This window comes from Temnothorax americanus, unplaced genomic scaffold, assembly GCF_048541705.1.
Source record: "Temnothorax americanus isolate GAGA-0224 unplaced genomic scaffold, ASM4854170v1 Scaffold60, whole genome shotgun sequence".
Lineage (NCBI taxonomy): Eukaryota > Metazoa > Arthropoda > Insecta > Hymenoptera > Formicidae > Temnothorax > Temnothorax americanus.
This window is the reverse complement of record NW_027509752.1, coordinates 591,384-735,562: the sequence shown is the minus strand read 5'-3', so window position 1 is coordinate 735,562 and position 144,179 is coordinate 591,384. Positions and strand designations below refer to the sequence as shown.

Here is a 144,179-nt window from a genome sequence, read left to right as displayed (position 1 = left end):
AAAAAATATTTTCAAATTTTAATATAAGTTTACATCAAAATATTTTCAGGTTTGTAAAATATATATATCTTCGGTTTTAAAAATAAAATTTGAAAAATGTAATAAACCGTATATTGACAAAAACTACATAATTAAAATCCGAAAATGTTCAGCCTAATCTATATTTACAAGTATCAATTAATAGTATCGTTATATTTTATTATTGAAGTGCAAGAGATTCAAAACTTTCATTTATACCTTATACAGGGTGTTTATAAAGTCTGTTCCTATCCTATATTTTAAAAACGGTTCAAAATTATGAAAAACCGCGAAATAAGTGTTCGATCATTTCGAGAAGCATAAGGGGTTGAGGAGGTTGTCTCTTCCTCGTAGCCCCTCGAAATGATCGAACACGTATTTTGTGGTTTTTCATTATTTTAATCCGTTTCCGAAATATAGAGGATGGACAAACTTTATAGACATTCTGTATATATAATTTAAAAAACATTTCATTATAAATCTCTGTATTATATTTATCTTTATTTATGTTTATATTTATATTTATATTTATATTACATACAGTCATGTTTGTACAATCGTTACCGAGTAATATACCACATCAAATATTTCACATTTATTGCTAAATTGAAAAATTTTTCACTTATTATTGAAATAATTAATTTAATTGGATTAATTGGATCTAATTAAGCTTTATGCATTAAAAGATTTTACCCTGAATTATTGTCTCAAAAGATGATATTTCTATTCTTTCTTTTTGCAAAAATTGCAGATTTAAAATTAACAATATTATTAACAATATTGTTGACAATTGACGAAACGAATTTAACTATCTATGATTTTGTGACTTTATGTTTTATTTCAGCCACCAGAGAATGTTTGAAAGTCGCTTCCGTATAGGAAGAGAAGAGATGTATCTTTTTGACCAATCAGTCCACATGCGTCAATACTACAAAAATAATCAGACTCAGACAAAAAATAAGAAGAATCTCTTCAGTGGAATTGCTTTGAATCGATTTTCAGTATGATGGAACTTTCCCCTTACGACATTTTGAGGAGAGAGAGGGAGCAATAAGGAGTTATAAAGATATGACAAATTAAAGGTCGTTACATTTATCTCTTCAAATCCTATATATATATATATATATATGATAATATATATATATATATATTAAGTGGTTTCATTTTTTTTTTCAAATAAGTTTTTATTTAAAAAATTTAACCTTTACTTTAAAATCTCATCGAGGGTAGATGCGGTTTCCGCATACTGAAAATCATCTGAAAATAATTCCATTGAGAAGAGGGTTTCTTTATTTTCCGTCTAAGTCCAATCATTTTCGAGATATATCGACGTTGAACAAATTGATTAAACAGAAATAATGATACCCTCCTAGATACAATTTTCAAAAAAAAAAAGATACGCTTAGGTACGCTTAGGTACATTTCCTTGTCAATGTATACACTGACGATCCAGAAGAAATATGCGATATCTAGAATCCTCCGTATGAACTTGTAAAGCGCGGTCTTGGCAGTCCCGGGGCTTTCATTCTCTCTCTTACTTTCAACCAGGCTGCGGGTTTCGAGACCGGGAAAGAGGTGAACGTATTGTTTACCGACGTTCCATCCCGATGGTTTCATCGCCGAGCAGCAATGTCAGCAGAAATGGCGTTGCAAATAAAGTGAGGGAAGCGGAAAAGACCGACGGGTTCGTTCATGAAATCGCGCGCTGCGTGCTCGTGTTTCCAAGTAGCAAAGCCAGTCCATAGATTTATTCGCTGCTATGATAACGATTTCGATTTCCACCGATAATTTGTAGTACATTTCCAATATGTAAATTTGTCTTTCAACCTCGTAATGAGTTCCATTGTCGGCTAAACATTAAACTTCAAGTCTCAAAATATGAGAATTTATAATTTAAAGAAAAAAAATATAATTTTGAAAAATAATTCATCTAAACATAAAGATGTTTGAGAGCAATCTTTCATATATTTCTCTTCCACTTCTTTTTTATCATCTTTTCTTCAATCTTTTCATCATAAAAACATCGAAATACGAATAAATATAAATTACTTAGACGTTATATATTGCCAGTTACGGTCGATTTAAATTACTTTAATAAATTACTTGTATAATATGAAGTATCTGATAATAGATCTAATAGAACGCTCGTGAGTAAAAATAGAACGGGTTATATTAAATAGAAAAGTTCTCTACCATTTTGCGAATTTCGCAATAATCAATAAGAAATTAATTAATACAAATCTGCGAATGAGCGTGCATCCACGTTATTCAACAAGACAGTCTAACGTTACGCGTATTATTCGCGTTTGCTAGATGCACGCTCCTCTCAATACCTCGCCACGCACATTGCAACCGCTATCATCGCGTAACGCTGACTTGTTTCTTTCTTCCCGCCGCGCGCTCTTACGCTTGTCATTTTTTGAATCGCGCCAATGCACGCTCATTCACAGATCTGTATTAATTAATTCAGATATCCTGTAGCTAAAAGAAAAAGAACTTGCACATTGCTTCCTCATAGTTTTTAAGTGTGCAAATTATAAATTTGAACATTATTTTCTCACATGGCAATTTTTAAGAATGCAAATTATAAATTTGCACATTGCTTAAGCAACATTTTATTTTGCTCATAAAACTTCCTCGAGGAAACCTGTTTTTTTTTTTTGCAATTATTAGTAGATATTTATTAATTAGGCTTCCTCATATAGAGAAAGCTTTATGAGCGAAATAAAATGTTGCTTAAGCAACGTGCAAATTTATAATTTAATAAGCCGAGGTATGCAGGGTATCTGAAAGGATGCACTAAACTTTAGGAGCGTATTCTAGAGGTCAAAATAAGACTTTTTTCCCTATAAACATGCGTCCGCAAATGAACCCCCTCCGAGCTAAAATTCTAAAATGCCAGCTTGACAAATTAACGTTTTCATAATGTACGTTTTTATTTTTTCACTTTAGTGGCTTACTTATTACTTCATAATTCTGGTCTATACCAAATTTCAACCTTCTGCCATTTTTTTCTGAAATACAACCAATTTTTAATTTTTTCCCCAAACTTTAGGGGCCTTTAGCTCTGAGGGAGGTTTATTTTGACCTCTAGAATACGTGCCTAAAGTTCAGTGCATCATTTCAGATACACCCTGTATACCTCGGCTTAAAAAAGATTAATTAAAAAAAAATTAAAGATTGTGAGTCTGAGAAAGTGAGTGAATGAAATGACAACTGTAAATCCATGTTTTGAAAACCCATACATATACCTATACACACAATATATGGGTTTTCGAAATATGAATTACCATTAATTGTCATTTCATATTCACTCACTCTTTCACAATTTATATATATATTTTAATTAAAATAAAGTAATATGTATAATATAATATATATAATTCTTTATTTAGTATAACCTTTTTGAAAGCAAATTTTGAAGAAATAATATGTTTCCCACATTTAAAACTTCGGTAAACATGCATATTAGGTCAAACCTCACCGATGACTTTGACCTTGACATATGTTGTCAAGGTCACCCTCCTGAGTGACCTTCAGAAGGTTTTAGCCGGCGGTCATTGTTTATTAAAAAGTTATTAACAAAAAAAAGTTTGGCGACCTCACCGATTTCAATAACCTTGATATATGTTGTCAAGGTCATGACCACGAGTGACCTTCAGAAGGTTTTAGCCCTCGCTCGCTATTCGTTAAAAAGTTATTAACAAAAAAAATTTGGAAAATATAGCATATATAGGTGCATATATAGGTTAGTTGACGCGCTTTAAGGGGACTAGGCAAGGTTGAAAATGCAAAAATTGGCTCGTGTTTAATGGTTTATAACAAGGCCGCGAATGAATATAAAACTTTTTTATTGTTTAGGGTATTAATTATAACATTATAAAATAAAAAAATCCATGGAAAGTCGTTCCCAGATCAATAATATCGGCGTCCCAATGTAATAAGGAAAACTGTCGAATCCACGGTTTTACCACGATTCCAGTCGAACGGATAAAGATTTTGGCAAATTCTAAGAATATTTCTTCTCCTTAGGCTTCTCTCTATCGATTATACCTAAAAAATTAAAAATAAAAATAAAATTAACAAAATGGCGTCCAAAAAACAAAAAATTTGTAAAAATTCGAGTTATTTGTTATTATAAAATTGTAGCAATATTTTTTTTCAATCTGATTTTAGGTATAATTCATGCGTCATAGTGTTTTACAATTCCTGTATAAATTTCAAGTTGATATCTCTATCGGTTCTCGAGATATCGTGGTAAAATCATCAAAAAATGTAGTTTCGAGAAAATCGCATTCAAAGTTTCGGTACAATGTTTATGTTAGAACGGTCGTACTCACGCGGTTCAAAAATTTCCTCTTCGACGCAGTGAATGGCCCCGGATTATCGTCCAATTTCTCGTAATTTTTATTCACTATTTGATTGCCTTGGAAGCGTTTTTTACGCGGTCGCCCTGGACGGACATACGGCGCCGATTTCTTTTTTCCGCTCTCTGACGAAGACATTTTTGTAATAAAGCGATTGTAATACGACAAACTTTCAATACATTAGCACAACCTCTCTGGGAGTCGATTATGTATAAACTTTAAACGAGGTAAAAATTAAAAACAAAATAATAAACAGAATAGAGCATGTAAGCCGAGCTAGATGTGCGTGTTTATTATTCTTTGTGTCAACCGCAATATATACAATTAGAAACAGAAACGTTTTGACTTTATTATTAGGTCGTCTTTAATGCATCGTTACAAATTAAAACTTAATTCTACATATTGCATAGAGAACGTTAGAAATTAGAATAATGCTCAGACCGTTTGGTCGGGACCAACCGCGCGAATATCTGCGTTCGGCCGGCCGCGCGCCACATTACGTTTTACGCTCTCCTGACCTCAATTTTGCGAATTTTTCAAAAAAACAAACGGGAAGATATTTCTAAAGAATCACAGTATCGGAATATGCAAAAAACCGAAAATCGATTTTTTCAAAATTTTAACCTTGCCTAGTCCCCTTAAATACTTAAATCCTTTTAAAGCGCGTCACTAACCTACATAGGTACGATTTACTGCTTTAAATGTTGTGTTTGGTAAAGCAGCGATTTTTTCGCAAAATATAGTATTCTCTGCTTTAACAAAAAAATTTCAATTTATCAACAATTTACTGCTTTAAATGTTGTGTTTTGGTAAAGCAGCGACTTTCTCGCAAAATAAAGTATTCTCTGCTTTAAAAAAAAAAAACGTAATATTAGTCATTTATGCCTTCCAATACTCAAAATATCTGCTATATTTTTCAAACTTTTTTTGTTTATAACTTTTTAATAAACAATGACCGCCGGCTAAAACCTTCTGAAGGTCACTCAGGAGGGTGACCTTGACAACATATGTCAAGGTCAAGGTCATCGGTGAGGTTTGACCTAATATGCATATTTACCAAAACTTCTTTATATAGAATTATATCTTCTTAATTTATCTCTCTTTTAATCTATTTTTTTGCATAGCAATATTTTGTATATATAAAATATTTTTACCTGCATTTTGTATTTAACATTTCTTAACAATTACTAAAATTCTGCTAATTTTTAATTTATCTCTTTTGCAGTATGGCATAATAAAATAATATATATTAAAACAACAAATTGATTGTATGCTCGTGCCACCTTCAAGACAACAATGCAAAAAAAGAAAATACCATCGATAATGTATACTCGATAAGTTTATTGTTAGCGCCTCAATATTTATGCAATAATTGTCACGTGGTCAGTTCACTCTTTTTATGTACCTACTTGGCGTCGCGATGCTACTGCGTCGCTTGATATACAATATTTAAAGCTAATCGTAAATATGAATAAAATATATATACAATTAAGTGTAAAATATTTCTGTCTTCCTAAATCGTAAGCAAGTATTACACTGTGCATTAGATATAGTGTACAGTCCATATATTTATAATACCACTGATTTGTCATTACTCACCAGCGGAAGAATCCATCAATGCAACGAATAACTCTTCAAGTCCAACAAGCGCCTCCTCGGCGCTGTCGATGTCACAGATATACTTCGGGACTGGCTGGTGCTGGTTGATGTTGCTGCTGTTGCTGCTGTTGCTGTGGATGCGGTTGCTGACTTTGGGTTTGATGTTGCTGCTGCTGCTGCTGTTGCTGCTGCTGCTGCTGCTGCTGTTGTTGCTGTTGCTGCGTCATCTGCTGTTGATGATGGCTATGATTGTGATTGTGATGATGACTCTGTCTCGTTCTCAACATATCGTATCTTTGCTTGTAAAGATCGCGTTCCTGTTGAGTTCGCGTCAGCTCGATTTTCGTGCGCTGGAGCTCGTTCTGCAAGTTCCGATTAGTGCTCTCGAGGTCCTGCCGTTGCTGTAGCCGCTTGCTGCGACAGTTCTGAGCATAACCGCGATTCTTTAGCGTTCGACGTTTTTGCTTCAGCCGTACAACCTTCGCACACAATCATAAATTTGATCAAAATACAGTTGAACCTTTTTAATACCTTCATATTCTTAGTTTCATATTCTTAATTTTTCTATTTATATTCTTGACATTTTTTCCTGCGCTACTTAACATTTGCTATGTAATTATGTGTACATAAAGTAAAAAAACAATAAAATATACAAATTATCACGTATATATCTACATATTATGTCAATAGCATAATGATTTTCATTTTATGTATATTCTATTGTAATAAGGGATACTGAAGGGTGATATTAAGAATAAGGAAGTTATTTGGCTTTAATATGTTTAGACCATAAAATTATTTTTTATAAATAGCATTTTACTTCTTTGCGCTCTTTCTCCATAAATTAATTCCTATTAATTTTAAATTTTGTCAGAAATTTCTGATTTTACAACAATCTTCATTTATGCCAGATAGGTAACGCGAATTATCTCGTTTTTTACTATCTTAGATGGATATGGATAATCCGTCTCATTAATATATTAACAAGTCTCACATGAACATTAGAAAATGATTGATGATAGCAGTGCGTTATTACTCTATTTCTGTTATATTTGCTATTAGATCAAACGTTTTGAAATACTTGTTCTGCTCTATATTATACGACATTAACAAGTGTAATATTTTTCTCTTTATATTTCTTATTTCAATAATAATAATTTTTAAAATTTATTATTATTGAAATTATTATATCAGAAATCTGCAATGTTCACCGCACCAATATCTTAAATATGTTCTTAGTTTTAAATTAACTATTTAATTACATTATATTTATTTTAAATTTACTATTCGAAATATATATAGAGACCTTTTATTTTATTTTTTTAATATTGTTTTTTACATATTTAAATTAATAGTAAAATTTAGTTACAATTTTTGATCCAATTTTTAATTCAATACAAAATTTACAATATTCAATAATTTAATATAAAATTCAATACAATAATATAAATTTAATTACAAATGACAAATTAAGAACTTTAAATAAAACGTTATAAAAATTATTATGAAAGATATAACTAATGATAATATATTTAATTTTTTAATTATTAAAAAAACAATTGCTTAAAAAGAAAAAACTTCCAACGACTTAGCAGCACTCAAAAGATACAATCATGCGTTTATGAAATAACCGCTCCTAAGACCCTTGCATCTCACAATTATCATAGTTACGATCAGTTACTTAAGATGTAAACACCAAAAATATCACCTGATTCAACCATTGACTTAGATTATGGATAATATCAAATAAAATCAAAAAGTATCATGAAATTATGAAATCTAGTTTTGCAAATTAAGATTTAGAATTAGATTTATTTCTACATTATTATTACTTATGTTAGAACAATTAATAATTAAAATAGAACTTCGTAATACGAACCTTCGTATATGCTTCATGCTTTTTTTATTAACTAAATTATTGAATTTTTGTATTATTTTTTACTTCAAAATCTATAAAATGAGTTTAAAGACTAAAACGAGATGACAAATATACCTATACATAAAAAGCAAATTTTTGTTATAATCTTTATCTTATCTTATATTATTTTTAATCACGCATGTGTTTTATTTTGATCATTTTTAATTTCTATCTATTTTAATATAATTCTTAAATCATTATTATCAGTGAAAAGTTTATATGAATATAAATTAAATTTTCGATTATTATAACCTTATCAAGAGACACGGCAAAGTCTCGCGTCAAGTGTAAGCGCCCGCGACACAGGCAGTGAGATCGAAAGTGTCTCTACAGTGTTAAAAATGAGTAAGTTGGATTTATAAGAAATGTGTCGTCAATGTCATCGTCGTCGACCCGGTGTCCCCTTATAAATCGACATTTCAATATTCACATACACTCACACACACACACCCTTCACATCCTTACTTATCCTCACCCACGCCATTCACCTAATCACCTCTCACTCCCCTCCTACCCACGCAACATTTTAATATATCCCAACACGTTCCAACATAGCCCAACACAACACACAACCTTACTTAGCGCTATTAAATAAATGCATGCAAATGTTTCAAATCTAGTTCCCACATAACTATTCACATTTTAAATCAAATTCGCTCTTTATTTACACAAACTTCACACAGTCACGTCACATAAAACATTTGCATGGATATTCGTTCAACACCGCCAAGTTTTTTTTATATATTCTTTAAATAAGCACAATAATGAAAAAATTAAAAAAATGTCATGATAAACATAATATTTTATTCTCAACACCAAGTTTATATTATATTATAGAAAAGTCTCCTATTATAAAATAGGCTCCTAATATGCGACGGCAAGGTTTCTGCTAAATTAGTAAATTCTATCTGTTGGTTCCATCATGAACTTATTGCCCTTAGAATAAAACCTATATACACTCGTTGCGGGCATCAAAATTGTGAATTTGGATTTGTCAAGTTCCATGAAGGTGAGTCTTTGAACCTTGTTTATTATATAATAAATAGATATTTAGCAAAGATTGTATTAATAGGAAAATACGGGATATGTTGAGTTACTTAATTGTGGAGGTTAGATTTGGTGATCGCAAAACCGCAAAACGTCCGTAATAGATATTCAGGGTACTTCTAATATGAAATAGCCTATGCTCGAGTGACAATCGTTGCTGGAGTATGAAGGTTATTGTACAGTAATAAAAAGAGGAAAAATACTATGTTAAAGTTAAGGGAAGGTTTATACGAAATTATAAGAGTGTGCTGACGGTGATTGCGCATGCGCATTTTGAGCGCATTGGCTGCGCTGGAAATATTGGATATAAGTGGGTTTGCGATTATTGCAAATGTGTTTCTCCATTACATTTGTATTTCAAAAATATTAAATAAAGTTTTCTAATTGCAATACTGATGTATTTTGTACTTTATTATCAATTTCTTGAGATATCTCATATTAAAAGCATACTTTTTCGAAAAATGGTTTTGCAAGTACAGTAAAAATTTTCTGGGTGCAAAAAATTAACTGAGGTAGATAAATGATTAGCCAATCTGTGATATCGCATATGTCTTACACTTAATCAATTTAAATGACAGAGACAGAATTTATATCTGAACTGTTAGTGAAATGTAGAAAGACAGTTTTTCTGTGGCGCCTATCCATGTTAAGCACAATCAGGCCTGTTAGAAAGTTTGACTATGTTACACAGAAAAGATTAGCGGCAAGCAAGACAAATGAATATATGATCCTCACACCAAAACAGTTTGTGTAACGCGCCCAATCCGTCTAGCTCTTTGTAAAAATTTCTCGCGCTCAACTGTTTCACGTCCATGATGCAAGACTGTGCCGGTTCAGTCATGTTCAGTGTTCGCACGCAGGCCGCGCAGTGAGCAGCGTAGATGTTTGGCTGCATTTCGATATTCACTGATGCCAGTACTGAAAAGCTATAGTTTATGTCACGTGTATTATAGATTTTCAGTACTGGTAGTGCATTGCAGTGAATATCGGAACACAGCCTTCGTTCGAAGGAGAACTCGACGGCCGGGTGGCGGAGACGACGACGACGACGACGATGACGATGACGACGATGACGATGACGACGACGACGGTGGATAACGGAGAGCTGCCGATCCACACCCGAGACTGATTTATTAGCACGTATTCTAATTGTGAAGTTGTTTTGTGTTTTGTGTTTAATGTTCATTATAATCATGTCATATGAGATGGTTATTGAACTGACGATAATAATTGCAAAGCTGCTTTTTCTGATGCATAAGCGTTTAGCAAAAAAGCAGCTCTGCAATTATTATCGTCAGTTCAATCACCATCTTATGTGACATGATTATAATGAACACGAAACACAAAACACAAAACAACTTCACAATTAGAATACGTGCTAATAAATCAGTCTTAGGCGTGAATCGGCGGCTCTCCGTTATCCACCGTCGTCGTCGTCTCCGCCACCCGGCCTGTACGTTAAAAAAATATACAATTAATTTAGCTACAAAAATAAGTTAGTTATGACATCTAGAATATGTTGTTATATTATCTCGCTGCTGCAGTTATACGCGGCAGCTATATTTCTCACAAAGATCGTTCTAGCTGTAGTATCAAAACTCATATTTATCTAATGCAGTAATAAATATTTAGTAATGGGACCTAAATTTTCCAGAAGATATTACTAGAATGTTGCTGCTATAAATTCTAGATGTGGCAAACAATATTCTAACAGATATAAAAAACAGCGATACATTTTTGTTGTGCCACCTAGAATTCTATCTACACTTGCAAAACATTTTTTTGAGTGCAATTTTGCATAAAGCTCATTTTTTACATTTGTCTAATTTTCAAAAAAATTTATATTTAAATTAAATTCTACATTTTTTAGCATCTTAAAGCAATAAGCTTTTAAGCTTTTAAGCTTATAAGGGAATTTATAATAATAAATTCTGTCCATATAGACTCCCGGCAATCACACAAAATACATGTGGTCTCTCATAATAGGGGACTTTCCTCTATTATATAACTTAAATAATTATATGACCAATTATTATAATTTGTTTAAAACTTAAATTTTTTTAAACAAAAGTAAGAAAATTTAACTTTCTTTACATCTGGCTCATGTATATGTATAACATTTTTGTAAATATTTGCTCGCACGTTGTTTCAATCCATTAAAGCAGGGATACGCAACTAGTTAGCGGCCCGCGATGAGCCGAATCCGCGACGTCCAAGCTTGAGACCCGCAAAAAAAAAAAATAAACTAAATTATTAGCGCATAGCGCCGAATTGTTTTTCACATGTATCAGTAATGCGATATTGCGACTGGGGTCTCGTGGTTTCGAATACGCGCACAACTTCTCATCAATTGCTCTTGTCGCAAAGTTATCCAAATCTTGATCTCGGCAATATTAATAAAAAACATATATAAAAAAAAAACAAAAAAAGCAAAAAATTAAACAGGATTCGACTTTGCCTTACCTTCACGTAGTGATTCCTGGGTAATGCAAAGAAGGCAAAACATATAAGTTCTAAATTTAGCTGCTGCGGTCCGCGGTATAATTTTAATAACTCAAATTTCTTTGGCCCACCAAAAAATCTAGTTACGTTTCCCTAGATTAAAAAGCTCATATTTAATTTGAATAAATATCATAAATTGTAAATGGCGTAAATCATATATAGAAAAAGTTTTATGATAAAGTTTTATAGTTGTTAACGTATTTCCTAAAAATATCTAGATTTTTCGAAAATTATTTTGCTTTTAAGACATCTTCAATCCTCTTTAGCAATTTTACGAATTTTAACCTTTATCTACATATAAAACTTTATAAGGTTAACTTACCTCATAAACTTTTATAAGATTAAAGATTAAAGAGCTTTTTTCTTCTAATCTCTTGACATTCAGTAGAACATACACGGGTTGATACGAAAGTAATGCTTCTTAATTTTTTTTTGTACTCTGGCGCCATAGAAAATTTTGCGTTTGACCAAAGTTGTTACTTGAAGTCTCTAATTGCATTATGTTGAATGGTGTTGTAATCAGTTACATTAGTGTGTCACACAAACAGTTCAAATTGGTGTGTTTTAGATAGGCATAACAGACAAGGGCAGTGATTGAATTTCTTACCGTAGAAGAAGTGAGTCCTATTGAAATTCATTTGCATTTTAGAAATGGTGTTATCATAAACATTTCTGAGACGCGAATTAGCTGTGTTCAACAGGAAAAACAACTCAGAAAGCGATCAGTAATTTTTTTAAATGATTGGACCTTGTCTTTAGTTCTTCCCTGGATCCAAGTGCAGAAACTATCAATTGTAATAAAGAATCATTAAACACTCATTGAACTGCTTTCTCCGCTAAACGCAGCCATTAAAACTCACTTCTTTTACGCTGAGAAATACAACCACTGCCCTTGTCTGTTAGCATATCTGAAACACACATCAGTTCGAACTGCTCGTGTGACACATTCACGTAAATAATCACAACATCACTCAACATAGTGCAACTAAGAGACTTCAAGTAACAACTCAGTGAAACGCAAAATTTTCTATGGCGCCAGATTCGTAAGAAAATAATTAGAAGGCTTTACTTTCGTACCGACCCTCGTATATCCCAACATATTTAAAAAGTTTTATCTCTGATAAACATGCATTGACTCATTAAGGTCAACGTTAATTTTAGAAAAGATTGTTTAAATTTGAATACTATGATAAATACTATGGTAAATATATAAAATATTATTTGCGCAATAAGATTTGAAATATCTAGAACTAAACTATGAAATATTTGACATGATGTGCAGCATTACCTTCGCATAGAAGTTACTTAAATACGACTTTGATAATATAAATTTCTTATAATATTTATACATAATACTATATTTATATATACCTATTATATATATAAAAACTATAATAGTCTCAAGTCTCTTATCTAGATGGTTAAGCGGTATTATTAATTAATATTTGCGAGTGTAAAATTAAGCCAGAAATTTTTTTATCTTACTATTACGTATTTCTTATCAATATAGAGGAAGTACAGGTATTGTAAGATAGTAGAGCAATATAAAACACCATGATATCTAGCCTATTAAATGTTACAACTTACTTAGCGGGCAGCAGTGGAATTATTAGCTGCTGAACTCCTAACGTACAAAAAACGGCAACGTAGTACAAGGTACAAGATATCATAGAGTTAATATGTTAAATTAAAGATTTGATGTGTATCACTTACTGCGTTAGATCAGTTTATAAACTTTTATTTTGCAGTTAATTTACTTCATAAATTTTTAATTGCTTTTTGTTGCATATAAAACTAAAATAGAATTGGTGTTGTCTATTTAGAAAGTGTCATATATGGTGTACATATGCGGTATACGTATTTATTGTGTACGATAAAAAAGTAAAAATGGTGATGTCGGACAATGCGGGATAGTTTGTATAATCCGCCACTTTTTATAAGTATTGCATTTTACTCTATTGTTTCTTTTTTTCAAGAGTAATATTATTACCTCCTAATGACTATATTATAAATATTTATTATGAGTAAAAATTTCAAACATGTTACATACATTTATATGACATTGTTACAAAAAGCATAGAAATTAGTTTGTAATAAATTATAGGGGAAACCGGGTCCATCTATCAACGGGGGCTGTGTCCATAGTACTGCTATCTCAGGTGTTAAGAGATAGATATACCTATCTCTATCATTCCAACAAATAATTGAAAAAAGCTCTACCTTTCTTTATTGCACAAATTACATGGATTGTAATCCAAAAAATTTTAGGAATACTTTTTTTAAATATTTTTTCCCCTTCAGAAATTGTCAAAACTACATAAAAATAAAGGTTATTATTAATGATTACGCTGTGCACAAAATTTCAACTATCTTTTTTCCCCAACTTTAGAGGGCTATGACTCGAAGAGAAAGCATTTTTGGACCCATGTTTATGAGAACTTTTTTTCTTATTTTGGCCTCTAGAATACGCCCTTAAAATCTTTGACATAGTTTTAGAAACACCTTGTATATGACACGTACCTGAGTCCATTTAGACGATTTGCGGAAAAGAAGCACATAAGCCTATGTGTCCTTTTTTCATCAATGGCCTCAATTAATAATAGGCTAAGGTCTTTTTTTAATAGACGAACATGCAAGATAAAAACAAACAAAATAACGTTAGTGCCACAGACAGTAAAAGTGAAATCAAGCTACCTTCGTTAACGATACCGTATGTTATTCCAACTATTTTGGAAAAATTTGAGAATGTTATCAAAGATATATGGGCGCTAGATTGTCCTATTTTAGTCTCAATAAACTCGAAGGCTTTATCAATATTCATAAAGACGTTCTTCCAACCACAATTTAAAGAAGAACATTATTTATAAAATATTTTGCAAGGATTGCGATGCATCCTTTTATGGGACAAACGATGAGACAACTTATAAAACCAAAATTTCTGATAATGAGCATCCTACTATATTCGAAGAAACACACTCATTAATTCCTTTAGCTATAACAGGACAGAATTAACTGTAACCATAAAGATTGGGAGAACGTAAAAATTTGAACAAAATTTTATGAAAGATTTTTATCAAAACAGTTGGTTTCCGAAATTACGCACATTCAACTTCAGAAGAGTCTTAATTCACAATTAGACACTGAATACTTACACCATGCATTTCAATTTTAAGCAAATTGTAAACCTTGCTCATTATTGTCACCTGTTCTACCGTTAATTTTTAATTTTATTACATTTTGACTTCGGTTATTACATTTTAAATTATTCACTTATCCGTGACCTCAAAATTTTCGTTGAATCTGATGGTTTTAGTATTTTCTTTATTATCAATCTTTAAAAAAATTCTCCTTCTTTTAACTCTTTTCCTATAATATCTTTTAAACATTGTATAATGAGAGTTGATAGCTTGTTACCTCCTGACCTCAGTCACTGTTTGACAGCCAGTCGAGATGTTTGTCATTTAGAATCAATACTGTTTTTTAAGTGCATCATTATCTAAATTTTAACGACATCTTTTACTTACAAATTGTATTGTTTCTCAATGCTTTTTACCACAATTACAATACTTATTTTTGCGTTCTCTGAGCTGGTGGATATGACCTCACTTCTCTTTTTGCTCAAGTTATAATGGTCATTTTAATTTCGATCAATAAACTATAATCATTAGCCAAGTTTTACTTGAATTTTCTTGCGGAAAATCACGCTAGTTTAAGACCACCAAATTTTAAAGTTACTCACTTATTTTTCGCCGGAGAACGTAAAATTATTTTGATTTAATTTTTTACCGCGTCGCCGAAGATGGCTCAGGCCGGTATTCATAATCAGATCTTATTTCAAGACCGTCTTAAGTAATATCTTAAGATGCTAATACGGCTCTGTGATTGGTTAATAGCATCTTAAGATCGTACTTAAGACGGACTTAAATATAAGATTCGACTATGAATACCGGCCTCAAAGTAAAGCCACAACGTTTGATTTATAATTATGTATCTCAGTAGTTATTAAGGATCGATATAACGTTAACTTAACTGCACTGTCAACCGCGTTGAATTCTCAAAACCCCAAAAATTAACAAGTTGTTGCTTTATTATCTCGATAATTTCATTATCGAGAGTCACTTATATTTACCTAATTATTAAAAAATAATTTTGTTGAGTCAATAACAAAATTAATGAAACAAATAACATTTTATTAAAACACGAACATGGCGTATCTGTTTCATTAATATTATTATTGAATCAACAAGATTATGTTCAATTAGACTGCTGTTAGCTAGTGCCATTAATACATCATTTTCTCTCCGTATATATGCAGCATATCTCAAATTTTGGTAATATTTAATTAAAATTAAACGTATTGAGACTATTGAGTTAACTTGGAGGATTTGTTTTAATCCCTAAACGTGCCAGAAAATATTTTTAGAATATTTAAAAGAGAATATGTATGTCTTATTTTCAATTGTTTCACAATATATTCAAAACTCAATGAGCAAGACATTTTCATATGTTTTTTTATGAAGAGTAAGCCGTACATACATGAACACAAGTAAAGTTACATCTATATTCGTGTAGATTTTTTTACTTTGTGTTGGGATTACCTTTCTCATCCCTTAAAACGCTAAAACTTTATAAAACTTCATCAGGCGTAATGTAAAAAATTAAACTAGAATTATACCGCGAACTACCAAACTAGAATTACACAACTTATTCTAAATAGATTATAAAATTACCGATATTAATCACCAATTTTTCTCTCTAATTTAAAATATCAGTCCCGAAGTATCTTTGCGCTACGCGAATAGGAAATAAAAGATTTTACTCACCTGTTCCCGTGGACAACCATGGAGGCGTTTGTTGAGTTCGCGCACAGAAAGCGACATCAAAAGCTCATCGTCCATGAGTTCGTCTTGAGGATTCGTACCGTTGCAATTGGAGTACAGGCCGTTGCCCGAGCGATGAGCTGGAGTGGGCCCACCGGCGCCGCAAGAACTCACGGAGCACACGCTCAAAGGTCTGCCCGGTTGTATTGATAAGCCTTGCATGCTATCCTCCATCCCCTGCATTACGCTCCCGCCCGCGGGAAGCATTCCTCCTCCTGCACCCGGACCACTATAATACTCTAGATGACTTGACATTGCCAGATATCCACCTACAACAACAACGTCAGTAATGAAGAATTCAGAATGTGTTGGAAAACATAGTGAAAGATGACAAAATATCGAGAAGTAAGAGAGAGAATTAAAGTGAATCGGCATGTATGTAGGGAAGACCGGGGCAAACTCGACACGATTTTTTCAAAGGCAATTTTCAACAATTAATTAAAATTTTCAAGCAAATTTAATGGTACACATTTAAAGAGTGTTCCTTCAGCTACAAAATTGCTTAAGGAACTTTTACTGTACGTCGCTTAGTTTTGCCCCCAGGAAAAGAAAAGTGACGCGAAGATAAATTTTCAAATTGAAAAATGCCGGGGCAAACTCGACACTTTGCCTGATTGACACAATTTGATCTGGAACTTATTTTTTATGGTCTGAAACTCAACATACATTGTTTATCGTGTATTTAGAAAGTACAAAAATTCGGAATTAAGTAAAACAATCATTGGAAATAACGAGAACAAAAATTGTTGAACATTCAATTATTTTCATCTAAACTCATGTCTGAAAAACAAATTATGCAAGTAAATTTGCGATTAAACGTGCGCACACATTTGTCATGGGTCATATAGCTGCATGACAAGCATCGTTTGTTATTGGAAGCCGATAAAACGGCGTGGAGTCAACTTTGCCCTAAACGTCGTTTTTCACTTTTGTTACTCCAAAAATATAAAAATTTTGAAAATATGCAAAAACTATTATTGGATTTGTATAAAACATCCAATTTTCCATCAACATCACTTATCGGTAGATTCGCAAGAGTAAAGCTCGATGAAAGAGTAGAAATTTTCGAGAGATCGGAAAAATTACTTTTCACTATCAAAAACGCTTATGTCGCGCTAAAAATCACACCATAACTCAGAATGTCACCAAATTCCGTTGATAATGATGGCACATAAAGATGCATTTACGGTAGGAAAGGCAAGTTTCTACGATAGATTTAAATTGGCAAAAAGCCTAGTGTCAAGTTTGCCCCGGTGTCGAGTTTGCCCCGGTTTCCCCTACTATATTAAATATTTAAGCTCTTCTTTTTTCTAATCTTCAGTAGCTATTAAAATTGGTTGCTCTTTAAAAATCAAGCATAAATCCGAGAACACTGCTTTTCCAGATTATGAACTTTTCTTCTTTGAGGCACAAAATTTGGGAAATTTTTATATAATATGCCTACATATATACACACATATATTTATGCGTGTAAATATATGTATATGCCTACTATATGTGTATATGTGCATTATATGTACATAAATATTATATAAAAATTTGTCAAATTTTGTATTTGTAAAACTTTGCCGCATACAATCTCCGAAACTCGTCAAAAGAAAAAGAAATATTACAATTTTTTACCTACTACAATATAATTTGGAAGTATGTTCGGGGTCATATTTATATAACATTTTTCATCTCTAAAATATATAAATAGAAATAGAATATGCCTTCAAAGTTTGATTACTTTGAAATTATTCCGTATAGAATTAATCTTACACGTACTTCGCAAACAATACAATTTTTTATTTTAATAAATGAGTTAACTATAGGTATTATAGTGCTCACCAGTATGCCTAGTAGGTCGCGGCAAATGTTGCAGCTCTTGGTAATGATGGTGCGCCGACGTTGACCATGGCTCGTGATGGGTTTCCGGGGTTTGCTCTTGAGGGCAGTGGGGCCTCAGGTCCAGTGGCTCTTGCCTCAAGGACTGCGTCAACCAACCCATGCCGCCCGTACCCACTTGCATCTCCTCCTGCACCAACGCCGCCGGTTGCTGCAGCTGCAGCAGAATACCGCCGCGGTCACGGAGATCACGCGCATCGCGGGAATCCCGATCGCCGCGGTGAAGCTGCAACGGCGGCGGTGATGCCGAGACGGGCGGCGTGTCCGGCGGCGTACCCGGATGCGACAGTGTGGTGAGATGCGCCGCGGCGCCAGGCGGTGCCTTCACTAGGACGCCATGCTGCACCTGGATGTGGGGCTGACCGTACAGCGGATGCGGCTGCTCTAACTCGTGCGCGGGCGGCGTTAACGGTGCCAGAGTCAAGCCCTGCGATTGCACTTGTCCCGGAAGCTGTACCACGCTACCGTTTACCATCACTGTCGGTGAACCCATTCGTACCTGCAAAACATTAATTTTCGCCGATGTCAACAATGAGCACGATCGACGACACAATAAAGCGAAAAATTTAAATTCTAACATATTGTCTATATTATTAATAACGAACGTTTAAGTTCCCTTTTTTTTAGTTTACAAGCGTTCTAATCATATCTAAGAATTCAAATATTATATTAAAAATTAATAAAAAAAAATTTTAATTTTTAAAAATTTTAAAGATTTTGGACGTCTCAAAATTTGTTTATATATAATAATCCAGAAAATTGTTTTTTAGAAATGTATATAAGTACCTGAAATATTAAAAATTCCTAAAACTAAAATTATTATTTATAAAAAAAAGTGTATAAAAAAAAAGACTTGGAATAACATAAAAACTAAAATATTCATGATTTCAATATATTCAAGATTTTTGGAATATCCAAAATTATAAATACAATTAAGCATTGTTATTGACTTTAAATCAAAATTATAAAAATTTTTTCAAATAATATTTGAAGTGATATTTCTTATAATATATTTGAAGTTATTTGATGTGTCTTCAACTCATTACTATACATATATTATACATATATCATAAAATTGTTGCTATAATAAAAAATATAAAATTTCTTGAAAATATTTGCATTGCAAACCATATCTTATTGCTATCAAAATAATGCTTTACGTGAAATAAATGAAAACAATAAATATTTTTCTCTTTTTTCTCAAAAAAATAATAAATAATTAATACCATTTTTTACCGTTAAATACGCTACCAGAACTATAGCGCTCACATTACTTATTAATTTTCAAGATCGATACACGGAAAGGACGGTTTTGCTGAAGTATCTAAACACCGTAGTCGATATAAAATATTATGAAAAAGTTTTAAGACATCTGAAAAATGTGAGCGCACTCTTTTTACAAGTTTCGAGCTTTTGAACAATTAGTTCGTTCGTATAAGGATCACTCTCCGTCACTATCGTCTCTTGTGTATATTTATCGTTTTTCACTTCTATTCTCAATGGAGAACGTCCTCTGATATGATTTCCGATACGCGATCGCAGATCACCGCCTTTTAAGGTACTCCTCAAGTCGCGGATGCCTGACGGCCTTTAAAAAAAACCTTTGATCGCGTATAAAGCTAAAGTCTAATCAACCAAGTCTTAAAGAATTATATATGAAATAGGGGTAGAAAAGACTGAAAAATATAATAAAATTAGAAATAGATTGATATCTCCAAATTTGCGGAAATTAAAACAAACATTTCTATAAAAATTCAAAATTTTATTAAAAAAGAACCGCTTTACCGATCATTGCCAAATTCAATCCCAACCTTTCTTACATGATACTCTATCGATTAAAAAAAAATGCACTCTGATATCTAAAAAATTACGGAAGTTAGAGCATTAATAGACAACAGAACAAAAGTTAAAAAATTTTTTTAAAAAGAACCCCTTGATTATTAGCCATTTTTATTAATTCTATTATATTTTTCAGTTTTTTCTACCCCTATTTCATATATAATTCGTTAAGATTCGGTTGATTAATTCTGGAGTTATAGAAATTTCGGTAAATTTGGCACATACACACATACACACATACATACATACATACAAACATTTTTTAAAATTGAAATTTTTCGACGTTTTAGAACATTCTGAACACGTTCAGAAAAACAAAACAAAATTTTTTTACGAAAACAAAGCTTCCTCTATATGAGGAAGCAAAATTTAGCTATATAGATACAGATCTGAAAATGATTTTGTTGCACCATCAAAATAATTATAGTAGCTGTCGCTGAAGTATATGATGGCGTGATTGTCTATTTCGTGTTAAAACATCTGTAAATGTGTGTATGATCAGTGCTATAGATACTTATTTATGCGTTATTGCGATTGATCTTTTTGATGATAAAACAACTATAAACGACGCGGTAGCTAATCTTACCTTTTTCTTAAGAGCAAAAGATTGATTGGCTACCGCATCGCTTCTTTCCGCCTAGCAAATGTTTTCTCTTTGCACAAATCCTTAGTTTTTTATCGATATTATAGACTGTCAATATCAACTGCAATCCTCTATATAGAGCCACTTGTAGTCGACATTTGTATTTATCCTGACGACTTCTGACATTTCATAAAAATTCCACAATTCAGACTTTGCGTTGTAATATCTTCATTCATAGAGCAAAATAAAGACATTTTTATCATATAATAGAAATCCCAACTAACGATTACACCTATTATGAATTCGATACGAGAGAGAAAGAAAAATCTAGGTATTATATTGGGATAATTAAAGGTACTTTCAAAAGTTTCAAGTTGCCATCTTACATAAAGATACACGGTCTGTCTCGTCGTTACACGTAAATTTGGCGCAAAACACGGTCATATCTCTTGTAAAAAAATAGCATTGGTCATCTATTTTATTTCGCTGAAACAAAAAAAAAGTCAATTTTATTGTTTGTAACATCGCTTAGATATTACAGATGAGCCCATCTCAAAATTTCATTCGCGATAAAAATATTTCTGAGTACCTAATTTTCTTATCTTGTAACAGTAATTAACAATACAGCCCGACATAAAAAAAAGAATCGATACTTAACTTTTTTTGCTTTTATCCTATTTGATATGTCTTAATGCGAAAGAAAGCGTTATCATAAAATCTAAATATTACGATAGCATTTTACATCAGAATTTTGTCGTATAACAATAAGTATCTGAAAACACATCTCAAATTAATAAATTATATAATTATATATAATATACGCAATATCGAAATATTCAGTACATCATTGTAACATTTAGACTATAAAAGTAAAATTTTACTTAAACGCATTGATCATTTTTTGTGGTAAAGGCCATCGTTTTATAAGTAGAACAGGTCAATGTGTAAACGCGGATTTTTATTTCGGCCGAGCGTGCATGCACTCTGATCACTTAACCCGCGTAGCTACGTGTTATTCCGTATTTTCATTAAATAATGGAATAGATGTTATCGAGACAGTATTAGATAAATCATTATGTTTCTGGCAAAATGAAGTACGCTATTATGCTATGTCGGGTGTGAGCGCTCTTTCACGAGAGTAATCATGTGTCAACGTCACTTGCAAAATCATGATTTATTTAGTTTAACGCATAACAGATAACGGAACACGTTCCACTCACACATAGCGCATGTACTACGTATGACTATTGCATACTACACTCCGCATGATAATATAATAACGATATTTACATAATACATTATAACGTTTATTACGTATACTTGTTTAATCTTGCTCTCTTTTTTTAAGACAACGCGTAATCCAGTAACAAGACAATTATGCAGATGTTCCAGACTCTAACAAAATCATTTGTATTTTCTAATATTTTAAAATCTTTTTTTTTTTTAGTCTAAAACAAATTTTTCGAGAAGTATCATCGTCTGTCAAGAACGATTTTAATCTTCAATGTAAGATATATCATCATAATTATTCCTCAAATCATGAGCCTATAAAAACAAAATTCATTCAAGCTTCAAAAGAGATTAAGATTTTGTAACTGATTTATGTAGAATCTCGTAACTTGATTTTCCCTTTGAAAAGCCCCTTTCTATTTATCGATCCCTTGACATTTTTGTTAAAATTTGACTTCGATTAATCAAAGAACACGTACATTATAGAAAAGATATGAGAATGTTTAAGATGCTATATATGTATAAATCTTATAGGTAATATAACTTGTGATATTAAGACTTTTATCGCATTTAATATTTTTCAATCTGCAGTGAACATATTCTCTAACGTTATATATTTAAGTTTGTGTACTTTAATGTCATTTTTGTAAAAAAAAAAATGTAATGTATTTCAATAGATATATAAATCACATGACAATAATTGTATGTCATAATATCAATATTATAATGCGTCTAAACGTAGCAAAAAAAACATTGCACTAACAATTGTCGCGTCTTATTTGTTGCGAATAAGCGTAAGGATTATTATCGCGTGCCTTTAATAAATGAAACTTAAATATCTGTGCACATTGATATAATATTTTTCGGTTTAACAACATCTCAATCCGTATAGACATACTTACGAACGCATATTTGATAACATTATTCTTATATAGCCATTAAGTATATGTATATGTTTGTATTATGATTAATATACGAATGAGAGTAAAACAGATCAAATTCATAACATATCGTATATAATTTTTAAAAATCTTTATTTTTACGTCTACTACATTAGATTTGCTATTTCTCGAATTCTAAAATTTAAAAATTTCTAACGCCATATATTTAAAATCAACAATCCTCCAACCCGATATCAATTTTATCTTTACACAGACTGGTTTAATGTGTGTATATGTAAAAAAATTAATGTTATATAGAAATAGCTGTTAATGATCATCCTTTTTAAACGTAATAATTAAAACCCATAATATATATATATATATATATATATATATATATATTTTTTGTGATTAATATTATATATAGTAAAAACTTATGTGTAGTACAAAAGGAAATTTTTTTAACAAGTTTTTACTGCATTTTTCACACATTCTATTCTGATCTTTCACACACGTATTTGTGTTGCATTTTTCATGACTATTTTGATGATCTTGAAAGAGGAAAAACGAGTTTTCAAGAAAACAATTCTTTTATTCTTATAATTTGAAACTTGGTTTTTAAAATGACACCGTCTCAATATTATATCCGTAAGCAAAATTGTATTATATAATTTTTCAGCATATGTGTATATAGTAGATATATAAACTACGAGGATATAAAGGGTTAAAATGTTCTAAAATAAAATATAAAAAAAATTTATAAAATATTCAATTTTTCATAATTTCATTCAAGTACTTTTAGTAAGCGAAAAATGTCCAAAAGAATATTATTTCTATAAAAATTATTTGTGTATAATTATACTTATAAATACATTTAATTATAATTTTATTGTTTTTAATGTAGTTACATTTTGCAGAGACATTATACGTTGCAGAGATAAAGTAATGTCATACATATTATTAAACCATTCAATTTTTCTATTTTTTTCCCCTTGCTTCTGTCACTGACTCTAACAAAGATGTAAACTGACTGAATTGCGTGACTTGTTCGATGTAGCATTAAATCCACATCCGTGAAGTAAAGAAAAATATAATCGGATCAAAAATGTAAAACTTTTTAAAAACGAGCCGGATTTATCACATCCGGAGCATTCCCGCGGTACATTTTTGCGCTTACCTCTCGCTTGACATCAGCAGGATCCAAATGATCCAGAACGAACTCCTGCACGTACTCCCTCGCCAGATGGTCCTCAGCTTCCATCTTAACCTCGTCGACCTCTACCTCCACCTCCTCTACCGTATCAGTCGCGGTCGCATACGTGAGCGTCTCCGGTCCGTCGCTGTCGCCACCACCGCCGTCGCCACCGCCGCCACCACCACCACCACCACCACCTCCGTCACTACTTGAGCAATTTGTCACCGTTATTTGTTGCGTTGCGACCACTTTTTTAATTAACACCTTAGCGAGAGAGTGAGTCTTATTAAATATCCCCGTCGAGGGAAAAGTTAAACGGGCGACGTATCAGAACGGACGATCTGCTTCGCACCAATAAGCCCAAGCTTTGATAAAATTCTTCTCACGATAAATCGCAGCTTAGCGAATCGCAAAAGATTGACTATTAAAGAGAGACCTAGGTACCCCAAACGAATTTGCCTGAAGCAACGTGCTCTGATCTATATTATCGGTGCATTCTCTGTCTTTGATGTCTTCGATCGTTCTTCCAAGTCAGCTCGATTCTGACTTTGATTTCTTACTTTGATTTCACTTGCGATTTGAAGTGACTTCCTCGGAGGAATGTAACACGGCGTCGTAATGAGCTCAAACGAGAAATTAATCGCTGCTGCGCGATAAAATAAAAATTAATGTAGGCTGCGTACGAAACGGTACTCCGATTAAAGTCTATTCCGCATATCTGATTCATTGAAAGAACTCCCCCTCGAGATGGAGAGAATCAGAGTAAGGAAGTATATCACTCGACTTTTCACTCATAAATATAACTTAATTCTTTACGATCACTATCGAACACTGATGTGCAAATCGATCTTCAGCAACAGCAATCTCACAGCAATCCAGTGCACTATAATCGGCTCGATGTATCACTGACACTTAAACACTTTTCCCGCCTAAAAACGCCCAAAAAATTCGGCGCTTTTCACCACAGTCCTGCCCGCTGCTGGCTATCAAGAAATCGGCTAATCGTGATTCCTACCTGTTTCCCTTCTCACGTCGCTCAATGATGAGATCAAGAAAGAGATCTCTTAATTAGTGAGACGTATCACGTCGTGTGGATCGAGCATCGTCGACTCCACCCTCCAAAATCGATTCGTAGATCGAATAACGCCCTCCCCCCGCGTCGATCTTTTTTTTCGAACTTCGCGCTCGTCGAACAAAATCAGCGAAAGCGCAATCAACGAATAAAGAGAAAGGGAGGAAGAAAGGAGGAGGGAAAAAAGAGAGCGCGCTTAAATAGAAGAAGGAAAGGAGATCGCGTAACTGACAGCAGCAGATACGCCGTCTGAGTGGTGACTGGTCGGCTGTGTGCTGAGAATAAGCGCGGTTCATGCTCTCGCGCGCAAGGCAATCGCGTCACGCATGAAAGGCGTGGCCGTCCTCTATTCGGTCCTCCATCGCGTCCAGCGATTGGCGAGTCCCAGATCCCGTCGCCATTTGCACACTCCTCCCAATGCGCCCCACCATGGACCAACGGCAAATTTCCCCCTCGTCGCCGCGCCACATCGCGCGGATTCGGTCACTCGAGAGGTATCCCATTAATTTCTAAAATAATTATTATATATACGCGCAAATTCCGCCTCCTCCCCCTCCCGCGTTTTTCTCCGTGTACCTCCTCTCTCTCTCTCTCTCTCTCTCTTCTACCCGCTATGTTCCGCCTCTCCGATATACCGTCCGACGAACGAGGTCGCCAGTCGCTTCCTTCCTTCCCCTCCTAACCGGGATACGCGTATCGCGGTTTTTCTTCTCTTTCCTTTTGAATTTCAATTTACGGTCGGTACGGGTGATCTTTTATCTGGTAACCGCGATCTCGATCTAAACGGAGCACAATTTTCCGCACGGGCCGTAGCCGGGGGGGAGGGTGAAGAGGGGGTGGGGACGGGGACGGGTCACGGAATGTCACATCTATGTCATGTCAAAGAGTGGGAGGGCGCGAGAAGTGCGAGGGAGATAAAGAAGCCGGGTGTCGGATCGTTGATCGTGCCCAGTTAACGAGATATTGCTTCGCGTGTCTGGATCTCCGTGCATCCGTAAACGAGCATTACCGCCGCGTCTCACGGGATTTAAAGCTCTTGCTTGATCCCAGACAGCACACGATATCCTATGAATGTCCATTTTATGTCCGGAATGCCCATGGACGTTATATGGATAATATAGGATATTGGCGCTATTGGGGATGTATCGCATCGATGACGATTGATAAATGTCGCACAAGTTGTTTCACAGTTCCGAATCATCTTTGACGATGCACATAAAAAATGACTTTGTTTTTTTCTAGTAAATTTATATATTAAAGTTTTACTTTTAACATATTATACACATATAATACAATTACAAATAATTATAGTATTAAGTTAAATAAAACACGTTTTTTTACAATTTGAAGTAATGAACATTATAGATATGTAATAAATAAAAGATATTATTTTATAAGATATTTATATACATATATTAGGATATCTTTAACAGTTAATATCAATAACAGATTAAATCTTGCTGCAATTGTCTACAATTGTCAAAAAATTGATTAGCCACTGTTAAAATGTCTAAAAGATAGATGCAGTCGAATAAAACCACAAATTGTTAAAAAATATAGCATATAAGATATTAATTTCCAAAAATATAATACGAATAATTTTTTATTTCATGAAAATAATCAATCTCTTAGTAATACCTACATCAAATTTTACTATAACTATGACTTAGATTAATTAGACGTAATATATTAGATTATTATCATACATATTATAATAAAATACTAACACATTATTTTTTAATAATAAAATTATTTATTTTTTACATATTTCTAAGAGTAAAATAATCGTATAATTATACATATATTAATTTTACAAGATTTTAAAGGTAAATAATAATCTTACACTTTTATAATATAAGAAAGACCGGGGCTCGTTGGCACAAGAGACAAGTTGGCATTGCGTTCCGTTTATATATTTATAGCAAAAGAAACAAAATAAAAAAGTTATCACAAAATAACTCTTTTAGATATGATATAGGTACTTTTCCCAAAGTTTTATTTAAATCAAACAAGTATACTACAACAGAAAAAGAGAAAACTCTGATTCAAGAGGTGGCAAGTATCAAGCGTTTCAAAATATCGTATTAATGTTCTTCAGCTTGAGAAGAAAATCAAAGTGACAAATTATTAGTTAAAAGAAAAGTTTCTTTTACTATACATGTTATATTTTGAGTAACAACATAAAATAACTGAAATCAAACGTATGTAAGGATGAGGTACATGTTGATTCATATTAAAAGGCACGATTAGCTTGACTTGCTGTTGCCGCGCGCGTGAGACATGTGTGAACGTGTGATTTGCTACCTACAATGCTGATAGAAGTTAGATATATATTTATATTAATATTTTTATATTGAAGAAAGCTACATCAAAAATAGTTTACAATTATTTTTCTGCAAGCATTTTGCTATTTAATCATTACAAAATAACTTTAAATGATAGCCTACAATCTTTATCAAAAAGTAGGGGAGACCGGGGCTCGTTGGCACTGTTTTCACAATTTCGACATTTGAGTTTTTATGCAATTAATTATCATGATTAAACAGTACTATATTATGATAGAGAGAACCTTTCTCTACATTTTCATGCCAGGAACGCTCCTGTATATACTATATAGTTTCTTTGTAATAAGTGAAATACGAACATGCTGCATTGTAGCCAACTTGCCCCAATAGTAGGGTAAGTTGGCTATGCGACAAAGTCCATGTTAAATTAATGAAAACGTAATAGAAAACGAATAACAGATACGTACTTTTTGATAAAGATTGTATCTTTTAAAGTTATTTTGTAATGATCGAATAACAAAATGCTGTTGCAGAAAAACAATTGTAAACTATTTTAGATGTAGCTTTCTTCATCATAAAAATATTAATATAAATATATATCTAGCTTCTATCAGCATTGTAGGTAGGAAATCACTTGCTCAAACAGGTCTCACGCGCACGGCAACAACAAGCGTGTCTTGATATGAGTCAACATACCCCATCTCTACATACGTTTTATTTCAGTCATTTTATTACAAAAAATTACTGTTGTTAGTCAAAATAACATGTCGTATAGTAACAGAAACTTTTCTTTTAACAGGTCACTTTGATTTACTTCAACAAGCTGAAGAACATTAATACGATCATATTTTGAAACGCTCGAAAATTTACTTGTTTCTTGAATCAGAGTTTTCTCTTTTTCTGTTGTAGTACTTGTTTGATTAAAATAAAACTTTGGGAAAAGTATCTATGTCATATAAGAAATATTTTGTGATAACTTTTCCATTGTTTTTTTTGCTATATAAATACATAAACGGAATGCATTGCCAACTTGCCTCTTGTGCCAACGAACCCGGTCTGCCCTACATATCTGCTACCCGATTTTGTATTTCTATTCCGTTTTCATTAATTTAACATGGACTTTTGTCGACTTTTGTCGCATAGCCAACTTACCCTACAGGGAAAATTGCTATTATACAATATGCAGCATATGTTTGTATTTCACTTATTACAAAGAAACCATAAATTGCTAGTATACATCAGGAACGTTCCAGCTGGCATGAAAATGTAGAGGAAGGTTCTCTCTATCATAATATATTAGTACTGTTTAATCATGATAATTAGTTATTGTATAAAAACTCAAATGCCGAAATTGTGATAACTGTGCCAACGAGCCTCTCGGTCTCCCCTAATCTCATACTTAACCTGATAAATATACACAGAAAAAAATAAGAAGTGTCAAATCAAAACTTATATATACTCAAATTACCTATATTTATTGTTTCGTATACCTACATATACGCAACAATTCATAATTTTCTTATAAGACTTCAACTTTTTATTTCAACTTTTTTTCTTGAACTATATAAAATAACTTCATTCAAGCAAATTTTCTTCGTTTAACCCCAAATAATTTTTTTTCAAGATTTCCACGTTGAAACTAAAGATATTTTAAAATCAAAAATATTCTCTTTTTTTGTGTATGATACTAAATTATCTTTAAAAAAAAATTGTTAAACTTTACTATTTTTTTCATTAAATACATAATTTAGTACTGATCATTTCATATCACTTATACATGTGCGACTATATAATTTAGATTTGCTACGAAATGACGTTATTCTTTGATCGACTTAAGCAAAAGCTTAAGCGCCGCGAAAAAGAAAGAGGAAGAGAGAAGAAGAATTTATATATGTGAAATGGGTTCAAATCATGGACTCGCATCTAAATAGGTTCCTACGTCTACCAATCTATTCCCCCGCTTAACAGTCCGTACTACTTTTCATACCCATTTCTGGGACACCACGACTTTAAAATGCCTCATGAATATCAAATTTCCTTCTTTTCCCACGCACCTTTTTATATCCCGACTGTTTTTAACTTTTGAAGTAACGTCGTATATATAGTACGAAATTTGGCCAATCTAACGAGACAAAGATATTCCATCCGCTTGTATAGAAATAATTTGCATGTCTCTTCTAAGGTTATTTCTCGTTCAAATTTCAAGTTAACTTGAAATCAAAAATATAAAAACATTATGGTAGTAAAGTTTGCATAAGATTTAAATAAATGTTGCTCAAGTTTTATTTTTTTTATTATAAAAATTGTGCAAATTAGAAATTTGCACTTGGCTTCCTCATAAAAGAAGTGATGTCTTAAGATGCTAATACGGCCCTCTGATTGGCTGATGACGCCTTAAGACTATACTTAAAACAATTTTAGATATAAGACCCGACTATGAATATCGGCCTTAAAGAATTATATAAAATAGAAATAGAAAAAAGACTGAAGAATATAATAAAATTAAAAAAAAATCATTTAAAATTTGCGGAAGTTAGAGCTATTATACAAACATTTTTCTAAAAATTAGGGACTTTTGATCGCGTATAAAGCTGGGTCTAATCAACCAAATCTTAAAGAATTATATATGAAATATAGGGGTAAAAAAGACTGAAAAATATAATAAAATTAGAAATAGATCGATATCTTCAAATTTGCGGAAGTTAAAGCATAAACATTTCTACAAAAATTCAAAATTTTATTTAAAAAGAACCGCTTTTTTTACCAATCATTGCCAAATTCAATCCCAACCTTCCTTACATAATACTCTATCAATTAAAAAAATGCACTCCGATATCTAAAAAATTACAGAAGTTAGAGCACCTAACGGACAACAAAGCCAAAATTCAAAATTTTTTTTAAAAAGAACTCTTTTATTATTAGCAATTTTTATTAATTCTATTATATTCTTCAGTTTTTTCTACCCCTATTTCATATATAATTCGTTAAGATTTGGTTGATTAGTTCTGGAGTTATAGAAATTTCGGTAAATTTGGCACATACACACACACATACACACATCACACATACACACACACATACATACATACATACAGACATTTTTTTTAAATTGCAATTTTTCGACGTTTTAGAACATTCTGAACACATTCAAAAAAACAAAAAAAAATTTTTTTAACGAAAACAAAACTTTCTCTATGAGGAAGCAATATACGTATATTTACATAGAAAATCCAGAAAATAAAAAGAAAAAAATAAAAATCAAGAAGAAAATACGTTTCAGTTCTTTTTATGTCCCATGAAAAAAGCTGAAAATTAGTTGCAATTTTTTAATAGTCTTTTTTCTGACAACTGCTGCTTCATACTTGCGTTTTAAATAAGTCTTCGAACGCGTATGAAATTAACGTGCATAACATTTTATTTTAGAAGTGATTATATCGCAAATGCGAATACCTATAGTATATAAGACTCTACATCTCTAAGGCCCAGTTTCACAAGTGTCGGTTAACTTTTAATCTTAGATTAACTCACTCTTTGTCTCCTTCTAACATCCCCCTTAAAAAATGTTTATAATAAAAAATTCAAAGGAAAGGGTGCAAAAGTCGTCATTTTTCGCCCTCTATATACGGAAACCTGTAAAACATATTTTGCTACCTTATTTGAAATTAAAAGAAGAAAGAAATAACATATATAATTATTTTTACCAGAAAACTGCGGGAAATATTTTAGAGGCGATAATGAATGTCTTTAAAACGTGTGTATCAAAATATCTGTGTTTGAGCGGTTTAATAAGAGATAAAAAGTTTTGAAACGCATAAATGAGACTTAAAGTGCATTTGTGTAAAGTATAAATGTTGCATATGAAAAATAATGATTTATATATAAGAATGGTATTATTAAATAACAATCTAATACGCTGCAAAGGCGAAGTACGAGTTTTTTAGTTAATTTTGATAAGATTTACACAAACACTCGTTAAAAAAATACTGTATTTAGAATTAATTCATAAGTCAGATTTCATATAACCGCGCTTATAGCCTAACATCAGAGGCAACTCAGGCAACGAACAAGGGCGTGACGGTTACTATGCCTCTCTCTCTCTCTCTCTCTCTTTCTCTCTCTCTCTCTTTTTTTTTTTTTTTTTTTTTTTTGTTTGTTACCTCTGATGGGTTAAGCTAAGCTCGGTTATGAGATCTGACTCCTGAATTATATGTATTTTGTGCAACATCTATCTATAATTCATGTAATAAAAATAAAATATTTTTGATTATTTATGATATTAAAAGAATAATAAGAAGAGAAAACAAACACAATTTAGTAACACAGTATTTTTTTAACAAAAGTTTGTGTAAATCTTCGAATTACACTATAAGAAAGCCGTACTTCGCAGCGTGTTAGATTGTTATTCAATAATTCCATCTTTATATAAATCATTATCTTATACATATGCAATATTTACTTTGCACAAATGCATATTAACTATCATTTATGCGTTTCAAAACTTTTCATCTCTTTATTAAACCGTTCAAATACAACTATTTTGACATACGTCCTTATACGTTTTAAAGGCATTCATTATCGCTTCTGAAATATTACCCGCGGTTTCCTAGTAAAAAAAATATTATTTCCTTCTTCTTTTAACCTGAAATAAGGTAGCAAAGCATGTTTTACAGATTCCCGTTCTTGAGAACAAAAAATGACTTTTGCAACCCCTCTTTTGCATCTATAAAAATCTATTTATTTAAAAAATCAAAATTATATATGAAAAGTTCACAAAGTATTGTTATATTTGACCACATGTATTTTATAATAAATTTTAGCGGTTAAACGGCACGCTTGGCTCATCTTATTGCCCGTATCAAGTTTTAATTGTTATTTGACATTCTATGAAAAGCGATTAATATATAATTAATAATAATAATTAATAATAATAATAATAATAATATTCTTTTAATTATTTACAACTACTTGTAATCGTATTTAAATAATTCTATTTGCAGGTTATTAGTATATATAACAAATTATTACCAACTAATAATGCACTAAAGATAAGGAATAATGCTTAAACAAAATAATTCATAAATTGTGTTTGTTTTCTCTTTTCATTACTCTTCTAATATCATAAATAATCAAAAATATTTTATTTCTATTACATGAATTATAGATAGATGTTGCACAAAATATCTAAATCTATTAATTATTTTTACTATCATATAGCATTTATTTATTTATTTATTTATTTATGCTTTTATTTATTACAAAAAAGTGTTAAAAAAAATATTTATATGTATATGTATATATATAGGTAGGTATAGATATATTTATATATTTATATGTATATATTAAAAAATAATTATTAAATTTATGTAACATACATATAACACTTTTATACAATACATATAACATAAAATAAAATAATAATAAATAAATAAAAATGACCGTAAAAATAAAGATTATATTATTAATAAAGATACTGCATAGATACGGAAATAAGGAATAAGAATATCAACGTTAATAGCAAATATAAATTAAAATGAGCAAAGTAAATAGAAATATCACACAAGTGCCAAATTAGATAAGCAAAATTATAAATTAGTTTTGTAATAATACCATGATGACAGATGACAGATTCAATTTATGTTTACAAAATAAATCTAGACGCAAAGGAAATATAGTTTTTGGACACGCATAAAAAATAATTAATAGCAATAAACGTAACGGTTATATAATATTGCCAGCGCGTTAATCAATAGAGAGAAAAACAATATTAAACATATAGCGATATAGATTTTGAATGCAAAGAGCATTTATTAATACAAGAGAAAATCACGATGACACTTATTTTCCATAAATCCAAGCCTGGAAAAAGTAAACATCTAAAAAGGCTGCCAAGAGAGATCATCACTTTATCGTATCTTCTCAATTTGCGTTATCTTTGAAATTATATCTTTTTAAGCTTGGATGTTATTAAAGTAAACGCCACCTAAAATAATGCCACCTAGAAGTTAAAGAATATGATTTTGTAATACACTTGAGATTTTTTGAAATTTGCAAAGAAGTTTTTTCTCTTCGTTCGTTTATAATTAAAAAATCATTGATAATATCAAACTCTTTACTACAAAAAAATTTTAATTAACCAAGAAATGTACCATTATAAAAAATAATGCGTAAAAAATGGCACATATGTATATATGTATAGATCTTTGAACGGTTAACTTTCTCAAGAGAAAATTGGACGAGATGACGAATTGATCTCAAGCTTTAAGGTCTATCCCTGCTTTAACCGAATGTAGCAAGGTGACGAAATCTCGACAGAATCTTGTCTCGATCTAGACAACAAAGTCATCAACGTATCGTCATTAACGGGGTCGTCGAGCATGAACTCGAAATAGTGACGAGCGAGTAACGGTATATAACTTTGGCCATTTTTGTTGAGCGCGAGGAATTTGTCGACGTTGCAATTCGACATCCTCTGCCCGCCGTTTCCTTCCCGTTCTACCTTGGCCATTCGTTCGCACTCGATATATTCGCGCGCCACTCGATTTCTCAGTATAACGAGTGTCGGAAATTTTCCACTTGCTGAGATGCACTAGTTGCGTAGAGCATGGTGCTTGGCGCGATACCGCCACATATTTTCTAAAATTGACAAAATTTGATCGATGCTAAGAGATCCGTTGTATCTGTGTGTGTGTTAGATAAATAAAATTAAATATAAAAAATTATGTTTTTACCGACATTTTAATAAACTATTTTTTTTTAACTTAGATTAAATAATGTTATTTGAATCTTCTTAAAATAATTTATACTATTTATATGTATATATATATATATATATATATATATATATATATGTATATGTATATTATATATATATATATATATATATATATATATATATGTATATGTATATTATATATACCTACACTATTTATATATACTATATTCTTACGAAGGTATTTTCAAAATATTGACACATTCTTTATAATCTATGTGTTTAAAAAATAGAGACTTTAGAATAATAAAATAATAAAATTTACATGTAATATTTGACAAATTTTTTCAGTAAATTTTTCTAAGTTTGTTTCTAACGTATATATAAACATAAATATATAAATATTATAAATATATAAATATTATATAATTCTTTTACAAGAAGAACAGAACAAGCTTTCTCTTTTTATTTAAAAAAAGTTATATAAATAATATAAATAAAAGCATAACGATTAACGAATTAAAAAATAATTTTTATCATATTTATAATTACATGAAATTAAATTTTTTAAAGAAACATTAAGTTTTAACGAAGAGCTTGTTAGTACTCGGAAGCATATGATCCTATCGTATACTTACAGTACGGTCGAGTCGCAACAGCAAAAAGAAAATAACGGGCAGCAATTACAAAATCTAGCTGAAAGTTGCAATTAAATGCCCAGTTCCGGTCTATAATGTACGAAAGACGTAGATTTTATAAAGATTGGTAGAAACAAATGGTGTAAAATACACTCAAATTAATTGTTTCTTTAAATCTATTATTTATTTAAAAAAAATACAATTGAGATTTTATTTACGTTTCAAAACTTACATATTTCAAGATGTGTATATATTCGTATCCTTCTCATTTCTTACATTATTAGTAGATTAATTTTGCAAGATAACATATAACGAAATCATACTATTATGACAAAACATTTAATTGTTACAAATATATTATTTTATAAGTATGTAACTTTCTTCTTGGTAAAAATTTATTTGTAATCTATCAGATACCATTAAAAACATTTTGATCGAAAACGAGGTGCTAATATAGTATTTTTAATAATTTAAATTTTGTCTTATTACTGACGCCCTCGATTTTGAAATTCATAGACGTACACGTGCGTTCACATTCATGAACACCGACTTTGACAACAATAAGTGAACTACGTAGATCTTTACACTCTACATTAGCACGATTCTTGACACGATTCGAAAAGAAGCGTCACTCAAAATTGCTTCGTGTTTAAAATACCCTCTTTGCTTCTCTCCCTCCATCAAACTGATAATCGTTTGTAGCAAAAACTACTGTCCGCTCCAACTACTGCTATTATTCTTTTTCCATGTCGCAAGATCGAGACGAGAGATCGATCTGTCGCGTGTTCAGCACGATTTGGTCTGGCCGCTTGTCGCTGCGTCACGTGCAACAAACTTTACGGCGAGATTTACGACACAAATTGTATCCAAAAGCTAAAAACAGAAAAAGTTACGATTTTCTCCGAGTGACTTTGTCGCATCGCGTTGTATCTCCCGATCGTAATTCCGATACCGATATCAGACATTCGATTTCTCGATCGATGACAATTTCTTTCTATCAAGCGTCTTTAAAATACTAAATGTATGTTCAAAGTCATCATTTAAACGTCATATAAATGTCGAAAACATTGTAGATGTTATAAAAAAATTAATAAGTATTTATATAATAACTACAAATTTTTATAATTAGTTAATATAAAACTATAAACTCTCTCATAAATGTTTTCTATTACAAAATACCACATAAATTGCATGAAAATATATCATAACAGCGTATTCTTTTTTCATCTTTTTATAAAATATAAAAGACAAACTTTTGCCAATTTAAAAACTTGATGGAAAATTGTTTTACTTCTTTTTGTGTGTGTGCATGCGCGTGCGCGCGCGCGCCCGCGCGCACATAATGTGCGTCTCAGAAAATATATAGATATATATGTGTATAAAAGTAATATCTTTAAAATAATCTTTATCAAAATATATTGTCTTTAACATACGTTCAAAAATAATTAGTAATAGAGTTGCGCAATACAATAGTTGAATTAGTGCGGATTAATAGACATCGCGATCAGCATAATGATGCGAAGCGAAATGAAACGGTCTAGTTGACTACAATCAATGTGCCGCTGTACTCTCCACCATCAGGTCCTTCCATTAATTACAACGTGGTCACGTGCGTACACCCTGCGATTCGTTATGCCCGTTGAAGCGCATAATTGGAATTGCTAATAGCAGTGGTTTCCTTGGCACAAAAACTGTCGTAATTTCTAGTACAACAACCTGATTGTAATAGTACTTCTTGAAAACACAGAATCCGCTTTTCTAGACTAGAAGCCATGTAGCTTATCAAATTCTCTTATTTCTATGATATTACCTATATGTGTAACACACAGTAGCTCTTCTAGTTTCTTTTCTATAATATTATTCCCATGGTAATTCCCATTCCCAAATGTAATAATTTTGTACCAGTACTAGTTTATTAATCAACATTAATACAAATTTTCTCTCAGTTACATCTTCTGTGTATACATTTCATACATTAAACTCCCAGATTATAGAACAATCAATAATACTTTATTATTTATTTATTCAAAGTTTATTTTATGTGTGTAAAAAGTCCTTTATTATCTTGTAACTTACAAATTTTTATTAATAACATTTCTGATAATGAGAATTGATGCGAATTTTAATATTAATAGATATTAATCTTTGTACATATTATAATATAATAAAAAATACTTATCAAAATTATATATAAACCTAATGTGCTACCTTTTCCTAGAGATCTCTTTTTAATGTAAGATTAATTTTTTCATAATCCATTATATCTCGAGAGACTAATAATTTCCATGAAATTATGAATAATTGAAAATAAGGGATTGATTGAAAATAAAGTTTTAAAAGTTTCACAAAGCTACAGAATAACGGATAATACAACGTACAATCTTTTATTCTTTATTAAATTTTACTAAATAGATATTTTTATCATTTATGGGTTAACAATGGTATTTAACGTTAAAATTTTAACAATCGCATAAGCTCTGTCGACATTTTTTTTTTTCGGTGGCAAATAATCTACCAAATCGGGGACAATTATATAAAAACAAATGACGATTGCATGGGGAGTAAGGTACGTGAAAATCGAGGAATAAATTCGTTTTAATTTAATGTTAATTTTAAAAGTAATTTTTTGCCCGCAAATTAAAAATCATTAACTGTAGCTGGCTTTTGCGGCTTTCAAAAAGGCTAAGTTTAAGGAGGAATTTCGAGATGAGGCTCGCAGGCGAGATTAAGGCTATAGCTACGGCTGTCGGAATCGGAAGTAAAGGTGGTGGAGAACGCGGGAGGAGAGAAGAGGTATGAGGGAGAGTGCTGAGCCAGCATAGCCCGCTTGCCAGCCTGCACATCGATACCAACCAGTCAGCCGGCAAACCAACCTATCTACCAATAAACCCACCTCTACAGCCGACAGAGAAATTTTTCTTCCCGGCAAAAAGCGCGTTACTGTACGTATTGATTTAAGTGCAATTGGAATTTCACACGTCATTCAATTGATTCATCAACGTCGTTTCGCGAAATTACTACCTAATAGCGCGTGTAATATCATTTGAATATTCAATACTTCTATACTTTAAATACTGAGAATATATCTAATGGGAATAAACCACTGGGAAAATTTCTATACATATATAATATTCCTATTCTTTTGCGATATTCTTCGTTCTCTGATCTAATACATGCACTATTAAGAAAATTAACCATTTTATTTTTTTACTCTTATGTATGTTGGAAGAAACATACAAGCATACTTTTATTTATATTGAATGTCCAACATCACAAAACATAATTTATATTAATTCTTATAAATTATTTATCTCCCCTTACATATACATATATTTATGTGCAATATATTATGTTTTATGCAAATATTACTTATTTTATATTACGAAACAATCCAAAGTTACTGAATATCTTTTTTAAGCAATTTTTTAATTTGCGCACTCTCAAAGATTAGATCTTCTTCTATGGGTCCGTTCTGTTTCACGCATGATGCGCGCATTGTCTATAGTAAACGTTACGTATGCTATAGATAAATGCGCGCATATGCGTGAAACGGAACGGACCCTATGTATCAACTCTGAGATTCTCATATTGTGTCATTTTTATTTTATATCATACAAATGTTTCTTTATAGTATAGAATTAACAAAAATAAATATATTACAAAAATGAAAATATTACAGAATAAATAATTATACATTCGAATTACAAACGATTGAAAATGAAAAAGATGTTTTTAATCTAAATCAATATAAATATAAGTAACATAAATGTTCGTATAACTCGTTAAATTTTAAAATAACTTTGAGAAACTTTGATAATAATTAAACTTATATAATAATTGGATAAAAACAATTAATATTGAGAATTAAAAACTAGTGATGAATAATGATCTTTTTCGATTACAAACTGATCAAAGAAAATAGATAAATGATGATTTGTTAACTATTAAGAATAAAGATTAATTAAGCTATTTACTCATATACAGAGTGTATTATAAGGCAAGATTTCTATAACTTTGGCGTCTTAATTTGACGATGGTTTCTGGTAGTACTTTTAACGCTGAACAAAAAATTATATAGGTCTTATAGGCTAACCGCTCTGGTTTTCAAGATATAGTGTTAAAGTTAAAAATAAATAATATGAATTTTTAAATAATATTTCAATTGTGTGTGTATAAACAGTACACACGTAGGCGGGGGATCAATCAGGTGGGGTGAGGGCGTGAGGGTGAACCTCGGTTCGCGTGGAAAGTTGAAAACACGAACCGTGACAATGATAGACCTTGTTTCGCCCTGTAATCAAGTCAGAGGGGAGGGGGTAGACCTTGCAATATCTTACGTTGTTTACGTTTTTGTCTCGAGGGAAAAATGTATGCGTGTTTTTGTTTACATTCTTTACGTAAAGCACAACAGTATTTGTGCTTGGCATAGATTGTTCAGTTCGCTACAGCAGTATCTGTAACAGAAATAATTTGTTATAATAGAAAATAGGATATTAAAAAGTGACACCTCGTGGTACCTCGTTTCGCGTGGAAAGTGTATGCGTGGAGGCAGTAGGTTCCGCCCCCCTGCGAGGGGTTCCACTATTGTTAAACTAGACACGAGTGTGCCTTCAAAGTACATACGTGGGCTTTCCACGCGTGAAAAGTTGTAAAAAAGTTGTAAACTTATGTGGCACCTCGACGTTTCATATCGACAATATCAAGGTTATTGAAATCGGTGAGGTCGCCCTTAATCTAAAGTTTTACCAACTTTAACATTGTATATCTCAAAAACCAGAGCGATTAGCCCTATAAGACCTATATCAGAAACCATCGTCAAATTAAGACGCCAAAGTTATCGAAATCTAACCTGTTATAAATATGAACTACTTCAGGAGCGTATTCTACTCATCAAAATGAGCAAAAAATTAATATATCCAAAAATGCGTCATTTTGACGTTACAGTCATGTTTGGAATGAAACTTGAGATAATTATAAAACGTATTATTTTATTTCCAACAATAAAAAAAAATAGAAAATAAAAATAAAATAAAATAAAATAAATTTGATTTATCATAAATAAAGGGATTAACCTTTGTGCACCGTCAACAGCGCCTGGCTCTTACTTAGCCCGTTCCACACTCTCTTTGAAAATAAAATAAATCTTAAAGCATAATGTTCAAAGTGATCACCCCTAGTCAAAATACACTGCTCCGTCCGTCTTCTTAATGATCTTTTCTCTCTTTTACAAACAAATTTTTGGACGTATGTTTGTGCAAACTTTTTTGCTCATTTTGATAATTAGAATACGCTCCTGAAGAAGCGGACATTTGTGAATACAACCTATATGTTATATTAGTTTATATTAGAAAGTTATTTCTAATATATTTATTTAATATTTTATCGAATAAATGTTTATTATAATTTTTTTTATTAGATATTCATTTAATATTTTATATTGTTAATTATTAAAATATTATCGTTGCTTTAACGTTTCGATTAAAGAAAACTTAAAAAAGATTGACAATAGAAAAAATTAACTTTGTGATATAATTTTATTGCACAAGAGAAAAGTTATATAATTTTTTATAGTTATTTTTTTTATTAAAAAAAATATGTAAATTAATTTTTTGCTAGAAAGAGAATTTATTAAACTAAAGTATTGATTAAATTGATTAAATTTTTTGTAGTAAAAATTAAAAAAATATTAAAAATTATAATTTTAATTTAAAAAATGCTAACTTTTGTATAAATGTCTATATGTGTGTAACTAATAATCTTATTTTATGTATAGATAGTTTTACAAAAATTAAAATAAAAAAAATTGCTATAAGATTAACTTTATGTTACATCACACCATATGTCGAGGACGTTAAACAAAATATACGTGGCAAATACGATTTCCGGATTGATTTTTCGATATCCTCTATCTTTCACTTATACTTTTTCCTGTTTTGTGATGAAGATCACCTTGTGCAGCAATGCTACAAAGTCCTAAGGTTATCGTACGATAGCTACATTATCACACTTCACTGTCGCAATGGAACTTTTAAGCCTATTTTAGACGATCTATAAATTTGCAGACTGTGTCGTAAAACTTTATTTCCAATTTGGTATATTGTAAACAATATATAGAAAACATTTGCGATATCGGAATTAAATCTATAAAATTAAAATACATATATTTTCTTCTACCTTTAATAGATAATACGCATTATATATGATGTACGTAGTAAATTAATATATTTAGTAATCATGCAAGATACGATTCAAAATTTTCGCTATTATGTAAATCGTGTCACAAATTGTTTTTATCATTATCACAGTTTGTAATAACATTCTTTTAGTCTAGAAAATATGCTCCCTCGCTAATAGAATACAATAATGATTACGTAATTTTCGCCCGTGTACAAAATTATATAGAATATACTATCTCTACTCTTAAACCGGCTTAATCGAGCTTTACTTTTACTTCCACAGTAGAAAATGTTCACGCTGATCAGCCACGGCGACCTTGCATACGCGCATATGTCATGGCGCGAAACTGGGTAACGGCATCCAAGCACGTGTTAAATTTTTGCTATAGTAACCGCGTTTATCGCAAGAAAAACAACTTGCTTGCCGAGCCAGCATTATTACTAATCGTTACAACAATTGCTTCTTTTGCTAAATTGCATATTAAATTTCCTATATCATTACCATCTTAATACGAGAATGGACGGAAAACGGAAATGGAAAAGTGGCCGATTTTTTTAATCAATTTTAATTAATCAATTAAATCTCTTGTATCAATTTTTTACGGTAGATATAACAATAATAAAAAAAATGCAAAAATATGTAGAAAAAAAGTAAATTATTTTTTTAAATAAAACATTGTTTCATTGTAAAAAAAATTTGTTAAATTTCGATAAAACTAGAAAATATTTACTTCATAATTTTTTGTTACTTTTCAATTTTAATAAAAGAAATTATTTTAGTATAAAATTTAGTTTTTTATAATCGTCACAAAGAACTTATCATGTAGGTATATTTTATATAAAAATAATTATAAGTTATAAAATTAAAAGCATCATAATTAAACATCTAGTTTGTGTTTATTTAAATCGTCATTCAAAAGATATTTAAATATTAACAAGGAAAATAAAAATAGAAATAGGTAGAATGGAAAAGATATAAAATATAAGAAAAATCTGGAACTTTTTGATTATAAGATATAAGATTAGTTTTCAACAGTATTTTAATAAAATCAAATATTGTTATGCCTAGTCAGTCTCAAATTGCTGACAAAATATAGAGATGTAGATGCAAACACTGAAATCAAAATTAACTCGATTAATTTTATGTTATTATTAATTCAATGCATAACATATAATTATTTATATTACACAGTAAAAAATGGTGTGTACATAGCGGTCCATAAATTAAAATTTTCTTCTTAACATTTTTATGTGTTACATTTATGTCAACATGATAACTCAACACTTTATATATGTCATTTAGAAATTGAATATTAAATTGAGTTTTTTTAACACAATTACTGTAAAAAATTAACACGTCTTAAAGTTATTTTAACACATAAACAAAACTTAAAGTAAATTTTCAAATAATTGTAAACTTTGACACACAAAATATTTAAATTTACTAAAATTAAATGTTTTTATTACACATAATTCAAGTAAAATTTGTAAAATAATTAATATATGATGTGTTAACATAACTTAAAAAATAAAGTCAAAAAAACAAATATAAATGTAAAGTATAGTGTCAATCAATTAACGTTTCTAATTTGTTAACAAGTAAAACACACAATGAATGAGTCATTTTAACTTAAAATTTAGAGTAGACTTTCTCGGGACATGTAAAAAATGTTAAAATTACGTATTATTTTTTACTGTGTAACAAAAGTTAGGTTATTACAGATTATGTTACATGCTTACGCCCGCTGCACCGGGAAGTAAGTTAAATAAAATTTAATTTTTAATTAATAAAATAACTTTAATAATAAATCTAATATACCATATCGTTAATAGTGCTCGTAATTCGAAAATTAAAAGCTATCATGCTTTGTGAGTATTTGCATTTCTTTCACTACAATGAACATAGTGAGCAAAAATTGAAAATAATTGTTAAATTACATCGCCAAAGTTATTGAAATAATGCCAAAATATATTTTTAGCAAATAATTTCTTACTTTGACATTTAATTTTCCTACGGAAAAATCTATTTAGCTAGATTACTTTGTTCAGTTACTTTTTTTCGTGTACGAAAATTATGAAAATATATTTAAAATTCAACAAAAATAAATAATTATTTTATTCAAATTAATAAAATTGATCATAAATAAAATCATTATTTTTATGCTTATTTTTAGGCTTGCTTTTATTCGTTTATCTGTTATGCTTTGTCACTATCATAAACGAGAATTAGATCAATTCGCTTCGTCTATTTTGACGCAACACATAAAAATTAAATAAAATTGAACGATTAAATGTATCGTGTGGCTATATACATATAAGCCAAAATAAATTGTGTTGTTTTAATTTAAATTCTACTTAAATAATTAATTGTAAGCTCTACGCTTAATTGTAATTAAACGCAGGTTACTTTAATTGCAGTCGGAAACGTTTTTAATCATCGACGACGTATAGATAACGGCATTCGATTGCTCCCAGAGTCTGATATACAACGATGATCCGGGAATAATTGAGGCACGAACGGCAAACAGATTCCGCACCCTCCTGAACATGACACGATCTCTTCATTGTCATCTGTCATCGCGCTCGGAACAAATGATCGTCTCAACAGCGACAGACACACACACACACACACACACACACACACACACACACACACACACACACACACACACACACACACACACACACACACACACACACATGTGGACAAATCACTTGAGGATTATCCGTCGGAGACGAAGACAGAGAAGATAGGGGTTGCGGCTCTCGAGTTGCCGCGACTAGATATTTGATCACTGAAATATTCAATATCATATAATTCATATGATCACGTGGATACTCGACGGATACTCGTGATTATTATTATGATTATGATTATGATTATTAATCATGAATTTATAAAAAACGCTTTTTGTTCAGACTTTCATCAATCTTACCAACAAGATATCCTTAGTCCGTCGTTGCTTACGCGATTTTCTTCTTTGTCATAATTACTGACCTGAATGAAAAAAAGCTATTGAAATTTTATGACTTACTTTTCTTGTATCTCTATATCCTCTGCATATCTATCGATTAAAAGATAATTGCACATTGACAGTTTTAAACAAAATATATGGCTATTACCGTTTTTAAGGAACATTTTTTTATTGTTTGTTGCTTTTAAGTAATAATTTATATAGTTATTATATTAAATACACTATAAGTTATTATATATTTATACAATAATCCGATTTGCGTTGCATTGATGCCGCTGAATTATGAAAACGAGCGTCGCCACAACCAAAAGGGACATTTATCAGAAATAAATCGAATACGAGAGCAAAGACATAAAAAGCTTCACTGTCGGCTATTAAATTTAATAGAGTAGTAGAAGAGATGCGCTCAATCGCTCGGTTCCCCTCGAAAGCTCGTTCTTCGCGTCGGATCACCCTGCCCTGCTCTCTCGCCGCTAAAACAATAAAAATGTACCATTAATAATGACCAAGTGACAAATACGACGGAACTTCCGACGCGGGCCGGAAATCGCTAAATGCGTCGTTATTCCAACCCGCAGTTCCCATAAATGTGGTCTGCCATTTTTCGATTTGCGAGATCCTATAGTATATTCCATACTGTCCATCATTTCCTTCCGTTCTTTTCTTCTCCTTCTTACGTTCTCTTTTCACTTTTGATATACGACGCGTCTAACGGTCCACTCGTAGTCACTATAGGATGCGGAAGCTCGTGTGATTTTATGATGAGCCTTCTTGGATGTGCTTCTTATTTCAAGATACGTTTAATACAGAGATGGAATTTTGTTGTAATTAAAGGTAAAAGTTGTAAATTAAACCACGTACATTAAAGATAACGAGCATTCTATGTTTCTCAATTACTTAATCAAACTTAATTCTTTATATAAGGGAGACCGGGGCTCGTTGGCACTGTTTTCACAATTTCAACATTTTAGTTTTTATGCAACTAATTATCATGATTAAACAGTACTAATATGATAGAGAGAACCTTTTTCTATACATTTTCATGCCAGGAACGCTCCTGTATACTGTATAGTTTCTTTGTAATAAGTGAAATACGAACATGCTGCATTGTAGCCAACTTGCCCCAATAGTAGGGTAAGTTGGCTATGCGACAAAAGTCCATGTTAAATTAATGAAAACGTAATAGAAACACAAAACGGGTAACAGATACGTATACTTCTTGATAAAGATTGTATCTTTTAAAGTTATTTTGTAATTAATTTGTTGACATTTTCACGAGTTTAATGATGTATTTGAATCTACGCAGGCTGAAACATGCGCTTGTTAAACTTATCAACGCTGTTATTGCGATAAATATTACCACATGCCTCCGAATTGGTACGACGCCTTTCACGGAATGAGGGAGGTTCCAGGTTCGAATCCTGGCTGAGGTAATATTTTTCGCAATAATTTCTTTACAGTTTTTTAAATAATTAAATCTATAGATTTAATTCCGGGGTGGGAAGGGTATTAATGTTCCAACGATAACTGTGTTTCAAGTCCGACAAACAATCGGCGCGCAGTTTATTAAGTTGGAATATATGTATATACGTATATACATTGTAATTCGTTACTTCTGTAACTATTAATTCTCTAGTTGCGCACCACGTACCGCGCTTGACTCGTATCGCCGTCTTTTAATTAATTTGTTGACATTTTCACGAGTTTAATGTAAGTAAACTATTTTAGATGTAGCTTTCTATAAATATATATCTAGCTTCTATCAGCATTGTAGGTAGCAAATCACATGCTCAAACAGGTCTCACGCGCGCGGCAACAACAAGTCAAGCTAAGCGTGTCTTGATATAAGCCAACATACCCCATCCCTACATACGTTTTATTTCAGTCATTTTATTACAATAAATTACTGTTGTTAGTCAAAATAACATGTCGTATAGTAACAGAAACTTTTCTTTTAACTAAAGATACGTCACTTTGATTTATTTCTCAAGCTGAAGAACATTAATACAATCATATTTTGAAACGCTCGAAAATTTACTTGCCACCTCTTGTGAATCAGAGTTTTCTCTTTTTCTGTTGTAGTACTTGTTTGATTAAAATAAAACTTTGAGAAAAGTACCTATGTCATATAAGAAATATTTTGTGATAACTTTCCCATTGTTTTTTTCGCTATAAAATACATAAACGGAATGCATTGCCAACTTGCCTCTTGTGCCAACAAACCCCGGTCTGCCCTATATGTTTTATATATTTTCAAGATCGATGGGAAGAAGAGCGAAATTTATTCTACTTTTTTTAGAATAAAAAAGAGTAACATATTCTTTTTAGCATTTCGATATTTCTTATATTCGTATCCGTAATAATAAAGTTTCCAAATATCTCCCTAAGGTTGTACGAATATTTATTTATATAATATACCTATTATCTATATTACCTTTACTATATGTTATAAATTATAATCTTTTCTTTCTCTTCTCACTTTTTTCAAAAATAATGTTGAGGAATAGAGATTGCGAAAAAATATATCAAAAAATCTCTTTTGAATTCGTAGATTAAGAGATAATTAAAATATAAATCTGGTTTTTGACACGCGAGCACAAGTTTTATCTCAAAAATACAAAATACTTGTAAATTAAATTATACTTTTGTTTATTAATAATAAAGGACAACTCTCTCTAAAAATATTTCACTATTTTATACTAAATAGGAGTGATATACGGAGTAATTTATCCACGCGTACAATCTAAGAAAAAAAGTTTATACAATCTTTTGCTTCTAACCGTCATAGTTCAATGTGGTGACATATACATATACAAAGTATCCCACAATCACCGTGCAATATTTAATAATAAAACGTAGCAACGAAAACACAATAAATAAGTGAATAAATAATTAACTATAGATTTTCGAAAATAAAATTGACAAATAACAAGAAGAAGATGAGCTTTAAGCGTCAAATGCGTTTAATTCTATGCGAGTTAATGTTATTCTTCAATTACTAACACGATATTAATACAATATGTTAATACGACATACAAGTTATAATTCTGACGTTTCGGTTTTGCTTTAAGCCATTTTTAAAATTATCTTACTTTTCCATATTTTTACCATGGCTTATTCAGTTTGTCATTTTCATATTTTCTAGGCTGGTTTGAGTTAATCAGCTTTGCTTTTCTTTGTCGGTTAGGTCCAACTTTTTTTTGTTTTTCATTTGTATTACATTGTTGGAAAATTTTTGTAGTTTTGTTAAAAAAAGTTCTTGTTAAAATTTGTGTGTAAAATAAGCAACACATACATGTGTAGATTTAACATATGCCTGCTATGTTAATTAAATTTAACAAATTTAAAATGTAAAATTATTAAAATAATTTAAAAAATATGTTAAAATTATACACAATTTGAACGTACGTATTTATTACATGTGTTAAAATTTACAGAAAAAGAGTGTTGATTTTACTCTATAACAGAAGTGGGAATAAAAATTTACAGAAAAAGAGTGTTGATTTTATCTTACAATCTTAACTTTGACATAAAAGTTATGTTAATTGTACACATAATTAATCTCAAATTACGATCAAAATTACATTTCCTTTCTGTTGAAATATTTTAACATAGTATCGGTGTTACTATTTAACACATCCATATTATGTTAAATTAACACGAAAATTTGAGTAGACCGTTGTACAGACTATAAACATAATAAAATTTTACTCGTATTTCCTCGTGAAAATTGTTGTCTTTGGACCATTCAATCTTGAAGTGCTTATCTATTCTCATCGGAGAGTGTAAAATTATTTAATTTACCTGTTATCGTGTTTTGTTGAAGATAATTCAAAGCAGAGTCAAAACGTCCAAATTATAGTTATACATCATATATTAATAATTAAATTACATAATGTTAAACAATGCGCAGTTAACTGTGTTTAACTCTAAAGCAATAAGCAAAGCTGTAGCTTTGTCGGCAACTTTGTCGCTGTCGCTATCGCTATCGCTATCGCCTATTGTGCAAGGGGCTTTAAACCCCCCTTTTTCTTGTTACTTGAAGATATAATAGTTTTGAAGTAATAATGATCAAAATTGACTGATAGGTAATATTGTGTGCAATTCACGCGTTGAAGTCTATAAATTACACTTATTCCAATCTATATCGCCCGTTATTAATATGTTTATAGTTCAATTGATATTGATTCTACAGCTTTTTATTTCCAATTTTGTTTCCTAATTACTTACATATGTATAGGTACTACGTAGGTGTAACAAATAAACACATAAGAAATTAGGAAACAAAATGAGCTGTACAATAAAAATTAATGTCAGTTGAATGAGGTATAACAAATAATAAGTCCTGAGCCCGCGAATTGCACGCGAAGTCATTAGACAATCTTGATCGCTTATAACTCTAAAGCCGGTTCTACAATACGTCGCAAACGATGGCAACTGTTAGTTGAAAAGTGTTTTTTCCACGTTGTGCTTGTCAATTGCGTTTGTTAAAAGAGAGTTGGCAAACTTTTAACTTTTTTGGCGACACTGGCGACACTGGCGACAGTAATCATACTTATTTCAATACAGATTTAACACAGAACCGATTATCAATAAAAAAAACATTAAAATTAAAGTTTCGACCTGTTAATATACTTTAAGATATGTGCAACAATGAATAATATTAGATAGAAAACAAAAATAATATAGGATGTAATTTACACCCTACGCGCTCACTGGAAGGTTAATTGATTGCTATATTAATTGCTACTTAGCCGCTCATTAATTGCACCAAAAGTATATTATATATATAGTATAATCATATACGGTGGTTGTGGGACACCTTATACATATATATATGAATGTGCTAAAGTGATATTATCCCCTCGTGTAAAACAACTCTGGTCGATCGAGATAGACGATGGTCTCGATGATATGTTAGGTATCATGCAAGCGACACGTACGTTGCTGCCCTTTCAACGATATCGCGCTTGGTCGAATTGATTCTACTTGCAACACGCATCACGTTGGAGCTGAACGTTTCCTGGTAACGAATTATTAATAACCGGTACTCGCAACGCGAGCTGTTGTAAGTCAATTGCTGACCACGGTGCTGCAACGAGAAACGTATCACGTCGCGCGCATCGCGTCGCGCTGTATCGCGTTGCATCGCGTCGGATCGCATCGCGGCGATGTGCCCCGCGCGGTATCTTGAAAACGGCGACCTTCGTGCACCCGAGATTGCACGCGCGAGGACATTTTTGCGACGCTCTTCTTGACGCCCCGCGAACGGAGACGGAGCAGCGAAAGAAAGAGGAGCAAAGGGGAAAAAGAAGAAGGAGAGGGAGCACGCGCTTTAATCCCAAACAATATCGATACGCGTATGGATCACTAGTGCGCTCAAAAAAAGAAACGCCAGTAACAGACGCAACTCCATTTTATATGCATACTCGTTATTCGCATGCATGTAAATAGATATAGAGTCGATGTGTGACTTAGGGAAACTCCAACAACATAACTTTCGTTATAGCGTGGAACATCATGGACTTCTTTTTACATGAATATTCCTCCAAAGATACGATAATTATATCACGCATAACAGATTGTATTTTGAAACAATCATACATCGTTGAAAACATTATAAGCATTATGATATCATTGGAATAACTATTTTGAGTATTATTTATTGAAGCAAAGCCTAGCTGAAATAAATTGCTGCAGTTGACAGCATTGCATTTTTTTGCATTTTTAGTTCTTTTTAATGCTTAATAAAATCTATTTGAAGAAGTTACTATTATGTATTTAATTTATTATTTCAAAAATGTAAAATGTATTAATTTCTCTTTAATATGTTAATAAAAGTTTAAAAATGCGCATCATAACTGTTAGTTTCCAAAAAAACCAGTAATGTTATTATTGAATTGTACAGTAAATAATTTAATTAGTTGAAAATAATTTTGAATTATTGATTAAAAGCAATTAGTATTTAAGTATATATCTACTTATATTTGATTCATAGAGAGAGACAGAGAAAAAGAGAGAGAGAGAGAGAGAGAGAGAGAGAAGAGATTCGGTATCTCTAGAAGCATATTTCATATACATTTATATTTTTTAAACATTTATATAATTTTATTCACATGTATTTATAATTATATATAAATATATTATATTTAAACATATATATATATAAGAAATACATTTATAAATATAAATAATATAAATAATATTATATGTATAAATATATATATTTTATCTAGAGTTCCAGATCTACTTGTATAATTTATTAATACCAGTTTTCAAAGACATTTGGAGATAAAAATCATAAATCATCAAAGTGTCGAGATAAGTGCTTAAAATTAATCAATCAACTGAGAATTTGCTCATGCTATGCATGGTATATCGCATATGCAGTGAAGACGCCCTCCAACATCGATCCGCTTGCACCCAATCCAAATTTCTGTTGCGCAGAAAATGAAGTGACATCGCGGTAACGCGAGTGAATCACGGCGAGAAGGCAGAGCTCCCCGGGTGTCAGGTCGCATCTGGCATCCACAATCAACACTCCACGTAGCTTCGGTGACGTCACGTCCGGTCGTGTGTGCCGAATAAGCAGAAATCGCGTAACCGAACTCTATCCGTGGGGAACCGTTTCAAAAAAAGGAGAGAATACACCGGCACGAAACACGTGTCAAATCAGGAGATACGTCGTGTTGGAACGCGAGCATATTTCAACGCCAAAAAAAACAAAGGTACACAATTGAGGTTGTTTTAACACGATCTTAATGTACTAAGAATGGCAAAGAATCTTAAAATTATCTAACACAAAGAAAATAATCAACTTATAATTATAGCTCTTTTGAAATATTTTCTCAAACTATCTATAGTCCCTATATTGTCCCTAATACTGTTGTTAAAAAATATATAATGCATATGTAGAGCGTGTGTATGTAAAACACACATTCAATTATGACGTCACTTTCAGAATATAAAGTATGTGCCAAAATTAACAAACTTAATAACAAATCTCTGATTAATTTGAAATCAGTTTTTCTTAGCAAAAATATTTACGGAAAATACAATACCTATAAGATAAAAGATCATAATTAACGGAAGATGCGACGTTTCTCTAATACAAGAGAATATCTCTCTCTCTCTCTCATAATATATAAATATATAATATATAAATATAAAAAATACAACTATACAGATATATCATAAAAAAATTTCGTCTACTAAAAAATTATAGTGTAAATTTTAAATTTTTTCCAAAATCCAATAATTTATCCCCTCATAATCTTAATAAAATAATAATTTTCCTAACTAATTAAAATCAACTTTTTTTTAATAAACATCAAAAATGTATCAAAATTTGCTAATTTTTAATTATATTTAATAATAAGGAAACACGGAAATATCTCCATTCGATTTTGATGAGCTTGTAATATATACATATCATATATGTTGAAATATAGACTAAAATAGAGGACATGTATTTTTTTAGAAGGCATATCTTTAGGGGTAAAACACCTCATTTTCTAGAAGATATGTAGCCATACATATCTTTAGAGATGAAACTTCTCTTTGATCGAAAAAGATCGATTTTTTTTCTTTCAAAGCGAATATCGTCGAAATTATTTAAAAAATGGAAAAAGCTTTTGTTAAATAAAAATGGTAGTGTTTCAAAAATTTACAATAATGTTTTCAGATTTAAAAAAATGTTATAATTTTTAACATCTCTCACTACTTCTTTTTCATAATCCAAAAAATTTTTTCAACTACATGAAAAAGAGTATTTTATGCCGAAATCAATTATAAGAGAGTCCGGGGCTAAGCCGACAACGGGGCAAACTTGACACTAGGCTTTTTGCCAATTTAAATCTATCGTAGAAACTTGCCTTTCCTACTGTAAATGCGTCTTTATGTGCCAGTATTATCACCGGAATTTGGTAGCATTCTTAGTTATAATGTAATTTTTAACGCGACATAAGCGTTTTTGATAGTAAAAAGTAATTTTTCTGATCTCTCGAAAATGTTTACTCTTTCATCGAGTTTTACTCTTGCGAATCTACCGGTAAGTGATTTTGATGGAAAATTCGATGCTTTATACGAATCCGATAATAATTTTTGCATATTTTCAAAATTTTTATATTTTTGGAGTAACAAAAGTACAAAACGACGTACGGGGCTAAGTCGACAGGGGCTAAGTCGACACGCTGTTTTATTGGTTCCCAATAATAAACGATGCTTGTAATGCAGCATATGGCCCATGACAAATGTGTGCGCACGTGTAATCGCGAATTTACTTGCATAAATTATTTTTCAGACATGAGTTCAGATGAAAATAATTGAATGTTCAACAATTTTTGTTCTCATTATTTCCAATGATTGTTTTACTTAATTCCAAATTTTTGTACTTTCTAAATACACGATAAACAAATGTATATTTAGTTTCAGACAATAAAAAATAAGTTCCAGATTAAATTGTGTCGATCAGGCAAATTGTCGAGTTTACCCCGGCATTTTTCAATTTGAAAATTTGTCTTTGCGTCACTTTTCCTTTCCTGGCGGCAAAACAAACCGACGTATAGCAAAACTTTCTGAATCAATTTTGTACCTGAAGAAACACTCTTTAAATATATACCATTGAAAAAATTTGCCTAAAAATTTTAATTAAATATTAAAAATTGCCTTTGAAAAAATAGTGTCGGCTTAGCCTCGGTCTCCCCTATATAACAAAGAACAAAATCATATTCCAAAATAGCAAATCGATAAACAAATAAAAAAAATCTTTATACGCGCGCTATCCTATCCTTGCTATAGCCACTAGCCGCCTACTCACACAACATGTCCACGCTACACTTGTACTTTCCTTATTATGAGAAAGTACACTCCTTTGTACTTTCTCATAATAAGAGAAGATAACGATGATTACAGATATGTAAACTATACATTATCACAACAACAATACATAATATTTCAACGTATGTAACAACGTAAATAACAACAATAGTAACAGTATTGATTACTTTATATATAATAATAATAAAAAATTTCTTAATTTTTTTGTTATAAAGAGTATATATACGCTCTCTAGAAGTATAATAAAACTTTATTTATAAAAAACATATATAAAGCGTATGTAAAATACTATTTTATTCAATGGAAAAAAACTTTTTTGAATTACAAATTAAAAAAGTAAATAATGGCTGGGTTAATATTTTTTTATAGTTTTAACTGTTATATTCGCTCTGAAGGAAAAAACCCGATTTTTCTCAAAAGAGTTTTACCTCCTACAAGTATATATGATCACGTATAAAAAAAATCTCTATTTTTATCTAAATCTCTACATATCACAAACTCATCAAAATCGGAAGGAAAAACACTTCGGTATATTTTAAGTGTATTTTAAAACTTTAAAATTTCAAGTTAAAACTTTATAAAAGTAACGCTCATCTAAAACTATAAAAGTTGTAGTTCTGTTATAAATATCTACATTTGTTATTTCATGTTAGTTCACAAAAAGCAAAACTCAATCACTTATACTTATAATTTAGGAATCAAGTCATCAGTGTCTTAACAAGCCTGGGAAAGAAAAATGTCACAGAAAAATTGATTTCAAATTAAAGTCATAGTCGTAGAATCTGAATATAAAAATTAAATGTTTTATTTTGTAAGTATTGCTTTTAAAGAAACAAATTTGTCAAAACTAGAGTAAAAAATTGTCTTAAAAAGTAATTTTCAGAATTTTAGAATATTCTGTAAAAGTATTTAATCGCTCTTTATTAAATTAGAACTTAATAGTATTTTTGTATTATTATTATTATTAAGTGTTATATGATGCAATAGTCGCAGCACGTGGGAGTTCTAATCGTGTTTACTTCGCATGGTATGGATTATAAAAAGCATAACAGCGGTTAATATACGCGCGTGTGTGAGGTCGAATTAGTTATATAATTCGGGTCTTCAATCGCCCCTATAATATAACATCGATTCGTGATTTAATCTCGGCAAGTGAGATTACATGTCATCATTGAACTTCGAATCAGAACATTGTAACACATTCGCGCAGATAAATAGTTGCACGTATCAAGAGGTTATCCTGAGAAGACTTAAAAATGTTCTAACTTCTTTGCATTCATTATACACAACATTATCATAAACGGTCGTTTCTCCTCGTAATTTCAAATTTATGATCTGAGAGCTATTTATAACTGGACTGAGAGTATATATATATATATATATATATATATATATATAGAGAGAGAGAGAGAGAGAGAAAGTTGGGGTAATTTAAACCACCCTAAACCTTTTTCAAGATAACTTGAAAACTATTAAAGATAACTAAATATGTTTAAGAAATGTTAAAGAAAACGTTGTTTTTGCTGGGTTGTAATTCCAAATGTTTGTTACAACGCGTTTCTAACAAATTTCATTTATTTATAGTAAGTTTAATATCATAACAAATTTTTCAAAGGTAGATTTTTGTGGGATAATTTGAACCTTGGTAGGTAAAGTAATACATTTTTATTAATGTTTGCATTATTAGATTACATATTTATTATATTCTAATTTATTACAAACTCTAATTTGTGCTCTTTGTAACAATGTAATACAAGTATGTAACATGTTTAAAACTTTTGCTCGCAATAATATAATATATATTTATAACATATACCTATTATAATATTATTTATTACTCCTAAAAAACAAAAACAATAGAATATAAAATGCAATACTTGTAAAAAGTATTATAAAAATAATCTCAAAATTATCCGATATCGCTATTTTTACTTTTATATCGTACACAATAGAAATATACATACACCATATGACACTTATTGCTAAATAGATTACATTAAAGTTCTATCTTAGTTTTGCATGCAAATAATTAAGAAACTATGAAGTTGACTGCAAAATAAAAGTTTATGTAAGGGGAGACCGGAGCGAAGTTGTCACTATTTTTTCGGTGCCGATATTTAACAACAAAACAAATCATTTTAGTAAAATGTAGTATACCGTTGTAAAGAATGAACACTTGGCTACAAAATGTATAAGAACATTTTTGGTCTACGTCGCTTTATTCAACTGGTATAGAGTAAAAATGACAAAGGTGCAAAAATTGAAATGTCAAAATTGCCGGGGCGGAGTCGTCACTCCATTCTCAGACTGAATTTTAAATAAAAATTCATAATTCCGATCATGAAAAATGATAGGATACATTTTATTAATCATTTTTTAATAGAAAAATGGAAACATTAATTAAAAGACAATGGCGGAAAATAATTACAAGAAAAGCGCACACACTTATATGCCCTAATACGCTCGCACGAAACGCACTGTTTCTCGTCAACTCTATTCTGTCATCTTTGAGCACACGCAACACATATTATCCAAGTCCTCGCCCGAATCCGACCACTGTTAACTTCTTTGATTTTGATTTTCGCCCAAAGCCTCCATGATATGACTTGGTGACGACTTCGCCCGGACACAGATTTTAAGTTTGATCGCTCATGAAATATTAGAAATCAACGAAAGTAACAAAATTTCACTGGATTCGTGTTCAGCATACATTATTCTTTAGAATTACTTATCTCGAGATTCAGAGAGAAAATAATATTTAAAATACTTGATATTTTAGACGCGCAAAAAATTTTACTTTTGACCTCCAAAAACACGTTTGCCTTAATGAAAATCACAACATGGCATATAATCTCACTAAACTCCGTAGGTCACATATGGGCACCATAAGTGATGCTTACAATATTAATGGCGAATTCGCACATTATACAGATTTCGAGATAGTTATAGTGACGACTCCGCCCCGGTGATGACTCCGCCCCGGTCTCTCCTACATACTAACCATACGCTGTAAGCGATACACGCCAAATCTTCAGTTTTAATTTTTAACTTGGCACGATGTGTCACCCTGCCGCTTTGTACATTAGATTAGAAAACAAGCAGCTAGTAATTTCACTGCTGTCCGCTAAGTTGTAACACTTCATAATCTAGATACCGTGATGGTTCAAGTTGCTTACGTGGTTCACGTTATCTCAACTTCCTCTACATACATATAATATACTCGTAATATTATTGCATTAAACATTACTCTAAAGTGTGTGTGTGTGTGTGTGTGTGTGTGTGTATATATATTTAGGAGAGACCGGGGCTAGTTAGTACATGAGGCAAGTTGGTACACAACAATTATTTTAAAAATGACAAAAAATAATATTGCATAAAAAATATAGTATTTCTGCAAAAACATTGCAATAATATTTCAATTAGTTATTTTAGGCTTAGCGTATTTTCACAAACAGAAAATATTTTTAGTTTTGTATAGCCAAAAGTAAAATAAATCGGTGATATTAAATGTTATATTTATAAATCTGGTCATCATATCATAATTCTAACTGTCTTTAAAATTTTTACTTTAAACGTAATACCTTCCAGTTATGTTAATGTCTTAAAACATTTTTTTGTTTAAACAATAATCAAATATCTAAATATGGCAGGTCGGGACTGATTGTAACGGGGTAGATTGTTATTGCTTTTCTACTTATAATTTCGACCAACTCCGTCGATGTAACGCATAACCTCGACATAACCACACACAGCGGCAGATATTTTAATCTTATGTAAGATTTTACCGTTAACGTATACGTCTCCTATTACGTATCAGACCCAGTCAATACAGATGAACATCAGTTAAATTATATTTATATTATAATTTTGCACTCAACAATGTAAATGTAATATGACACACACATGTTGTTATTCCTCTTTATTAAATATATTATACTTTGAAAACTGAATCTTTCACAACTTATAATCCAGTACTGTAACAACTTACCCCGTATATGGGGCTGATTGTTGCAAATGTCGTCGCCTTATAATTGTTATTGGTGCAACAAAATTAATTATACTATTCAGTTAAAAAAAATAATTTTTGTGTTGTATAAGTATACAGCTATTGAAAATCTTTTTGCGGCTTGTATTCCATTTATTAGTTACCTGTAAAAAAATCTTGAAAAAAAGTGTACCAACTATAGCCCCGGTCTTCACATACATATAAACTCTTCAAAAAAATTAGAGGAACACTTAATTTTTCTTAAAAAATAAGCAAAATTTAAGCAGCTGTAACTTCGTTAAAAATAAACAAAATTTAAGTTTTTTAAAGCTTAAAATCTCTACTTTCAAAAGGTTACTATTATTTTTTAGTTTCTATGAGTTGGTAATTTTTACATATAGAAAACTGCGAGCTGGACAAAATGGAAAATTTTTTTCTCACTTTGTGGGCCTGTCACGTGCCCAAAAAAAGTCTGTAAAAATTTTCGACTTTCTAACATGAAAACTTGAAGTTTTCCCTACAAAATCGTTTTTAAACAAATGTTTCTACAATTTTTTGTTACTAAGTTATCGCGGATTGAATAAGAAATTAGCATTTTGACTTTGATTGCTCCTTCGTTAAAAATCATTGTACCGCAATTCAAAAAACAGATTATTAAACTTTGCTCTATCAAATGGTATAATTATCAAATTTTTTTAAATAACATAGACATGATCAAAGATATATAGCGGAATGATTAAACAAAAAAACCGTCTTGACGTCGTCATAATCGTAACCACGGGATGATTAACGAAAACTTTGAAAAATCCCTCGCAAAAGAAAACCGCGAGACTGTTTCGGCTCCTGTCACGTATATAAGGTGAGAACAAGATGACGAACAGCACGAGTCGAGATAGAGGCAAAAGGGTTAGACGAACAAACATTGTTAATTTGCACACGGAAACCCGCTTCGACCCGGACTAAAGGCCGGAGGGTCAACATTACCGCGGTTACCGTGTATGCACGGTAAATAGTCTGCGCTCCTCTCTCTACGCGCTCGCCGGACTGGCGCTGAGTTTTCAGTCAGTCGTGGTCGACGGGCCGCCCCCTTTGACCGACTTAATTGTCTAATTGGCAAATAAATCCCATTGTTTTCCGATCGTGCGATCGATACGCACTACTTGGTTCAATGCGAATATTCTTTCAAGTATTCAGCATGGCGCAAACCCTATTCGGGTACTTTAAAACGCTTCTGCCGGTTAAACGAATCAAGATGGATTCATACAGTTAAATACTTGACACTGCGAGTGTCACCGCACATACGTACATAGGTATTGTGCGGGTGCATGAGACATTTGCCGAAAAAAGCAAAGAGCAAAGGACGCTGAAGGACGCTCTCAACCTTAAGACTTCTGTTTCCTCCATTAAATATGATGTCAAAAGCGAGAGATTATATTGGCCCAAACAGCACACAATATTTATAAAATATGTACAAAATATTTATAATAATTACTTGAACAAGTAGAAACTTGCACATTGTTTCCTCGTAGTTTTTAATTGTGCAAGTAGAAACTTGCACATTGCTTCCTCATAGTTCCTAAGTGTGCAAGTTTTTATTTTATTCGAGGTATAATTATCAGTATTTATTTGTTTTGGCTTCCTCATAGAGGAAGCTGTGTTAGCAAAGGTTCTGATTTCACACTTAACTCTTTTGGGGACTGCGTAAATAATTATGTACATTCACTAAAAAATACTAAAAATACTTGTCCACTTAAAAACTAAAACAATATGCAGATTTCGCCAAATTCAATACCAACCTTCCTTAAATGATACTTTATCGATAAAAAAAATCAACCCGATATTATAAATATTTGAGATAGCGATTTCTTTTTAATTCTATTATATTTTCCAGTCTTTTCTACCCCTATTTCATATATAATTGGTTAAAATTTGGTTGATCAGATCAAGTTTTATAAAGCTTCTATGTATGTACGAATTCTTCGAAATTTCAAATGTGTGTAATACGAGATCTGATCAATCAAATTTTAATGAATTATATATGAAATAGGAGTAGAAAAAAAACTGGAAAATATAATAAAATTAAAAATAAATCGCTATCTCAAATATTGAGAAAGCGGCAGCGTAAAACACATTTTTCAAAAAAAGGAAAATCTGCATAAAATCTATACCGGTAGCCGGTAGACCAATTTCAATAAAATTTGAGGAGGACATACTTTCTATGATACTCTATTTGTGTGCAAAAATTCAAACTGGTATCTAAAAAATTGTAGAAGTAGATGCGTGTACAAAAATCCGTACACACACACACACACATACATACATACTTCCGGACATTTTTTACTAATATGATTTTTCGACATTTTAGAACATTCTAAACCTATTTCCATCAAAATCTCGAAAAAAAAATTTTTTACCATTACAAAGCTTCCTCTATGAGGAAGTAATATTTTATATAATAAATATTTATCAAAATATTTTTGGAATCTTAGATTAAACAGATCATAAAGATTTATTATAAATATTATAAAAAATATTTATTGTAAGTATTATGGTTAATATTATTATTAAATACTTTTTAAATTCTTATAATAAAGATTTTTAAAGATTGCATTCAGTAAAAAAAGCTCAGTGAGCTGCTCAATGATTCTTTCTATTACGATCGGTTTTTACACTTACGCTGCGATAATGTTTATCTTGACGTATATAGTTATGATTTTGATGATTATGACTTTACACTTCTACATAGTTATTCAACACAAACCAAATAATAGACTGTACAATAATAGGTACATATAAGACATAAAAACAGAAAAAAAAAATATGAAAAAATATTAAAAAAATAATTAGATCTAAGGAAGAATCAAAAGCAAAAACCACTCATATTAAAGAATCACTGAGCACTCACTGAGCTGCTTTTTCTTCTGAACACAACTATTGTTACTTTCATTTATAGTAAGTTTTTCAGTTTTTGATAAAATGAGGCAATAAAGCTAAAAATAAACAAAAACTTTTTAAAATATTTTTTTATTTTATTGAAGTTATTCCTTTATTAATATGATAATGCAATATATTAAGTTATATTTTGTTTCGTCAAATCATGGCTGATTTCCGCAATTCGCGAGTCTTATATTACTAAATATAAATATTTGCAGCTCGCAAGCTCTGTCATTCTAGATAGAAATTAATTTCATTTAAGATCTATATTCGATTAAATACATCAGCTCTGACATATTTTTACATAAATGATGCCGTCATTTTACAAGATTAATATTTTTTTCTACAAAATGTAGCCACATATTAAAAAGAATAAGATAATAATAAAATAAGTTTTTTTTTTTTTTTTTTTTTTTTTTTTTTTTTAATTTTAATTTTAATTTTAATTTTTATTTACAGTTTATGCCAAGAAATATACATCTGTGCCACAAACTGTGATATACTATATATTATTAATGTACATATTACTTACTGATGTGCTAAGTTAATTGGACTTCGAATATGCTAGAAAAACTTTATTTTTCTTATTGCTTTCCTTCTTTTCCTTTTCCGACCGAATATCTTTGTTATTAATTTCTTTCGAGACTGTTGTATTGCTCATTCTTTGCTCATAGATATCACACTATTAATTTGTGGTGTTTCATGTTTTTCTAGTCTGCAATCGTAAAATAAATGTAATTTATAATAATTATCATAATTTTAATTCAATCTATATTATTATATGTGGCGACTTTGTCATCTCTAAATTTAGAAATTCTAAAACAGAAAACCCCTAATATATTCAGCACGATGTCGCATAATATAGTCGTACGTATGTGCCATGACTGCCATAAATTTAATCAGTTAATATAGTTTCGGATTTTTTTCTGGCGTTATTCTTAATTTAAGTTATTAAAATCGTCACTCATATATGTATAACTAATCTAATCTAGCATTCTTTACTTAATAAATTGTACATGGGCATATAATATATCACGCTGAAATAAGTAAAATTATTTATACTAATGTTTAAAAAAGAATTTCACAAATGTACATAATAAGTAATATATTTCTTACCTCTTTAATATGCAAAAGATTCACATCCACGTGCTCTCTTTAATGTCTTGTACTCTTATAAAAGCAAAATATATTTTGCTTTATTACCTACTATGTACTATGTTTACTATGTACTATGTAGTACATACAGCCGGATGCTAATTTGCACTTTATGAAACAGGTGGCATTTCTAGCAAATATTTAAAAAATATTTACAAAATGTTAATTCAAATATTTATATTTTATTTATTATAAATATTATATAAAATATTTATTCTATATTTTAATAATATGTGTCGAATAAAGTTTTTATGATTTTTTCTCTCAAAGTATATAAAATATGTATAGAATGTTTGTATAATATTTTTAAAAAATATATAGTAAAAAATATTTATGAACATTTATTATAAATATTGTGCTGTCGGGGTGATTAATAAGTTAAAAATGATGAGATTTAAAAAGAACAAGATTGTTGTAGTATATGAGATTGTGATGTATTTTTGGAACAATAAGTTTTAATATAAATACACATGACTTTTTCATGTTAATACATAAGTATAGGATGTTTTATTTTAAAGAATCCAGCTGAATATCTCAAAAACTGAGTTTAGCAGGCAAAACGATGTTTCAGACAAAAGTTGCGGGCTCTGGAAAGGGGATGAATAACAGTAAAATCATTTTCGAAAAAAATGGATTTTTCAAAGTCACATGAAAATTATTACCATTTTTTTAAATAAAATTATATAATTTTTTAAAAATATAATATTATTTTTCTAGTTATTTTGCACATACAAAAGTATTAGAATAGTTTCCAAAAATTAATAATTTACGAGATATTTTATACTTTATTTTAGCATAGCTTTATTTCAAGACATGAAATATAAAATATCTCATAGAATATTATAATTTTTTGACAACCATTTCTTAATACTTTTATGGATAAAATTATGAGATAATTTTAAATCAATTGATATAAAAAAAACATAGTTGCTGGAATTATTTACAACTTTTAGATTAATTTTTGTATTGATGCTAACTGCCTTCTCCTTAATTATGTTTTGTCGCTGTCTGCTTTTTAACAATTAAAGAACGATCTGGACGCGCAACATTTCAATTCAATAAGAATGACCATATCAAGAATGTAGTAAAAATATATTTCTGAATATTGTCAAGGCTTTTTTATAAAAATTTTCCTTTTTAAATAATTTTATTTTGCAAATGAAGGTTATAGTTCTAGATTAATCAGCTAGTAAATTAAAAATTGAAGGAAATAAACAAGCTAATGAAATAAACGAGCTAATTCTTAGTGTTTATTCTGTATTACAGTTTAAATAAAAAATAAATAATGGTATGCCATTTATTTTCTTCGAATTTTTATCTTATTATTTATGATAAAAATCAAGTTTTCTAAAAAGTAAGAAAGTTTAACAAAGGTCTTATTAGAATTTGAAGAAGTAGGTATGTGTTCCTATGTTTCTGAAACAAAACATCGTACTTTTTAATTTTATCCGTCCAGTTGTTAAAACATGAACGGCGAAAAATAGTGAGTTAGCTATGAAAATCGGCTTGAAAGTTGCAAATAAATCTCAACTCTATGTCTAATATTCTTTTCCTCTTTACCGGACTTACCGCTGACTGATTACTATATAATATCTTTAAATCCTGAGATCTGGACTACTTTTTAATACAAGAGGCACAGTAGTAAATGTGCCGCAACCAACAATGTATAAGAACTACGTCAACTATTACTGTTTCATGGCACTATCTCACTAGTTCTACGTCTTTAAAGTATTCAGTATGCGAAGGACAGTCGACGTAGCCTTACGTTGTTGGTTGCGGCTCAGTTGCTACTGTTCCCCTTTGATTTTCTTCAAATATAAAACTTTTTTATAAATAAAATCAAAGAAATATTTTACTATATTTACTTATAAGCATCTAATATACTATCTACAATTCATAGTAACTTATGCTGATTCTAAATTAATGTTAGTAGAAGTAGAAGGCGGTAGTATCATCGTAGTTTTAATTTCTTATAAAAAAAATAAACTTAATTTAAATAAAAATTTTAAATTTCTTGCAGAAATCAGTAACCTCTTCACCGATTCTTATCAAATTCAATACCAACCTTCCTTTAATGATATACTCTGTATTAGATTACATGTACACTTGTTAGACATAAATTGGTAACTCCCTTCACCGATCCTCGCTAAATTCAATACCAACCTTCCTTTAATGATACTACTCTATCCATCAAAAAAATTCATCTCAATATCTCAAAATTTACGGAAATTAGAGCAATCACGGAGATTTGTTAAGACAAAAATCGGTAATCCCTTAACCGATAGACGTCAAATTCAATATCAACCTTCCTTTAATGATACTATATCCATAAAAAATATTTTTTAATTCGCTCACAAAGTTCCTCTTCATAGGAAGCTGGTTCTTAATTTAAGGGGATGCTGGAGTTGTTTGTTTTACCGATAAAATTACCATTTTCTTTCTACTCATGTAGCGTTGTATTAATTTGACAGAATTAAAAATTCTGCCCATAATTGCTTCTCCATATAACTGCTTCTCCATAATTGCAGTACACGTCAATGATTCAGGGAAACTCCGATTTTATATAAAAAGCGAGAAAAAATTACGGAATTACAGATTTCCTTACCTACTTTTATCCTAATATGGCGTCTCAAGTTACAGCGATCGTTGTCAACTCATCACAAGGTGTGCTTCATATAAAAGATATATATACCATTGATACGAACGTGAAAACGAGTTTCCCTGAATTGCACAACAAGAAAACATCGATGAATTCTCCAAATTGAGATTAGAAATCTAATATAAGAGTACAGTATGTACGATTCATGCGTATATGTGCGTGCAATGTATATCCTTGTCTATATCCTTGTTTATACAAGAACAGATATAGGTCGATAACATAAAAAATGGTAATTTTGTCTGTTATACAGACGACTTCAGCATCACCTTAAAACATAATTATTTGCTTATAATTGTTTGGCTTCCTCATACAGGAAGCTTTTGAGACTTTCGAGACTTTCGAGAGAAAATGGAACTCTATAAGCTATCTAATGTCTTATTTATTACTTTACGATTATTATAGTTTTGAAGCTATAAACGTTCAAAGTGCGATATGTTTTTGTTGCATTCTGTGCTCCAGATGTTACTCTCTACCTAACGCGGAGAAATACGTAGTTATACGTCAAAAGATATTGAACAACGAAGTAATACAGAAGAGCACCTTTATATGTAGGTGGAGGAATTTTTACACTTTTATTTTAGAAATAAAAACTTGGACTTTTTTATAGTAGAGGCATAACTCGTGTTGTATTGGGAAGAGTGTATTGAATTCGCCAATGCCTAATTAATAATACTAAAATAAAATTTAAAAAAATTCAAAATTTTAGTAAAAAGACTATCATCGTTTCATATGCGTCAACTCCCCAGATAGTACACAATATTTATGATAAATAATGTTCATAAATATTTTTTACTAGTATATATATGTATTTTTTAAAAATATATACATATTTTATATACTGTAAGACAAAAAAATCATAAAAACTTTATTCGATATATTATTAAACTATGGAATAAATATATTTTATATAATATTTATAATAAATAAAATATAAATATTTGTATTAATATTTTGTAAATACTTTTCAAATATTTACTAGAAATGCCATTTAACCTAACCTTAGGGTGGCAATATTTTTGGGTCAAAAATTTGATTTTAAGTCTCAACCCCTTAATTTTCGTTCTACAAACTCTCAAATGCAGATCCTTGAAGAGCATCAGGCGCTGTAACTTAATATTTAGAGGTCGCTCAAAGCCTCTAAACATTAATTTTTTTTTTTCGAAAAAATTGTAAAAAACTGCATTTTTTACCACTTTTTTCGGTGCCAATTTTTAACAACAAAACAAATAATTTTAGTAAAATGTGGTATACCGTTGCAAAGAGTGAACTCTTGGCTACATTTATAAGGACATTTTTGGTCTATGTCGCTTTGTTCAACTGGTGTATAAAGTGAAAACAACAATGGTGCAAAAATTGAAATGTCAAAATTGCCGGGGCGGAATTGTCACTCTATTCTCGGACTAAATTTTAAATGAAAATTTATAATTCCGATCATGAAAAATGATAGGATATATATTTTATTAATTATTTTTTAATAGAAAAATGAAAACATTAATTAAAAACACGATGGCAGAAAATAATTACAAGAAAAGCGCACACACTTATGTCACGAAATACACTGTTTCTCGTCAGCTCTATTTTGTCATCTCTGAGCACACGCAGTACATATTATTCAAGTCCTCGCCGGAATCCGAACACTGTTGCTTCTTTGACTTTGATTTTCACCCGAAGTCTCCATGATATGACTTGGTGACGACTTCGCCCCGGACACAGATTTTAAATTTGATCGCTCATGAAATATTAAAAATCAACAAAAATAACAAAATTTTTTACTGGATTCGTGTTCAGCATGCATTACTCTTCTGAATCACTTATCTCGAGATTCGGAGAGAAAATAATATTTAAAATATTTCAAATTTTCGACGCGCAAAAAATTTTACTTTTGACCTCCAAAAACACATTTGCCTTAATGAAAATCACAACATGGCATATAATCTCACTAAACTCCGTTGGTTACATGGGCACCATAAGTAGTGTTTACAATATTAGTGGCGAGTTTGCACAACATACAGATTTCGAGATAATTGTATAGTGACGACTCCGCCCTGGGGGTCTCCCCTAAGTTATTTAATGGATAAAATATCATTTAAGGTATTCCTTTCACGGAGGAGCGTATTTTGTAGGCGCTTAAGCAGGGCCTCAGCAAGTTATAATTGATTATTATGTTTAATTACAAGAAAAAAGTGAAAATATTATGTGTATTTAGAAATTTTTCATTTTTCGGCAAATTTTACTGTCAGAACAATATGGCAACGCTGCGCTTTTCAGGGCGTCAATTGTAAAATTTGAAGTTGATAATAACAAAAGTGTCAATGTAAGTAAGTGTCAATTTCATTAATCAAAGAATATTGTGACATTTTCTTTTTATCAAAGAGAGATTTTATAATAATAATGAGTGATAAGAAACATAAAGTGAGGAGTAATGTGGGCAAAAATAAGGGACAATTTGTGAAAATAAAAGTTGATAATAAACCGTACGTGATGAACTGAAGTGTGACATGAGCGCACAGCTTGCAGCGTTGCCAAATAATTCCTTAAAAGTCGCCATTAAAAATATTCATCTATAAACCACATTTCAAGTCAACTTTTAACATAAATATTTTGTTTAAATATTCGGTGACTGTGTTTTTATCGGCACTATCGAAAGTAAAGAGTTTAGCGAATATGTAGCGCAGTTAATCTATACTATTATATAAAACGCGACTGTTTGTCTGTCCGTCCGTCTGTCCGCGAACTACTCATTCGTTAGTGGACCGAATTTTTATCAAGGGTACATGAAATAGGGGTAGAATTTCCCGGGTAGTGCCATAGGGTGTATAGTTTTTTGTTACCGATTTTTTGGAAACCGGTTTTTTCAATTTCTTCAATTTTTCGGGAAATAATCGACCGAATCTCAAAGAATTATATATGAAACAGGGGTAGAATTTTCCGACGAGTGCTATAAAGTGTATAATTTTTCGTTACCGATTTTTTTGGAAACCGGTACGGAAATTTTTTCAATTTTTTGGGAATTAATTGACCGAATCTTAAAGAATTGTATATGAAGTAAGGGTAGAATTTTACGGGAAGTGCCATAAAGTGTATAGTTTATTGCTACCGATTTTTTGAAAACCAATTTTTCTAATTTTTTTAATTTTTTGGGAAATAATCGACCGAATCTCAAAGAATTATATATGAAACAGGGGTAGAATTTTCCGACGAATGCTATAAAGTGTATAATTTTTCGTTACCGATCTTTTTGGAAACCGGTACGAAAATTTTTTCAATTTTTTGGGAATTAATTGACCGAATCTTAAAGAATTGTATATGAAGTAAGGGTAGAATTTTACGGGAAGCGCCATAAAATGTATAGTTTATTGCTACCGATTTTTTGGAAACCAATTTTTCTAATTTTTTTAATTTTTTTTTAAATAATCGACCGAATCTCAAAGAATTATATATGAAACAGGAGTAGAATTTTCCGACGAGTGCTATAAAGTGTATAATTTTTTGTTACTGATCTTTTTAGAAACCGGTACAAAAATTTTTTCAATTTTTTGGGAATTAATTGACCGAATCTTAAAGAATTGTATATGAAGTAAGGGTAGAATTTTACGGGGAGCGCCATGATGTGTATAGTTTTTGTTATCAATCTTTCTGGAAACCGGTTTTTTTTAATGTTTCCAATTTTTTGGGAAATAATTGATTGAATCTCAAAGAATTGTATATGAAATAGGGGTAGAATTTCCTGGGAAGTGCTATAAAGTGTACTATTTTTTGTTACCGATCTTTTTGGAAACCGGTTCCGAATGACCGAATCTCAAAAAATTGTACATAAAGTAGGAGTTGAATTTTCCGGGAAGTGCTATAAATTATATAATTTTTTGTTACCGATTTTTTTGGAAACCGGTATTAAAAGTTTGATGAATTTTTCGGGAAATAATTAATCAAATTTTAAAGAATTGTATATAAAACAGGGGTAAAATTTCCCGGGGAGTGCTATAAATTGTATATATTTTTTCGTTACCGATTTTTTTGGGAGCCGGTATTTTTTTTAAAATCGGTTTAATTGAAAGTAGTATTTTTTAATTTACAGCATTTTAGAGAGAAAAAAAGAAAGAAAGAAAGAGAGAGAGAGAAAGAGAGAGAGAGAGAAAGAGAGAGAGAGAGAAAGACTATTTGCGTGTTTTATTACATATTCTCCGGGGCGAAGCCCGGCGGGGCATGCTAGTATTTAATATCTTAAGATATTTGTTAAACAAATTATTACATTGAAATGTGGAAAATAGACTTTTTCGATAACGTCACATATAAAATATCGAATTTTCAAAGTCATAATTTTTTTTTTTATATGTTCGGTAATGTGGTTTAATTTTTTTCTAGCGTAAAGATATGCATTTTAACTTTCTCGTACCAAAAAATCAGTTAATTCTTAATAAGGGGATCCTAAAGCCGTCTGTAATACCGGCTTTTTTTCTTAACACTAATCTCTTAATTGGCTTTATAAAAATGCAAAATTCTTGTCTAGAATTAATGTACGCATCAAAATCTAGGTCATAGTGGTCGAATTTATATCAAAAACGAGAAAAAATTAATATTTTTGTTAATTTTTGGTATACGTGACGACAATATTTGCTTTAATTGTACAAAAATTCCACAATAAATATCCACAAAATTAGACCGGCATGACCTAGGGACAACATTTAAGAACAATATCGTGCAATTAGATTTAAGATTAAAAGCCTAGAAAAAAAGATTAGTTTAAATAAACTTTTATATGTGCAAAAGCACATTTAGGTTGATATTGCGTGTAGCGAGAGATGGCGCAGCAATCGAAACAAGGACAGATGCCTCTCGTTAGACAAGAACAAATATAGATATATGACATAGAAAACAATATTAGAAATGTTGACATTACCGACGTCGAGGAAGTTCAGCCTTCACTTAGGATCCCCTATGTTGCCTCTATGAGGAAGCCAAACTAATAAATATTAATAATTATGCATCAATTAAAATACAAGCTTCCTCATAAGAAGAGCTTTGTGAGCGAAATAAAATAGAAGCAATGTTAGCAGTCTGTAATGATGAGAAAGCAATGTGCAAGTTTCTAATTTGCACACTTTTTTAAAGTGTAATAGTTATTTTTGAAATAATACATAAATGTAATTGGCGCAATTTAAAGATTTTTGGAAAAATACATATCACTTTTGGATTGAGTTAATACGTAACACAATTTTCTGATATAATAATTTTGTTAAAAAGAAATAAAGCTACTACCACTTAGGTTGGATTTTTAGATTTATATTTTACTCGATATGATCGGTGGCGGTACATGATTAAAAACATACAAAAAAACCGAAAATATCTTTTTTTTTTAAGTGAGTGCCACCTACAATTTTAAAAGTATCGTAAAATCTAAATTAAATAAAAAAATAGTAACATTAAATCAAAAAGAAAAATCAAAGGACCTAACTCATTGTAACTCAAGTGTAAAAGAAAGGATATTTTTGATTTTTTGTATTTTTTACCATGTTGTGTTTTTAACCATGTTATACCGCTATGATCACCTTAAATAAAATATATATTATACACATGGGTAAGTAATGTTGCACATAAAATATGATAATGATATCTCTACCGAGTGTTTAAAAAATATCGTTTTAAAAATTAAAATGTTTTTTTTTTAACATCTTATAGATGTCGAAATTAAATTAAACCATACTTGTTTGAATTCTTCTAAGGTATCCTACTACCTATATTTTTTTCAAGGTCCTAGCTTTTCCCGTTTCGGAGAATAAAAACTTTTTTATTTTTTAATTTGACGTCATATACATTTTTTAAAAAGTGTATTTTTCGACGTTTTAAAACATTCTAAACACATTGGCAACAGCAACTCCCAAAAAATTTCTTCATGAAAACGAAGTTTCCTCTATAAAGAAGCAAAAATAGATTAGCAGAGAAATGACGCAGGAAACTCTATTTATTAAAAAAATTATTTATAAGAAAGGAAATTTATTCATATAAAATATAAAAATAAAAAAAACATTTTATAATATACTTTTAATACACTTTGAAATAGAAATCACTAAAATAGAAACAAAATTCGATTTATTTTGCATACAAAAAGCAACTTTTATAGAGTCTCAAATATCTTTCTAAAATGAGAATTCCTATGTACAGCTTGGGAAATGAACTAATGGTATAGCGAATTGGATGGAGACAGAGTCGAACGATTATCAGACAATAGTTTGTTAGTGAGGTTCACCTGCCATATTGTTCTCGAGAAACGTGAATTCAGCTTTAGTGCGCGTATTATTCTGTTTCTCCTTCTGTAAATTACATGGTACCTATATCTAGTTCATAGAATACAAGAAATTGTTTCAAATCTTTTATACTATTTTTGGAACCATTCTGTAATACAATGAACGTACGTACATATTCACATGTTTTACACTTATTGCTAAAAATAAATAAAAATCGAAATTTCGCCCGTTACATATTATCTTTATTATTTATTACTGATATATTTATTTTTATTGTAAATTTCAACTTATAAGTCAGCTGTTTCTGTAATAAGTTTTCTGCAGTGAATTAATAGCTCTTACCTAAAAAATATCTTCTGCGAAGTTAGTTAAAGCTCTATGCAGCATAGAGCGTTAATTGCATCTGGCGCTCAGTATAGTGGATATGATGCGTACCTCCTCATCATAATATTTATATAAATTATGGCCAATTTATATCCACGATTTTTAAAATCTCTCTATATGATCATCTCATTAAATACCTTTACTGTAATTTTTATAATTATAGAGGTACCGCTGAATATTATCCTCAGAGCTATCTTCATATAACAGAGACTTTGTTATTTTGATTGAAACCATCTAAACATCGTCCTAGCAGATCTTTTTTGTTTTATTCTTCATTAATTAAATTGTATTTAAAACATCATAAAGGAGTTTTTTTCGCATAGGTGCACTCGTCTGGCAGACAACATGTGAAAAGACTAAACATTCAAATTGTTCTAACACCAATTTGGCATAACCGTTTTTGTACATTTACTCAAAGAATTATTTTAGAACAAATTATAAGGATACAAAAAAGAATATTTTTCAATAGAAATATATTCCTATAAAGTTTCTATTAGTCCAATATATTATAATTTTTAATTATAATTAGTGCAGTGTAAAATTAATGCAATTATATTTAAAGTATAGTTTTTTATATATTCTTTTATTTTGCCTGAATACTTTCGTAAGTGAACTAACAGGAATAGAAAACATAAAGGAATAAGAGAGATAGAGAAATAAGGTTTCATACGCGTGGGCTAAATTTCATTCTTTGAGAACCTTGGAAGTAAATTTTGTTTTTTAAACTTGTTTTTTGTTTTTTAAACTCCATCAAAATTTTAACATGAGTCGATTCTAAGTGGAAAAATAACCAACTTTTACTTAAAAATTTTTGTCTAAAATAATTATTTTTTATAATAAAAGTATTTAAAATAATTTACCTCATAGAATTCCGTCTTCTACCAACTTTATTAACTGACCTTCATGATTTTGTTTACTACAGATAAAAAATAAGCGAGAATGTAATGCTTTATTTTATTTAAATCCGGTAAAAATGTGGAAAATTACTTCATTTTCTCTTATACTCTAATGACTACTTCACGATACGTTATAATTTAATATAAAAGTGAATATATTATCAGTGCTCGTCGAAACATCAAACACATAATGTTCTCAACGTTATGGCATCGAAAACTATCATATCGTTTTTCATCGATTAGAAGCGTATCTTCGGAGAATCATCAATCATCATCATTAAATGCTTTTAAACTTAAAAAAAATTACTTGAGACAAAACGTTTAAGTAAAAGATACTTATTTTTTCACGTAGAATCAATTCACGTTTGGGATATCATTTAAATTTGGATAAAGTGTCATTTAAAAAAACAAAGTTTGTCACTACTGCTCTCCAAAAGATTTTCTCGAAATATGAAATTTAGCTCATGTGAAAGCTCATTTTCAACCGATAAAATTGGTTATACAATCCATTAAGCTATAATTTTAACACTTTATTTAGCCCACCAAGTATGTACGTATATTTAAAAATAAAATATGTTAAAATGAAGAATACATAAAAATACAAGAAAACGAGAATATAATTTTATATTATGTAAAACTATATAATTATATTTAAAATTTAGCAATGTTTAACAAAGTTTTAAAATATTTGTTCCAATCTTTTAAAAAAAATAATTTTATTTTTTTAATATAATTTTCATACACACTTTGTAAATCACTGTATATATAAAAAATGTAATTAATTCGGTGTGAATACTTTACTTTGCAAAATAATCAAAACTCTCTCTCTCTTTTTTTTATGTATATTTATATTAAATATATATATTAAATATAAATTGTATGTGTAGCTCATCTATTATAATTACATAGAAAATATTTACATTTTTGCTTATTACATTATTGTGTTTAGATATATATACATGGCTTTTTATCTTATTTATATCATTATTTGTTATTAAAAAGTAGTATTTTATTTTCTATGCGTTGTTTTCAAAGGCTTCATAATACAATCGATAGCAAATTAAACATAAATTTTTGCTGAGTCAGTAAATTAAATTATTGATCAATAGTTAGCCATTTATCCGTGATATTTTCAATTTGCTTAAAAAGAATAGGATTCCTGAGACGGATTTTTAACTCCAATTTTCCTCCCGTTGCTTTTCTGCCATCCATAAGCTGAAATATATCGTGATGAGTTTATTATTATTATTGTTTGCATAGAAACAGTGAGTATAAAAAAGTTAATTATTTAATTACCGGAAAAGAATCATGTAGAGTGCATTGAGACTCTAGAAGTTGTAACTTGATCATTACTGTACCAAGCAAGCTATCACTTCGAAAGAAACCTCTGTAACATGAAAAGAAAATTAATATATATATATATATATATATATATATATATATATATATATAATATTAAATAAATATATAAAAATATATAAACACATTATAATCGAAAAATCGCTTTTACATTTAGAAGTATACGTTGTTACAAATTGCTCGTGTAATATCATAAAATTTATAACATGGTTTTTTTTTACAGAAAAATAAAAAGACATGATATCAAAATATGCATTATACTTAAAAACATCAAAATTTTTCTGTGCATATAACTGCGCATATTCTACAGAAATATAGGAATGTCATACCTGGGATGAGTGCAACACAAGATGGGATTCAGCGAGCATCTGCAAACAACGTTCTACTTTTTGGATATAACATTCTCATTGTACAACTAATGTTTTATCACGTAATAAATGTGTATATATATATATCTTATTTTACCTTCCTGCAAGGGCTGCAAGTATATATGCTATTCGTGAAATAAAAAAAAAAGTTGCTCCAAAATAACACCCTAATATATATATATGATATCCTAAACCAAACAGGAGGGACAGGAGATAATACAAACCTATTTTTTACAATTAAAAAAGCTAACTCTTTTTCACTATCATTAGAAGCGTTGATTATCATCTATCTTAAAAAGATAATCAATCAAAAAACCTTATTCTTTTATTCTGGAAACATAATTTTCTTTTTAAAAAAAAATATAAATTCTTACGAACAAAGTACCATTATCATTGGAAATTATTAAGTAAAATTCGAAATAATCATTATACAATTGTCCCAATTCTTTTTACAAAATTATTTTTTAAACAAATTAAAACGATATTTCTACATGGAATCTTAGACTGTGTTATTCTAAATCGTAATATCGTTTATGTAGATTCTTTTTTTACAAATGTAATTCAGAAAATAAATTTTTGAAAAAAGTGTATTAAGCATTAAAATATATGAAAAAAAATATCAATCTTCAATATAATCCTCCTTGTTCTATACAAGTGGTTCAACGTTTCACTGATTGATGCCATCAAAATAAAATTTATTTCATTGCTCTCTCAGCTCTTGCTTCCTTTGCCTTATTTTGACATACTTTGCACCAAAAAGGTGTGACAATAAATAATATGAACTATTCAAAGCTGCTAAAAATAAAATTTAAAAAAATCAGCAATATTGATCAAATAAAAAGAAACGACACATCAAGAGATTATTTTGAAATCAAATAAATTTTATTCTGATGATATCGAATAACTAATGAAACGTTGTGTAGACCGAGGAGGAGACTTATATTAAAGATTGATGTGTATTTTTCTTATATTTTAATATTTATAACATACCTTTTCTTTCAAAATTTCCTTTGTTTTGAACTTTGTATCAGTTTGGAATTGATTTTTTCTTAATGATTTTGGTGCTTGGAATCTATCTTAATAAAACCTTAAGAAACATATATTTTACATATACAAAATAAGTAACAAAAAACAGAATATCTATATCTCAACTATTTCAAGCAAGAGAGACCATTAAAGCTACAGAATGTAATTCTAATTTTTAAATTATAAATTATTGAATATTAAAAGCTTTTCAGGAATTAGACTTCAGAAATATAGAACCACACACACAAAGATTAAAAAAGATTAAATAAAGATTTAAATTTTATCAATCAAATAGCAAATAAATATCAACAAAGAACCTCGTCCAAAATAGGCCACTGGCGTACAACATTAGAAAAAATAGGTTGTGGAACAATGGACAGAAAAAGTTATAACCGATTCAATTACCAGTCTTATATAATACCTATTCAGTATTCACTATTATTTTCACCGTTATAATTGTCAGAAAATGATATAAAAATATCTGTAATGTACCCTTATGGTAGCTTGATTCTTGCGGTTTTTTTTCTCCTGAAAAGTGTAAACCAACCACAGGCCTGACTTACAATTAGTCGAACAAGCCAATAAGTTTGTTCGGTACCGCGGGAAAATGCCCTGAACGCAAGAAAGTCTGGACAATATCATAAAATATATTATTTTATATAAAGTTAATGATATTATAATATTTAAGTTAAATAGTGTAAAGTTTTTAGTGCCAACTAGCTAATTACATATGGTAATATGCGAAATTTACGCCCCAGAAAATGTCTTTTCCTATGTTTTTTGAGACTTGAAACTGTGTTATTATTATTTCTGTCAATCTCTTCTACAAATGCATATAGAAGTCAAGTATGTGCGTTTATGACCCAAAACTCATTTATAAAATAGATGAAGTTCTTTATAATTCAAAGATCAAGTATAAAGATATTTAATGTTAAAAGTTAAAAATTATTATAAATAATAAATTTCCAGAATGCTAAAAAAAAATAATTTCTAAATTAGTCAATACATCTGTAGGTAAAAAATTTCTAGAGCCTAGAATATTTTCTATCTTTGCATAAGTTAATAGACGAAAAATTACGCAAATCTTTTTCTCCTTGGTATCAAAATAAATTAACTTTTTGTCTAATTCATAGTGTATACTATTACTTGCATTCAATAGATTTATTGATAAAATATTTTGAAAGATTCCGTTCTCTTATTATTCTATTTTTCTCGTATTATTCTTGTGTGTGTGTATTATTAAATATATTAAATACATTAAATTCAATCTACATGTATATTATATTTTTAGTCAAAATTAACTTTCCATACTAATTATTGAGACATAACTGTTTATTAATCCGCGAATCTAAAAAGGCAATTTTCGGTATATTTATCAACAATATATACTATTAAATATGCATGATGCAGATGCAAAAAATCAATTTATTTAGTGTGACATATATTATAACAAAAAAGAGTGACAACCAGAAAATCCCCTTTCTGAACACAAATAAAATATTTGAAATATCAGATTAAAATTAATTTTTTACTAATTACAAATATATCTATATACTTTTATCACGTTCAAAGTAGTATATTCAAAATAGTTTATCACGTTATATATTATAAACTATTTTGAATCAATAAAATAATAAAATTTGATTATTTTATAACTAAAATCACTTTGGATGCGTCCAACGTAGTGTTCAAAAATTAATTTCGATTTAACGCACATACTCTGTCACATTGCAGTACAATGTGCAAACGTTCTCTTTAAGCCAAAAAATTTTTATTTCTATTTCTCAAGTAATTCTACAACAATCTTTTGTTATGTAATCAAATTCCAGTTTTTAGCTGCAAAACTGCATTAATTTCTACAATAAATATTGCAATAAATATTTTCTGAGCGATTATTTCTTATAGCTATTCTTCCTTCAACTCATCATCAGCAACAGCAACAGTCACCTTGCAACCGTCACTTTGCATCTAAATCTTTTCTTTTCTTTCTTATTTTACTTTTTTCTTTTCTTTCTTTATTTTTTCTCTTTTTTTCTTTATTTTATATATATTCTTCTTTTTTCTTTAGTGGAACACTAATATTGTTCCAAAAAAGAATATATACTGCTGACAAGGAATAACTGATTTATATTTAAAAAAGCACGCAATTAAGCTACAATATTCGACATCACAATTGTGATTGTAATCGCAACCAAAATGACTATAATGTTCGATTTTACTCAAAGAAACAAGTTTACTATTGACAAATTAGGCAATTTAACTGGAACTCCAATCCACAATATTTTAAAAACTAGATGTTAATTCTGACGTAACGTAATAGTTTTTTTGCAAATAATGATCCACTTTTGAAAACCTTTCCAATAATACCTTACTCAATTCAAAATTTTTTTGTTCAAAAAGAGGATTCTAAGAGCCATTTTGGGCACCTCTTTGTATCAGGTTATTGCACATGAAATAACAAGATTATAAGATTGATCATATTTTTAACAATTAAAATTTGCAAGAAAAACACAGTTTTTCTTGCTTCTGACGTCATAATTCAACACAACTTGCAATATAGAAATAACAAACCTATTAACAACAAACGAAGTCAGACAAGGTAATTTAGTAAGATTAAAATATTAGAATAAGGAATTATAAAATTAATCGTGCATAAGCCTTCATTATATCTTCATTTATATCAATGCTCAAAAAATAAAATAACCTATCATATTCACTTAATAATTACAAAATTATCTATTGTATAATCGTAATCTCTAAAAATATTTCGTTGTATGAGTCAAAGCTCAAATTAATTTTCAGTTTAATTAACATAGATTAATGTTAAACACTATCATTAAATTACCCTTTTGCCCAAACTTCACACTTCAAGGCATGTCGTTTGAATGCTCTCTGACATTGTCTGGAGGTGCGATTTATAATGCCATTCAGCAAAAATACAGCTTGGTACTCAGGATTGGCAGAATCTTTGATCGTCGATGTCCTCTCTATAGGATGATTATCCAATGGAAATGGAAATTCACACATTACATATGTATCTGCTTCCCGAGAATAATTAATTCCTCTAATTATAGAAATTTCTATATCACTATCGTTTAAATCCGTGCAACTCCTGAAAAAATACAGATTCCTTTATATTCAATCTTTATAATATGAACAAAAAATTTAAAAAATGAGAAATAATTTGATAGAAAAGCAATAAAATTGAACAATTAATGTACACAATATCTCCTTCATAATAAAATTACAAAAAAAATTACAGTTATCTAGTCTCTCACTTTAAAAAGCATTCACATTTTAAAATTGAGTAAATAATATCGTTCTATGATGTGTATTTTATTGTTTTTACCAGTAAATATAAAAGAAATTAATATATAAAGAAATAAGGATAAATTTTTAGCTAAATTCAATAAAATTTTAATTGAAACCTAGGATATATTGTAAAACATTTATAGATAGTACAGAGAACGGAAAGAAAAATATAACAAAACATTTCGGAGTTTTGGAAGGGAAGGGGGATGGAGAGACTTATGTAGGAGACTTGAGATCATCGGTTATAGACTATGTCTTAGGGAATGACAGAGCAGGAGAAGAAATAAATATGGTGGAAGAAGAAATTAAAACGGAATCGGGTCATGTTCCGCTGGAGGTGGAGTTGACAGGACCACGGGTGATGGAGACAGGGAGAAGGAAGAAAGAAATAGAAATAGAGAGAAGCAACTGGACAGAAGATGGGAGGAGAGAATATCATGAGAAATGTGAAGGATGGTCAAGTACACAAATAAATACAGAGGATATCTGGAAGGAGATGAAAGAAAAAGTAAAGAGCGCTATCACAAAGCGGAAGAAAAGGATAATACCATGGAGATTAGGAAGAAAAAAATGGTATAATAAAGAATGGAAGGAAAGGAAAAGAAGATTGAAGAGATTGATGAGGGACTGGAAGAAGGGAAGGATCGGAAAAAAAGAGTATGTGAGAGAAAGAAAGGAGCACAAGGAATGGTGTACGGAGCAGAAAGGAGGCACAAAAACGAAGAAAAAGAAAAGATAAGAAAAATTAAAAGGATGCAAATTACAAACTTGCACATTGCTTCCTCATTATTACAGGAAGCTTATTTTATTTAATGTATAAATTTAATGTATATGAGGAAGCTTTTATTTTATTTAATGTATAATTATTAGTATTTATTTTTTTTGGCTTCCTCATAGAAGAAGCTTTGTGAGCAAAAGATTCTACTTGCACACTTAAAAACTATAAAGAAGCCCGATATCTCAATATTTGCGAAAGTTAGAGCAAATTTACCGAAATTTCTATAACTCCAGAACTAATCAACCAAATCTTAACGAATTATATATGAAATAGGAGTAGAAAAGACTAAAAAATATAATAAAATTAAAAATAAATCAATATCTCCAAATTTTCGGAAATTAAAGCATAAACAAACATTTCTGCAAATTCAAAATTTTATTAAAAAAGAACCCCTTAATTATTAGCAATTTTTATTAATTCTATTATATTCTTCAGTTTTTTCTACCCCTATTTCATATATAATTTTAAATTTGTCACATACACACACACATACACACACACATACACACACACATATATACAGACATTTTTTTTTTAATTGCAATTTTTCGACATTTTAGAACATTCTGAACACATTCAGAAAAACAAAAAAAATTATTTTTTTTACGAAAACAAAGCTTCCTCTATGAGGAAGCAAAAACGAAGCAAAAAAACTTGGAAGTATATAAATAAATACAGGAAAAAGAAAGCTGAGAGGATAAGCGAGGAGATAAATATAAACGAGTGGAGAGACAGAGAAAAGAGTGGTGCTAGACATAGAAAACGAAGAAAAAGAAGATGGCACGAGAATGGAGGTAACAAAGGGAGTTGAAGAAATATCGAGGGAAGAGTTGATTGAAGTAATAAAGAAACTGAAGATAGGAAAGGCAACAGGAGAGGACGGGATTGAGAACGAGGCGTGGAGATTTATGCAGAAGGATGTAGGTGAAGAATTCCTGAAGTTAATCAACAGAATCTAGAAAGGAGAGGGCATACAGGGAAATTGGAATAAAGGTATGATTAGTCTAATTCATAAAAGAGGAGAGAGAAACGACCCAAGAAATTACCGAGGAGTTACTTTAATGAATACGGCGTACAAAATATATGCAAGTATCTTAAATGCGAGGTTGGAGAAAGAGGTGGAGTCTAAGCTAAGGGAGGGGCAATTCGGGTTTAGAAGGAACAGAGGAACGATGGATGCAGTATACACGGTAAATTATGTAGCGAATAAGGAGCTGAGTAAGAAAGGTGGAAAGGTTTTTGCATTCTTTGTGGACCTTAAAGTAGCTTTCGATAAAAAAAGTGGATAGAAGGAAATTGAATAAAATAATAAGAAAGATAGGAATTGAAGATAACTTGAGACGAAGAATAATGGAGACATACAAAGAAACAAAAAATGTAGTGAAGATAAGAGATAAAAAGACAGAGGAATTTTGGACAGAAAAGGGACTAAGGCAAACGCCCGTTGAGCCCGAATCTATTCAATGTATACATCATAGATTTAAGGAGGAAATGGAAAAAGGGCAAGCATGAGGCCTTGTAATAGGGAAAGAAAAATTTTGGTCAATATCATACGCAGATGACGTAGTGTTAATAGCGACGAAAGAAGCGGAATTGAAGGAAATGATGAGGAGGTTCAAAAGATATTTGGAAGGGAAAGGTTTGAGTTTGAGTCCGGAGAAATAAAAAATAATGGTGTTCGAGAAAGCGAGGGGAAGAAGAAAGAAAAAGAAATGGAAGTGGCGAGAGGAGAGAGAGAGAGAGAGAGAAGAAATAGAGAAGGTTAAAGAAATAAAGTATCTGGGATATATACTACAGAAAAATGGGGGAGCGGAGAATCATATAAAAGATAGGATAAAGAAGGCTACAATAGAGATGAAGAGAACATGGAGCATAGGAGAGAATATTTAAAGATTTTAGAAGAAGAATGAAAATGTTGGAGGCACTGGTAGAAAGCGTGGCATTATACGGAGCTGAAATCGCGAAAAACCACCATTGAAAACGGAAAATCACAATATAAGGTGCGAGTCAGCGTTAGGTACAAATGTGGCAACCAACTGTAAGACCCAAATTATATGTACTTTGATGTCCTGAATCCGAATCTCGGGCCAGCATTACTGTACCACCCCCCACTTTCTTTTTAATCACGAAAAATCACCCTTTAAAACAGAAAATCCCGCTGTAAGATGGATCAGCGTCAGGTACAAATGTGGCAACCGACGTTACGGCCGAGTTGGACGTACCCAGACCTGGTTTTGTGGAAGACCGCAGCTCTTTCAATGGTGGTTTTTCGCGATTTAAAAAAAATTGGTGTGGTGGGGGTCAACTTTGACCCCGGATTTGGATTCAGCACGTCAAAATACATAAGAAATGATGGGTCTAGTCTTTGGTACAGACCACTTTTTTTTGTGTGCCTGTGTTATTAATTATTATTAACAAAACATTTCAGAAATATTTCCGAGAAAACTATAGAAATTATTTCTAGGTTTACAATTAAAAAAAATAGAAAAATACATTAAAACACAAAGATTATTAAGACGGACAATTTTTATGAATTTTGTATAAATCAAAAATATAAAACTTTTATGCTATAATCTTCTTTTTTTTTCTAAACCTTGTATGTAAATCTAAATTACATATAAATGTATACTAACTGTACTATTTGATAAGTTTTTGTTTCATAATGGTGTTGTGGTGGTGGCAGTGAGTCACGTTTTCGAACTCTCAGCATATCTAAATCTCGCGTGTAACTCAGTGCAAGCCGCTCCCATCTGTTATATCCAGGAACATCTCCCAGTGCTTTTGAGTGATCTCGCGTAGACAAACACCACTGTAAAAATTAATTGTAAGTATTATAAAAAGTAATAAATTGTATAATTATTAATTTAAATTAATTCTTACAGCTTAGAAAATAATGTTTAATAAAGTATGCAAATGTTAGTATATGTGAGAGAGAGAGAATCTTTCCATAATATTCAATAAATTTTCTTTTTAGCTGTACAATATCATATAATTATCACCTTAATTTGTTTAATTAATTGAGTTTCAAGATTTTCATAAATTTTATCGTCTGTTCCGTTCAAGCCCTCCAAAAAATCTTCGGAAGATACCAATATAAAATTTTCATCCTTTTGTGATGTACTGAGCTCTACTTTTTCAAGAGGTGACAATGGAATCGAAGTCATGTCGACGGGCAGGCCAGCTTTGCTAGCTTCAATTAAAGGTTGTATTCCTTTTCCTTGTCTTAGATAGTCACGTGCCAAATCCATGTCCCCGTCTTTCTTTGCATTTAGAGCAGCTTGCTTTAATTCACGTTGCCGTAGTTGCAACTGTAGCATTTGCTTCTCTGCACGCGACGTAATTCTCTGATTTGGTTTCAGTCCTAATAAAAAAAATATAGTATAAATATAGAAAGTGTTCTATTTTAATGAAATCAAACCAATATCTCAAAAACAGATAAATTTACGCAAAACAATTTACAAAAACAATATACAAAATTGGTTTAAATTGAATATATAAATGATTAATTGACTAAATACTCTCAATACTAAACTTAACAAGTAACAAGGAAAAGTAGGCTTTGAGAGTCAAACGCAATTAATTGTGCGTGAATTAATGTTATGTAACATTTAATTAATACAAGTTATAATTTAATACAAGTTATAAATCATACGTCTCGGCTTTACTTTGAGTCTTTAGCAACGCCGTAACAGATAAATTAATCTCAAGTTCTCCAACAAGTATAAGGTAAATATTTAAAAATTAAATGTATAAAGATGGTGTAATTGTCAAGAGAAATACCAGAAATACCAGAAAAATTCTACAAATAGTCTTCAAAATGTTCAGATTTTAGAAATAAAAATTAGAACTAATCGACAAAGAGACGTAAAATTCACTCATCAAATCAAGTCCAGAGAACGTGAGATTGACAAACTGAAGAGAAAACAACAGAAACTGAAATGATTTTCAAGCGGCGATGGTTGATATAACAGAGACAATGATACAATCAAAGAACAGGCTTGGTTCCAAATAACAGCATAATTTCGAGGCGACGCAACGTCTTATAGACAATATGATTTTGTTCTAGACAAGTATCGAATCTAAACAAAATCATTCTTTTCTGAGATTTAAAATTCATTCTATTTTTTTTAATAACATCATATAAATATTTTTTATTACATAAATCAATTCTTCTCACCATTCAGCATATAAAAAAATAAAGATAAAATCTCATAAAATATTAATAGGTATATAAAAATGTTTGAGCAACAGCCTACAGTGGACTAACGTCTGCTTCTAATTTCTTTCAATATTTTTTTCAAAAAAAGAATCTAAAAAAGCTCGAAAAATTAGAGAAGCGAACGCCGGCTCATTTTCGGTCAAGGCTTAAAAATTTTGATATCCGACAGGATTTTTAAGAATTTTTTTAAATTTTTCAATTGTGGCCATATGTCGAGTTAAAAAATTATAACTAAATCAATTTTATTTAAAAAAATCTAAAAAAAATTAAGTGTATTTTAGAGTTAGAACAATAACATAAAAAATTGCCGACCAAATCTAAGAGGTCAAAGATCAAACCCAGGTCAATTTGGCATGAAATACCCTATATATATAGTATTGTATTGTATAGTATGTGTTGCGTATAACTCATTTAAAAACTTCCATGCAATTATGTAAAATTGCTAGTTATTCTATTATTTTGTACATAAGAATTAAAAAAAATTTATATAAAAATTGTGTAAATTTTACGTTTTAATAACTCTAGTCATGAAATGATTTAGCATAATTTCACTCATCTTAAATTATATCCACATTTTACGAAACAGCTTAGCCATATAGTATACCAAAAAATATAATATATAAAATATAAATATATAACATATAGTAAAAAAATATATATTAAAATATATATATTTGTAATATACATATATATATATATATATATATATATATTATATAAAATGTAATATATGTACACTGTATACATACATACATGCACTACAATGTTAATATATAAATATAAATATAAGCGTATGATGTGAATATCTTTATGTAAAAAAAAATTTAATATTAATTACCTGTTCGAGGAGGAGGAACAGGCGCTTTTGGTTGCACAGGCACTTGTGGTTGCACAGGTTTCTTTACAGTATTATTATCAGATGTGTCAGGCTCGGACGCAGATTGCGCGGTAATGGCGTCATTTTGTGAATTCAATGATAATGGTGGAAAACCAGGCGGAACGGGAAGCTCATCCAGAGGTATTACCTTTCCCTGCGTGTACAACTTAATGGCATCTTCAAATTGTTTGCAAATTCTACCATATCTCCGTGCTTTAGATGTGTTACCCTCATCTTCAGCAGCTACTTTGGTTCTTCTATATACCTCGAGGCGCTCCTTAAGAGCACCTTCAATGTTCTCGGGGCCACATTTTGCTGGATCAACTTTTAACACAGTAATTCGTATTCATATTATCACGGTTTTTTTTTCAATAAAATTTGAATATAATGTAGCTTATTTATCACGTATCATAAATATGAATTTGTGTATGTAATCTATTTATTGCTGTATAATAAAAAATACAGACACTAAGTGTATCTTAACATTTCTATCTTAATATCTCAATAATATAAAAACTGGATATTTAAAAACAAATGTGATAATTATTTATATTAACAGACATCTCTTTGGTAATCTTGGCTTGGTCCAATTCTTATTTACATTAGTAAGTAGGGATATAGTTCCGAATGACCCCTGCTCCCGATTGACCTAGTTTTACACATAAATTGTTTTCAATGTAAAAAATAAAGCACGCGTGGTCCCAACTTCGGAAAATTAAAAACAAATTTTATGAGCATTTATCGACTAATAAAATTGATTTTATATGATATATACGACATATAAAAAATATAATATATGTAGTATATATAATATATATAGCACGCGTAGAAAGTTGTAAACCCATGTGGCAACTCGTCTCGCGTGGAAAGTGTATGCGTGGAGGCAGTAGGTTCCGCCCCCCCCCCGGGGGGCTCCACCTCCAAAAAAACTAACCTAACCCAACCCAATTGTTGTATGGATGGTATATGCGTGAATACAATAAATTCGCTTTTTTCTACCTACAACATAATTAATGAAATATTTATTATTTTTACAAAAAGTTTTGGTTATAATTACTGGTAAAATTGATAAATTTGCTATAATTTATCACATTTACCACCGTATCTTGAAGATTATGCATAAAAACCGGTAATTACATATAATTATCGAATTTATCACTTTTACACAAGTATATCATACTAGCATGCCTCGCCGGGCTTCGCCCCGGAGAACATGTGTATTAAGACACGCAAATAGTCTCTCTTTCTTTCCCTCCCTCCCCCTCTCCCTCCCCCTTATTATTTCCCAAAAAATTAAAAAAATTAAAAAAATTGGTTTTTAAAAGATCGGTAACAAAAAATTATATACTTTATGGCACTCCCCGGAAAATTCAACCCCTACTTTATGTACAATTCTTTGAGATTCGGTCATTCCGAACCGGTTTCCAAAAAAATCGGTAACAAAAAATAGTACACTTTATAGCACTCCCCGGGAAATTATACTTTTTCATGTATAATTTTTTGAGATTCAATCAATTATTTTCCTAAAAATTGGAAAAATTAAAAAAACCGATTTCCAAAAAGATCGGTAACAAAAACTGTACGCATCATGGCACTCCCCGTAAAATTCTACCACTACTTCTTTAAGATTCGGTCAATAAATTCCCGAAAAATTGAAAAAATTTCCGTACCGGCTTCCAAAAAGATCGGTAACAAAAAATTATACACTTTATAGCACTCCCCGAAAAATTCTGACTCTGCTTGATCTATAATTCTTTAAGATTCGGCCAATTATTTCCTGAAAAATTGAAAAAATTAAAAAAAACCGGTTTCCAGAAGATCGGTAACAAAAAACTATACACCCTATAGCACTCCCCGGGAAATTCTACCCCTATTTCATATACGTTTGGTAAAAATTCGGTCCATTGGTTTCCGAGATCATAGCGGACAAAAAAAATGCAAACCCTGTTGCTTTATAATAATAGTATAGATAGAATCGATTTTAGTCGATAAGTGCTATCATAAAAAAAAATTTGTTTTTTATTTCTCGAAGTTGGGACCACGCAGATTTTATTTTTTACATAAAAAACTTATGTGTAAAACTTGAGGTCGATCGGGAGCAGAGGTCATTCGAAACTAGATGCAATAGATGTAGTAATAGATGCAATAATTCATCAAATATAAATAGGTCAGAGATTAAATTGAGTTAAGTCAGGTCAGATCGAGTTAGATTACGTTGGGAGCTTTCCAGCAAGGGACACAAGTCGACGCTGGAGTGTCGTTTTATCTTTGTTACTCATTGCCAAAAAAGAAAGATAGTATGACGTTTGTTTCGACTTGTGTCACTTGCTGGGAAGCTTCCATTAGATGTCAAAAATTGAAAAGTAAATGTATAGATAAAAAGTAAATATATAGATAAAAACTGAAAAATGAACATACAGGAAAGATTTTGACCTGTTTCCACCATATCCATTTTCAATCCTCCAAAAACTTTAACCTAACCTAACATGACCCTAACCTAACCTAACCTAATCTAATCTGAGTTTAAGAACAGATGCATGTAGAGAAAAAGGCAAGTTTTTCCACAATTACACGTTCGCTTTTCATGACATTTTTGTCATGACATTAAATATTTTAAATAAAGGTTTGTATATGGGCTCAGACACAATGACAAAAATAAGGAATAAAGGCCGATATCACAGTCTCCGATTAACGTGATTCTCCCTAGATTCTCCGATTAAAAAACTCACTCTTCGTCTCTTTCTAGGGGGATAGTTAGAAAGAGATGCAGAGTGAGTTTAATCGGAGAATCACGTTAATCGGAGACTGTGATATACCGGCCCTAAGATAAAGGAATAAGAAATAAGGGAATGTCGCATCTCACTTCAGTACACGTACATTAAAGTAAGATGCAACATGCCTTATTCCTTATTCCTTTATCTTATTCCTTATTTTTCTTATCGTGTCTGAGCCCTATCTTTCTAAAAATAAATTCGATTTTAACATTTTTTTTTGTTAAGCAGTATCCATAATTAATGTAGAGAATTTAAACCGATTTTTAGTACTTTTTAAATTAAAAAAAAAACCTTTTGAGAAAGTTATAGCTTGCTAAAGTTTCTTTGATGACGGCAACTTCAAAAGATTTCGCATATATAAGGTATGACGTCACAGCACATTTTCGTGTACTATATTTTCTTCAATTTTGAAGATATTGCAAAAATTCAAAAAGTTTACAAAGAAAGTATCCCATTATCTATCAGACCGCTTAATAAAAATTTATGTTAAAACCGAAGTAACCTTCCGTCTATAAATATAGGTCTACGGTATTCGAGCCAAAATGAAATATGCTCATAACTGTAAAACTGCAAAGCCTACCAGAAAATATTAAATAAACGATGTTTATCAAAATAAATATAAAATCATCAACTGCAATTAGACAGATGTTTTGTGAGTTTTTTCAGATTTTTTAAAATACTTTAAGATAGAAAAAAATAGCGTCAAACATGACAGACCCTCGTTTACACGCCAAGGCTGAAAAAAACGACTACGGAGGGTTAATTATAATTATAAGAGAAACCCCCCCCCCCCAAATCAACTCAAGCTATCGATCAAGCCTACTTAAAACTTGATCCATTCACTCGTTAGATGAGATCTCAACATCTCGAGTATTCGCAAATTGTCGCGTCGCGTAAAAGAGTCACGGTCGGTCTCGCTCCGCGTGTACTTGGCGCGAGACACTACTGTGTCTCTTGATCCCTACCAAGTAAATATCAAGATCAAAGTTATTGGAAAGGTATCCCCTAATATAAATAATTATCAAGAATTTAAATAAATTCGTAAATACAGTTTTACTATATTTTTTCATTACAGAAGCACAAATCAATAATAATACATAACAACGCATCATAATACTACTATGCGACAATTTTTAAAAGGTTTTGCAATCTAACGAATTTCTACATCTTACCTGTAGAAGCTTGCTGTTGAATTTCATTTTCTTCTTTTGCAGCTGGTGTTGCAGTATTAGTTGGAGAAGGTAGAATTGGAGTAGGTGGCATATCTGATAAATCAAGCTTTTCACCTGCAGCAACTGCAGCAATAACTATATCAAATTGTTTTACAGTTTTTACATATTGTAGCGCTTGTTCTTTGTTGCCCGCTTTCTTCCAAGCAATTGCTGCAGTCTTATATTTTTGTTGCTGTACTTTTAATTTATCCAAAGCTTCTTGATCAACTATGACGTCTGCCAGTGGTTCAGAAGGGTTATTATCATCATTTGAGATTACATTCGATTTTGCAACTGCTTCACTAACTTCCATTGGTGATGGTGTTTTTTCTTCTACAAAGTAGACAAAATAATATTGGTGAAATAAAAATCAATATCGCAAATCTCCAATTAACATTTAGAAAGCTGGATAATAATAAACCTATTAATAATTTGTTCACGAATGAAACTATTAAAATACAAAACGTCATGTTCCATATTCTCATCAAAGGAATGTGCAAAATTGAGAAAATTTTGTGGTACACAAGTGATGCCAGAAAGCGGCCTCGATAGCATACGGTAAAAGTAGGGGGAATGTCCCAGGATTCAGTCAATCGATTTTGGTTAAATTTCTTCATATTTTACCTCATATTATGTCCGTGTCAAGTTTCATAACGATTGATTTTGAACACAAAATTTTCTTAATTTTGCACACTCTTTTGCTTCCTCATAAAGGAAGCTTTGTTTTCATAAACTTCGTGTATGGACCTTTGATCGCATATAAAGCTAAGTCTAATCAACCAAATTTTAAAGAATTATATATGAAATAGGGGTAGAAAGCACCGAAAAAAATTGTTTTTTTTAGTTTGCGATGCCAATGTGTTCAGAATGTTCTAAAACGTCGGAAAATCGTAATTTTAAAAAATGTCCATATGTGTGTTGTGTGTGCCAAATTTACCGAAATTTCTATAATTCACAAAAACTGATTAACCAAATCTTAAAGAATTATATATGAAATAAGGGTAGAAAAAAACTGAAGAATATAATAAAATTAGAAAAAGTGCTAATAATAAAGGGGTTACCGATTTCTATCTAAAAAAATCTACATAATTACTCTAATTTCCACAAATTTTGTGATATCGAGCTTAATTTTTTTTTTTATGGATAGAATATTAATTAAAGGTAGAATCTCATATATAGAGTATCATTAAAAAAAGGTTGTTTTGAATTTGGCGAAGATTGGTGAAAGGGTTACCGATTTCTGCCTCTTATGAGGAAACTTGTATTTTATTCGATGCATAATTATTAGTATTCATTAGTTTGGCTTCCTCATAGAAAAAGCTTTATGAGCGAAATTAAATAGGAGCAATGGTAGCGATCTGTAATGAGGAGAAAGCAATGTGCAAGTTTCTAATTTGCAATTTTTTTAATTTTAAATTTAATCTTTTTATGAATAATAGAGGGTTAGCTTAGTAGCACAAGTGGGGTTTTACAATCGACGCAGTGTCAAATCGATGTTGACTTTAGGAGTTCAGGCTACATAGGCAAAAAATCGGTAATCCCTTCACCGATCTTCACCAAATTCAATACCAACCTTCCTTAAAAATGACCTTTCTTTAATGATACTTTATATAAAATTACACATATAACTTACACTTTTATGCAAAAATCAGTAACTTCTTCACCGATCTTTGCCAAAACTCTATCCATAAAAAAAAATTAGCTTGATATCTCGAAATTTGCAGGAATTAGAGCAATCACGTAGATTTTTTTAAATAGAAATCGGTAACCCTTTTATATTATAAACAATTTTTCTAATTCTATTATATTCTTTAGTCTCTTCTATTCCTATTTCATATATAATACATTAAGATTTGGTTGATTGGTTCTTGAGTTATGAATAAATGTGTACATACATACACACATAGACATTTTTTAAGGCAATTTTCTGACGTTTTAGAACATTCAGAACACATTGGAATCAAAAACTAAAAAAAACAATTTTTTCTTCGGTTTTTTCTACCCCTATTTCTTATATAATTCTTTAAAATTTGGTTGATTAGACCTAGCTTTATACGCGATCAAAAGTCCATACACGAGGTTTACGAAAACAAAGCTTCCTCTATAAGGAAGCAAAATAAACAAAATTTAAGTTTAAAAAAAGATTTTATTAAAATCTCTACGTTCAAAAAGTCACTATTATTCTTTTAGTTTCTGTGAGTTACATAATTTTTACATATAGAAAACTACGAACTAGACAAAATAGAAAATTTTCTTCTTAATTTTTGTCACATGCACAAAAAAAATTTGTGAAAATTTTCGATTTTCTAACGTGAAAGCTTAAAGTTTTCCCTACAAAATCTTTTCTTAAAATATTCCTATGATTTTTTGTTATCGAGTTATCGCGGGTTGAATAAGAAATTAGCTTTTTGACTTTATTTGCTCATAACTCCATTAAAAATCATTGTGCCGCAATTCAAAAAACAAATTCTTAAAGCTAAAACTTTGCACAAAATCTTGAGCCAGCTATCTGGGAAGATTCAAAATACATACAAAAACGTAAGAAAATTACGTCTGGGAATTTAAACAATTTCACTTTTTTTTTCCTCTCCATTTTTCTTTACTTTTCACGTTTTTCTCGCTACAGACGTAATTTTTATGGCCATTTTCGGATTCTACAACTCAAAGTACGTAAGAATACGTAAGATTTATTCGTTCCCCTAACAGTTCCCGAAACCTCAATTTTGCATACCCTGAAAAAAAATTCCATAGCTATTTGGCAAATTTTTTTTTAATGGGGTACTTAAAAGTACAAAAAAACGTAAAGAATTTGTTCTGCACAATTGTTTTCTGAGTCAAAAAAGGGAAAAATTGTTAATTTTTACATTATTTTTATTCATTTGTATCATGTCTACATGTTATTTTTAAAAAATTTGGCAATTATACCATCCGATAGAGCAAAATTTCAGCTTTAAGAATATGCTTTTTTAATTGCGGTACAATGATTTTTAATGAAGTTATGAGCAATCAAAGTCAAAATGCTCATTTCTTATTCAACCCGCGATAACTCAGTAACAAAAAATCGTTGACACTTTTAAAAAAAGATTTTGCAAGAAAAACGCTTTTACGTTAAAAAGTTGAAAATTTTCGCAATTTTTTTTGTGCACGTAACGGGTCCACAAAGTGAGAAGAAAATTTTCCATTTGGTCCAGCTCGTAGTTTTCTATATCAAAAGACACGACAGTGTCTCACGCCAAGTATACGCAAAGCGTTTTTTAACTTAAATTTCGTTCATTTTTAACGAAGTTGCTTGAGATTTGCCTATTTTTTAAGAAAAATTTAGTGTTCCTCTAATCTTTGTGAGGAGTTTATAAGCCCAATTACAGATAATCAAATAAGAAAGATAAGATATCGATAAAAAAACAAGCATAAAGAAATATATACTACCTATATTTTTAACAGTAGGTTCAGCAATAGCTGAAAGAGACAAAGCTGGAGGAATGTCAGCTTCGTTTATGTTTCTACCTGATTGAACAGAAACCAACATCTCCTTCAGTGTTTTTACACCTCTGTTATACCTTCTAGCTCTACCAGTCTCATCTTTTCTTTTGGCCTTTTCCTCAGCTATTTCATAAATTTTTAGTCTCTCTTGCAATAATTGGATCAATTCTTGCATAGAACTATTTTCCTCTTTAGTTTCAGTAGATTCATGTTCACCATGTTCTGCTTTTTCTTCTTCTGCTTCTTTGATTAAGTCTGGCGTCTCTGTCCTTTCTGTTGCAGTTTCATTTCCTGTGAGCATCTGCAACTCTTTCTATAAAAACCAAAGAAATGATTTTAAATATAATTAAACTTCATATTATATAAATAGTAATATAATATTACTAGGTATTACATGACGTACCAATAATGCAGGATCATCATTTCCTTCAGATAGTTCTTCATCAGAATTTGTATCCTTTATACAATCAGCTACCATTTCATCCAAGTTTACATCATTAATAGCTTTGCGTGCAACTGTAATTTTATTCATACGTTTATATTATATATATATATATATATACAGATTATGCTACTTTTAATGCAAGAGTTAAGCGGAGAATACAGACTTCTGCACATAATGTATAACGCATAAGGAAATGAACCAATCAGAGACCTTCTTTTCCATAGTGGAGATAAAAATAAAGGATTAGGTCATTTTTTTATGTGTCATGCACTATGCAGAAGTCTGTGCTCTCCACTTTAAAATATATATATCTCAAGAGGAATTTGACAATATATTTATCTTGTTTGAAATATTTCCAATGAAAAAAAGATGTGAATATAGAGATTACATCTATGACTTTTGTAAAGTTGCAACTATTATTGGAGAGTAAACTTTTGTTATTTGTATGTATAAAAAGAAATCAATCAAGACCGTACAAAAATTTTAAGGGTATCATTTTATATTTTTAGACATATTCATAATGACTCAGGAAGAATTTTAATCTTTTAATCTTTTATTATTTGTCTGTTATTGATATATACTCCTAGATGCTATTCAGATCCATTTTTCCAAAACTAATTGTTCAAAATTGCTGTCTAATATAATTAATAATATAAGTAATATAATAATATTACTTAAATTTTATTGTTTGTACATTCATAATATCATTAAATGATATATTTTAAAATCTTGTAGACTTCTCTCAAGAAACACCTATAAAATACACAATTTGTAAAGCTAACTTACCGCTGTGTCTGCTTTTGTAACCTGTATCATTGCCAGCCGCCAAAGCAGCTAATTCAGCTTCCAAACTTTCGTCATTGTCGTCATCCTCCATCACATTATCATTAATATTGCCAATATTTATATCAGGTACTTCAAAAATGCCGTACTATATAAAGCATGACCATAATAAGTGAAAAAGATAAATAATAATCCGTCATAAAATACCATATACATATAAAAACAAAAATCATAAAATAAAGATGTATCACGTTTACATATTTCTAACCATAAAAACTAAACTTATAACCCGAAATGTAATGTAAACTGTAAGTTCCCCAAAAAAATAATCAGAAAAAAGAAATCTTGCACAATATACTTATTAAAAAAGACTAAAGCAATACCTGTTCTAAGCCACCAACTGGCCTAGGCTGTTTCGGCTGTTCTTTTTTCTTACCAAACATTTTACTCGTTAATCGCAGTGTGATGCAAATACTTAGCAATATTGGCAGAAACCAAAGGATTAAAGACAAAATAACTTCACTGCAATTACTGTATATGTGTGCATGTATTGTACCTTATACGATATCGCGCACTGATATGCACAAACACAAATCATACACATACAGTCATAACTGACATCACTTGCGTTTCGATATTCACTGCGTACTGAAAAATTTATAGTTTACGTCACGTATGGTCCCGTTAAGGTGCCTTTTCATGCTGACGCTCGATACTCATTTTCAGCGGCAAGAAGGTCGCATGACCACACGTGACGTCGGCGTCAATTGAAATTCATGAAAAGGAAAACAGCGTCAAAATTTCGGCGTCTTCGCGCTGCTTTGGCTTTGACGCTAAAGCTGAGAAAATCCAGCTTTCTTTGCTTGACGCTAGCGTCAGCGCGAAATCACGTGATTTTGCGATACGCTGAAACGAGCGTCCCATGAATTCGCACCTTTAGATTTCCGGGCCACTTCGAGACTTCGACTAACTTCGACCAAACTCCGATTAACTTTAGGCTGCCTGAGCTGCCTCCTCATGCGACGTAAGATGTGTATAACCAGAGAGAAACCTATACCAGAGAGGTTTCTCTCTGGTATAACACGTAATAAGCCTTGTGTATATACACGATACTGGGTGCTTTCCAGTTAACGACACAAGTCGACACAAGACACGAGCATCACTCTATCTTTGTTGTTCACTAGATGTTGAAAAGAGACAGAAGAGGGAGCTTTCCAGCAAGCGACACAGATCGACACAAGCATATCGTTCTATTATCTTTCTTTTTTGGTAATGAGCAACAAAGATAAAACGATACTTGTGTCGAGTTGTGTCGCTTGCTAGAAATCTCCCAGAATGACGCTTGTGTCGAGTTGAGTCGCAATGAAAAGCACACACTAGAAATCGGTCCGAGTTTCGGTAAGCACGGAGTGCGTTCCGTTTGGGCGCTCACGCGTTGTAAGCATCGCTCTATCTTTGTTTGATATTCGATGTGCAACGAAGATAGAATGATGTTTACTGGCTACAGCGCGTGAGCGCCCAAATGGAACGCACTATCGGTGTCCACGATGCAAGAACTGTGTGTAAGTTTCGGTTTAAGCCAATGAAACTGCTACTTTTCTGTAAGAGCTGCAAGTTGATTGGCTTAGGCCCGGTGTCCACGATGCAAGAACTGTGTCCAAGTTTCGATTTAAGCCAATGAAACTGCTACTTTTCTGTAAGAACTGCAAGTTGATTGGCTTAAATCGAAACTTAGTTCTTGCATCGTGGACACCGGGCTTTAAATCGAAACTTGGACACAGTTCTTGCATCGTGGACACAAGACAAGGACGTTCTCTCGTCCTTATACTAGAGAAAATCGATTTTCTTAGGATTTTCTTGAAACTGTGAATATATGTTAATTTAGATGTGGTTTATGCGTGGTATAAATTTCAGTACCTCTTCCGGTATAAAAAATAAAGATACTGAGCCTCAAAGTTTAAAAAAAAAATTTTAAATTTAATTTTTTTAATTTTGGCATTTTTTCCTTATAGAACTTGACGAGAGGAGCAATTTTGGTTCTCTTGGCCAACCTCGTATTTCTTACCGTTTGGCCTTGAAAAACCTTTTCATTAGTAAAAGTTGAAACTTTGAGGCTCAGTATCTTGATTTTTTATACCGGAAGAGGTACTGAAATTTATACCACGCATAAAGCACACCTAAATTAACGTATATATGCACAGTTTCAAGAAAATCCTAAGAAAATCGATTTTCTCTAGTATAAGGACGAGAGAACGTCCTTAAGCCAATGAAACTGCTGCTTTTCTGTAATGCTAGGTCTACAATGCGAGTCGTAAGGTCGTGAGTCGTAAGAATTGACCAATCACAGTAGTCGATTATTTTCCTCAAATTCGATTGTGATTGGTCAATTCTTACGACTCACGACTTTGCGACTTGCGTTGTAGACCTCGTATAAGACAGAGCACACACACTTTTCGTAGAACGTAACAGTAAGATTTTGACTAATCGCGTTGCTCGATTCTTATTTCTACGGTTATGCTGCGTTCCCACTATACGCGACGCGCGACGCGTATAGTGGGAACGCAGCATTACAGACGGCCGAATCAAGCAACGCGATTGGTCAAAACCTTACTGTTACGTTTTACCAAAAGTGTGTGTGTCCTGCTTAAGTGCCCGTCTACAATAGGTGTTTTAAGCCCTAAGCCTTAAGAAATTGTTCAATTACAATTGAATTTGAGGAGATAATTGACTGTGATTGGTTAATTTTTTAGAGCTTAGGGCTTAAAACACCTATTGTAGACGGGCACTTAAGCAGGGCACACACACTTTTGGTAAAACGTAACAATAAGGTTTTGACCAATCGCGTTGCTCGATTCGGCCGTCTGTAACGTAGAAGTAAGAATCGAACAACGCGATTGGTCAAAACCTTACTGTTACGTTTTACGAAAAGTGTGTGTGCCCTGCCTTATGCGAGGTCTACAATCTACAATGCGAGTCGCAAAGTCGTGAGTGACTTTAAGGCCGGTATTCAAAATAGTCGGTTCTTATATTTAAAACCATCTTTGTTGTACAATCTTAAGATGTCATTAACCAATCACAGAGCCGTATTAGCATCTTAAAATATTACTTAAGACGGTCTTGAAATAAGATCTGATTATGAATACCGGCCTTTTAGTCAATTTTTTAGGGCTTAGGGCTTAAAACACATTGTAGACGGGGCACTTATACCGAAGTATATGGTAGTGTAATCTTCGCTTACGCGGAGTAAATTATTATAACTATAGAAGTGCAGTTTTTTAAATGAAGATCGAATGTCGTCGAATATATGTTTTTACAAAATATTAGGATAACGGTAAATCATAACATTAATATTACATTACAATCTAACTATTTAAATTAAATTCTTCACGTAAACATCCATAAGAAAGTTGTTAATATAATACCGATCGGTAATATAATCAAGCATTTCACGCAACGTATTTATTGGAAGAAGATTGTATTTAAAAATCGCGCTCGTCTCCAGAATCGAATCGAATTGTGAATCATATATCGCTAACAGCTGCACGTGAGAACTCGCGGCAAACTTCTGTTCACTCGCCGTCACTCGGTCATATGATTTTGTGGAAACGAAAAGGGCGAGTCTGAAGTCTGAAGGAGCATTTTGACACATCGGTCTTTCGTTCGGACATATTTGAGGAGATTCTCGTCGCAAAATGAAGGGGTGTCTATTCAATATCGACGGCGGCTACTTGGAGGGTTTATGCCGTGGTTTCAAATGTGGTATACTTCAACAGAGTGATTACTTGAACCTAGTTCAATGCGAAACACTCGAAGGTACTTGTTCCATTCCCTTTGATCGTTCAACCAGCATAATTTTCTCAAAGCATTTTAAACGCATATTTAATAAAAAAAGATATCTCAATTTTTATAACGTGTAACTTCTATTTTTTTAAATTTGTAAAAATGTAACGAAGAAAATTTAAGAGAAAACTGAAATTTATTTGACGTTCAAAAATTCAGTTTTGATTCAATTGTTACTCTTTATAAATCGTAAACTTATTCTTTCTTCTTAGAGCCAAAACATATAACATTGCGTAACTATATATGACTATCATATGATAGTCATATATCGCTATGCAATGTTATGTGTTTTGGCCCTAAATCTGATGAATTGTGTATTTAGATTTGAAACTACACTTGGCTGGTACAGACTACGGCAGCTTCTTGGCCAATGAGCCGTCTCCGCTTTCTGTCAGCGTGATCGATGATAAATTGAGGGAAAAATTGGTTGTAGAGTTTCAACATATGCGCAATCACTCTGTGGAGCCTCTGTCTCAATTTTTGGATTTCATTACTTACAGTTATATGATTGACAATATTATTTTGTTAATTACCGGTACCTTGCATCAACGGCCTATTTCTGAGTTGATTCCAAAGTGTCATCCGCTTGGCAGCTTTGAACAGATGGAAGCAATTCACGTTGCTGCTACACCCGCAGAGTTGTACAATGCTGTACTAGTAGATACACCTTTGGGTATGATCCTGATTGGAATATATTATATTTCTCATTTGTATTGTTCTTTATCCCATGTTACATCTAAGTGTTGCGATATAATTACTTTCTTGAACTGTGCAATTATTTTGTTATAGCACCTTTCTTCGTGGATTGCATTTCTGAGCAAGACTTGGATGAGATGAACATTGAGATAATAAGAAACACGCTTTATAAGGCTTATTTGGAAGCATTTTATAAATTCTGCAAAGATCTTGGCGGTACAACTGCAGACACTATGTGTGAAATACTTGCCGTAAGATATTTTGCTCCATTAAAATAATGAGAATACTTTATCGTACTTCATAAAATTATATCGTTTTTGTGTTTATAGTTTGAAGCAGATAGAAGAGCGATCATTATAACCATTAATTCATTTGGCACTGAATTGGGTAAAGATGATCGTGCAAAATTATATCCGCGTTGTGGACGTTTGAATCCAGATGGATTGGCTGCCTTAGCAAGAGCTGATGATTATGAACAAGTAAAGGCAGTAGCAGAATATTATGCTGTGAGTAAAGTTTTAAATAATGTATTTGATTAGACTTATGATTAGTTATGTTATTACGTAGCATTAGTATTTTATAAGTTTTCTTTGTCTTATATGTTCTACTAGGCTACACTTTTTATTAGCAGATATTTCTATTAAACGATATTTATCAATATTTAAACAGGAATACAGCGCCTTATTTGAAGGAGCCGGTAATAATCCTGGTGATAAGACCTTGGAAGACAAGTTCTTTGAACACGAGGCAAGTACACTTGTAATATAAAAAATAACAATAGCATACAAATATTAGTAATTTGTATATTATATTATCTATATTAAATAATTTTAATTTTTTATACACAGGTTCGTTTAAACGTCCATGCATTCCTTCAACAATTTCATTTTGGAGTATTCTATAGCTACTTGAAATTGAAGGAGCAAGAGTGTCGTAATATCGTATGGATTGCGGAATGCGTTGCTCAAAAGCATCGTGCTAAAATAGATAATTATATCCCCATATTTTAAACCAATTATTTTAAACATATTAAACTCGATTACTTATATTTACTTTTCCAACGATAATCCAATTGTCTTTCACATAGCACAAAATTATGGAGTAATAGTCTAATTGTTATCAGAAAGGCTTTTGGAAGTTGTTTGTGGAATAATAGTGCCACAAAAATTGATTTTAGTAAATGAAGTAGATATGTGCAAATATATATTGATCGAATATTGATAGGCTGCATGCATGCATTAAGAATTATAATTTAGAATTGTTACAGAAGTTTAGGTGAAGTAACAAAATCTGTATGTGTACATAATGTAATGTATGTGTATCTTATTGTAATCTTCAATGTAAATCATTTTCATGTATTATTCTATATCTATATTGTAATTATTAACACGAATATATATATATATATATATATATATATACATACTATAAAGTAATAAAAATATACTGCATTCCATCAGATTAATAATAAATACAACCAGTAATTCTATAACTTTATACAATAATATATATCATAATTTAAGTCAGTGATAGGAAAAAATGATTATTAACTAATTAACAGCAGCTTTCTTATCAAAGCTGTCAATGATTCTAGTGAAAATTGTTAGTGTCCTTTACATACTTTTGAAGATACATCTAATAATATAAAGGATCATTGTTTTAATTTATCATTAAATTCATCAACAATAGTTATTTGTGCAACAAGTGCTGTAAGATGAAAATTCCCGGGTGCGGAGTTGACGCACGCACCCGGGAATTTTCATCTTTACGCACGACTTGCATACCCTATTTTATGTTGCAAGTGCGTGGAAAGTAGTCTATCACGTATTTATATTTGTATTTATACTCGATTCTTGTATCTTAATTTTTTAACATATTTCTTATTATGTTGCATTTTTTTAAATATAACAGTTAATCTTCAAAGATTAAAAAAATATTCTTAAAAGATATTAAAAAGATATCCTTATTATAACACTCTTTTATTAGTTTCTCAGGATTTTTTCTCTTGGAGAAATTGCAATAGATCCTTACCATCAGATATAGATATAGTTTCAAGTTACTTTTATTGTATAAAAAAAGAACAAGGTACAAACTTATCTCTTACAAATACGTTCGCTTTCACACTGCATTTGATCTCCGTTTGTCTCTCTGCCTCTACTAGGATACACTTCTTCATTAACTAAATTTACATTGGTCACTTGTGAAGATAGAGAAACATTGTTTCCTAGTTTTGTCATGGTAGGAGAAGGAGGAGTGGGCACAGGCATTGTATTGTTAATGCTATTCGTTAAGTTTGATTGTTGATAAGTTGCTAAACTTTTCAAACCAATTACTTCGGGATTCTCTTTCCAGAAACGATCGCCAATAATATCGTCTACCAAAGGAACCACAGCAGGTTTCAATCTTCCTGTATCGTCGGACACCAATTTCCGAATAAGCGTTGTACCCTTTCGAAACAGAGGCGGTTCATCATTATAATTTATACCAAATTCTTGAAAAAGCAACTCGTTCTTATGTGATGCCAGTGTGCCTCTAAGTTTTTCATCTGCCTGTAATATCCATAAATAAAAGTGTTAAAACAGATAATTTAATTCTATTGCATACTTTCAAAAATGATTATACATTATAACTTCCTACTATACATATCTCTATGTGTTTTGTCAAATATCATATTGTATTTTATAAGGACAAAATATAATATAATATTTGCAATATCTTAAAACTGGCAGTCAAGTTCTAAACAAAATTTGTATTAAAATTTATCGCTAGAGATTGCTGAGAAATTAAATTTGCTATTTGTAAATTTAAAAGTAATATGTTATTAAAAAATAGCAGAGTTGTCATAAGATGTACTTGATATTGTACAATGATAGTAAGCATATGACAATTGCTATATAAGATTTTTATATATACTTTACACATTATATGAGATGCATTTCAAAAATAAGAACCAGTTAATCACTTAAAAAATCAATTAAAATAAAACAAAAAATATATACAGGATGATTCAAAAAAGTTTCTATATTTTGAGAGCAGTACTTATCAAAAAATAAGAAAAAAATGTCGAATAAATATGGGTCTTAAATCAAATATCTCTTGAGCTATGGACCAATCTTTATCGTATACGACGTATGCTATAGATGTTCTATATAGTTCCCATTCATTGTCACATATTTCAAAGTAAAAAATACATATTTTTACAATATTTGTACATCGTCGATAGGTGTTAAATACACCCAGGTCTTCAAATGATAAACATTGTCCTCTTGTTACATTAGTTGTGTTATTCTGTAGTACAGTAAGGTTTGACCGCTAGTCATTATCAGGTATCAATAATGTACAAACATTGTAGGAAGTGTATTTCTTTATTTAAAATGTGTGACAATGAATGGAAACCACATACACCTCTTATAGTATACAATATTAGCCCATATCTCTTGAGATATTTGATTTAGCACCCATGTTTACTGGACATTTTCTTCTTATTTTGATGAGTACTACCTGTTCTCAAAATATGGAACACTTTTTTTTACACTCTGTATATACTCTCTTTACTCTTTTCTATATATCATCTCTTTCCACGTTTGGACCGAGGCATCAGTTTTGTCATATCTTTTCCAAAAGAATCCTTTGTCTGGATTCTATTTTGCCACTTCTTGAAATAAAGAAAAACGTAGAATTTCAATGTCAGAAATCGTTTATCTTTACAACAATACATGCTCACAATACTGTAGCTCATATAATAAAAAACAATTCAACAATTTTATACCAAGAAATTATATCAAAAGATTATAACAAGAAATGTTTTAGTCCTCAATGATTTGAAGAGATTGAAAACAGTAATGCTGAAAGCAGTGGATTTCTATACAGAAGACATAAAAAGGCTAAGACTTTGGTATAAATATTTAGAAAGAAACGATGACTATGTAGAAAAGTAAAGTAGATATATAAATGTTTTTTCATCAATAATAAAATTTTTTTATTTAATTAACTCCTTTTTAATGACCAATTAACCCTTACGTTTGAAACACTCATCATACGTAATTTTTTAAAAACTTAGATCCTTTATTATTTATGTTTATGTTTACCTGATTCGGATTTAATTTTCCCTTCTTAATAAGATTCCAAAAGCAAGTATTATACAAGTTATTAACATGTACGTCAGCTTGTCGCCAAGCCAGATAATCTCTTAAATTTTTATCGGTTGGATATAATACAACACGAGCGTCAAATGAAGGTGGATAATATAATTTTTTGTCACTGAAAAAACTGGGCCAGTGATAAACGTACGCCGAAACAAATAACGAATTTACGTTTGACATTAATTTTGACGCTGAAACAAATATAAAAATATTAAGTACAAAAAAGTATTTGGAGATATGTAGTTACTTGGCAATCAATCATATAAAATTTTAATTATGTACTACCATACAACATTTCCATATCTTACTTTAAAAAAAGGATGTCACAAATCAAACTAATCAATTTTTAATGAATTGCAGAATTCAATTAATGGTCTATAAAATAACAGTTAATTTACAATTCAATTTTAATATATTGTACTGTTTTATTCAATGACACGTCGAACTAATTGTAAGTACAATTTACCTGTACTTTCCAAAATATTAAATATAATATTAAATAATCAATTTATTCAATTATATTATACATATATTATATTATCATAAAAAAATATTTGATATTGAGACTTTCTTTGAAATCTTTAAAGAGATTCTTGTAATTTCTTCTTTCGTAATACCACGTTTATAATACACTAATAATTTACTAAAGTATTATAAAAATAAATGCTTTTAAAGTACAACAATGCATTTACGATATCTCAAGATTGACAAGTGGATTAAGTCCTATAAACATATACAACATATGACTTTATTATAGCGAGAAAGAAATAAAAAAAAATCATTTTAAAAATGCAAAATTTAATTGCAAGATATTATTTTATATACTTATATGTACACTGATAATAGTTGATCACTTGACATCCTAATATTTGCGTTCAATTTAAACTTAAAAATTCAAAATTATTTAAGTCATATTCTTGTATATAGTTGAACACACATTAATGTTGGCTAAAACGAGCAAGAGAAGAATACTTGAAACTCTTAACCATCAATGAGTAAAATATTAAAAAGAAAATTCTGAAAAGGATGAGCGCGAGAATGAGCTCAAAAAAGAAAGTCTTTTCAAATTATACAAATTATATTTAAAATGTTTTGGTAATTCTCTTCAGTTTAGCTGCAGCAGCACAAGAAACGATGAATTTAGGCTCATTCGACGCGTTTTTACACGAAACGAAAGAATCTGGCAGAAAAAAGTGTCGCTCTGCCCCGCGACGCAAAAACTTGAAATTAACTACTAACATTATTGAGATACCAATCCTAAAATAGAGACTAAATTAGTCAACATTTAACGCAATAATGCCGTAATTTCATGCATGCAAAAAACAAATCGATTCTATCATTCTGGGTCCGACAAATCTCACTTGTCAAGGCATGTGACAAGTACCTCGGCGTTTGTAAAGCTGCGTGTCTTTTCGGAAGACAAATGAGTATTCGTCGCTCTGACCAAAACCCAATATAATCTCCTTGAAATCCTCCATAACGGTGATAGCGGCGCGATTCATCAGCTGGAGTGCGGCCACGTCGTTCGGCTTGTCGAACTTATGCGTGTCACAGAACCTCGAGAAATTCCTGCCGTCTATTCGAATCACAATCCAGCAGTTCGGCAGACAATTGTCGACTCGCTCAAACTCCTTCACGTACTCGAACTTGCTCTTGGCCATTGTCGTCAGGCTCAAATACCGGCGCGAAACCACTCGTTTGGCCCGGCTGACGATCCGCGAGAGAACGCTCTTCATCCGTAATCCGTACTATGCCAGAGGCACATCACCGTTGAAGCATTGCTGCGTGCCACTGCGTGGCGAGACCGTCGAACGGTCGAACGAATCGCAATCGTCTTCCAACCGGAACTACGGACAAGCGCTGTGCACTAAATAAAATAACTTTTAATTATTGGCGAATTTTTAATCTCGGCTACCGTACACGGTCTTAAAACCATGCTATCTATATGTCAATATTGTCAATGTATGTCAAGCACGAAGGGGGTCGAAGGTCGAACTTCATACTCTTCATAGCGCGCGAGTAGAAAAAGTGGTCCCGATCAGACCTGATTCGTGGAACCTTCTTCTTTCTTCTTCCGTGGTTGAAATTCAAAATTCAACCGTTGAATGGCACCTGGTGGAAAGTTAGGGTTCACCCATACGGCGTGCAACAGGCACCTAATTGAGAGAGAGAGTCATCTGAGACAAATGGAATATTTTTGAGAATTATTCTTTTTTATATAATTTGGGGGTAATTCTTCAGTTTAGCTACCCCAGCACAGAAATCAGTAAAATTAGGCTTATTCGACATGTTTTTGCACGAAACAAAAAAAATCTGGCAGAAAAAAGTTTCGTTCTGCCCCGCGAAGCGAGGGGGTCGATTCTGTATTTTGAGACGAGGTGAAAATTACAAAACTGAACAGATTTACTAGATTTCGACAAATGAAATTGTAGATTCTCTAGTGAATTTCCTCACTTTTGTAATTTTCACCTCGTCCCAAGATAAAGAATCGACCTCGAGATAATTAAAAAGCTGAGTTTCCACTGAACGCGTCAGGCGTCGCGTCGTCACAAGTTAACCAATCAAAACATCCCATTTCATTACATTCTTGTGACGGGATCAAAATGGGATGTTTTGATTGGTTCAACTCGGACGACGCGACGCGTGACGCGCTCAGTGGAAATTCGGGATCCTGCAGCCGTATGATTTACCGACATTATTGTTTTTCGATGGATCTTTTAATTGGCTTTACAGAATTGCAAGTTTTTGGTCTAGAATTAAAGTACGCACAAAAATCTAGGGTAGAAAATGCAATTTTATATCAAAAACACCAAAAAATTAAAAATGTTACTTATTGGGGCACATACAGCTGTCACCTGACGACAATATTTACTTAAAACAAAAATTCTGCAATTTATACATACATAATGTTTATCATCTGCCCCATGATGTAAATATAAAGGGTGCGTTCCGAAATTCACTGACAGTACTGCCAGTACTGGAAATCGTTCCGAAAACTGCTGCCAGTACTGGTCAGCATCGTCAATGACGTCACTCATGACGTCATTAATAGCCTACTGCGAGGTTAGAAATCTGCTGGCGACACTGAAGCGCGAGAGGTGAGGTAGCGTCAGTAAAAGCAGACGACAGAGGCATTTGGCGCGAAAATGACGTAAAGACGAACGATCGACGAACAAGTGAACGCGAAAGCAAATGTAGACTAATGGAGAAATAAAGACGAAAGTAAACTATAGGAGTGCAGTTGATTATTTTTATTAGTATTACAGTAATTATAAAAAATATTAATATTCTATCATGGCAGAAAGTATGATAGAATTACATCTTCAGAGTTCAGAAGGTGAAAATGTAATAGTATTTGTAACTGCTGAAGATGCTGCAAGAGTAGTAAATGGTAAGTGAAAATGATAGTGATATTTCCCTTGAAATCTCATATATTTACCAAAAAATTAACTCTTAATTAAGCATATCTATCAAAGTTTCTTGCTTTACTCTGGATGAATTTTTATTTCCCATAAATATTAAATGTATATATGTGTCTATATATATATATATGAATCTTATTTTTATACAGATCCCAAGTTTGCTAAACGTGTAGCAAATGCTGCATTAAGAAGAACACATGACACTTTCCAGACCCAAGTGGTCTCTGATAATATAAGCGGAGATGAAGAAAGACAAGATGAGGAGGAAACGGAGGGTGATGATGAATCAACCAAAGAAGGTACGTACTTTTGAAGATCTTTGATCAGGTATAGATGGTATAAATCTGTGTTGTTTGTGATCTCTTCATAGTATTAATATATTTTCTCAAAGTATTTTAGTTTGTTTTTGGTCCTCTTAGGTGGAGCGAAGTGGAACTCAGCAACGACTTTACTGCTGTTGCACGAATATAGTGAGAAAGAAAGTCTTTTTAAGTCTGGGAAGAGGGCCCACAAATTTTACTGGGAAGAAATTGCCAAAATAATGAGATCAAAGGGATATACATTCTCTTGGGGACAGATTTCTTCAAAAATGGACAGCCTGAAGAGGAGGTATAAAAAAATTAAGGATGCATCCAAACAAAGTGGCAACGGACGTATTCCTAACTGGGAATTTTATGAGGTGAAAAAAAAAATGTTTTTATTGCAAAACATGTATATAATTTGGAAATATTTATATACGGAAGTATATTTTGTCATATTTCAGACCATGGAGAAGATTTTTGGGCAACGCCCTTGGGTGACTCCGTTGAGCACTGCGTCTAGCAGTGGGCCGAGCAACGATACTTCAGACTCTGTCTCATCATCAGTATCAGACACAGCGTCATGCACTTCTCAAGGAGGTAATATTTGTTAATTGCAGATACTTATCAAATCATGTTATAATGTAATTACTAGACTTCGGGTTATATGCAATTTGTATATAATCTGAAGTCTACTAATTACATACTGTTTTTGTCTTGCAGACAAGAAAAAAAAGAGCAGGGCCGAGGAGCTCGCAGATGCTATCTATAGCAAAATTAAAAGTGACAGGGAGGAACATCATCTTAAAAAGTTGGAGGCAAAGGAGAAGTGGCATAGACAGTCTGAAGAGAGGAAAGAAATTCGACACAAAGAGAAGATGGCTATGAGAACTCAATTTTTACAGCTTCTAGATGCTCGTCTGAAGGTAATTGATGCTGCGGAAAAAACAACTATGGACTGTGATATTGAAAATACCCAATACCTTGGACCAAGCTCTTATAATTAGGACAGTACAACTGATAAGTGATTATTAGTTTTATTATTTTGTTAGTTTTTGATCTCCTTGTCTTTCCTAAGATTATATTTAATTTTTGTGTCACTACGGCTGCTTTCGCGACAAAACCAAAATGATCCTCCGCTGTGATTAGTCAAATCTGAAATTTCATTGAATCTCATTAAAAATTTATTCAATGAAATTTCAGATTTGACTAATTACCGCGCAGGATCATTTTAATCTGGATCATTTTAATTTTTTGCGAAAGCATCCTAGATATTGCCTACAATTTTTAAGTTCCACCATAATGTGGAAATATTTTTTACCAAAGTACATGATTATTATTATGCCAAATATATTTGTGCCAATATATATATTTTTGTTTTTGACATTAATGGACAAGTCTTACATTTCATTCTATGAACTCATTTGTGTGATCTTAAACTATGTCACATGTTGTATCTGTGCATATTTTTTTTTATTTGTTTATATTATATCGAAGCCATTGATTCAGTTGTTTTTATTCCTTTTATGTTATGAAGAAATGTAATGCTTGTAGAAAAGGGAATTCTTTGAAGCCAAGTTTAGGTAAAAGTGTTATTATTATATAATTGTACAGATGGAGTCATTATTAATGCTTTCCTACCTGAAGATAGTGCTAAAGTTTGATATTCAATAAATTATTTTTTATAAAAAATGAGTTTAATCAAATAAATTTTCTTATTGGATATCGGACTCGAGCGGTTATCTTCAAATGGAAAGACATTAATTGTACATACACATGTAATGACTTCATTAATCAGTATTACCAGTTTTAATTTTATTTTATTATTAAAAAAATGTAAACTAAGATTTTCAAGGTTTATCTAAGGCTAACACTTATTCTAAGATTGATATTATTATATAAGTTTTGATATTCATTATCCATCTTGTACATAATAATGATAAATAAATGTACGAGTGTTATTTGTAACTTAAGAAAGAAAAAGAAGGTATAAGAAATAAAATGTCATGTGAAAGATTATCCTATAAATTTTAATGTATTATTATTGCATAAAATGTATAAATATAAATATATAAAAATATAGAAAATTATAAAGTACAAACATGAAAAGTATAAAGAAGTAACACATTACTTAGAAATTGAACCCCACGTAACTAATCTCAAATTATTCTTGTATTGGCGGAAGAGATAATGCAATTCTGTCCCTCTTTGCATTAGCTGCACGGGTCCTTGCTAAATCGTTAACTGGTCCACGAACTGCCCTCTCTTCTGGGCAAATTTCTGGCATTGGCTCATTAGAGACATCTCCTCTTAATTCACAAATATTGTGCAAAACGCAGCAAGCCACTATATATTGTGGAATTTTGTTAATGGATGTCATGGGAAGGAGATGAATGAGACTCCTCCATCTTGCCTTGAGCAATCCAAAAGCACGTTCAATAGTCATTCTTGCTTTTGAAAGATAATGGTTGAAATTATTTTGATGCCGAGTTAGATGTCCGTTATCCTTGTAAGGAGCCATTAAATGTGGATCAATCTTATAAGCTGCATCACCAATAATGTGAGTATCATTGGGAAAATACTCATCTGGCGACCTCAGAAAGTCATTTACTTCTGACAGGCGAAATACACGTTGATCGTGTACTGAGCCTACATGCCCAGCATACACATGAGTAAATATTGTTTTTGCATCACACACAGCCTACAAAAATTATCAGTAACTATTAATAATCCCTCAAGATGTTCATGAATTACAGGAAAATAAAATGATATAATATAGTATCTTTCCACTTAGGCTGTGTTGCAAAATTTACTCCTTGGCATAGAGTAGCTTATGATTGACCAATCAGAACAAAGAAATTTATATTTCTTTTCATCTAATTGGTCAAATCAAAGGCTACTCTACTCCAAGGAATAAATTTGAAACGCAGTCTGGAGTGTATTATTTTGATACCTGGAACTGGATAGAGTGTGCTCCTTTCCGATTTATGTAAGCTCCATCACTAGATTTCGGGGAATTGATGACAATATGACACCCATCAATGGCGCCAATAACACCAGGAAAAGGGCTCTTTCTTCTGAAGTCTGCAATTGTAGTGTCCACTTTGTCTTCTCGAGGCCAGGTGATGAATTGTGGAGCCAAAGAATGCAGAGCGTGACATACACGCCTAACAGCTCTGAGTGCTGTTGCATGTCCCACATCAAATGTTTTACATACTGACCTGCACAGTGAAGAAAACATGAAATATAGATGGATATCTCTTAAATACAATAAATAATGATGTAGACATTATGCTTACCGATAAGAGTCAGGAGTGCCCATATACCAAAGAGCTATTAAAAGTTGTTTTCGTGCTGATATTGTGGGCCGTCCTCGATTGTGTCGCCTCTCTAATTCAGGAGCCACCAGTTCGAATAAATATTCGAATGTTGCTGGAAACATCCTGCAATCAACAAAATAATTACAGACACATCCACTGCACATCTCAGTGGGTTCATAACCTCGCATATATCCTAATATAATACTCTTTCATTATTTCATAAATAATAGCACATACCGAAAATTTTCCTTGAAAAATTTGGGAGAATATGTAGGAACCACCGTTTCTACATAATTCTTTTGACGAGGCAGAGGCATTCCCCGTCCACGAGCGACATGGACAACATAATTTAATATTTGTAAGTCCTCTTCTTCATCGTTGTCACTGGAGCTTTCACTATCAGAGGACTCAGAGGACGAATCCGATTCATCTGAGGACGACTCAAATACTAAATCCATTGCTTCATTCCATAACTGCAATTCTTCTTCACGTATGGATTTAGCTGTCATATTTGTTGATAAAACGGCGGTACTCGCTACTGCTCGCTACTGAGAATCGTTCCAAAATTCATTTTACTGACGATGCTGCTTTACTGACCAACGTTCCGTATTGTGACAGTACTGGCAGTACTGTCAGTGAATTTCGTGGAATTTATACACTGTATAAGTCGGACAACCTTTCTGTCCACGAGTTTACGATGATCCAACATCCAATAATGGAGGATTCACATTGCGTCCGATCACGTCCGATGTTCGACGTACAACGATCCGACATCCAATAACAGAATTTATTATTAGAGACAAAAATTTCCTATTGGATGTCGGATTGTCGTACGTCGAACATCGGACGCAGTGTGAATCCTCCATAAGGCCCCGGACACACACTTTTTCGTAACAGTAACAGTAGGATTTCGACCAATCGTGTTATTTGATTCGGGAACGTATGGCCGTACATTTTCGAATCGAGCAACGCGATTGGTCGAAATCCTACTGTTACGTTCTGTGGAAAATGTGTGTGGCCAGCTTAACAGAATCTAGAGACAAAAATTTCTTATTGGATGTCGGATGTCGGATCGTCGTACGTCGAACATCGGACGCAGTGTGAATCCTCCATTATACTATGGCGGCGGATAGCGGCGCTGCATTGCTAATGCACGTTTGCAACGAGCGACGCGCCATTTACCGATCTTGGCTTGCTGGTTCTCATGTCGCACGTGCGTGAAAAAAAACCGCCGGCTCGTTAGTGACGTCGTCGTCTAAACAACAACAAGTTCGCTGTTCGCTGTTCGCTGAAGTTCGCTTAGCACGCTGCGAGGTCTACGGTCAGTACGGTCTATTCCGTCTACAATCAATTTAGAGTTAGTTTGAGACGTTCATGTTAATGAGTTAATCTTGAATTGTGATTTGTTAATTTGTGATCTGTTTTAGTCGTTTCTGTCCATTTCTATTGATGTGAGATTGGTAAAGTTAGGTTAGAAAAATTTTGGTAATTATGAAGGAAAGAGGCTTTTTCACCATTTGGTTAAAACTTCACAATTTTGTGTATTTTGGTGCGTAAAATATGAATCTATAAGTTAAAATTGTCGCTCTCAATTAGGAAAAAAGTTTATTAAATATTAAAATTTAACATTTGCATGGTTATAACCATTTAGTATTTATTATAGGATGTATGTCATTTATTATACTTTGTATTTATAGACTTTTCAATATACTAATTATTTTCTGCTTTAAAAAACATAATAACTCTATTTCTATTATCTTTTTTAATCATTTAATTCAATATATTATGGTATTTTCCAAAGGCAGTTTTGTTGTACTGAATATGGTTAGTCCAACTATTTTCTGCTTTAACAAAAAAAAATCAAATTATTATTAATTAGAATCAAAAGCCATGCGATCCAAGCTTAGGTCTTTGAAAGCCTTATATTAGTTTCTGTATACATACAGATAATTAAATCGAGTCGATTTAATTCCGGGGAGGGAAGGGTTTTTAATTCTAACAATTACTGTGTTTTAAGTCCGACAAATAATCGGCGCGCAGTTCGTTGGAAAAATTATATGTATATATATAGACATATATGTATACAGAAACTAATATAAGGCTTTCAAAGACCTAAGCTTGGATCGCATGGCTTTTGATTCTAATTGTTCGTTATAGGATCCTATTTCTCTTATTACAAATTATTATTATTTTTATTATATATATATATATATATATAATATACTGAATTAAATTTTATATTTAAAAAGATAATAGAAATAGATTATTATGTTTTTTTTTTTAAAGCAGAAAATAATTGGCATATTTTGAAAAGTCTTTAAATACGAAGTATAATAAATGACAGACATATCTTAACCACGCAACTGTCAACTTTAGTTTAATAACTTTTTTTATAAGTCATGTTCTAAATGTGCGTTCGCGGAGCGTGCTAAATCCTTGTTTACATCTAATGATCGAGAAAGATAGAATGATGCAAATCGCCACGGCTGAGGTTTTCAACGAATAATACATGTACTTAGCGACTAGATGAATACATTATTAATGTATTAAATTATTCCCTGAAGTTTTTAGATTTCGTACGTACCTTGAAAATAAGGGCTTGGCGAATGTTTTGCTCTGATATATGAGGTTAAATAAGTAGTGGATTCAATCGCATATTACTCGTACCGTCATGCCTGACCTAACCTAAATCGAGTCCAACCGCACTACTATTGTGATATTTTTTTAATTAGTAAATAATTTAATATCTACGATTAAATCGTGCGTGTAAAATCATATTTTATATTATTATAATTATTGGGATGTTGCAATATGTTTGTTTTCAATTACCTCATGACTGTTACTTGACTAGTACTACGTTTACGCGAGCGTTACTTCTGTAGTAACTTACGATATATTACTCGTTTACGCGGAGTAAATTATCGTAAGTTATTACAAAATCCCGTTTACGCGAAGGAATTATCGTAAGTTACTACAGAAGTAACGCTCGCGTAAACGTAGTATAGGTGCTGCGAACGGACTACCTTAAGAGCGACAATTTCAACTTATAGATTCATGTTTTACGCACCAAAATACACAAAATTGTGAAGTTTCAGAGCCAAATTGGTGAGGAACCCCTTTCCTTTATAATTACCAAAATTTTAAGTACTGTGTACACAAATAATTCTTCCATTTCTCAGCAAGTTCAGTTGATATAATAAACGCAACATTTTAAGCCAACGATTATTTTATTCGCAATCTGTATTTTATGTTAAAAAATATAAGTTTCTTATAAAATAACTAAATTTGATTAGATTAGGTTAAGTGTAATTCTGCTAAAAAATGTGATGTTTAGCATTTTATTATTAATCAACGGGAGCTTTCCAGCAAGCGACACAAGTCGACACATAAACGTCGTTCTATTTTTTTTTTGGCAATGAGTAACAAACAAAGACAAAACGACACTCGACTTGTATCGCTTGCCGTAAAGGTCTCAATATGTTTACCTTGTTTCTACAATTAAAATATTTTGACAGCCTTTGGTATGAACCAATGTGGAATATCACAAGCGACTATATTATTATATTTCAGAACGGCAATTTTAATTTAATTTAATTTTTGGTTACAATTCAAGTATGTAATAACTTTTGTCAAAGTCAAGAAGTAAAGAGATCTTCCTCATATAATTATTTAATTACTGAAATTTTAAAAAAGTTAAATAGTGCCGTTTATATTAACATTCCATAAAAACTTATTACACTATGTTTTATTTTTATTGTTTCCAAAATAGGTTATAACAGTTGCACACTCTTTTTACTATTAATCTTCAATTCCTCAATCAATTTCTTACAAATCAAGGCATATATGGAATGAGAGTCAAAATCGAATCTGGGACTTACTGTGAATTGACTGCTCTTATACATATCATCTCTGTGTGATTATTACATTATTATTCAATATTTTTTTACAGACTTGTGAATGCTAGAGAAATATCAAGATGAGTAAATACCATAGGCAGCGTTTAACACCGAAACATCAAGATTCCCAGCATTTACTGTTCTCAATTTTCACAGCAAATGATATAAGGAATTTGAGTGTAACGAAAATCAGAACACCATTATCTTTCAACATTCTTGGACATCCATTAAAGGGTGGATTATATGATCCATCTTTAGGTAAAACATTTTATTCTAATACAATTCATCGTGAAAAATGTTTTGGCCAATTAAAAAATAGTTTTTCGTTGTTTGAAACAATATTTCTTACGTACATTTAATTTTTTTGAAATTTTATTAGCAGCCTTAATTATAGTTTGTTTATAGACTGTTAGTTTGAAATTTATCATAATATGACAATTTATATAAGATATATCTATGTATCGAAAAATCAGGATATTTTAATAAGATATTACGAAAATAAACAAATTAATGAAATAAACGTTAAAGATATAAACGTTATTGTTAAAGATTAGCTGCAAATTTTCAATAAATTACTATTTATTATAGGGGAGAATGGGCATGAAAGAGCTAGTATTTTTCAAAATATGAAAAAGGTATTTAATCTGGTGTTAATGAAGTAAAACCGCTTTCTAACTTAATGTACTTATTTATCTATAAGATCAATTTAACAAAATAATATTTAGTCATTAACAGATTTTAATCACTTTTTTAAAGATAGAGAATTTGGCTCTTTTAACACATGGCTTTGAAAAAGCCCGTTTTGTTGAGCCGGGTACTAATAAATTAAGCTAATAACACAAAATCAAAGTATGTCATTCTTTAGCAAAAATTATCTTCTTAGAAAACTAATAAATATCTGAAAGATAGAAAATATAATATTTTAAATCAAAAACACACTTATTATAAAAGAAATGAAAATTTCCTCTACTGCAACATGAGTTATAAAAGCCAGTGCACAACTTGCACTGATACCAATCTTCATTACTTACAAAATAATCTTTTGAACAGACACATACTACGTTTACACGAGCGTTATTTCTGTAGTAACTTACGATATATCACTCGTTTACGCGGAATAAATTATCGTAAGTTATTACAAAATCCCGTTTACGCGAAGGAATTATCGTAAATTACTACGGCTCGTTTCCGCAAAGTAACGCTCGCGTAAACGTAGTAACAGTTATTGTTGTTTCTTTCAACACCGACTCTTTCATAACATTATGTGTAAAAAATTTAACCACATCTGATAAACCAAAACAAACGAAAGAGTTGTAACTACGTTTTAGTTAGGTTAGTGTATATAGCATTTAATTAAAAAAATACTTTTCCTAAAAGCTAATTGCAAATAAATGTAAAAGACATTGAAATTTAACTCAAAAACTTACTTTTTGTCGCAATAATCTTTTACCTCACTACTACTACGTTTACGCGAGCGTTACTGCTGTAGTAACTTACGATATATCACTCGTTTACGAGGAGTAAATTATCGTAAGTTACTACAAAATTCCGTTTACGCGAAGGAAAATCCCGTTTACGCGAAGGAATTATCGTAAGTTACTACAGAAGTAACGCTCGCGTAAACGTTAGTATATACGGCAACACTGCCAAATGTCTATGGATAACGTAAACTACGTTTACGCGAGCGTTATTACTTCTGTAGTAACTTACGATAATTCCTTCGCGTAAATGGGATTTTGTAGTAACTTACGATAATTTACTCCGCGTAAACGAGTAATATATCGTAAGTTACTACAGAAGTAACGCTCGCGTAACGTAGTAGTAGTTTCAGTGTTGCTATCAAATAAAAAATATTTTAATATATTTTAAAATTTTTTGCTACATTCACAGTTAGTTGAAATATGAGACGGCTCTTTCAAAACATGGTTCTCCCACTCTCCCCTAAGTATATTGTACATATTAATATCATTAATCTAATGTACATTAATGTATATACATATACTACGTTTACGCGAGCGTTACTTCTGTAGTAACTTACGATAATTCCTTCGCGTAAACGGGATTTTGTAGTAACTTACGATAATTTACTCCGCGTAAACGAGTGACTTAGCGTAAGTTACTACAGAAGTAACGCTCGCGTAAACGTAGTAATATATAAATAATTAAATACATAACAAAAAAGTTATGTTATATTTCTTATATTTTATAAAGTTTAATTTACTATATTTTGATTTATCGTAGGTACAACGAAAAACAGTTCAGAGCTATGCAGCACATGTGGACATAGTGGTTTCAAGTGTCCAGGTCACTTTGGCCATATAGAACTGCCAGTCCCTGTCGTCAATCCATTATTTCACAAAGCATTATCTGTGTTACTCAAACTGTCATGTTTAAGTTGTTTCACGTTACAAGTACCATCATACATCAAGCGATTGCTGTCTGCAAAATTAAAGTTACTTTATCAAGGGCAACTTAGCGATCTCGATAGCTTGGATCAAGAAGTAACATCTGTAATATCGAGCACACAGAATGAAGCAGAACAAATGGAGTATATTCGTCGAATTGACGATTACATGGAGAACTTCGACAGAATTCGGCAGAACAGCAGTCAAATCGTGCCTCACAATCATGAGGATCAAACTAATATGAAGAACATCATTATGCAATGGCACGCGTATGTCGAAAATATACTTAAGCAATATGTGAGAAACAATAAAGCTGGGATATGCATAAATTGTCAAAACGGTCTCCCAAAGATTTCGACGCTGCAAAATAAAATAATGATAAACAACAAAGAAGTTGTACCTTCCAAAGAGGTGCTCTCTCGCAAAGTGGCACATAAATTGGAGACAGTGATGGTTATGCCAGATCAATCTAAGGAATATCTACGGCAATTATGGAACAAGGAAAGAGACTTTCTCAAGATAATTGTACCTTGCTTAAAATTGGTAGACATCGAATATCCCACTGACGTATTCTTCTTTGAAGTGATACCCGTGCTACCGCCAATCGTACGGCCGGTAAATTTTCTTAACGGTCAAATGGTCGAACATCCTCAAACTCACATTTATAAAGGCATCATACAAGATTGTCTGGTCTTGAGAAATATTATACAAACGATCCAAGATGGAGGTACCGATCATTTACCTCAAGAGGGTCGACTTGTCTTTGAACAGATAAAGGGAGTTACGGCTGTTGAAAAGTTGCACAATGCTTGGCAGGCGTTGCAAAGCAACGTGAATCACTTGATAGATCGCGATATGAACAAAACACCGGAATCTATCAATGGCCAGGGCTTGAAGCAAATTCTCGAAAAGAAGGAAGGTATCATTCGAATGCACATGATGGGCAAAAGGGTGAATTTTGCCGCGCGTTCAGTTATTACTCCTGACCCCGACTTGAATATCGATGAAGTTGGCATTCCCGAGGCTTTCGCTCGTAAATTAACGTATCCTGTAGCTATAACGCCGTGGAACGTCGTTGAATTGAGACGATTAGTCTTAAATGGTCCCGATGTTCATCCTGGTGCAGTTATGGTAGAAAATGAGGATGGGTCGATACAAGCCATTAATAGTAACGATTCCACGCAAAGAGAAGCTATCGCGAAACGTCTCTTAACAACGAACGACAGGACTAACGAGTCTTTCATTGGCGTTAAAGTAGTACATCGGCATCTCCAAAACGGCGATGTACTGCTATTGAACAGACAACCAACATTACACAAACCGAGTATAATGGCTCACAAAGCGCGTGTTCTAAAAGGAGAGAAAACGTTACATCTTCATTATGCCAATTGTAAAGCGTACAACGCGGACTTCGACGGCGACGAACTCAACGCCCATTTCCCGCAAAACGAACTGGCCAGGAGCGAAAGTTATAACATAGCCAATGTATTCAATCAGTATCTCGTGCCGAAAGATGGAACTCCATTAAGTGGCCTTATACAGGATTACATGGTATCCGGAGTACGATTAACAACTAGAGGTAAATTCTTCTCAAAGGCGCATTATACAAAACTAGTTTATACTGCGCTGCCGATAAAGCAAGAGAATATAATTCTTCTACCGCCCGCTATCATTAAACCGAAAATGTTGTGGTCGGGTAAGCAGATCCTTTCGACGGTTATTATTAACATTATTCCCTCGCATAAGGCGCGAATCAATTTAGTTTCTATCACAAAGATTAACGCAAAAGAATGGCAGACGAAGGCTCCGCGACGTTGGAAATGTGGAACAGAATTTGAAAATCTGATAACCATGTCGGAAGCTGAAGTTATAATTCGACACGGAGAATTATTATGCGGCGTACTCGATAAAATGCATTACGGCGCGACTCCTTACGGTCTCATTCATTGTATTTACGAGTTATATGGAGGAATATGCGCGAGCAAAATGTTAAGCGCGTTTGGCAGATTATTCCAAATGTTTCTACAGTGCGACGGATTTACTCTCGGTGTCGAAGACATTTTAATAACACGTGAAACCGACGAAAAACGTAAAGAGATCATTTCCAATTGCAGAAAAGTCGGAGAGGCTATACAAAAATCTATTGTAAAAGTACCTGACGATACGCTTATGGATGAAATTCGAACTAAAATGGAAGAATCTTATTGGAATAACGCGAAATTTCGTGCGCAAATTGATCACAAGTATAAGAGCACTTTGGACGTTTATACCAATGATATTAACAAAGTCTGCCTGCAGACGGGACTCCTTAAGAAGTTCCCGGACAACAACTTGCAGCTTATGGTGCAATCTGGTGCAAAGGGATCCACGGTTAATACTATGCAAATATCGTGTTTGCTTGGTCAGATCGAATTGGAAGGTAAAAGGCCATCGTTAATGATAAGCGGGAAGAGTTTATCGGGTTTTCCAGCATACGATCCGACACCCAGAGCTGGTGGTTTCATCGATGGTAGATTTATGACCGGCATCAAACCTCAAGAATGCTTCTTTCATTGTATGGCAGGACGCGAAGGTCTCATCGATACTGCTGTAAAAACCAGTAGGTCCGGTTACCTACAAAGATGTTTGGTAAAACATCTGGAAGGTTTGATTGTTAATTACGACGCGACGGTTAGAGACTATGATGGCAGTTTAATTCAGTTTTATTACGGAGAGGACGGCCTTGATATACCGGGTTCGCGTTTTCTGAATAAGAACCAAATTGCATTTCTAGTTGACAATAAAGATTCTATTATAGATACGAAGTTACTGGAATGTCTAAAGACAGACAGTGAGGAAATTATGAAGACGATAAAAAAGATTAAGAAGTGGGAAAGTAAAAATGGTTCCTCTTTGCTAAAGAGAAGAGTCAGTGAGTTCAGTAGATTCTCTATGGAGAATTCCAATCAGAGCAACAATGCCAAACAAAAGGCCATTGATAGCTATAGTGGAAGGACCAAAGCCGCGTTGTCACTTATAAGGAAGTGGGGAAAGGCGAAGAAAGAAGTAAAAGAGTCATTTCGCGCACAATGTGCTAAATGTCCCGATCCGATAATATCAAAATACAGACAAGACATTGAATTTGGTGTATTATCTGAACGAATAGAAAGCCTAGTAGATGAATATCTCTCTCGTTCATCAAAATCTGTTAAGAAATCTGCCTTGAGAGATCTGTTAGCTATAAAAGTTATGAAGACAATTTGCCCGCCTGGTGAACCGGTTGGTTTATTAGCAGCGCAATCCATTGGTGAGCCGTCCACTCAAATGACTTTGAATACTTTCCATTTTGCGGGACGTGGAGAGATGAACGTGACCTTGGGTATTCCTAGATTACGTGAGATCTTAATGATGGCGTCGAGAAACATAAAAACTCCAAGCATGGAAATACCCTTCCAAAGTAATTTGCAGAATCTTGAAAAACAGGCGAAAAAGGTGAGATTAGGATTAACAAGATGCGTCTTGCGCGATGTATTAAAAGATATCACGATGAGCAGGAGAATAGAAGAGAGCCCACACCGAAGATTGGTGCACACTATAACAATCAAATATCTTCCTCACAAGTATTATAAAGGAGAATTTTCCGTTCATCCGCGGACCGTGATTAAGTGCACCGAGGAAACCTTCTTCAAGAATATATTCAAAGAAATTAAGAAATTTGCCAAAATGACTAAGGTTTTGTTACACTTTGAGGGAGAAAATATATGGGCAAATGACGACGACGCGGCAATAGATCAAATTGATCCTGACGAGATAGTACCGGAAAATACTGGAAACAGAACGCGAATGGATTTGGGAGAAATGCACGAGTCATCCGATGAGGAACAGGCTGCGGAAGACGCTGATGCGACAATGACTAAGTCATTGTTGCGTCATCAAGAAAATCAGGAATATGAAGATCCCGAAGAAATTGAAGATATTGCAGATGATAAGGAAGAAGAAGCAGATGATAATAATAATGCAAGTAAAATTGTCGAGAATAAGGAAGGTGACGAAGACGATGACGATGATATTAAAACATTGAATAGAAAAAATAAATTTACTAACAGAAAGGAATGTATCATAAATATGTACGATAATGCTATGGATTATGATTATGACGAGAGTAAATTATCGTGGTGCAAATTCACTTTTTGGGTATGTATTTACCTCTTGGTAAATTGCCTTGGGCAAAGATTTATCTCTACAATTTTTTTATTACCTTACAAAAAAATATATAAAATAATATAGCTTCTATATCAAGGATAATATAATGTTACATATAATATACAATTAATCCGTGAATATTCACACTTTAATATAAAAAGGTTATTTTCTTATGCTGTAGCTATATATATATATACACATATAAGAAACAAACTAAAAGAGTACCTTAATCCGAGAATAGTCACCTGGGGTGATTTTTAAACCCCAGCGTTGAAAAAATAAAGCTCACTCGTTATAGTAATTTTTGTTATTGATCTAGAATTCATACCTTTCGAAGGTTCCGAGACCCAACCTGCATAATAAAAAAAGTTTATAATAGTGACCATTTATAATTCCACCTAATTGAAACTTGGTGGGATGTATAAATCACACACTTCAGGTGATTGTTTATGTTGGAAAAATTAATAAAATATATAGTAAGAGTTTATATTAAATTTGAAATAATAAAATAAGCTTTAATGAGATTTATGAATACTTAATAATATTTTTATAATAAAGAAATAATTGTGTATAATTATAACAGTTACTTTTTGTCATCCATATGGGGCTTAAAGCGGAGGATTAATATAAAAGAGGAAAAAATAAGAATTGTGTAGGAATAAAAACATGTGTGTAAAAATGCTTAAAAAATATCAAGTAATAAAATAATTGTTATAAATTTTTCTATTTTTCTATTCTATAAAATACATATTTTGTTAATAATAAATATAATATTTTTGTATATTCTGGAAGAACAAACAGTATAAGTTTCACTATCACATAAATGACTATCTGATAATGACTTTGAATTGTTTTAAAGTGTTATAAAATGGATGTTTATATATATATTTTTTCTAATAACTATTCTTTAAAAACCTTTAAATATGCAATTCCATCGGAAATACAAAAGCGTTTTCTTAATTAATATTTTTATTTTTTAGAAATATTGTCACAATAAGCTACTTAATCTCCTTCTTCCATTTAATATTTTTTTGGTTTTTTGAGTTTTTCAAAAAATTATTAAGTAAATCTATGCACATAATGTCCTCAAACGTTAATAAATATAGAAATTGTAGAACAATAATATACAATATGTAATTAATAACAATGACTTAATTTGGGTGCAAAAATCACTCCAAATAATCGTTTGCGCAAAAGAAAAATTTAGTGACTATTCCTAGGTTAATGTTACTCATTATGTACTAATTATGTAACATACTAATTATAAATATAGCTTTAATATTATCCTTATTTCTAATTTTTAATAATTCACGAATATTTAAAATTACAAGCATTTAATATAAAAAGTATCGATTATTTTGGACTATCTACGAATACAAATCAAATATTTGTCATTTTATTAATTGTAAAAACATTAATAAACTAACAAATGACTAAGTATTCAAAAGTTTCAAAAACTTAGTTGGAAAAATAATTACTTATATTGTCGAAACTGGAAAACATTTTTATCTTTAATAAGATTGATTTTTTTACCTACGTTGATTAAGTATTTTTTACTTTTATTGTCAGTGAATATTATACACCTTTAACTCTTTAGCTATGGATGCAGTTAAAATCAAAGTTTAGAATCTTTCTTCTTTAACATCCTTTATATGGTACATTCTGAAATACTCTACAGAAAATCTTATATAACGTGAATCATAATATCTTACATAATGTGAATCATATTTTTTTTACTATCAGTTTATATTTCAGAATGCATTAACAGACTATAACAAATGACATATATTGATTCTTTTCAGTTACCGCTTAAAACGATCAGATTGGATTTGCCAACGATAATCAAGAATGCTGCAAGCAAAACTGTCTTGTGGGAAACACCATGCATCAAGAAAGCCTTTACATTTCAAAACAGCAAAGGCGAAACAATTCTCAAAACAGATGGTTTAAATATAGTGGTAAATAAATATAAATACAAATCATAAGCAATCTGTCTAATTGTAAGTTGGATATTTTTCTCTACCTTTTTCTAATATATTTCATATTTTTTTCATTACAGGAAATGTTTAAGTATGATAACATACTTGATTTAAACAGATTATATTCAAATGACATTTATAATATTTCTCAAACGTATGGAATTGAAGCTGCAAATAGAGTCATTGTAAAAGAGGTTCGGGATGTCTTCAAGATGTATGGTATCACTGTTGACTCTAGACATCTGTCCTTAATCGCGGATTACATGACCTTTGATGGCACGTTCAAACCACTTAGTCGAAAAGGAATGGAGGATTCAGCCTCGCCGTTACAACAAATAAGCTTTGAAAGTTCGCTAGGTTTTTTGAAAACGGCGACGTTGCAAGGTGAGTTATGTAAGATATGAAATGTTCAAAATGTGTCAAAACACATAGGAAAAAAAACTCATGAGTCTAAAAGTATTTGTTTTTAATATAAGACAAAATAATTTAACAATATTTCTAAATAATTTTTCTTTACAGAAAGAATGTTAATCAATGACATATTTTATTCTTATTTACAACTCGAGATTTTTATTTATTGTATCGATTACAAAAGTATTAAAAACTATTTCTTTTTTCATAAATATTTACTTTAAAAAATATGTAATTGTTTAAATAAAGAAAGATAATTTGGTAAATATATACATATCAAATAAATAAATCTGCCCTATTAAAAATATTCTATAAAGTCTAAAATAAATCACTTTTTTCAAAGAATATTTTATATCTGCAGGAAAATTTAAATTAATGTTATAGAATGTATATTACATACTTTTTATAATGCAATTATGTACAGAATAAAATTAAATTAATACTATATGTAGAATTGGTGTTTTTCAAAATGCAGTTATGTATAATTTTTATATCAATTGATTTGTTTTATTATTTCGTGCATAGAAGTAAAATCAAAGATATTTATTTCATGTGTTTCATATTTTACGTTAAAACTTTTAAGAATTATATATATACAGGATATTTTATAAACTATTATTTTTTAGATTAACTTTATTTTAATATTTTTGATAAATCTTCGGAAAACCCACCTAGATGAAATAATGAATAAAACTACCCTATTCTTAAGTATTTTCGTTCTCTGAACATGAATATAAAACTTAAATATGGCACTTGGAAAAAGAAACATCGAAAAGAAACAAAAAACAGAAAAATGCAGGTTAAGGGTCGACAGGAGTACGGGTGACCTCTGTCTTTAACTGCACTTTTAACTGCAATATTCGTAATATTTATTTTCGGAAAATTTATTTTGATCCTTTTTCCAAAATACGGCTCTGTAGCGGGTTGCGGATGATCTTACTGATTAAAACGAGCATAAGTTTAATGAGATTCATTAAACTTATCTCATTAAACTTATGCTCGTTTTAATCAGTAAGATCAGCCGCAACCCGCTACAGAGCCGGATTTTGGAAAAAGAATTAAAATAAATTTTCCGAAAACAAATATTACGAATATTGCAGTTCAAGTGCAGTTTAAAGTGCACTTAGTGCACCCGTACTCCTGTCGACCTTTAACCATCGGAAAACCCATCTGTATGAAATAATGTAAGAGAAATAAGGTAATTATTCGGAATAGGGCCTCTTCTAAATTTTGATATTTTTTTGTGGCTCTCTTGATAAAAATTTTTGTTGTGACTTTGACAGTGATAATCAATTAGGGGAGCCCGAAGAATATGTACCCTACCTATTTTTTATGGGAACGGAAGCAACTGCCTCCACGCATACATATTTTCCACGCGAAACTGCCACATGGGTTTACAACTTCCCACGCGTGGAAAGTCCACGCATGTACATACTTTGCAAGGCGCGCTATGTGTCTAGTTTAACGGTAGTGGAGCTCCTTGCAGGGGGATGGAACCTACTGCCTCCACGCATACACTTTCCACGCGAAACGAGGTGGCACATGGGTTTACAACTTTCCACGCGTGGAAAGCCCATGTACTTTGCAAGGCAACATATGTCAAGGTTAAGGTCATTAGAGAGTGGAACGTTTTTATGCATAATTACAAATATTGATTTAGTATCAATATTCAGCTAACGCTGATTTTCATTGACTTTTTTGCGTCTTTTTTTTTCATTTTTTTTATTTTGATGTTTCTTGTCCCGAACGCCATTCATTCATTATTTCATATAGATGGGTTTTCCAAAGATTTACCATATTTTTATATGCACAATATTACGTGATAAAGAAAAACAAATCATATAAAAAAAATCATGAATTTTTTCTATTGAAGAAAATATATCAATGATATTGTCATAGAAAAACATGTATTATAAAAAATTGATTGAAAGACTCATAATTCTCCTTTAAAATTATACATGCATGCATGCACACATGTGTACTTGTTTGTATGTACATTATCTTATTCTTGTCTTATCATTTATAGGAAAAAAAGATGACATATTATCACCTTCAAGTAGATTGATGTTAGGACAACCGTGCAGATCTGGAACTGGGGCATTTTCTATTTTACCATCGTTGTACAATGTATAAAAATAATAAAATTTCTTAATATCAATATCCACATTTTAATTCATAATTATATTTTATATATTTGTGTGTTCATTATACATTTTTGCAACAAAATCATTATTAAAAAATAATTTCTTCTATTTTTTTCAATGTGCACAATGTAAATAACGCAATTATCCTTTCTATTTAGCCGTTCTATAACATTTATGTAAAATAGTAATTATAGCTAATATATGTGTCATTTTACAGTTTTTAAGAATACAATATATTTAAACACTCGTGACAATTTATTTATTTATTTGTGTTTTTGAATCGTATTTTTAAGTTTATCGAAATTCGCACCGGAAAAGGTCTCCAACTGAAAGCATCAAAAATTTTATTTGATTATTGACTATTTATTTGACAATTTTCTGCAATATTTAGATAAACAGTTTATTCGATACGTACCACTTTACCTTCCTTTATAAAAACGAATGTAGGCATACTTTTTATCTCGTATTCAGCAGCGATATCCTCACATTCGTCCACATCAACTTTAAGAAAAACAACATCCTGCATTTCCTACATAAACAAAAATATTCGTGTCTTCAATTTCAACTTCAAATCCATCATGAAACTTGATTTAATAACAAATTAATGTAATATAATAATACCTTTGACAATTCCTCAATCAATGGGCCAATCATCTTGCATGGCCCGCACCATACGGCAAAGAAGTCGATAATTACCAAATTATTGCCTGCATCTTTAAGCTTGTTTTTCAGGTCATCCTATAAAAAAATGAACAATGATTATATCGGTTTTTTTTATTAAATAAATATTTGTTAATTGATATGTGGATATAGAAAATACATAAATTATTGAAAGAATATGCGTCGTTTAATGCGAAGTACTGTACGATAAAGTTAAATGAGATAGAAAAAAAAGATAGTTATCAAAAATAGATAAGATATCAGGTACTTAAAAGTGCCACTAAATAATAATATAAATAAAGTTACTAATTTTATAAGTGATAAGAAATAATGCGCTTAAATAAACAGTAATAATATAAGTAAAAGAAATGCAATATAAATATTTATTGTATAATAACTATAATTGGACTAATTGGAGGACATGGTTCTCTGACTATCCGATTTTAACGAGCTTTCGCTAGTAAATTTAATAATAAAAAATAAATCTGCATTGTTTTAATATTTTCATTGCTATTTATGACACATTGATATTATAATATTACATTTATATTATTTTAAACTGCGCACGCAAATACTTATTCGAATAACAGTAAGAATAAAAGTAACAGTACTCTACATTATAAAGTATGTGCTTATAATAGTATTAATAGATAAACTTTTTTAAAAATCTAAATTCCAAAAGCAACCCTGAAAGTAAAAAATATAAAGAAAAAATAATATATTAACAGCATTAATTTAATTGAAAATAATCTCATTAATCTCATTCAATAAACAGTTCAATTCAATAACAGTATTAATGAAACATTTCATTAAAACAAGAGCACGTATTTGTATAATTAATATTGTTAATGAATTTACAAGATTATTTTCAATTAAATTGCTATCAGCTAATATAATTTTTTTTAAATTATTTTTTCCCCGCACAAACAGCTGAAGTCGAGATTATCGTTAAAATTTAGTAAAAAACAAGTGTGCAAGTAGAAACTTGCACATTGCTTCCTCATAGTTTTGAAGTGTGTAAGTAGAAATTTGCACATTGTTTTCTCATAGTTTTTAGGTGTGCAAGTAGAAACCTGCACATTGCTTCCTTATAGTTTTTAAGTGTCTAAGTAGAAACCTCCATATTGCTTCCTTATAGTTTTTAAGTGTGCAAGTAGAAGCCTTCGCTCACTAAGCTCCTCTATAACGAAGCCTGTATTTTATTCGATGTATAATTATTAGTATTTTATTGTTTTGGCTTCCTCATAGAGGAAGCTTTGTGAGCGAAGGCTTCTACTTGCACATTTAAAAACTATAAGGAAGCAATATGGAGGTTTCTACTTGGACACTTAAAAACTATAAGGAAGCAATGTGCAGGTTTCTACTTGCACACCTAAAAACTATGAGAAAACAGTGTGCAAATTTCTACTTACACACTTCAAAACTATGAGGAAGCAATGTGCAAGTTTCTACTTGCACACTTTTTTTTATTGTGATAAACTTTATTGCAACTAATATCTGTTATACTAATATCTGTTATTATTATAAAAATAAACTTTGTGAGCGAAGTTTTCTATTTGCAACCACGGACATCAAATCTGTACATACACACATACATACATACGGACATTTTTTTTAATGCGATATTTTGACCTTTTACAACAATATGAACATATTGGCATAAAAAACTCCAAAACCGATCTCTTCTTTGGTTTCTTCTACCCCTATTTCATATATAATTAATTTAAATTTGGATGACTAGATCCAACTTTATACGCAAACAAAAATCCGTAAACGATTTCACGAAAACAAAGCTTCCTCTATGAGGAAGCAAAATGTGGGGAAAATAAAAATGTTTTCAGCATTAAAATATATCGGAAGCAAGAAATGTTAGAAAGATATTTTAAAAATTGAGAGTACAAATCCACATAGCAATCTCGACAGATTTTCGAATATCCACAGGGTTTATCCGCATAAAATCTGAGGATCATACTTTGGATGTTCGGATGCCTATATGTTCGCTTATAAAGGATATACAACAATGGATTAATGGATATCTCTAGGATATAATTACATAACGAAATTCGACCCCAACAATATCGACTGGATATTTCTAAATATCTATAGGATATTCTCAAGTAATCCTATGGATGATTTTTTAGTTTGGATCAAAATGGGATCAAATCAGATAATCCAATAGAGATTTTTTTGCTACGTGGGAAATTCTTTATCTAAAGGCGTAATATAAGAGGAGGTGTACCTTATCTATACTATCTATACTATTATATAAAACCCGACTGTTTGTCTGTCCGTCCGTCTGTCCGCGAACTACTCATTCGTTAGTGGACCGAATTTTTATCAAGGGTACATGAAATAGGGGTAGAATTTCTTGGGTAGTGCCATAGAGTGTATAGTTTTTCGTTACCGATTTTCTGGAAACCGGTTTTTTCAATTTCTTCAATTTTTCGGGAAATAATCGACCGAATCTCAAAGAATTATATATGAAACAAGGGTAGAATTTTCCGACGAGTGCTATAAAGTGTATAATTTTTCGTTACCAATCTTTTTGGAAACCGGTACGAAAATTTTTTCAATTTTTCGGGAATTAATTGACCGAATCTTAAAGAATTGTATATGAAGTAAGGGTAGAATTTTACGGGGAGCGCCATGATGTGTATAGTTTTTGTTACCGATCTTTCTGGAAACCGGTTTTTTTTAATGTTTCCAATTTTTCGGGAAATAATTGATTGAATCTCAAAGAATTGTATATGAAGTAGGGGTAGAATTTCCCGGAGAGTGCTATAAAGTGTACTATTTTTTGTTACCGATTTTTTTGGAAACCGGTTCCGAATAACCGAATCTCAAAAAATTGTACATAAAGTAGGAGTTGAATTTTCCGGGAAGTGCTATAAAGTATATAATTTTTCGTTACCAATTTTTTTAGAAACCGGTATCAAAAGTTTGACAAATTTTTCGGGAAATAATTAATCAAATTTTAAAGAATTGTATATAAAACAGGGGTAAAATTTCCCGGGAAGTGCTATAAACTGTATATTTTTTCGTTACCGATTTTTTTGGGAACCGGTATCTTTTTGGAAATCGGTTTAATTGAAAGTAGTATTTTTTAATTTACAGCATTTTAGAGAGAAAAGAGAGAGAGAGAAAGAGAGAGAGAGAGAGAGAGAGAAAAAAAGAGAGAGAGAGAAAGAGAGGGAGAAAGGGAGAGAGAGAGAGAAGGAGAGAGGGAGAGAGAGAGGGAGAGAGGGAGAAAGGGAGAGAGGAAGAGAGAGAGAGGGAAAGAGGGAGAGAGGGAGAGAGAGAAAGAGAGAGAGCGAGAGAGAGAGAGAGAGAGAGAGAGAAAGAGAGAGGGAGGGAGGGAGGGGGAGAGAGAGAGAGAGAAAGAGAGAGAGAGAAAGACTTTGCGTGTTTTATTACATATTCTCCGGGGCGAAGCCCGGCGGGGCATGCTAGTCATATATAATGTTCAACAAATTCCAAAATTAGTTATTTTATATAGTTATTTTTCATGAAAATTTATAAAAAAAAGTTGAACCTTTGATTATATGTAATTTTGAACTAGGGGTAAACAGAGTATAGTTGTTGGCCATTCTACAATAATTGGCCACATCTTAAAAAATTAAAGATTATAAAGAAATACTATTAAAATGTTTAAAAATATTTCTTTTAAAAGTGTATTAAATATTTTTGTATTTATAATTAAAAACATTTTGGTAAAACTTCGGATTAAGGGCAACCGCACCAATTTCAATGACCTTGATATATGTTGTCAAGGTCATGACCCCAAGTGACCTTTAGAAAGTTTTGGCCGTCGCTCGTTATTTGTTAAAAAGTTATTAACAAAAAAAATTTGGAAAATATAGCAGCTATTTTGAGTATTCGGAAGGCATAAATGATTAATATATATGTCGAAATAGTTCACGCATACACTTTCCACGCGAAACGAGGAGCCACATGGGTTTGTGGCGTGCTTTACAAGCTCGTTTATATATACATATATACATAATGAAACATTATATATTCTCTATTAATTTCCTGAATACACATTTTATGTCATCTAGTAATACATAAAATGGGTCTCTGAATCGTTTTTTATGACAATTACGAATATACTCTACATTGTAACATCGAAACAATAAAAAGAGTTGCGATCAAAATCCATCAAATTATTACATCGAGGACAACACGCAGAACTTGGCAAAACTTTGTGATTTATTAGATAATTAATAAGTTTATTTTTATCATCACATATTCCTAAAAACTCGTAAAGCTTCATTTTAAGTCGTATCAGTCTTGCAACAACAATTGACAAAAGATGACTGATATATAGAATATGAGCACAAACACGCCAAATAGACCGAATACTACAGAATGTAAATAACCAAGGTCAGAAGCTAATATGTATGTATATAAACGAGCTTGTAAAGCACGCCACGAACTGATGTGACAACTCGTCTCGCGTGAAAAGTGTATGCGTGAACTATTTCGACATATATATTAGTCATTTATGCCTTCCAATACTCAAAATAGCTGCTATATTTTCAAAAGTTTTTTTTGTTAATAACTGTTTAACGAATAACGAGCGACGGCTAAAACCTTCTGAAGGTCACTCGAGGTCATGACCTTCTTTTTATAACGGGGGGAAAATCCACACGGATACCCCCTCCTCCGGGGTGGGGAGGGCGGTTATGTGAGACCCACTAAAAACCCCCCTTGATTGTCCCTCACGGCGCTTTTTGGGGAGGCCCCGGGAATCACAAGTATACCTTCCGTGAGCCTCCCTACATATGGGTCATGACCTTGCCAACATATATCAAAGTCATTGAAATCGGTGAAGTCGCCCTTAATCCGAAGTTTTACCGCCAACAACTGTACTGTTTACCTATAAAACTATAAACGTCTTATAATCTGCGATACTTTGTTTCTTTCAAGATTTAGGAAATATATACGTTTCAGATCGAAATCTTGAAAGTTCATTTTTAGATTAAAATGTCAAATCGAAATTTTAAGAATAAAAGGATCAGATACATATTGATTTGTTTTCAATTTATTAAAACGTATGAAAATCGATATAAGGTAATCAATCAAGTACATTTCTTAAACATAAAATGTAACTTTGCTCCAAATGTAAACTGTTTTTATTTTCTATAGTTATGGCCTTATGGCAGTTCTTTTTCAAACATTCCATCGAGATTTAAACGTAAAATAAAATTTAAATTAATTTTATCCAAATGTCAAGAGAATATTTAACCAGGATCGAATGTTTTGGAATCAGTCATTGCATTTTTTGTTTTTTATTAATGGGTTATACTTTCTGACAAGAAAATACACACTGGCAACCTCTGTGAAGTTAGCACCTCATCTTTCAAAAAAAAAGCCATTCTTTTCTTCAAGTTCTAAATGCACCCCGAAGAGTTCTAGAGTTCCTTGTTAATTTTAGAAATAGTTCCGGCGAATAAAGCTAAAAAAAACCGTTGATGAATCTTGGGGGTGCTAACTTCACAAAATAAAATCACTAAATCAGCGATAACAATAAAAGTATTAAAAATATTTAATTTTGCCATTAAGATTTCTTTTAGAACTCTTAAGGTGCTACCCAGAACTCTCAACAGAACTCTCAGAACTTAAAAAAAAATTTTTTTATTTTACTCAAAAATCGAATATATCGAGAACTTTTTATATATCAGCCGTAGCGCTTCGAGCTTTAATAGTTTTTCGTAGAACTCGTGAGGTGCTACACAGAACTCTCATAAAATTGCCCGGTTTACTAAAAAAAAAATTTCATTCTTCGGAACTTAAAAATTATTCGACACGACATGTGAAAAATCGCGAGAACTTTTTATATATCGGCCGTAGCGCTTCGAGCCTTAATAGTTTTTGGTAGAACTCGTGAGGTGCTACCCAGAACTTAGATAAAAACGCCCGGTTTACGAAAAAAAATGTGTCGGGTCGAAAAATTTTATAAGTTCTGAAGGATAAAATGTTTGTTTAGTAAACCGGGAAATTTTATGAGAGTTCTGGGTAGCACCTCACGAGTTCTACCAAAAACTATTAATGTTTGAAGCGCTACGACCAATATATAAAAAGTTCTCGATATATTCCGTTTTCGAGTAAAATAAAACAAGTAGAAACTTGCACATTGTTTCCTCGTAGTTTTTAATTGTGCAAGTAGAAACTTGCACATTGCTTCCTCATAGTTCCTAAGTGTGCAAGTTTTTATTTTATTCGAGGTATAATTATCGGTATTTATTTGTTTTGGCTTCCTCATAGAGGAAGCTGTGTTAGCAAAAGTTCTGATTTCACACTTAACTCTTTTGGGGACTGCGTAAATAATTATGTACATTCACTAAAAAATACTAAAAATACTTGTCCACTTAAAAACTAAAACAATATGCAGATTTCGCCAAATTCAATCCTTCCTTAAATGATACTTTATCGATAAAAAAAATCAGCCCAATATTATAAATATTTGAGATAGCGATTTATTTTTAATTCTATTATATTTTCCAGTCTTTTCTACCCCTATTTCATATATAATTGGTTAAAATTTGGTTGATCAGATCAAGTTTTATAAAGCTTCTATGTATGTACGAATTCTTCGAAATTTCAAATGTGTGTAATACGAGATCTGATCAATCAAATTTTAATGAATTATATATGAAATATATAGGGGTAGAAAAAAAACTGGAAAATATAATAAAATTAAAAATAAATCGCTATCTTAAATATTGAGAAAGCGGCAGCGTAAAACACATTTTTCAAAAAAAGGAAAATCTGCATAAAATCTATACCGGTAGACCGATTTCAATAAAATTTGAGGAGGACATACTTTCTATGATACTCTATTTGTGTGCAAAAATTCAAATTGGTATCTAAAAAATTGTAGAAGTAGATGCGTGTACAAAAATCCGTACACACACACACACATACATACATACTTCCGGACATTTTTTACTAATATGATTTTTCGACATTTTAAAACATTCTAAACCTATTTCCATCAAAATCTCGAAAAAAAAAATTTTCACCATTACAAAGCTTCATCTATGAGGAAGCAATTTTATTCTGAGTTATAGATAAAAGTTCACGGTCAAGATAATGAAGAACACTATAAACTAGAAACAAATTGTGAATGGCGATAAAATACTTATTGTTAATAATATCTTTTACTGTTTATAAACATTTTTGCAACCATTCAACATTCTACAGCCTATCTATCTAAAAAAATATAATTATAATTATTTAAATAATTACTTCTTATTTATACTACCCTAATATCTAATACAGTGAGAGTGTATTAGATATAAAAAGTGTATTAAATATTAAAGTGTATTAGAATATTACGCGCGTGATTTTCAAACAAAACGTTCGTTTTTGTCGAAAAAAGATCGAGCTGTTTGATTTTTTTCTCAAAAACTGAAGTTTGCACAGACTTTTTAGAAGTTTAGTCCCAAATTAAACGTATTGTGAACATGCTCAATTTTTTTCAAGTCGATTTGAGCTTGCATATTTTCAACTTAAAAAATTTTTTTATGTTATAATTATAATAAACATTGTGTTAAACGATAAGTTTCGGTTTTAATTAATTCTTTGTAATAAATTAAAAAAAAAAAGCTTTATTTTCGACAAATCTGACTGCCTCCTTAAAGTATAAAACGATTATTTTAATAAAAAATAAATTTATTAACACTATCTTAACATTTTCGTGGCGGTATTGCACACTGCATGCCGTTTCTTTATATGATAGATTAGTATTTAAGTTCTGTCACATAATTATAAACAAAAAGACAGTACTGCGTCATCTAACAGATTTAAGAAAATGCTCCAGTGCATTTCGATACTTATGCTTGGTCTACAATGCGAGTCGTAAGAAATTGACCAATCACAGTCAATTTTATTATCAAATTCAATTGTGATTGGTCAATTTCTTACGACTCATTACTCTTACGACGCATTACTGTTAGCAACTGTCAGTACTAAAAATCTGAAAAGTATACGTGACGTAAAATATAAAAAAATATAGATTTTTAGTACTGACAGTGAATAATCGAAATGCAGCCTGAGCCAACTTCGATTGATAACGTCAGAAGCGAAAAAAACGTCATAAAACTTCTTGTATCATATGTATATTAAAATAAAAATGTTTTTTAATGAAATAGCATGTATAATCAACAGAACAGACTTATATATTGAAAACTCTATCAATAAATCAATCTACTGATCAATAAATAACTCATATACATATGTTGAATCATACCTAATCAAGAACAAAAAAAAGTTGTCGAATTAAAATAAATATTTACTTTCACATATTAAATTCTAACAAAATGGAAAGCTTCAGTATATTTTAACACTACAATTATTTTAAATATAAAAATACTACCCCTGTTGAGCTGGCCCCCCTACCTTGCAAAAATTAAAAAACAAATAGCGCAAAATTACAAGCTATTTATGAGCTTTCACATTCCGCAAATTAAAAATTTTGAGCTCGTTACACTGAACAGGAATTTAATATTTTTTGTGGAGGGGCTGAGTCAACGTTGACTCAGCCCCCCCCCACTACTTAAAAATAGAGATATTGAATCGATCTTTGCGGCAGAATTAGGAGCTATTTATGAGCTTTCGAAGTGATATAGTTTCGATTTTTGAGCTCATCCCCTTAACCCCCAAACAACCCTTTAATTGATTCAACTTAAGAGAAAAATGTTGAGAAAAATTAAAATATATCGTATCGCGGATATAATTCGTATAGCGTATAAATTCGAAGAATAAACTCTTAAAATACGCGCATTTCGATTATTGAGCTACAACCCCTTCGCAAGAAAACTACCCCACATCTTCCCGGCTTAAGAGAGAACTGTATTTAAAATAAATAAAATTAATTATTTTGCGACTAAATATCGTTTACTAATTTATGAGCTCGCAAAATACATGCATTTCGATTATTGAGCTACAACCCCTTCGCAAGAAAACCACCCCATCTTCCCGGCTTAAGAGAGAACTGTATTTAAAATGAATAAAATTAATTATTTTGCGACTAAATATCGTTTACTAATTTATGAGCTCGCAAAATACATGCATTCTGATTATTGAATTGCAATTTCTTTTGTTGGAATATTTTATATTCCTGCTATACGAAAAAATGATAAGTTATACTTATAGAATACTAATTTTATCTAAATTAATTCTTTAATAGCCCAAAGTATACAATAATTTGTTTACATCGTGTAAATCATAAATTAAAAAAAAATTAAATTGCGTTAATTTTTTAATTGCTTTTTTTGTGAATTACATTAATACGTGAATTATATTAATATGTGAAATATAAAAGGTAAATTCCGTAGAGAATTTAATCTTAAATTCTATATTACAAGACAACATTTAATAAATTTTCTTACATTTATTCTTACATTTATTCAAAAGGATATAAAATAATTTTTTATTAGAATTAATAACAATTCTCACTACCTGTTTAAAAATAAATTTATCAATTATATTCTTATTGCATGTGATTTGGATCTTTATATAAATCTTTATATAAAACAAAATTGATTTTGTTACATAGGAAAATAGTACATTAGGAAAATATATTTTAAGCACATTTTATTTATTAAAACTAGTTATAGTATAGTTTATTTAAACAGCAGTACTTAACGTAAATAGTTATGTAATGCTTAATATACATATATATATATGTAATAGTATATAGTATATATAATATATATGTATAAGTATATGTATATTACATTAAATGGAATATAATAATAACTGTATATTTCCGTTGAAATTTGGTGATACAGTAATTTCTGTCGCCTTTAAATCGTACTGTATCCAAGAATTATCTCTCCTCCGACAAATAGCAGTAAAGTGTCCTATTGTTTTTGGATCAGATTTGCGTGTTCCAGACGATCTTAGATTAACCACTCCTCTTAAGCGGTACGGTTGAGACATAAAACTGCATTTTAAAGTTGTTGGTATATCCGAAAGTCGTATATAGATAAGTCGTAAATAGATAAATTTATTTTTAAACAGGTAGTGAGAATTGTTATTAATTCCAATAAAAAATTATTTTATATCCTTTTGAATAAATGTAAGAATAAATGTAAGAAAATTTATTAAATGTTGTCTTGTAATATAGAATTTAAGATTAAATTCTCTACGGAATTTACCTTTTATATTTCACATATTAATATAATTCACGTATTGATGTAATTCACAAAAAAAGCAATTAAAAAATTAACGCAATTTAATTTTTTTTTGATTTATGATTTACACGATGTAAGAATTAATTTAGATAAAATTAGTATTCTATAAGTATAACTTATCATTTTTTCGTATAGCAGGAATATAAAATATTCCAACAAAAGAAATTGCAATTCAATAATCAGAATGCATGTATTTTGCGAGCTCATAAATTAGTAAACGATATTTAGTCGCAAAATAATTAATTTTATTCATTTTAAATACAGTTCTCTCTTAAGCCGGGAAGATGGGGTGGTTTTCTTGCGAAGAGGTTGTAGCTCAATAATCGAAATGCATGTATTTTGCGAGCTCATAAATTAGTAAACGATATTTAGTCGCAAAATAATTAATTTTATTTATTTTAAATACAGTTCTCTCTTAAGCCGGGAAGATGTGGGGTAGTTTTCTTGCAAAGGGGTTGTAGCTCAATAATCGCGTATTTTAAGAGTTTATTCTTAGAATTTATACGCTATACGAATTATATCCGCGATACAATATATTTTAATTTTTCTCAACATTTTTCTCTTGAGTTGAATCAATTAAAGGGTTGTTTGGGGGTTAAGGGGATGAGCTCAAAAATCGAAACTATATCACTTCGAAAGCTCATAAATAGCTCCTAATTCTGCCGCAAAGATCGATTCAATATCTCTATTTTTAAGTAGTGGGGGGGCTGAGTCAACGTTGACTCAGCCCCCCCACCAAAAATATTAAATTCCTGTTCAGTGTAACGAACTCAAAATTTTTAATCTGCGGAATGTGAAAGCTCATAAATAGCTTGTAATTTTGCGCTATTTGTTTTTTAATTTTTGCAAGGTGGGGGGGCCAGCTCAACAGGGGTAAATACTATGTATATAAAAACGAAAAATGATGCTCTACGATGCAAGAATATAACTCTTTTTTGGTCATTTTTTACCCCTTAAAGCCCGGGCATATATATAGAAAAACTTAAGCAGTAAGACGTAAGCAGTAAGGAAATCAACAGTTTGGATTCGCTATCGCTTACGTTAATATGTCTTAAGTTCTTGACTGTGATTGGCTGATTTGCTTACTGCTAACGTTTTACTGCTTAACTTTTTTTGGATGCCACGGCCTTTAATACTGCCTTTGACTAGACTTAAAACAATCTTAAATATAATATCTGACTATGAATACCAGCTTAAGTCTACAATCTTTAATTTGCGAAAAGAATTATCACATTGTTAATTTTTCGTGAAACTGTTAAGAAATTTATAACTAGAAATAAAAGCTTTTCTAGATACATATTATTTTATCTTTTACATCAGTAAAACACACCTTAAAATTTTGATAAAATCTTTCAGAAACGCCGCTTATATCAGCAAAAATTAAATTTGCTCAAAAAAATCTCTTTTTATATTTTTAAAATTATATTTATAAAAATTCAAAACAAATTATTTTCTGCTTTGTATATAAATGTTATTATATATAAAAATTAACCCAGCAAACACCAAGTTTTTTCGGGTAGACTTCCGAAAACGGCCCCCCTCCGATTTCGATAAAACTTTGTGAAAAGCTTCGTTTTGGGTTAAAATGAAAGCCCTTAAAAGGAATTTTGGCGACTCCTATGATAAAGCCATTTTTTTAAATAAAATGATAAAAAATATAAGAAAATCTTCGTAATTCTCTCTACAGGATGTTATAAATTAAATATATACTGTTTGTATTTAATGATTTAATGTTTTTATTATATACTTACAGCAGAATACATAAATAATATGCTTTGTAATATATTACACTTTCCACGCGAACCGAGGTTCACGCACACCCCCCCCCCGTGCTTTCGGGGGAGGTGCGGTAGTCCCGAAATAGTTCACGCATACACTTTCCACGCGAACCGAGGTTGACGCACACCCCCCCCCCGTGCTTTCGGGGGAGGTGCGGTAGTCCCGAAATAGTTCACGCATACACTTTCCACGCGAACCGAGGTTCACGCACACCCCGCCCCCGTGCTTTCGGGGGAGGTGCGGTAGTACCAAAATAGTTCACGCATACACTTTCCACGCAAACCAAGGTTCACGCACACCCCCCCCGTGCTTTCGGGGGAGGTGCGGTAGTCCCGAAATAGTTCACGCATACACTTTCCACGCGAACCGAGGTTCACGCACACCCCCCCCGTGCTTTCGGGGGAGGTGCGGTAGTCCCGAAATATTTCACGCATACACTTTCCACGCGAACCGAGGTTCACGCACACCCCCCCCCCCCGTGCTTTCGGGGGAGGTGCGGTAGTCCCGAAATAGTTCACGCATACACTTTCCACGCAAACCGAGGTTCACGCACACCCCCCCCCGTGCTTTCGGGGGAGGTGCGGTAGTCCCGAAATATTTCACGCATACACTTTCCACGCGAACCGAGGTTCACGCACACCCCCCCCCGTGCTTTCGGGGGAGGTGCGGTAGTACCGAAATAGTTCACGCATACACTTTCCACGCGAACCGAGATGTCACATGGGTTCGTGGCGCGCTTTACAAGCTTGTTTATATATATACATACTAGCTTCTGACCTTGATTATTTAAATACAAACAGTATATATTCAATTTATAACATCCTGTAGAATTATGAAGATTTTCCTATATTTTTTATCATTTTATCTAAAAAAATGGCTTTATCATAGGAGTCGCCAAAATTCCTTTTAAGGGCTTTCATTTTGACCCAAAACAAAGCTTTTCACAAAGTTTCATCAAAATCGGAGGGGGGCCGTTTTCGGAAGTTTATCCGTTTTTTCAAGTAGATTCAATTTCTACATCACAAACTGTGTAAAACATACATAAAAATCAATGTAATTACTTCTATAACACTAAATAATTATTTAAAACTAATTTTATGACAAAGTTATAAAAAAAGAGGATGCAGCTTCAATTTAATGACCTGAACATATGTTGTCAATAATTAAGATAACGACTTTATGATGCAATTTCTTATTCATTTATTTCCGAGTTTATTTCATTTTAAATAGAATTAAGGTGATCCTAAAGCTGTCTGTAATACCTACACTCGTTTTTAACAATATTTGCTTCGTATAAAAATTCTACAATTTGATGTTATAAAATGAGGGTGCAGGTCCATTCAGTAGACATCAAGAAATATCATACCGTTTGTAGAATTAGGCTGAGACTCCAAACAAAAAAGTTAAGCAAAAAGTACGATTACGTGAACGTATTGTACGTACATTATCGTACTTTTCGCTTAACTTTTTTGTTTCTACCTCTGTTTTATATATATAATTCATTTAAATTCAGTCGATTATTTTCTGAAAAATAAGAAAAATTAAAAAAATCGGTTTCCAGAAAATCGGCAACGAAAAACTATACACTTTATGGCACTTCCCAGGAAATTCTACCCCTATTTCATATACTTTTGGTAAAAATTCGGTCCACTTGTCCACTAACGAATGAGTAGTTCGCGGTCAGACAGACAGACGTCCGGTATACTTATATATATACATATACGTTTATTGCAAAATAAATGCATGAACAGAAGAAAAGATCTTATCTTTCTTCACACTGAGACATACCGAACATTTCTAATTCTGTCTAACTTGACTTTGATTCTAATTTATGGATGGAAATAATGGATGAAAATTGCATTCATACATTAACCCTATGTTGCTCGCGTGGGGTGTAAAATACTATAGCACAGCCTTCCTTACAAAGTAAAACTTTTTATCGATCAAATGCTTCGCAAATTGGTTCACACAAAAAGAACTTTTGCGCTTATCTTTATTTAAAAGACAAGTAGAAACTTGCACATTGTTTCCTCGTAGTTTTTAATTGTGCAAGTAGAAACTTGCACATTGCTTCCTCATAGTTCCTAAGTGTGCAAGTTTTTATTTTATTCAAGGTATAATTATCGGTATTTATTTGTTTTGGCTTCCTCATAGAGGAAGCTGTGTTAGCAAAGGTTCTGATTTCACACTTAACTCTTTTGGGGACTGCGTAAATAATTATGTACATTCACTAAAAAATACTAAAAATACTTGTCCACTTAAAAACTAAAACAATATGCAGATTTCGCCAAATTCAATACCAATAACCTTCCTTAAATGATACTTTATCGATAAAAAATATCAGCCCGATATTATAAATATTTGAGATAGCGATTTATTTTTAATTCTATTATATTTTCCAGTCTTTTCTACCCCTATTTCATATATAATTGGTTAAAATTTGGTTGATCAGATCAAGTTTTATAAAGCTTCTATGTATGTACGAATTGTTCGAAATTTCAAATGTGTGTAATACGAGATCTGATTAATCAAATTTTAATGAATTATATATGAAATATAGGGGTAGAAAAAAAACTGGAAAATATAATAAAATTAAAAATAAATCGCTATCTCAAATATTGAGAAAGCGGCAGCGTAAAACACATTTTTCAAAAAAAGGAAAATCTGCATAAAATCTATACCGGTAGACCGATTTCAATAAAATTTGAGGAGGACATACTTTCTATGATACTCTATTTGTGTGCAAAAATTCAAACTGGTATCTAAAAAATTGTAGAAGTAGATGCGTGTACAAAAATCCGTACACACACACACACATACACACACACACACACACACACACACACACACATACATACATACTTCCGGACATTTTTTACTAATATGATTTTTCGTCATTTTAGAACATTCTAAACCTATTTCCATCAAAATCTCGAAAAAAAAATTTTTCACCATTACAAAGCTTCCTCTATGAGGAAGCAATATACAGATTATCAACCTTCAATTAATTGTAAATCATCAAAGAGAATAATGAAAATTGAGATATAACGTTCTGGTGTAAAATACACTTGAAGCAAGTAATTACGTTAAAGAAACCACGCAATTAATGTAGGATTAATTAAAAGCAAAGCAAGTCCATGAATGCTATTTCCCAATACAAATCGGAATTAGATATTATAATATATATCTTCGATTTGGAAATACTTGTTTCCCTGTATTTATTTACAATAAACATACAAATAATGTTTGTATTTGAGAATACATATAGAAATTTGAATATATAAAAAACTGAACCTCCTTAATTCTTTAAATAAATCTACTCTTTGAAATATTTTGTATAAAAAGATAAAAACGGGATAAAAAATGAATGGTTTAGATATTTTATACTCTAATCTGACATATTTTAACATGACATAAAATATCTCGTAAAATATTAATTTTTCGACAATTTTACAAAATATACTGACGGAAATGGAAATCCCAACACTAAGAAGGAATTTAACTAATTGATTTATTTTATTATTTTGCAACGTACACACTGACGATACAGATATTTTAATAAGAAATTATCTTCTTGGTGTTGGGAATTTCCATTTCCGGCAGTGTATTTTGCAAAAAATATTGTCGAAAAGTTAATATTTTACGAGATATTTCATATATCATGTCAAAATATGTCAGATTAGAGTATAAAATATCTATATAATCTATATATTGTCAGTGTACGTTGCAAAATAATAAAATAAATCAATTATAGTATGAAGAAAACATAGTTACTTATTTTTAAAAATATAGAATGCCCAATTATACATTTTTTCTTTAAAACTATGTTTTCTTTACATTAATTAATTCATAATATATAATATATATATATATATATATGTATTATATATGTATATTACACATGTATATTATATACACATGTATATATGTATGTATATACATTATACGATGCGAATTATAGAGCGACGTATTCATTGCCACGTATTCAATGTGTTATTAATATCTCGTTGGTAATTGCGTTCAATTGTTCGGCAAAAAACCCGCGGCATAAGGCAGAACCACGTTACACGCCATTCCTTCGACTCGATGATTCAAGTCCTCGCGATTAAACAGTGACGTAATTAAAATCGTTCACGATTGACGCAATATTCAATGAATCATCCGTCTCCACGATCGGCACACACTCGTGGAAAGTCGTTTCGCTAGAAAATTCGCGCTTTCAAATTATATCTACACCAAAGACTCGTCTCGCGTAATAACGCAATGCGAAATCGATTGTTTTCAAGGTCGAGACCCCGAGACCCGAGGACTAATCACAGTATATACTGTGGACTAATATCGAAGGTTTCATGAAAAAAGTACAATGCGATTCACGCGGGTACGTTGGAATTACAGTGTTGCCAGATTTATACCGGTCTGTAACTGCACAAGTCGTGTGAGGTGGTTGTTAACTAATCTGTATTTTTTTTTTCGCGACAAAGAAACAGTGTCGCATATCTTTTCCATCGCATTCGAATTAACTTAATTCATAAATCTAAATTTGTTTTAGAAGCAAAAATCGCTGTAATCGCGCGATATCATTCTGTTGGCTTTGTCGCAACATATGCGCCACTATTTTGTATATACGTACTTCTCTAGGCTGCGTTCCGATATTCACTCTCAGTAACCAAAATCTATAATTTACGTACACTATAGATTTTTAGTTAACGCAGTGAATATTGGAACGCAGCCCTAGTTTCTGGCAACATTGCAGTAGGACGGAACGCATCCGTTTGCCGCGCTTGCGTGTGCGGTGTATACTCAAGGTTATCTTATTTCACATATCTGTGTAAGCCACACCGAAGATATGCAGATACACATTCGTGCGCTGATCCATCGAATTCTTCTCATATACTAGCAGTACTTACAGAATTCTGAATAAGAGTAACTTCTCCTTCGTTGCCCATTGTTGAGAAAACGAGTGGCAAACTTTCTTTTAGCGAATAGCGAGATCGTTGTTGACCATGCACTACAGTTACTTGGCAGCGACTGGTAAGTGGTAGACGTAGCGTCAGTAGCGTCACTCGTCTGTAGCGATAGATTACTAGCCACTACTACAATACTGTGTAGCCACCTAGCTGACTTAAGCCAGCAAGCCAGCTGATTGGGTAGCGAACTGATTGGGTCCAGTCTCCAGTATTGGTTTTTCGCGCATGCGCGACGAAACCGATATCAATAAAGTATCTAATATAAGTAAAAAGATGTACTGTTAATCGTTTATAAAAATTTTTTTGACATTTTCAAAAATTTTCAAAAATTGAGAAAAAATATGAACACACACATATACATGCATACACATATGCTGCATATGCACATATGATTATAAGACATATTAGTTCAGTATAATCTATATATTTAATTTAAAAAAATAAAGGATAATTAAACTGAAAAAGAAAAAAATGTAAAAATGACTCTCAAACGTATTATGTACATACTTCTAAACGTACTATGACGTAAAATAAAATATTTTATTTGGGATAGAAATATTATATAAAATACCAACATTTATTGCAAGGATAAAGAAATTTTTCAAAAATCAATTAATATTCATAAAACAAAAAAAAACATTTTAGCTTGTCGATCTTGAGGAAATAATACTGACTGGACTGAAACTTTGTAAACAGGCTTGTTTTAGGGTACTATTCAACATATTAAAAGTCCCCACATGTAGACGCTACGTTGCGGGGAGGAGAGAGTCCAAAAGGCCCCAAAAATCAGTTTTTCGCAAATAACTCGGAAAATATCAACTTTACAGAAATTTATGTAGTATAAAAATTGTAGCTTACAAAATTCCACACAATTTCGTTTTTTATTCAAGTCTGTACGACCAAATGGAGCAAAGATATAATTTTTTTAAACACCGGTAGTTTTGCCTCGATTCGAGAGTCCATCTTCGAGATATTAGCGAAAAATGCGCGACGCGCGTATGCGTTAGCCTCGATTCGAGAGTCCATTTTCGGGATATTAGCGAAAAATGCGTGACGCGTGTATGCGTTTTTGTTGCGTCGCAAAACTACCGGTGTTTAAAAAATTCTATCTTTGCTCCATTTGGTCGTACAGACTTGAATAAAAAACGAAATTGTGTGGAATTTTGTAAGCTACAATTTTTATACTACATAAATTTCTGTAAAGTTGATATTTTCCGAGTTATTTGCGAAAAACTGATTTTTGGGGCCTTTTGGACTCTCTCCTCCCCGCAACGTAGCGTCTACATGTGGGGACTTTTAATATGTTGAATAGTACCCTAAAACAAGCCTGTTTACAAAGTTTCAGTCCAGTCAGTATTATTTCCTCAAGATTTTGTCATTTTACTGGGCTATTTATATAAAACTCAAATATCTTAGTTTATATAAAAGTACAAAAAAGTCTTAACGTTCATTTTATATTAAAACTCTTATTAATATAGGTACTAAATTATAAAAAAAACTATTATACATAATAAAATAAAAGTAAAAGAATATTTTTATTGATAATTTTAAGATTAGAAATATTATATACATAAATTCATAATATATTAATATATATATATATATATATATATATATATATATACTTTATTATAGATATTAAATAACTAATTTAGAGAGACTGAAATAATTTAGATAATTTAGATAATTTATAATTGTGACTACACATTTTTGGATAGATAAATATATAGTAATAGAAATCAAAAATATAATAATTAAACGAATAAAAATTTTGTATATTATACCTCGAAAAAAAAACAGTGGTAGTATTATACCTTAAAAAAATCTAAGTAACAAGTGGTAGACGAAATCTTTGTATCTTGAAAAATCTCGAAAAAACCTAAACAGTGGTATCTTCACCTCAAAAAAAAACAAAGTAGTAGTATTATACCTCGAAAAAACCTAAGTAACAAGTGGTGGACGTAAGCTTTGTATCTCCAAAAATCTCATCACAAAATTACGTTACCTTATCAAAAAATGAGTCGCGCTTCAAGTGATCTATTATTACAATTACAAAAAAGAAATGATATCTCTTTTTAAATTACAGCGCCAATTACAGAGAACATACACTGAGAAAAAAAATTTGTCAATCCCAAGAAATATTTAGTCCGATACGTTCAACTAAACATTTTAGTTAGTTAACTAAACATTAGTTGAATTAATTAATTCTTGATTAAAGAAACGAAATAAATTGTTGAAACAACTAATATTTAGTTAACTAACTAAAATGTTTAGTTGAACGTATCAAACTAAATATTTCTTGGGATTAACAATTTTTTTTCTCAGTATATTTTTCGAGATACAAAGATTACGTCTGCCACTTGTTACTTAGGTTTTTTCGAGGTATAATATTACTACTGCTTTTCTTCGATTAGAATAAAAAATTGAATCATGAAGAATTACACAGAGGTAACAGTACAAAATACAAATATTTTATTAAAATATTTAAACCCAACAAGGGAATACAAGGTATTTAAATACAAAGTTTATATATGTATTTTAAAAGATTTAATCGCATCGCAAAGAATTACAGAGGTAACAGTACAAAAAATAAAAATATTTTATTAAAATACATAAATTTTTCTTGTCAAAAAACTTGGCGCTGCTAGACCTTAAAATTAGGTCAGCTTGGTGTGTGTGTGTGCGAGCGAGTGGGTGTGGGCGATGTGTGTGTGGGCGATGTGTGTGTGTGTGTGTGTGTGTGTGTGTGTGTGTGTGTGTGTGTGTGTGTGTGTGTGTGTGTGTGTGTGTGTGTGTGTGTGTGTGTGTGTGTGTGTGTGTGTGTGTGTGTGTGTGTGTGTGTGTGTGTGTGTGTGTGTGTGTGTGTGTGTGTATGTGTGTGACGGTGAATAATGCGGCTTATTATTAAGTATAGGATAAGTTAGGATAAGTTTAGATTTTTAAAGCGATTAGAATTAAAAGTATAGAATAAGTATAGAATAAGTAATATTTACATTTGTAAAAGGTCTCTCTCTCTCTCTCTCTCTCTCTCTCTCTCTCTCTCTCTCTCTCTCTCTCTCTCTCTCTCTCTCTCTCTCTCTCTCTCTCTCTCTCTAGCAGCGCCAAGTTTTTTGACAAGAAAAATTTATGTATTTTAATAAAATATTTTTATTTTTTGTACTGTTACCTCTGTAATTCTTTGCGATGCGATTAAATCTTTTAAAATACATATATAAACTTTGTATTTAAATACCTTGTATTCCCTTGTTGGGTTTAAATATTTTAATAAAATATTTGTATTTTGTACTGTTACCTCTGTGTAATTCTTCATGATTCAATTTTTTATTCTAATCGAAGAAAAGCAGTAGTAATATTATACCTCGAAAAAACCTAAGTAACAAGTGGCAGACGTAATCTTTGTATCTCGAAAAATATACTGAGAAAAAAAATTGTTAATCCCAAGAAATATTTAGTTTGATACGTTCAACTAAACATTTTAGTTAGTTAACTAAATATTAGTTGTTTCAACAATTTATTTCGTTTCTTTAATCAAGAATTAATTAATTCAACTAATGTTTAGTTAACTAACTAAAATGTTTAGTTGAACGTATCGGACTAAATATTTCTTGGGATTGACAAATTTTTTTTCTCAGTGTATGTTCTCTGTAATTGGCGCTGTAATTTAAAAAGAGATATCGATTTTTTTTTGTAATTGTAATAATAGATCACTTGAAGCGCGACTCATTTTTTGATAAGGTAACGTAATTTTGTGATGAGATTTTTGGAGATACAAAGCTTACGTCCACCACTTGTTACTTAGGTTTTTTCGAGGTATAATACTACTACTTTGTTTTTTTTTTAGGTGAAGATACCACTGTTTAGGTTTTTTTGAGATTTTTCAAGATACAAAGATTTCGTCTACCACTTGTTACTTAGATTTTTTTAAGGTATAATACTACCACTGTTTTTTTTTTTCGAGGTAACAACATATACACTACTATGCGTGTACTTGGCGCCTTTCTTTACCTTTTTTTTAAAAAAGGTAATTTTGTACAGATATCACGCCTTTTTGTAGTATTACGCATTGTATAAACAGTATGTACAAGGTGTTATTTCGAGGTATAATACTACCACTTTGTTTTTTTCGAGGTAACAACATAATACATATGTACTACTATGCGTGTACTTGGCGCATTTTTTTACCTTTTTTTTGAAAAAGGTAATTTTGTACGGATATCACGCCTTTTTGTAGTGTTACGCATCTTAATCTTAACAAAAAAAATTACACCTTATAAAGAAATGTGTCTGAAGTTGTAAATATATATATATA

The 144,179-nt window shown here is 31.2% G+C and overlaps 6 protein-coding genes across 11 annotated transcripts in view; 3 read left to right on the top strand and 3 right to left on the bottom strand.

Annotated features, from left to right (window-relative positions):
- The window catches only part of Tj (Maf family bZIP transcription factor traffic jam), a 167,660-nt gene extending 142,191 nt beyond the window's left edge, over positions 1-25,469 (bottom strand). For 2 of the 5 annotated variants that reach the window (XM_077420765.1, XM_077420766.1), the window contains exons 1-4: positions 23,929-25,464; positions 18,162-18,717; positions 16,275-16,600; positions 5,985-6,463 (exon numbers count right to left, since the gene is read on the bottom strand). In XM_077420765.1, the coding sequence (XP_077276891.1) occupies positions 6,056-6,463; positions 16,275-16,600; positions 18,162-18,717; positions 23,929-24,012 (1,374 nt within the window). In that variant the 5' untranslated portion in view covers positions 24,013-25,464 and the 3' untranslated portion in view covers positions 5,985-6,055. Of the gene's footprint in view, positions 1-3,753; positions 4,072-4,469; positions 4,511-5,984; positions 6,464-16,274; positions 16,601-18,161; positions 18,718-23,928 lie in introns of those variants that run through there. The other 3 variants (XM_077420767.1, XM_077420769.1, XM_077420764.1) reach the window with 3 other exon arrangements.
- A 46,307-nt stretch (positions 25,470-71,776) lies between these two features.
- On the bottom strand, positions 71,777-109,907 carry L(2)gd1 (lethal (2) giant discs 1). Its single transcript, XM_077420780.1, has 16 exons — positions 109,830-109,907; positions 101,589-102,360; positions 100,151-100,395; positions 98,158-98,611; positions 91,910-92,082; positions 91,530-91,674; positions 90,702-90,814; positions 90,245-90,611; positions 86,780-87,151; positions 82,795-83,157; positions 80,737-81,098; positions 80,371-80,546; positions 76,493-76,759; positions 72,583-72,621; positions 72,191-72,281; positions 71,777-72,109 (listed from the first exon to the last, which is right to left on the bottom strand). Exons 2-16 carry the CDS (start codon positions 101,938-101,940, stop codon positions 71,990-71,992), a joined length of 3,639 nt encoding a protein of 1,212 aa, XP_077276906.1. The 5' UTR covers positions 101,941-102,360; positions 109,830-109,907; the 3' UTR covers positions 71,777-71,989.
- Positions 95,089-97,516, top strand: Vhaac39-1 (V-type proton ATPase subunit VhaAC39-1). Its single transcript, XM_077420795.1, has 6 exons — positions 95,089-95,339; positions 95,689-96,039; positions 96,156-96,313; positions 96,392-96,568; positions 96,732-96,809; positions 96,911-97,516. The coding sequence occupies exons 1-6, from the start codon at positions 95,219-95,221 to the stop codon at positions 97,070-97,072; spliced, it is 1,047 nt and encodes a 348-aa protein (XP_077276921.1). The 5' UTR covers positions 95,089-95,218; the 3' UTR covers positions 97,073-97,516.
- On the top strand, positions 102,990-105,784 carry LOC143905381 (uncharacterized). Its single transcript, XM_077420796.1, has 5 exons — positions 102,990-103,595; positions 103,776-103,925; positions 104,046-104,305; positions 104,390-104,525; positions 104,649-105,784. Exons 1-5 carry the CDS (start codon positions 103,499-103,501, stop codon positions 104,930-104,932), a joined length of 927 nt encoding a protein of 308 aa, XP_077276922.1. The 5' UTR covers positions 102,990-103,498; the 3' UTR covers positions 104,933-105,784.
- Rpi1 (RNA polymerase I subunit RpI1) lies at positions 108,440-122,276 on the top strand. Of its 2 annotated transcripts, none has more exons than XM_077420787.1 (6): positions 108,440-108,566; positions 111,195-111,399; positions 113,383-117,719; positions 119,531-119,686; positions 119,788-120,091; positions 122,145-122,276. In XM_077420787.1, the coding sequence occupies exons 2-6, from the start codon at positions 111,222-111,224 to the stop codon at positions 122,249-122,251; spliced, it is 5,082 nt and encodes a 1,693-aa protein (XP_077276913.1). In that variant the 5' UTR covers positions 108,440-108,566; positions 111,195-111,221; the 3' UTR covers positions 122,252-122,276. The 2 variants fall into 2 exon arrangements, with proteins under 2 accessions (XP_077276913.1, XP_077276911.1); XM_077420785.1 differs by lacking the exon at positions 108,440-108,566 and adding an exon at positions 110,290-110,350.
- Positions 122,277-122,280: 4 nt separating this feature from the next.
- Positions 122,281-139,975, bottom strand: LOC143905383 (thioredoxin-2). Its single transcript, XM_077420799.1, has 4 exons — positions 139,811-139,975; positions 122,884-123,000; positions 122,678-122,791; positions 122,281-122,588 (listed from the first exon to the last, which is right to left on the bottom strand). The coding sequence occupies exons 1-4, from the start codon at positions 139,847-139,849 to the stop codon at positions 122,526-122,528; spliced, it is 333 nt and encodes a 110-aa protein (XP_077276925.1). The 5' UTR covers positions 139,850-139,975; the 3' UTR covers positions 122,281-122,525.
- Between the last annotated feature and the right edge of the window lie 4,204 nt (positions 139,976-144,179).

What these genes read in the sequence shown, in the direction of transcription:
- Rpi1 (XM_077420787.1), top strand. Translation starts at nt 111,222, where the DNA reads ATGAGTAAATACCATAGGCAGCGTTTAACACCGAAACATCAAGATTCC. An exon ending in ATTATATGATCCATCTTTAG is followed by an intron (nt 111,400 to 113,382) that starts GTAAAACATTTT and finishes GATTTATCGTAG; the next exon opens with GTACAACGAAAAACAGTTCA. An exon ending in CAGATGGTTTAAATATAGTG is followed by an intron (nt 119,687 to 119,787) that starts GTAAATAAATAT and finishes TTTTCATTACAG; the next exon opens with GAAATGTTTAAGTATGATAA.
- LOC143905383 (XM_077420799.1), bottom strand. Translation starts at nt 139,849, where the DNA reads ATGGGCAACGAAGGAGAAGTTACTCTTATTCAGAATTCT. An exon ending in TTACTCTTATTCAGAATTCT is followed by an intron (nt 123,001 to 139,810) that starts GTAAGTACTGCT and finishes ATTTTTTTATAG; the next exon opens with GATGACCTGAAAAACAAGCT. An exon ending in TTATAAAGGAAGGTAAAGTG is followed by an intron (nt 122,589 to 122,677) that starts GTACGTATCGAA and finishes TGATGCTTTCAG; the next exon opens with TTGGAGACCTTTTCCGGTGC.
- LOC143905381 (XM_077420796.1), top strand. Translation starts at nt 103,499, where the DNA reads ATGGCAGAAAGTATGATAGAATTACATCTTCAGAGTTCAGAAGGTGAA. An exon ending in TGCTGCAAGAGTAGTAAATG is followed by an intron (nt 103,596 to 103,775) that starts GTAAGTGAAAAT and finishes ATTTTTATACAG; the next exon opens with ATCCCAAGTTTGCTAAACGT. An exon ending in CTAACTGGGAATTTTATGAG is followed by an intron (nt 104,306 to 104,389) that starts GTGAAAAAAAAA and finishes GTCATATTTCAG; the next exon opens with ACCATGGAGAAGATTTTTGG.
- Vhaac39-1 (XM_077420795.1), top strand. Translation starts at nt 95,219, where the DNA reads ATGAAGGGGTGTCTATTCAATATCGACGGCGGCTACTTGGAGGGTTTA. An exon ending in TCAATGCGAAACACTCGAAG is followed by an intron (nt 95,340 to 95,688) that starts GTACTTGTTCCA and finishes TTGTGTATTTAG; the next exon opens with ATTTGAAACTACACTTGGCT. An exon ending in ACTAGTAGATACACCTTTGG is followed by an intron (nt 96,040 to 96,155) that starts GTATGATCCTGA and finishes ATTTTGTTATAG; the next exon opens with CACCTTTCTTCGTGGATTGC.